General features: G+C 41.4%; 3 protein-coding genes across 3 annotated transcripts; 1 reads left to right on the top strand and 2 right to left on the bottom strand.

Annotated features, from left to right (window-relative positions):
* Window positions 1-1,984: 1,984 nt before the first annotated feature.
* SLC22A3 (solute carrier family 22 member 3) lies at window positions 1,985-41,411 on the top strand. Its single transcript, XM_074896635.1, has 11 exons — window positions 1,985-2,665; window positions 15,284-15,387; window positions 17,360-17,514; window positions 20,407-20,572; window positions 21,612-21,729; window positions 31,040-31,137; window positions 31,276-31,490; window positions 34,543-34,651; window positions 34,895-35,007; window positions 36,398-36,497; window positions 37,246-41,411. The coding sequence occupies exons 1-11, from the start codon at window positions 2,252-2,254 to the stop codon at window positions 37,301-37,303; spliced, it is 1,650 nt and encodes a 549-aa protein (XP_074752736.1). The 5' UTR covers window positions 1,985-2,251; the 3' UTR covers window positions 37,304-41,411.
* A 1-nt stretch (window position 41,412) lies between these two features.
* On the bottom strand, window positions 41,413-68,142 carry LOC141956262 (plasminogen-like). Its single transcript, XM_074896633.1, has 19 exons — window positions 68,094-68,142; window positions 64,709-64,844; window positions 62,256-62,362; window positions 57,696-57,810; window positions 56,717-56,856; window positions 56,004-56,124; window positions 55,760-55,878; window positions 54,731-54,893; window positions 54,013-54,143; window positions 53,084-53,249; window positions 51,494-51,660; window positions 49,964-50,112; window positions 48,387-48,480; window positions 46,761-46,881; window positions 45,946-46,020; window positions 45,439-45,579; window positions 44,219-44,325; window positions 43,219-43,364; window positions 41,413-42,047 (listed from the first exon to the last, which is right to left on the bottom strand). Exons 1-19 carry the CDS (start codon window positions 68,140-68,142, stop codon window positions 41,886-41,888), a joined length of 2,409 nt encoding a protein of 802 aa, XP_074752734.1. The 3' UTR covers window positions 41,413-41,885.
* Window positions 68,143-74,179: 6,037 nt separating this feature from the next.
* On the bottom strand, window positions 74,180-103,137 carry LOC141956263 (plasminogen-like). Its single transcript, XM_074896634.1, has 19 exons — window positions 103,089-103,137; window positions 100,743-100,878; window positions 99,995-100,101; window positions 94,147-94,261; window positions 92,925-93,088; window positions 92,277-92,406; window positions 92,044-92,162; window positions 90,429-90,591; window positions 89,388-89,518; window positions 88,425-88,584; window positions 86,737-86,918; window positions 85,463-85,611; window positions 84,682-84,775; window positions 82,699-82,816; window positions 81,583-81,657; window positions 80,890-81,030; window positions 77,375-77,481; window positions 75,375-75,520; window positions 74,180-74,338 (listed from the first exon to the last, which is right to left on the bottom strand). The coding sequence occupies exons 1-19, from the start codon at window positions 103,135-103,137 to the stop codon at window positions 74,180-74,182; spliced, it is 2,445 nt and encodes an 814-aa protein (XP_074752735.1).
* Between the last annotated feature and the right edge of the window lie 15,944 nt (window positions 103,138-119,081).

Here is a 119,081-nt window from a genome sequence, read left to right on the forward strand (position 1 = left end):
AGCTGGGAATTGCTTTCTGTAGAATATGTGCACTAATGTATACTCTCATGCATCTGTCATTGGGATATTTTAGATTTCTTTGACCAACTGGCATCTTGCAGCACACTGATATGGTGGCAAATATTGATAAGCCATTTTTGGAAAGAGAAAAGAAAACGGGGTGAACACTGAGGAATCAAGGTCACTTTGACATCACCTATGCCAGACAGTTGAAATGTTTTTACTGAAGGAATCTTCTCCTGTATGACCTGCAGTGTAACTGCGCTGATGTCTCTCAGCTGCTAGGTTTTCTGGCTTTGGGTCTGGCAGCCTGTGATGCACATGTTGTGCATGACAGGAGCATAATGGATAAGATTTATGAAACTTTGACAACCAGCTACTTGACTATGTCTTCTTTTGAGAAACTAAGTAGCTTCAGAAGCAATGTTGCAATACTGGACAGAACCCAAAGGAATCTGGTCTAGCTCCACTGTTCAGCTAAGAGGTGGCTGTGGTGTTTGCACCAATGGGTTTCTGTAATAGGTAAAATGCTGAGTGCAGCTACACTGGTACACAGCTTACAGGGGACTAACTCTTACAATTCAGAATTGAGGTAATAGCCAGCAAGGATAAAAACAACATTTTTTATTGGGGTAAAGCTTGAAGACCAGTGGAGGCTTTACACTCACCCTCAAGCAGAGCTGTGAGAGCAGCACACAGGCTGATTATCAGGCACTGTCCCCATTTATTTGTCTTTTTGGTGGTCCCTACAGAGACAATCTCCTCCCCAGTTTGTGGAAGCTGTCAGGATAAACCATCTCACCTTTGACATTTCAGCATGATTGACCTGTTGGGATAAAAGAGCTTCTCTTGTTTGAAGCCAGCCGTCTTCTCAGACATAGACCTGGACCCTGGGCTTGATTACTGCCAAACAGTATAACCAGGAGTCAAACAAAATTCCTCAAAAGCATCTTCTGATGCAAGTGCAGCAGCACATCTACCTAGCAATGCACATTTTTGCCAAGCTCACACCACAGCATCAATCTTCATGTCTGTTACAAAGTCTGTATAGTAGTCAAAACCTTCCTTGATCTTAGAAATAATACTTTGCTTCAAAACCATAGACACCCATGGCAAAAGATGTAGGTAAGCAGAGACAAGGGATTGCAGGAGACATCTTTAAAAAGTGCTGTCCCTGTGCTCCTTCTCACAGGAGAATAGAGTGACTATGGAGCTCATAATCCTGAACAAAGTGCAGAACACCTGCCATTGCACTTCTGGTTTGATTCAGGGAGTTCTGCACAAAGATGGATTCATGTTCACAAAAAATGCACCCAGTCCTGGCTTGCCCTTCCCTTTTCCCCCCACTCAAACAGCTGAATGGAAAAATGAAATAACATATTTTCTATTCATTTTTGAGAAAGAAAACCTGGTCATTTCTCTTTTAAATGTTTGGAAGACTTTGAAATTAAAATTAACAAAGTCATATAAAAGCCTTCTTGAACAGGTAGATCCAACTTTTTAAAAAAATCCTGGATTTTGGACTGTCACAGTTTGTGAGCCTCACTTTATTTACACCACAGAAAGACTCTTGCAAATTAAATCTGTACAGATGGTGAAGTAGCGCTTTGGAGAAGTAATTAAATATTGCCTCAGTGTTCATTTCTATTTGCTGAAGGAAAGACTTTATAGCTCTTTTTGAAAACAACTTTCTTCCTGCCCCTGCCATCCTGCAGAGAGGCTACATCACTCACTGCTGCTTTTTGCAACAGTTTCTGCACTCTTTCCCATTTAACTCTGTTTTATCCTCGCACCTATTAATTTACTGCAGCCGTGGTGGGAGCTGGCATTTGTGGCTCACCGGTCGCAAAGGAGTTAACTGGGTTTATTACATAATCTGTTTAACATTCGAAATGAATAGGAAATGCACGCCCCTCCTCTCCTACAATATGTTTGTGCACTTTAAATCGCACTCCTCCCCGGCTGTGTGTAAGCCCCACACCACTCGACATGCCCTGAGTCTCTGCGTGTGTGCTTGGGCGCGCACTTGGATGCCTGCCTGCAGCTTTGCCCCGTTCCCGCTCTGTTCATGCGACCGGCGGCATTGCACACCCGAAGGTATCTGTGTGTGTGTGTGCATGCACATGAGAAAAGAGGAGTGAGGGGAGGCGAGACGGTCACGTTTATAGGAAGTGCCAGAAGTCAATGCAAAGTGTGAAAGCAAACTCTGACATCTCTTGGACGGCTGCCAGTGGACAGACCACCTCGCATAATGCCATCTTTTGATGAGGTCTTGAAGGAAGCTGGGGAATTTGGAAGATTTCAGAAGAGAGTCTTTTTCCTCCTTTGCCAGACAGGCGTAACTTTTTCTTTCCTGTTTGCTAGCGTGGTTTTCCTTGGGCAGGCACCGGGCAACTACTGGTGCAGGATCCCTGGGGCAGCTGAATTAAGTGAACGATGTGCATGGACACTGGAAGAGGAACAAAACTTCACGGTACTGCCCCTACTCTTGGGGAATGGGTCCTCCAGCGGGGAGTGCGAGAGGCTGGACATCGCATGGGACACCGCTGTCAGCTGTGCCAGTCCACTCGCCCACTATGGCAATCACAGTGCAGGCAACCTGCCGCTCACCACATGCCACGATAACTGGGTGTATGAAAAGCCCCATTCATCCATAATCAGTGAGGTAAGGAAAATCCCCATCCTCTAATCTGTGGCTTCTGTCCTGGTGTAGGATTGCAGCAGTAAAATGGGAGTGCTGCTGCAAGTGTCTTTGCTTTGGTGGCTGGTTTTCCTTTCCGGATTTTTGTTCCGAGTCACAAGAAAATCAGGACAATGAGTATGATCAAGTGTCAGCATCAAGCTTTTAGGGAAAAGTGAGCTGATCTGAAGGGTGGATCTCCAAAACCAAGCATCCCATGCAAAGCCAGACACCCCACACAGAGATTGCTCTGTCGCTAGAGGGATATCAGATTAAAATAGTTAAGTCCTTGCAGCTGAGGCTTCTGGTGCTCAGTTTTGGGCCAGCAAATTTGGTGGTGTAAACTCCAAGCATAGCTGACTGATACCACTTGCTGATCTAGATCACTGTATATTATACATTCTCTGTATTTCCAGTACTGTACATTTAAGTCTGCAGGTAATAAAAAAACCTTGTGGCAGACTGCCGTTTTGAGATCTGACAGGAATCAGCAGAAATTAATGTGTTTATTAAAGAAAAAAAAAATCACACATTTTTGCCCAAAACAATCATTCAGCTTTTCCTGAAAGGTCAGCATCAGAGGACTGCAGACTATTACTGCTAGTGGTAAGTGCTGGCAAATGTAGTGGCTTTTTAATGAGGCTGTGAAAGGCCATTTAAGATGCTTTCCTAGGAGATCCTCTGTGTAATTTGTAATCATGCCGTGGATGTGCTATAGTCTGGCTCCAGCACACAGTCTGCACACCAGAAGTGTATCTTTTAAGGTGATCCTGACAGTAACTGTCACCAATGCAGTGATGAAAAATATGAAGTGTGCTTAGAGGGGTTGGCTAGGACATCATCAAGGTGTACCTCAAAATGTGTCAGCACAACTGTGGGCTTTGGCTGCTGCCTGTCTCATGAGCCTCCTGCTGTGGCTTTTAGCTGGGTGCTTGCACTGGACGTGTGCCCTCTGAAACAGGGCACAGCGGGCAAAGTCTCAAGCAAACACTGAACTGAAAAGTGGTACCTATCCTGACCTTTCAATTCACCATCGTTCCACCATCCAGCTTGGACCGCTGGATCTGCTCTCAGGCTTCAGACTCTTCAGAGCAGCAGCTTTGGTGCCCTGAGCACCGTATCTGACCTGTGCAGATTTAGCCAGGATCTATGCTCAGGAGGAGATAAATCAGAGCACCTGGCTGGCCCTAGAGCAGAGGTTCAGTACTGGCTTTTGTGTGTGATTGTCAAAATCAATGCTGTTTGGAGGGCTGCAAGTGCTGTGCAGGGAGCTGGTGTCAAACTCTGGTCCCTGGGAATGGTGTGTCTCTGCCCCAGCTGGCAGTGACATCCAGGGCTGGGTGGGCAGGAGGATGAATGCTGGGTGGGTGGGCAGGAGAATGAGCCACAGTCTCACTTTGGAGCAAACTACAGGAGGTGACTGTGGTGGGAAGGTTATGCTTCTGCCGCTGAGGAACCTCTGCTTAGGGACTGCAAGGGGTTAGGTCATGGTGTTTTATCCTTGGGCAGTCTGTGCTAGCCATTCCCCTCAAAGATTAAGAATAAAAATACAGAGATTAATTTTCTTTTGTTATTCCTTTTTTTTTTTTTTTTTTTCCCTTCAGCCTTGCTGTAGGTGAAAGAATGTAAGTTGTGTCCATAAGACTGTTCTCAGAGTCGGTTTAGGGCAGCAGTTTGTGTATCTAGCAAAGCCACTGTGATTTTCCAGCAGCACTGAGCCAATGGGTACAGCTACGAGAAAATGAAACCAGTGGTTTTGTTGCAGCAATAAATGGGAGTGAAAGGTTCAATGTTCTCTGGCAAACACCTCACCCATCTGCACCTTCTCCCTCTTTTCTCCTGTCAAGACCCTCCCGGCAAGGAAGGGAGAAGGGATGAAGGGATGCTTGGGGAAGTGATCCCCACTTGTGTTCCCAAAGGCACACACTAGGAAAACCAGGGAGTAACAGTCTGCAGATAGCGACAGGTTGGGATAGTCTGGCTGCTGTACCGGGGTGGCAGGTCTCATCATCAGAGTCACTGCAGCTCCTAGACTGACTGTTGTTGACTGGGTGCACCTTGGCTGGAGGGTGCTGAGCTATGATCTGTGGCACTTGCGTCTTGTTCCCAGTTTTGCAAAATTTGCTGGATAAATCACATCCCATGAGGCTTGGTTTCTTCATCTATAAAGGAAGCTTGTGTCATGCATGTCATGGCTCAATTACTTTGAGATCAGCTATTAAAAGGAGCCTGATGTCTTAATGCGTTATACGTCCAGAAAAAAAAATTTAAATTCCAGATTTAATTTAGACTTCTTTCACTCAGCTGAGGCTCTAACAAATCATGACTCAATTTGAGCAGATTTATGCTCTGTTTGATCAGCTCACCAAAGACATCTTTTCTCATGTGTCTACTTGTAAGTGTTTCATGTTGTCCACGTGTACAGCAATGTTTCTGTTTCTTTCAATTACCTTAAGATTTCTGGCACTTTATGTCTGACTGAATCAACATTGGAAGTGACCAGGAAGGCAAAGTTTAAAGGATGAATTACATGACAGTCTGAAGGATGCAGATTCAGGGAGAAAGAGAGTAGGGGAAACAAAAGTCAGGTTACTGAAGGAGTTCTGCCAGACCTATGGCAAGTGCAGATCTGGTGTGGATTTGCAGAGTGGCAGGGGAGTCAGGGGGCAAGTGCAGGCATGTAAAGCCTTTTCTGGGAAAAGATGTCATATCATAGAGCAGGTCCAGCAACCAAATCACAGGCTACTGCAATCAGTTCTAAGCACCCTAAAAGAACTAAATCATATATCTGGAAAGAGGATAACTTATGGGGAGTTGTGAAATGAAAGGTATCACAGTACCTGATTTCATTACTCTCATTGTGCATGGCTGGAGCATGTTGCTCGCTGGCTGCTCTCTCATCTTAGATAGCTATCTTCCTCAAAGATGTTCACAGTAGCATCAGCAGAAGGAAGCAGAGGAAAAAGAGGGAATGTGGACTGATAAAAAGCACCCATTGCTTTGTAAGCAGTATCTGGGGTGCATGCTGCATCACCTGCTGCTGCAGGACTCCTGAGTCTCAGTGCTGGGGTATAGTGGGTGCTGAGAGAATGTACCAGGGCTTTCCTCCTTCAGCATTTGAGGAGAAGAGCAAAATCTTTTAAGAAATCATCACAGGAGCAACACATGGCAAAGCCATTTAACTTGGTCTAGTGACAGGCAACAGAGCACTGCTAAAGATTCCCTTTCAAAATCTTCTTTTGATGTATAAAGGACTCTGAGAGAAGGTCTCTGCTTCTGCAGTGACATGCCTAAAGGTCCCTGTGCTCCATTGCTTTAGGTCAGGCTTTTCTGTGAGGGCAGTCCAGACCAGAGGAGGAGCTGTTCACTGGTGTTGCACACACGGTCAAGCGCTGTGGTGCCTGCGTTAGTGTTGAGCAAGCCAGAGCTGGGATGATGTAAAGGTTTCAAGATATCAGCAAAGTCCTCTGCTATGCGTAAAACTTGGCAGGGACCCCTCCGACGCAATGGTGTCGCAGGTGGTGGATCTGCACAGAGGACCTTGGCCCCGTGCATCTGCTCCTGTTTAGTTGAGTCGGACTTGCACAGCTCCCTATGAAACTGGAAGACACAGCTGCGTGCGTCAGCAGCGTGATGGGAACCCAGTGGCTTCTCAGATTTTGCTTGGAGAGGGAGACTGAGGGGGTAATTATCAAGCTAAATCCATTCCTGGCTCGTGCCAGCTGATACCATCTGAAATTATGCTGGTTGTAGCAGGTGGCTGGTGCTGCTTGGGAGGGGAGGCTGGTGACAGCAGCACCTCTCAGAGGGGGAGGAGGGCAGGAAAGGACAGCTGCTCTGCGCAGCAGCGGGAGAAGGGGGCAGAGCAGGGGTGGTGGGGGCTGCAGAGGACTGGGGGGCCACAGCCTGATGCTCTGACCCGGGGGTCTGGAAGGGAGCCCATGTCACCCCCTGCACTCTGTGATGAAGTACGAAGTGTGTTGACTGCCATCTCCTGCTGGGTGAGCCTTGTGAGGGGGACACACGAAAGTTAATAAACTTAATTTCCCCAAGAAACTGTGCTGAAGACTGAGTCACTGACCTTAGATGCTGCTGGGGTTTGGCACTGTGTACTTAAGTCCCAGTGGAGAAAGTGTAGCACTCTGAGAAGGGCGGCTGGTGATAGCAAAGCGATAGCCATTTTATTCGGACATTTTTGGCGGTGATGACGCCTACAGGCATGTGCATGAATTACAATCGCATCTGTATGTTGAATGGCCTGTGGTGGTGGATGAAAGGGAAGTCACAGAGTCATAGAATCATCTAGGTTGGAAAGGACCTTGAAGATCATCCAGTCCAACCATTAACCTAACACTGACAGTTCCCAACTACACCAGATCTCTCAGCGCTGAGTCAACCCGACTCTTAAACCCCTCCAGGGATGGGGACTCCACCACCTCCCTGGGCAGCCCATTCCAACGCCTAAAAACCCCTTCTGAAAAGAAACGCTTCCCAATATCTAGTCCAAACCTTTCCTGGCACAACTTGAGGCTTACTACTTGTTTAAAGAGGCTCATCCCCATCTCTCTCGACATGGTTATCAGCAGCTACAGCACAGCTGGCATATTTTAGGCTTATCAGCAGCCTTTGTTGGCAGGAGTTCAGCAGAAAGGACCAATTCCAATATGTCCTGTCTGCAGCAAGTCTTCACGCTATAGATGATGTCATTTCAAGACCTGGCAACAATTTTATTGCCAAAGTGCAAGGTCTGGGGTGGACAAGTGATCATCTGAACATATCTTATTGCACCTGCTGGGAATAAATCTTCTTACTCCTCTGCTTGCCAGCTGTCTCAGAAAATAACAGTCAGCCAACATTTGCACAGAAATCTGTAAGCAAAGCAATAATGTTTGTCTCAAAGTTTTTACAGTCCCTCAGAGCAGGAGACAACATGGCAGTCAAGCTCAGAGTAGAGAAAGCACAGCTGGTCCTTTTGCTGTCCTCCTCCAAGGCAATAAACCGCAATTCACCCTCAAAGTGTTGATCTAGCGTAACTATTGTCATCAGCATGGCAGTACCCTGTCTTATTTCCATGGTCATGGTGGGATTAATATTAAGTGGTGGAGTGAAAGGGGAAAAAGGGCAGATGAAGCAGCAATTGCTGAATTTCTTATGAAGGTCTAACTAAGCTTTCCCCATCTGAGAGGGGCTGGAGCAGTTCCTTGGATGGGTTACACCTGTGGAGCTATGTTTTTGTCACTGCCATTGAGCCAGCTGGTACTGGCTGAGGGTTCAGGCCTTGGTTTTTCTTATTCTTTTTAGGACAGTTGCTGGTTTTCCCCCTTTAGGAGACAGCAAGTTTCTTCATTCCCTCTTGCTTTGGCCATGGATAGACATAAGAAAAAAGGACAGAACAGGTCTTCTGTCCTAGGAAGCTCAATGAGTCTAGGTGATCTGAGTGGCAGGGACATGAAGGTAACAGCTGGGCCTTGGGCCATGCACAGGAGAGAAACTTCCAAAGCTTTCAAAGCTGCTCCTCAGGCGTTGAACCTCATTGCTCTGGGAGCAGGATAAAGGCTGACTCCATTTGTCCTGTTAGGTGCTCAGCTTGAAATAAGATACGAAGAACAGTGTCCTTTCTTGGTCCCTTAGCACTCTGATGGACGCTTTGACAGAAGAAGAAAAGGTAATTTCTCCCCCTCCACTGCATGCACTTGCAGGGTGTCTTGTTGCAGTAAGAATGTGTGAAAGATGGCAGTTTGACAGCCCAGAGGACAAGAGAAATGGAGAAGAGCTGCCCAGCAACAAATAAGGAACATGCAGCCACAGTGTTTGTCTCCCCAGGTTTCCTTAAACAATGATTATTGCATTGAACCGTTTGTCACTGGGAGTGGAAGGATAAACCAGTCTTCGTTTGGCCACTTATGTGAGTAACACTTAATATGGGCTCTCAATAAGCTGTTGTAATTGGGCTGAGGAATCACTGTATTGACCAAAGAATTTAATCCATAATTTTGAAATTGAATTGTAAGAGGCAGTAAAGTGCTTTCAAACTCCTACTCAAAGTTGCTATATTTTGAGGAGCTTTAATGACATGCTGTCATTTAAAACAGTGCATTTCTGCAGGGATAGGTGTGCTGAAGTGTTTTGGGACTTGCTCAATGCGTAAGGGCCTCTCAAGTACCAGGAATTACAAGTCTGTGGTTAGTCTGCATGTGAAACTAAAATGGAAAATGTTTGCCTTCTGTCAAAGCTATGAAGAAATGAGAAGTTGCCACAGTCCTCACGTCTCCCAGTCATTAGTTGTGTACGAGCATTTCTTCTATTCCCATCTCAGCCAGTTCCCATTCCTTTCTACAGAGATTATTCCACTAATGAACCACAGGAAACCAGTGCAAAACCTCTTCCGTCTCCAAGAGAGGTCTCACTGAGGTGGTTTGCTGCTGCTTTAGAGAACAGCAAAGTGCACCAACACAGTTCCTTCCAGCCACATCACTGCTACTGTAAATCTGCGCTGGGATTTCACATTGATGTTCAAACCTCTAAGGGCGTAGGAAAATGTTCATCACAGGGATGTATTTCCAAGCAGGAGTGTATGGCTGCCTGTACAGCAAGGCTGTCAGGGTGAAAGGGACTGATTTTCCCTACTCTGTTAAGGACACTAAAGAAGGGGATGTCCTGATGGAGCTGGTTCCTGCTGTTTGTCTCTCTGTTGGCAACACCTCCTTCTGCTCAGGATGGCAGCCCATTGCCAAGGCTAAGAGGAATGGGCAATGCAACTTTTTCTAGTCAGCTCCCTAAATGGAAGGAGACTGTGTTCCAGCACACAGTGCTTTTTGTCATAGAGTCGATAGAAATCATGCAGGCGAGCATGGTGCTGAATGCAGAGACGAGTTGCAGGGTTGTGCTGGGTACATGAACTTGTACAGTGAGGGGCTTAGCTGGGAGCATGCCAGTGCTGAGGAAGAGGATGTGTCCTTAGCTGGAGCTGGCCAGATGAGCTAGTTCACCAGCTTGATGATTGCAGCAAGGAGCCAGCTAGTTAGGTTTTGACAGCGGCTGGGTGTAGCCAGCACATACAGGTCAACAAATAGGCCAACAACAAATAAGATCAGGGGCTAAAAAACCTAAGGTTTTCCTTTCCTTTTTCATATCCTTCTCCCTACAATGCAGTAAATGTTTTAGCAGTTAAATTTCAAGTCTATGGAGGAAAGGGGACTGAACACAGGATGGGGTGACATTACCTTTCTGCTGTTGTCCTGGGTAAGCTTATTCAAGTGAAAGCAGAAAAGTTTACTTCATGGCATGACATGTACTGTGAGGACACCGTTTGTGGACAGAGACACCTGCAAATGCACAGGGAGGGCAGGGTGGTAAGCTCTCCTCACTCTGACATCTCCCATAGGTTTCTCTGGAATATGTCCCAAATCTTGCAGCAGCAGGGGTGTGCTGTTGCAGCTATAGAGGTGACACTTCTGAAGGGAAACTGCAGATGGGTCCCAGCTTGCTGAGGGTTGTATGATGCTCAGCAACGAGCCACTGGTCTCACATCTCTTCTGCTGCTTATCTTCAACTGGTGTGAGCTATAGCTCTTCTTCCCTGCAGCTGTCAAAGTGAAATGTTCAGGAAGAAAACAAAGAAAACCAAAGTCAGGCAGCTGTGGTCTAGATAGATAGCCCTAGATTCTCAATGTTACCAATTTTGGAAACCAAGTGGGATCACAGGAGGGTAGTCTGTGACATTTAAAGACCATATGCTGAGATTTTTTTTTGTATGTTATGAGAAGAACATGTACTTTCAGGGAATGGTATCTCCTATTACTGGCAGTGGGAGATGGAATAGCTCTTCTGCTACTCGATGCCATTGGATATTAGCATGGAAGTGCTCCTGTTCAGCGAGCTCCTCACAACATGGACCGCATCTGCCTGGGCACAGGAGCAGCCTGTGTGGTAGGAGTGTTAACACCAGCCCGTGCATAGATGAGCATACGACCGTTGAGAAACAGAGAGGAGGCACCACTCCAGTTCCTTTTGTGGAGGCTGCTAACAAGGGCTGTGGGAGATGCTTTGTGGGAGTGTCATATAGGACTACTGGCAAACTGGAGACAGACTGAAATCCTGGGTAAATAGATGCAGATGCTTTTCCTTGAAGTGATGCAGATGGGGATAACTATCAGGCACAACAAAACCAGGTCACAGCTGAAGTGGTGAAGTGGATCTGACAGGCGGCTTGGATCAAAAAAAGATCTCTGCAGGGTGTGCGATTCTCTTTTAAAGGTTACATTCCCCTCTAAAGGTTATGTTTGCAAACCAAAAGCAAGACATTAGCTGGGTGAAGACTTAAATGCTAGGTGATATGTCAAGCAAACAGAAAAGGTCTGAGAATGCTTATCTGTACTAGAAGTTATTTAAATACACAGAAAATAACAAAGCACAGGATTAATTTACAGTTAGCATATTAGTCACTAATATGTTCACTATTATTGTCACTAATTAGTCACTAATATTGTCACTAATCTCTTCAGAAAGAGCTCATAGTTTCTCAGAAGTTTTATGCATTTTCCTATTTCCCAGAATATTTAAAATATTTTACTATGTTGTTAGCCAAGACCTAGTTTCAGCTGCCGCCTAAATCATGTGAAATTGCTGTTCAGATGAAAGAGTCCTCTCCAGTAAAGATATTTTTCCCTTCGTCTTTCTGGCATGTGTTTGTTCTCCTGCCTTCTTTCATGACAGCTTATTCACTGCCTGTTTATAGTAAAGAGGGATAAAATTATTTTAAAAATAAATACACCCTTTGAAAAAGGACCAAAAGTATAAACCCATAAGGCCAGTGCCTTCAGCAGGCACTGGGGCTGGTCCCTCTTGGCAGCTCTGTTCCAGCTGTCTGTTTGCCTGGGCATGGCTCCAGTGCTGACCGGCACAGTCACCTACCACCACCCTGGGAGCTACCTTTGTAGCTCTGCAGTTTTCCCTCTGCTCCCCGAAGGGCAGGTGTCCTTCCTGGGAGCACTGAGGGTCCTGAGCTGGCACTGTCCCATGGCAGGGCAGGAAGCTTGTCTCTCCTCCCCGGGCTCTGCTGATGACGGCGCTCCTTTTGCTGTTGCCTGAACTGCTGGGATTACCTCCTGGGTCTTGGGAAACCTGATGCATTGGTTTGGGGAGCGCTGTAATCCCAATGCAGTTTGTAGATATTAGAAATCTGAGGTTTAATCTCTGAAATCAACAACTGAAATTAGGGGCAAGTGTATTTTAAGTGATTTACAATGTTTTTATTTACAGATTTTATGTCCGTGTAAACATCATCTCATTTTGACATTGCTTTAACAGTCTTGTTGTTACATGTTCTTTTAAATTTTGTTCTCACACTACTTTATTGCTTCTGATGAAGTAATAATACTCTTACTCCCTTCCTCATTCTCTCCTAGGCTGTTTTGTCTTATGAGGGGAAGTCTTCTCTCATAACCATCTTCTTCAGGAGCAATTGCAAGTGTCAGAGGATGTTTTGCTCTCTGACGCAAGGAATTCTGTGAAGGGCTCTGAAACTTGGTCCTGTATGAAGCCCTCACTGCTGATCTATCAGTTGGTCTGATATTTCCCTCCAAGATTTGGTCTTTCAAGAAGCCAAGCTGCTTGTGAGGTGCCGAGCTATCTTAACTTTCTCTGGGAGACAACTCGCTCTGCAGACCATGGGCTCAGATCTCTCAGTTATTCCTGGGGTCTGCTAGGAGAGAGGTATGAGGGATCCCCTGTGCCTCACTGGGGAATGGCACTCCCAGTGTCTCTCTACAAGTGTCTGCTGGAAGCAGAAAATAATGGTGCGAAAGTTCATGTTAAACAGTGTTCAAAGCTGGAGCACAGATGCAGGTTGAAGCTGACCTCGTCACACTCCATCACTGTAAATGGCTGGGAAAAGCCAGTGCAGCACAGCCAGCTCTGAAGCCACCAGCAGGAAATGGCATGAAATAACAGAGCATTTTGTAAAGCAGCCAGTGACATCGGGCTCTGAGCTCTCACTAGAGCTGTCATCTGCAAAGCAGAGCATGGGGTCTCTCCTCCTGGCACTGGTCTGACCAAAAACCCACAGGGAAGAGTGCGGCTATGTGATGAGACAGGCAAGGAGAGTGAAAGACCTGTGCTGTGCTTTGAGGTCCTGGGAGACCTGTTGCTGTGTGATGCGAAAGCTCAACTGAGCAGTGACATTCAGCTCCTGAATGTCTCACCTGCACCTGAAATTCAGACCAAGCTGGCCAGAGGAGACATGCCAGTGACCTGCTGACCAAGGCAATGTATATACCTCTCTGTTCATATAACGGTCCAGCAGCTGTCCCCATGGTGCATACATGGCAGTGACAACATGTCCAGCATGGGCCCTGACTGGGGCACCTGCACCAGATGTGTTCTGTGAGGTATCTAGCTGAGTACAGCTCTAAGTCAGAGACGTCTTCTTGGGTTCATGTGACAGCACTCTTCCTGCTTGCCCTCTCTGCCTGTCTCTTTGCGTGATTATTTCCTTTTCTGTTACACTTCAGCAGCACGCTTTCAAAGCTGATACTTTCTTGTAGCTGGGTTTCAGCCTTCCATAAGCTCTGTTGCCCTGTATAGCTGGCTGCAGGTGCTCCTCTGAGAGCCCCAATCTCTGACATCAGCACAGTCAATTGCATTGCCTTATAAAGTCTTTCAATGATCATTCTCATTAAAAACTCTGTTTTCTGAACTTGCATCTTTTGATACTATTTGCCAAGGTTTTCATAGTCTCAAGAAGCAAGAGGTTAAGCAGCTTTTGAAGTCTGAAAGTCCTGCTCCATGTTCAGGCTATTTTAGGAAAGTATTGCAATAGCCCTTAAGTATGACAGCTGAGAGCAGGTTTTAGTCCTCTCAGAGGAAGCTGAGGTTTCTGCAGCTCTTGCGAGATTTACAGAAGTAGAAGCCGGATGCTGATGGCCTGGCTTGACTGAAAGGTGGCCAGTCAGGCTCCACAGAGTGATGGGGTTGACATCAAAAACATGGCTTTGTATAACGTCATTGGGGGTTGGATATCTATCAGGTTGGGGACGTATGAGGCTACTAGCCAAGTTTTTCTTCACAGTTGTGAGAGCTGGGAGCTGCAGATCTCAGTCACAAAATTCTCAGACCTACGGCTTCCAGAAACAAAAAGCCACAAACAAACTGAAATCCTGGACTTTCAGTAAAATCATTATAACTAACAATAATGATTCTTCTGTAGTTACCGTCAGTGGCAGGGCTAATAGTATATTTGGAACCAAAACTGAGGATTTTTTTAAAAAGTGAAGAATAGCCCATAGAAATGAGTGTGAATGGCACCTGTCTGGAGTTCAGAATATTAAAAGAAATGGTTTCTTATTTAGGTACATAATTAACCATTTAAGAGTATTACTTTAGATTTTTGGGTCCAGATTCAGGCTCAGTGAATTCCAAGTCTGGGGCCTCTCTGTATCTCCTGTGTAGGCACCTCTGAAATCCCAGGCCTGGGCAAGACTCATGGGGCATTACAGCATGCAAATGGGCCAAGATGGAGGTCAGGCTCGTGGTACTAAATTTCAGAGTCTGGAGAATTGTGAGTGTCAGAAGAGGCTGTTAATCTTCTTTCCAACCCACCCTGTGGCCACACCGTCCAATCACAGTGTTTGAACACTGGTATTATGGTACATGTGCTGGTGAGCACAAATGTGACACACTGTGTGCTTCAGCAACCAGTACCTTGTTAACAATGAAAAGATTCCTTGCAGCTCATGCCCGAAAGCAAAACAGTCTCTCTAGGGTAAACAGTGGCAGCTGTGTTTGTCTGTGGCTTCCCTTGCTCCTGAAGCCGAATTGTTCCTAAGGTTACCACAGGTTTGGATCGAAACCTCCCAACTCCAATAGGGTATGCAGAACTTGATTGGTATTTCTTTATTCTCAAAGAACCTCTAAAGTAATTTCCAGTGACATGCTGTCACATAGTTTCATTTTAGTTTTCATTCCTAGTCTCTTTGTCTTCCTTCCTCTCACCCGCTCCCTGTCCCCATCCCTGTTAATGATTTCTTCAGATATGCACCAATGTAACGTCATGTTGGGGACTTGCGGCTACTGCAGTATAAGGAATGGAAAAGTCTGGGAAAGCTACACCAAGAAAATACATATTGAATGTGTTTGAAATTGATCTGAGATCTGTTTTCCGTTTCCTCAGAGACATGTTTTCACTTTTATCTAGAAGGCACTAAGAAAAATAATCAAACCATTTCTATGAGCTGATGTTTTCATTGGCTATAGCTGTGCACCCTTATTCTGCACTAAACAAAGTCATGGCTTTGCCTTGGCAACACATTTAACAGCATTTGTTTGGTTTGCAAAAGAGCAATTTGCTTTCCATATCTGGACAACTAATGTATGAAAGACAGCATCCTTTTGGCAAAGAGTATCTCTCCTTCAATGTTCACAATAGCTTGAAGAGTGCTTGCTATGGCTGTGCTTCCCTGGCCCCAGTGGTGCTTCCTGTTGAACAAGCATATTTGAACTTCCTCTTCCTCTTCCCACCTGACCCGAAGCAGTCTCTATAATGTTTTGCCCTGAGGATGATGAATGACCCACCTGGAGCATTTATGCCTCTCCCTTGTTCCTGCAGTATAACCTTGTGTGTGGCAACGCCTGGATGTTGGATCTCTCACAGGCTATCCTCAATCTGGGGTTTCTGGCTGGTGCGTTCACCCTCGGCTATGCTGCAGACAGGTACTGTATAAGCACTGCTGTACTTTGATTTGTTCGGAGGTGAAAACACCTCTAGTGTCACCTGCAGTAAGCATGCGTCAGCACTCTGGGGGTTTAATTCACTTTGGATAAGCATCCCCAGCCTGGGTTAACAAAACCCAGCCAATGTAATCTTCACTTTCTTTTGGGCTGGAAACTTCACATGATCATACTTAATGATCCTGTTTGGACTTTAAAATGTCATGAAAAGAGCTTTTCTTGCTGTTTCCGATGTTTTCTGTGCACATCTGGACTCAGGAAGGGCAGAAGGACACAGAAATGAAAAGGAAGCATTCAGAGAAGTTTTCTGGACTGGTGTTTACTGGAGGATGTTTAATAGACACCAGTGATGAAGAAAACAGCTACTTGAGGAAAGAAGGAAGGGGACTCAGTATGGTAACTCTCTCCATTCACAGGCTGGACTCATATGTTTACTACTGAGGTCATAGGTCCCTCCAGCCAGTCCTCAACTCTGTTAGAGCTGAATGAATACCAAGGAAAATATGTGGGTGATATTCAGGCTTAGGCAGCTGACGTGCCCCGTAGCAGGGAGTTCCCATTAGCTCTACCTTGCTCTTAGAGCAAAGGAGGGAGCTGGTTTGTGATTTGTGTTGATAATAAACAGTAGTCAACCTATGCATTGGCTGAGAGAACCACTGATGTTTTCGATGGCAGAACATATTTCTTCAGTTCATAAAATTCTTTCTGCCTGTTTTGTTTTGGTTTGGTATCTGTAATAATAGTAGTAGCAACTTAAAGTACAATTTCTTTGTAGGCAAGGATACTTACAGAATTATCTGTAATGTCATCTCAGGTAACAAATGTGGAACTAGAAAACAAAAGTACTTTCAAGGATAACCTCATCTTTCCAAGGAATATAGTAATAAGGGAAGAAGTAAAGTGAAAAGGATGCCATGGCACGGACTAGCTTAAGATATCGCTGCTCAGTGTCTGCCTGGGCAGTTGTGATACTAGCACCTTAAGACTGTGTAAGAGTAAAGATATTACAGCTAATTATTAAAATAAAATAATATGTCTAGGGGTACTAGTGTGTTAAGCATAATGCAACTACCATACAACTATGAATGCTGTACATTGATAGCACTGGGAGAATGTGCTGCAGCCAGATCATTTGATTCTTGTCTCCTTGACAGCACTCAAAACAATGGACCTGGCTGAAAATACTCTGATTGTTGTCCCATATAAATTCTTCTCATGAAAACTTTTGAACAAAATAGAACAAACAAATATTCTCTCAAATACTTTTTGATAAGATAAACAGCTACATCAGTTTTCACAGTTTCTTCTTAAAATAACAATAACAATGGAGAAGAAATCAAAATGGAAATTCTAGCTGTGTTCCAAGGACACAGCTGCCATAAAACTACAGGGAGGTTTTGTTGGGTTTTTTTTGTTATGGCTTATCTTGGGCATACCTATTAATAATGATGGGTTTTGCTGGAAAATGAGACTCATGAATACATTAGGCAAACTTCTAAAACAAGTGGTCTAAACCTAAACAAAACACTGGAAAATCACATAAAGTAATTAAAGAAGAAATCACTTGCTTTCACAGAGCTGCTTGTAATTACTATTAGGAGACTAATTTGTGAAAACAGAAATCCCCAACAAAAGTTGCCTTTATTTCAGCTGAATCAAAAATGTGAACTGTAACGTATGTGCTATAATTTAGATACAAACTGTTTTCTAAAATAAAAGGGGACCTGGTGAGGACATCACCAGTTTTAAAATTAGTGCCACAAAGGCAGTGATAACTACCACAGGGAAAAGGGTCCCATATCCTAAGGGTCAACAGTACAGAGTTTCAGGCAGACTCCATTTGGAGCAACGCCGGTCCCAAAAAGGCACTTTCAGATCTAGCATTAAAATGACTGCAAAAAAAATTTTCTTTGTGTCTTTCCATGATTTTCAATTTCTTTTCCCTTTTCAACAGATATGGCAGAATCCTCATCTACCTGCTCTCCTGTCTCGGGGTTGGGATATGTGGTATCATAGTGGCATTCGCACCAAACTTTACTGTATTTTTGATCTTCCGTTTTCTCCAAGGCATGTTTGGCAAGGGAACCTGGATGACATGCTATGTGATTGGTGAGAGCTGTTATCTTATTTCTTTCCTGGTTAGGAAAAGTGAGGGATTTTTGGAGGACAAGAACTCTGGCTACACCTGCTTTTGATAATACTTTTTCTTGGGAACAAAGCACTGGCCCTGGAGTCAGCAGACAGTTAATAACACAAGTCCATCCCTAGTTATTGCATTGTCCTCCAAGACAAGGTACCTGCATGCAGATTATAACTTGGCATCATCCATGGTCTGGGCTCATGTCTGAATTGAATGGTTGAAGAAGCAATCACTAGCCTTTGTCCAGACAATACGAGGGACCTTTCTAGCAGCCAAACAGTATAGTGTTTCCTTACCTGGTGATGTCTGCTAATTTACTGGTACAGAGGTGGCCTCTGAGAATGGCAGCAAGTGCAAACTCTTTCTGATATTCAGTACTGATATAGGATGGAAATGCACAGCAATGTACAGGCCTAACCTGATAGGATTCCAGGGAGAAGAGTGAAGAAGAAATAATGCACGAGAGTAGACTAACAAGAGTGACATGTCCTTCAGAACTGTCCAAGCGCTCCTTTTCTACTCACCTCTGTGGTATTTGAATATGCTTGTGAGCAGCTGGCCATAGGCAATTCAGCAGCAATGCAACACTTTCTGTTGATGTTATTTGAGGACTTTTATGGCTGTGATTCACATAAATAATTAAGAGGTGGAAGAGTAGAATGTGCATTTATAAAGGTTTTCTTATTACATAAAAGATCACCAAGACGATCAAAATCTACAGAGCAATCCCCAAATAAACCAGATACACAAACAGGGACATGGTTAATTTTGGCAGAGTCTGAATGTCTTCCGCACATGCCCAGAGGAATTAACTGCTTTTCCTCATTGGGAGGACAGACACTTGGATGGTTGCTCTTCATTCTTTAGCTGGGAGTCTTTGCTTAGTGCCAGGGTGCATATTAGGATTATTATTTCCTGAAAAGGGAAAATGAAGGGAAGCTTTTTTATAAATAGCATCAAAACAGCAGGGATTTGATAGATTCTTTGATAGATTATAGTCATGGCCCAGCAATGAAGCTCCTCACATAGCAAGCTTACTTTTAATGAGAAAAGGGTATTGTGGCATCTTGAATGACTGCCATGTTCAGAAAGGGAAACTCCTCTCTAGAGCATGAAATAGCAAGACATTGAGGAAAGCATCCTACTAGATTTTATACTTTAAAAGAATATCAGCCATTCAGCAATCTACTGTGATAATCCAAAACACAGTGGTAACATCATTATATAGTGCAAAAATTTGTACCATCACTATAGTCTATGAGGCCTGTGACATTTTTTAAAAAAATTCTTAGTGGAATTTATACAATTTGTACAAGTGCGAGCAGAATTGCAACCAGATGTGAACAGTTACGGTGAGACCTGGGAACACTGTGGTGATGTATGCGCAAACATAGCTTTCTAACCCTCTCAGCAGCTGAAACCTAGAAGCACCTCAGTTTTCTGGGCAAAGTTACAATGCTGAGCAACTCGGGTACAAGATCCAGTGAAAGGGCCAGAAGTTGCTTTTCCCCTCACTTGCAAGCACATGGCCTAATTTTAAACAGACCTTTTCCTAAAACTTTGGCAGGTGCTCTAACCAGCAAAATGGTTTTTGACAGGCCGTGGCTTCCTTAAAATGGCCAAGTTTTAACAGAAAGGAATGTTTTGCATTGGGCAGATCAGACTGCCTGGCTTTAGAGAAAGGTTTAGAGATATAGCATCCTGAAAGACTGCATATCACTGCAGCCCTAAGCAAGGTGCTTAATTATTGGAGAGAGTGCTTCCTTTACTAGTCTTCTACTCTTATGTCCCACGATCACCCAGAATATTTACCAACCTAACATCTTTTAAGAGGCATGTACAGATCATTGGTTTGGTTGCACTAAGAGGATGGTTGCCATTAATACATTTTCCAAGCTACAGATCCATGCTTCAGATCCACAACAGGCTGCCCCAGGAACATCTCTTTTACATATAACCCAGCTCTACCCGGAGCAGTGCTAAGCAGCTACCTTTAGGCAACAGAGTTGCCCCTGAGCCATGCAGAGATGATAAACAGTCAATAAATCCAGTAATGGTGTCATACCTCACTGCATTGCCAGATGAAATGAATCACTGTTACTTGTAAAATTGTGTCTCCTTTAGTAAAAGAAAAGAAAAAAAAGTGTTTTCTGTGTATTATAAACCAAGGTGAAGTCCTCTGCTTTTACTCTGAAGGCTAGGTAGTAGTGACAGTTTTGAAACAAACAAGAGACATTTCTTCATGCATTGCTCATCTCAACTGTGGATCTCATGGCATAGGATATTGCCTGAAATATGGGCTTACATGTGTTTCAGAAGCAGTTAGACACATTCGCAAAATAAGAATTCCTCCAAAGGATTAAAAAACCCACCAAAGGCTATGTTTGTTCTAGTAAATAAAACAAACTGTGGACCATACCTGAGCCCTCAGAGCAACCAGCATGGCATGGCTAAACTCTCTTCCCCACATATGCCTTGTCCATATTGCCACCTGGGAGCAGTCCCCGCCTGGAGGATCTACTAGTCTGTAGCATGGACCAAAACTGTTCCAGGGAGAGTGCTAGCAATTCACCACAAAACATGTTCATGTTGCAGTCTCAAACTGCTGGTTTGGCCTTATTTATTTCATTAGTAAACATGCAGTCAGATACCCCTCTAGTTGAAGAATGGTGGGTGAATTGATGAGGGAGTGTCACCCATGCTTGCCGAGACTGTCCAGCAGTGACATGCTTACACTGCCGAAGGCAAGAGAGGTTTGTAACCTAACACAGTACTATCCTTCTTTATGTTCTACCACTAATATTTTTCTTCCCAGTTAGGTTTGTTTCTGTGTTGTTTATTTTGGCTTTCTCTCTGATCAGTGACAGAGATGGTTGGTTCTGACCAGCGGATTGTTGGGATTGTGATTCAGATATTCTTCACCCTGGGAATTATGATCCTCCCTGGAATTGCGTATTTGGTTCCCACTTGGCAGGGGCTCCAGCTGGCCATTTCACTGCCCAACTTCCTCTTCCTGCTCTACTACTGGTAACATTGCAGTCATTGCTCTTGTCATTATTGCTATTGATATTCGGAGCACTTTAAGAGTCCTGATGTAGTCCTAAGTCTTCAGTGTGCAAGATGTTGTAGGTTAGGAAGAAGATATTTGCATATTGTTGATTTTGGTATTTTTAATTAGTGAATCGCAGACATACATTTCTTCCTTTTTCTGCCCAGGTTTTGCCTCTTGCATCAGCCACAGCTGGCCCTTCACAAAACCCCGCTTTTCTCCTGCTTAGCCTAGGGCTGCTTATCTGGTTAACTTGACCAAAATCTGCTATTGCCATCAGACATGGGACCCCACCTTTACCTCTAATTATGTACTCAGCTTAAGCTGAGCTTGCCTTACAGGTCGCATGAGTTGGGCACTACAGGTGATGAGAAAGCAGAGCACCATGCCATGGTGAACATCTGTCCTAGTGGAGTGCAGCCAGCCTGTCGGCTGGATCCAAAGAAACTAATCCACATACCCTCTTCCTGTACATTGCTTTCTTAAGCACTGCCTGCTGTGAACTTTTAAACTGTGAATCATCTTAACCCTAGGCTAGCAGAAGCTGAAACAGCAATCAGTAGTATAGCTTTGTGTTCAGTTTATAAAATTTGTGTACATTTGTGCGCGTGTGTCTGTCATATAATGATACAGCTAGAAGTTTCTTGATCTGCCTGTACTTGGTACTACATGTATTTACTGTTGACTTTCATTGTTCTTTGCTGTTCTACAGGCACCTTGTTTGCTTGGTGGTTATCATACTTTTGACAACCATTGTGCAAATACAACTTATTTAGATTATTTATTACTTTTTAGCTTGCAGAGCACTGATATAGTCTACTTTCTTCTTTCTTGCCCACAAGGATCAGATATTTTACAGGAGACTGACTGGAAAAGCAGTCCACAAAAGAGTTTCTATATCCCTAAGACTGAAGAATCAGTGCGGTGTTTGTTAGCACAGGCAAAGGGCAAATGAGTTTGGGTTATTTATGATGTTAAAGGGCAAACCCCCTATTTATGACTTCTATATTCTTACAGGGTGGTTCCTGAATCTCCTCGTTGGCTCCTGACACGTAAGAAGGGAGAGAAGGCGTTAAAAATCATGCACAACATTGCAAAACACAATGGAAAATATCTCTCACCACATTACTCAGAGGTACTGTCATCTGTTTGAGATAGAGGTTTTTTTCTATATTTTCTTAATCTTTTGAAGGTTGAGTTGTGTTAAAATGCATTGTCTTTATGTGATGGGCAACACTCTTGAAGTGTCACACCAGAACTAGATTGTCAGTCCTGTACCTACTTTGCTCATCGCAAGAGGGTAAAAGGGAACTGGCTGGAAAGACATGGGCTGTAAAAAGAAGTCTGCAAAACAATGAATCATGTCTTTCATTTGCAACACTCCTACTTTAAAAACTTGTGAGAAATACCAGAAACTAGCCTGAGGACCAATAGTATTCCACAGCAGCTGCCATTTTAGCTGACAGAGTGAGTGGACAGCAGGATCCACTTTCCTGGCTCCTTTGCTAGAACTTCCTTTTACAGCTCAAAAAGAAGATGATGTAGAAAAATTGGAATTTAAGTATAAATTAGCTTCCATTACAACAGGGGGAAAATACACTCCAAAATTCAAAATAGAGGAAGCACTGTCTGAGATCAGTATTTACAAAACAGGACAATATATGTTAGAATTACAGTTCTTTGAAAAGTGGCCTTGATGGAACTGAAAGGACTGGTGCATTTCAAAAAACACTGTTGTGTTGTTGCAGCATTTGCCTTGTTCTGCTTTGTGTAGCAATGCCTGGATCAGACCATGTTTACCATGGCATTGGCCTTATGGTTCCTTATGGTGATGACAACAGAGGTGTACAGGGTTCCTGCTCTGTAACAAACCACATCTGGAGCCTAAATGCTAGCAACTGTAATATTAGAAATCATTATCTGAACTAAGGAAAACAGCCACAAATTGTTAGCACACAGCAGCCTAGAGGCAGCCTACTGACCACACTACATGTATTTCAGAAAGGAATTGTGATTTCCTTACTGAAATGACCTACATAAAATGTCCATCTATCAGTACACAGTAGTATACTTTACTCCTACATACATGCATATGCATATGCATTCATTTTTATACATACACAAAATTATCATGTGTGACTTTTAATTAAATTTGCATGGAGACCAAAGGCAAAGGCTTTGGGATGGCAGTGTTTGGAGGAGACTGATGTGTCCCATCTTGTGTGTTTTGTAACAGACAGCTGGCAACCCTGGTTCCCACAGCTTGGTATCTTACCTAGGTCTTTCTCATTGCTCTTCTTAAGCAAGGGAGAACCTGATGATTTAGCTCAGCTTATCCAAAAAAGTGGGGTTGCTTCATCAAAATCCTAGAGTATAATTCTGGATGAAGCCCAAGAAGTTGTCACTCTTCTGAAACACCAGATAGGCTTTCCCAAACCCATAGGATTTTATTTACCTGATGAGAAACAGGCTCCATAAATCATCCAGCCAGCCTAAGCAACAATGCTTATTCAGGACCATTACTGCTATAAATATAGACCTTGCATGAAGTGGCAACAGAAGGAGTATAGAAGTATAGGAGTTTTGATTTATACCAATATTCCATGATCTTTCTATTTCATTAAGTATACGTTAATGACAGTTCTGGCAAAGTAAATTTCACACAGGTTCCACAGAGAAGCTGGGCCCTAACCTATACTATGCCTCTTAGGATATATGACTCTGGATTAATGATTTTGTAAAGTCAAAACTAGACCTATCAGCAGAGATGAGTATGCTGAAGCATGCTTTTCCACAGCCAGCTGCTTTATTCATAAGCAACTTGTTCAAGTTCCATAACATCACTATAATGGCATTTCTCTGAATGTTGTGTTGATCAGGGAAGCACACAAAGGTTAATTATGCGGAGGGAGGTTTGTCAGGGAAAAAGTTATATATAAATTCCTTGTCCAAGAAATGGGATGTACCGGATGAGACTGTTGTACATTAGTGAAGCAACATCACAGGAGTTTTCATGAGCAGTAACAAGCTAGGCCAGCAATTAGTGAACCATTTTTCTGATGTAAGCCAAGGCATCTCTGTGATACCAGCCAAGGTCAGGAGATCACCCTCAGCTGTCCCACGATGCAGAATGAGCTTTGCTAGTCATCTTCTAGTAGCATATTATGCAACTGGAGCACTGCAGACTGAAACTGGTGGGAGAAAAACAAACTGGAAAGACTAATTTAGGAGAGAGAAAAGGGTAAATCCATTTATGACAGTGACCAGCTGGAGTGCATGGACCTCTGCCTAGGCATGCACGGGGAGCTGACCAAGAGATTATGGGTCAGGATTTAAGAGAGGGCAGACACAAGTGACATTATTGTGGGGTCTGTTGCTGCCACCCAACCAGCAAGACCAGGCAGATGATGTCCTCCATAGACAAATAAGAGCAGCCTCATGTTCAGAAGCCCCAGTCCTCATGAGGACACTTTAACTACCCCAATATCTGTTGGAGGGACAACACAGCAGGGCATAAGCAATTCAGGAGGTTCCTGGAACATGTTGATGATAACTTCCTTTCCAAGTGATAGAGGAGCCAACAGCGAGAGGTGCTCTGCTGAACCTTGTTCTCACCAGCAAGGAGGGGCTGGTGGTGAATGTGAAGCTCAATGGCAGCCTTGGCTGCAGTGACCATGAAATGGTGGAGTTCAAGATCCTTAAGGCAGTGAGGAGGGTGCACAGCAAGCTTGCTACCCTGGACTTCAGGAGAGCAGACTTTGGCCTCCTGAAGGATCTGCTTAGCAGAGTAACGTGGGATAAAGCTCTGGAGGAAAAAAGGACCCAAGAAAGCTGGTTATTATTCAAGAATCACCTCCTCCATGCTCAGGAACAATGCATCCCAACAAAGAGGAAGACATGCAAAAACACCAGGATGAACAAGGAGATCTTGGACAAACACAAACACAAAAAGGAAGCCTACAGAGGGTAGAAGCAAGGACAGGTAGCCTGGTAGGAATACAAAGAAACTGTCTGAGCAGTCAGGGATCAGGTTAGGAAGGCCAAATCTCTAACAGAATGAAATCTGGCCAGGGAGTTCAAGGGCAACAAGAAAAGCTTCTATAGGTATGTTGGTGATAAAAGGAAGACTAGGAAAAATGTGAGCCCTCTCCAGAAAGAGATAGGAGACCTGGTTACCCAGAATATGGAGAAGGCTGAGGTACTCAACAACTTTTTTGCCTCAGTCTTCACTGTCAAGGGTTCCAGAAGTCACAGAAGGCAAAGGCAGTGACTGGGAGAGTGAAGAACCACCCACTGTAGAAGATGAGGTTTAAGACCATCTAATTAACCTGAAGGTGCAGAAGTCCATGGGACCTGATGAGATGCATCCATGGGTCCTGGGAGAATGAGCAGATGAAGTTGCTAAGCACTATCCATCATAATTGAGAAGTTGTGGGAGTCCAGTGAAGTTCCCACTGACTGGAAAAGGGGAAACGTAATCCCCATTTTTGAAAAGGAAGACCTGGGGAACTACAGCCCAGTCAGATTCACCTCCGTGCCTGGCAAAATCATGGAAAAGATCCTCCTGGAAACTGTGCTAAAGCACATAGAGAATTAGGAGGTGATTGGTAACAGCCAGCATGGCTTCACCAAGGGCAAATCATGCCTGAATGAATCTGGTGGCCTTTTATGACAGGGTTACAGTGCTGGTGGACAAGGGAAGAGCAACTGACATCATTGACCTGGACTTCTGCAAAGCTTTTGACCCTGTCCCACACAACGTGCTTGTCTCTAAATTGCAGAGACATGGATTTGATGGATGGACTACTGGGTGGATAAGCAATTGGCTAGATGGTTGCACTCAAAGAGCTGCAGCCAAAAGCTCAATGTCCAAGTGGAGATCAGTGACGAGTGGTGTTCCTCGGGGGTTGGTGTTGGGGCTGGTGCTGTTTAACATCTTTGTTGGTGACATGAACAGTGGGACTGAGTGCACCCTCAGCAAGTTTGCCAATGACACCAAGCCGTGTGGCGTGGTCAATACGCCAGAGGGAAGGGATGTGCCATCCAGAGGGACCTGGACAGGCTTGAGAGCTGGGTCCCTGCAAACCTCATGAAGTTCAGCAAGGCCAAATGCAAGTTCCTGCACATGTGTCAAGGCAATCCCAAGCACAAATACAGGCTGGGTGGAAATTTATTGAGAGCAGCCCTGCAGAGAAGGAGTTGGGGGTGTTGGTTGATGAGAAGCTCACCATGACCTGACGATGTGCGTTCACAGCCCATAAAACCAATCGTATCCTGGGCTGCTTCAGAAGTTTGACCAGTAGGTTGAGGGAGGTGATTCTCCCCCTCTGTTTGAATCCTGTGAGACCACACCTAGAGCACTGTGTTCGGCTCTGGTGCCCCCAACATAAGGAGCATGTGGACCTGTTGGATCAAGTCCAGAGGAGGCCTTGAATATGATTAGAGGTCTGGAGCACCTCTCCTATGAAGACAGGTTAGAGAGTTGGGGTTGTTCAGCCTGGAGAAGAGAAGGCTTTGGAGAGACCTTATAGCGGCCTTCCAGTACTTAAAGGGGGCTACAGGAAAGCTGGAGAGGGATTTTTTACAACGGTATGTAGTGATAGGACAAGGGGTAACAGTTTTAAACTGAAAGAGGGTGGATTTAGATTAGATGTAAGGAAGAAATTCTTCACTCTCAGGGTGGTGAGGCACTGGAACAGGTTCCCCAGAGAAGCTGTGGCTGCCCCCTCCCTGGAAGTGTTCAGGCCAGGCTGGACAGGGCTTTGAGCAACCTGGTCTAGTGGAAGGTGTCCCTGCCCATGGCAGGGGGACTGGAATGTGGTAATCTTTAAGGTCCCATTATGGGGAGGTCCCACTGGACTGGATAGTGGCAAATGTGACACCCATCTACAAGAAAGGCAGAAAGGATGATCCAGGAAACTATAGACCTGTCAGTCTGACCTCGGTGCCAGGGAAGGTCATGGAGCAGGTCATCTCAACTGCCATTAAAAGTCATATAATGGACAACCAGGTGATCAGGTCCAGTCAGCACGGGTTTATGAAAGGCAGGTCCTGCCTGCTGAACCTGATCTCCTTCTGTGACAGGGAGACCTGCTTATTGGATGAGAGCAAGGCTGTGGATGTTGTCTACTTTGACTTTAGTAAGGCCTTTGACACCATTTCCCACAGCATTCTCCTGGCAAAACTGGCTGCTCGAGGCTTGGATGGGCACACGCTTTGCTGGGTAAAAAGCTGGCTGAATGGCCGGGCCCAAAGAGTTGTGGTGAATGGAGTTAAATCCAGTTAGTGGCCGGTCACAAGTGGTGTCCCCTAGGGCTGGGTTTTGGGGCCACTCCTGTTTAACATCTTTATTGATGATCTAGATGAGGGGATCGAGCACACCCTCAGTGAGTTTGCAGATGACACCAAGTTGGGTGGGAGTGTTGATCTGCTCGAGGGCAGGGAGGCTCTGCAGAGAGACCTGGACAGGCTGGAGCCATGGGCTGAGGCCAACTGGAGGAGTTTCAATAAGGCCAAATGCTGGGGGCTGCCCTTGGGCCACAACAACCCCCAGCAGCGCTACAGGCTTGGGGAGGAGTGGCTGGAGAGCTGCCAGTCAGAGAAGGACCTGGGGGGGGTGATTGACAGCCGTCTGAACAGGAGCCAGCAGTGTGCCCAGGTGGCCAAGAAGGCCAACGGCATCCTGGCTTGTGTCAGCAATAGCGTAGCCAGCAGGGACAGGGAAGGGATCTTACCCATGGACTCAGCACTGAGGAGGCCGCCCCTCGATTCCTGTGTTCAGTTTTGGGCCCCTCACTACAAAAAGGACATTGAATGACTCGAGCGTGTCCAGAGAAGGGCAACGAAGCTGGTGCAGGGTCTGGAGCACAGGTCGTACGGGGAGCGGCTGAGGGAACTGGGGGTGTTTAGTCTGGAGAAGAGGAGGCTGAGGGGAGACCTCATCGCCCTCTACAGCTGCCTGAAAGGAGGTTGCAGAGAGCTGGGGATGAGTCTCTTTAACCAAGTAACAAGTGACACGACAAGAGGGAATGGCGTCAAGTTGTGCCCGGGAAGGTTTAGACAGGATATTAGGAAGCATTTCTTTCCAGAAGGGGTTGTTAGGCGTTGGAATGGGCTGCCCAGGGAGGTGGTGGAGTCCCCGTCCCTGGAGGGGTTTAAAAGTCGGGTTGACATAGTGCTGAGGGATGTGGTGTAGTTGGGAACTCTCGGTGCTAGGTTAATGGTTAGACTGGGTGATCTTCAAGGTCTTTTCCAACCTAGACAATTCTGTGATTCTGTGATTCTTTCTCTTCCAACCCAAACCACCCTATGATTCTGTGATTCTATGATTTATTGTCCTTGGCTCAGGCATATACACCAGTGAGATTCCCCCATCCTGGTCAGCATTAGACAGTGCCAAGTTTGGCCCGAGACATGTAGTGGGAAGGTTGTGCTGCTGCAGCTCCCCCTCCACATTCAGCCCTGTGTTCCTACACTCAGTTGCCCTCTCTAAACATCGGCATTTTCAAAGCATCATGTCAGAATGGAGATGTGGGTCTTTCTCTGCTTTTCGTTTTAAGTGATATTTAATTTTTTTCAGAAGTGTCCCTACTCATGACCCTAAGCCACTCATGGCTACAGCAGATTAACCTCCACATGTCCATATTTGTGCTGGATCTTTTCCTGGGACCTTTTTAATATACAATGTCTGTCATCCTTGGTGCTGTGCCCAGAGGAAATACAGCATCTCCAGGAATCACGTTAGTCACAGATCAAGTGTATTTTTCCCATTTACTCACATCAGACTTCTCTTTCACAAAGCAACTTCAGAATTTCAGGCAAAGTGCTGCAGGTATGGAGGCACAGGGAGAAGTGAGAGGCATCCATCAATGCATTTGGGCTAATATTTTTTGGTACGTCTGTAATGATTTAATTGGCCAAGTCCCTTGTGTGACTCTGGATGTAGCAGCCTTGCATTTTTATTGACATGCAGAAACCACAGATAACCTTTATATGAAGACAGATAAACATTTGCTTCTTTTGCTCTTTGAGTTATGACACTAGTACAGTTCAGCTCCATTCAGAACTCATTAAATTAATTGTAAATTATAAACTCTTTTTCCCCAGTTGCTCATAATTATCCTAGCATATTTTCTTTTCAACTTCTTGGTCTCTGTCCAGAAGCAGAATGGACTGCAACCAACTAAGTAAGAGCTCCTTCTTAAGAGACTTGTACATATGTGTTCATTTTTCTCTTCTATAGACATATCTGGACATAGATATTTCTAGTATATACTAAATTACATACATATGTATTTTAAACACTCATGGAAGTACTGTCCTCTTCAGAATTAAGTATGTGCAGAACAATATGTCTGTGCTATGAGGATTCTTTAAAAATTACTGCAGAAAAACTGATAGGTAATTTTACTGGGACATAAAAGTGTCAGGGAAGTTGGTTATAAAACTTCCTTCAGAGTTATCAGATAGCTTATCTTTGGAGACAAGGGCTCTGTCATTGAATTCCTGCCTGCACTGATGTAAATAGCAAAGTTGTCCTTGACTTCAAAGAAGAAAAAGAGGATTTTTTTCCCTACAAAGATCTGACTTTCCACAGAGATTTTTTTCTTCATCCATTAAAAAATGTTCAGTCGTGGTTGGGGTTATTATGACTTTATTAAGACATAAAAATATATGGTAGCAACTATGCTGAATTTATCTCTAGTCCTTTGGGAAACTAAAACCATATTTGCATAGTCACAACTAATGTCTGGCAGCTTGCTCTTATAAGCACAATCATGACAGCTTTATAACCATAATATGGTTATATATGGACTCTCTAGTCCAAGAGCAGTGCAGAAACCCAGCAACATCCACCTACCCCACAAAGAGCTCTGGCATGCACCAGAAGTGTCAGTGATTTGAAGAAAACTTCTGGCTCTGCTTATAGAAGAAAAGCAAGAGAGAGTAGAAAGGAAGTTCAAACAAATGTAGGGTTTCTCTGTCCACTTACAGAGTTTTGTGTCACTCAGTTATGGAAAAGCCATGTGTAAATGCATCCAGCCAAATCTCACCAGAGGACAAATACAAATACAATACAAATACAACTTTGGGCATAGACCTGGCTGAGCCGATGATGCCTTTGGGTAATGCCTTTGGCTTTACCTGTCATCACAGATCTGAATGGTCCCATCTGAATGTGCTTCTCCATCCTTTCACGCATGTGTCCCCACTGGCCCGGACTGTTTCCTTGGGCTTCTGTGCCTGTGTGGGCAGCGGGTGCTGCGGTAGTAGAGAGGGCTTTACTCCTTTTTGCTCTCTTAGGTCTCCTCTCAGGAAGGGGCTAATAACTGAGAGTCAGAGCAGTCAGCATGCCTGAAATCCTTCTTAAAAGGGCACAGCAGGTTTAACCCCATGTTTCCCACAGCTGCTTTGAGAGCTGATGGCAATCCCAGACACGGCTGCCAGTTCTCGGGAGGTCTCACAGTTCGTCCCTGCCTAAAACCACCTCTGCCTTCTCTTGTGTTTCACACCTGGCAAATAAACATACAAACAAAAGGTCTGCCACCTGTCTTGGACATCATGGTTAAAAACTGCTGGCCACAGTTAAAAACAGCCTCCATCAATGTCCCTAATACTTTTTTGACCCTGCTAATTGTTACACAATAACCTATGGCAATGAACTCCAACAAGTAAACACAGACTGTGTGAAATCCTGCCCTTTTCTGTTATTGTAATGATTTCATCAAGTGCCTCATTGTGACTGTATTGGAAGAAGCTGTGAACAGATTTACTGTACTTTGTAGGCACTATGAGGACCAACAATTTATATTTTGCAGGATTTTTTGCTTCCAGGGTAAAAGCCATGTTCAGCACATTGCTTGCGTATTTTAAGACCCTCTGAATTTCACCAATTGTATGTCTTGTAGCACTCAAGCTTTTTCACATGTCTGCTTTTTCTCTCAATCCTCTTTTCTTCCTGCTGCCCAGCTGAGCCACCAGCCATGTTCCCAAGCTTGCTGCTCACTCCCTCTCTCCCTGCTTCCCTTAACCCATTGCTTTGCCCTTCCTGCCATGGTCTCCTCCTCTGTCACCTCTTGCAGAAGACAGCTCTGCTCCTAGTGACCCGGACGTGACAATGACCGCTTATTGCCTTCCAAGAAATTCCAGGTCAACCTCTCTCAGTTTACAATGAGGAAATAATTTTTCCACTCTGAAGTCAAGACTGGGGATTTTTTTTCTGATTTTTGCATGATCATCGTTAAGGAAAGCCCACAGATGTGTCCATTTATAAGCTATTTCCCGTATCTGTGCAGCGCTCTGGAGTGCTAAAAGCAGCAAGTTGTCTCATCAGAACCTTTGCTCACTGACTGGAATATTGCTGAGCACCCTGATTACATAGAAACTCTGCCCCAGTGCCCGCCTGACCCCCGACAGCTGACTCTACTGCTTGCTTTTCTCCTCAGATCACTGTTAGCAATGAGGAGGTCAGCAACCCCTCCTTTCTCGACCTGGTGAGGACTCCCCAGATGAGGAGGAACACGCTTATCCTGATGTATGCCTGGTGAGTGTCCATGTCAGTCCAGCTTGTTACCAGGGCAGTGGGTTTTGAATAAAAATTCCCATTGTGACTTTTAGGGTCTATCCAGCTGCTTGCAGTCACTTGTTTGCCTCTCAACATTTTTTTCCCTTTGTTGTTTAGGTTCGCAAGTGCCCTGATCTACCAAGGGCTTGTCATGCGCCTAGGAATTGTTGGAGGAAACCTCTACCTAGATTTCTTCATCTCAGGAGCTGTGGAGCTGCCTGCTGCTCTTCTAATTTTAGTGACAATTGATCGTATTGGCCGGCGCCTTCCCTTTGCAATAGGCAGCATTGTGGCGGGAATTGCATGCCTCATTACTGCCTTCTTGCCTGAAGGTAATTCCCTTCCCAAAGTCAGACTCTTTAGGTCAATGACTTCTCTCTGACATCCCTTAAGCAAGGACAGCAGGACACACAAAACTGTAGATAAAATTTAAAAGTGTCTGGTGATGCAAGCAGTACTGCAGCCATGGAACAACATACTTTATTTGCTTATAGATTGCCCTGGGATATGTAATGGCCATATCTTTGATGGATGTGAGCAATGGCTGGGTGTAGGCTTAGGGAAAATGTCTATAAAGGCCCTGTACTGCTTTTGAAGGCAAATGCAAAGGGAAAATATACAAACATAAAGGAAAAATACATTCTCTGACTTGGAAGACACTTAATGATTTAAGAAACCAGTGATTTAGCTGAGGAAGCTTGGTAGTCTTATTTGCAAATAAAGCAATGCAAACTGCAACACAATGTAGGGTCTGTGGCAGACAACACCGAGGTTGCTGCCCTGACCTCACCCTCCCAGGGATTTGTACCATGTTAAGGGGTTGGAGGAAAGATACGGCTTTTGAGTAAGTCATTCTTATCTGGTTTCAAGGACAACTAAAAGGTTTGATATTGCACACAGGCTTCCCAGCACTTATGTTTTTTTTCTTTAAATTGTTTTCCTTCCTGTGTATTTTTTTTAATCCCTGGGGAAGAATTTGGAGGTGCTCTGAGGTGAATGTTACCATATCAGCGTGCTTTGCCTTAACATAGCTGGGGAACTGGCAACTGAACAGACATTTCAGAGAATTATTCCTCCCTAGGGATGTTCCCATCAAAGTAAGGCACACTACTGGCCAGCCTTAGAGGTTTTAGTTCCTGAAGTGATATCACAGGGCAATCGTTTTCCTAGAGAATAGCCATGAGAAACCACTTCAGGAGTATGATGTGCCCATGAAAACAGACAGGTTTGTGGTGAATGCAAAATGAAGTCCTTCAAAGAGGTGTGTTGGTTCACCTCTGTCTCAGTTAAGCTCCCTTTAAAGGGATTCCTCCAAAAGTACTTAAAATTAATGCTGTGTGCTTGAGGACCTTCATTGCTTCAATTGAAGCAGAAATGATGGGGAAGAGAGAGGGACAATCAGCAGTCTGTTCCTGGTGCCAGCACTGGTGGCTGTGTGATCGTGCCCTGGGATATCACATTGTTGTCACTTGTTTGCATTCATCTGTTTGACCACTGAAGCCCATGAAGACTGACTCTGCTGTCCTGGTGGGTTTTCCCGAGATCCCCCACTCCTGTGTGCCTCTGAGAAGAGCAAGTAGATGCCAGCTGCCCCGTGCTGCTGTGGCAGCTACCCTGAAACAGGGCAGGGCAGTTCAGGCACAGATTACTCCTGCAGGTCACCTGCCTCCAGCACTTTAACGTATTTTGGGCCACTCCATACGTGGAGCATGGTGCAGCAGGTCTGGGGTTAGAGCAGAAGCATTGTGTGGGGCTGGCATAGCCTGAGCAAGTGGAGAAAGTGGTGGCCTGGGGTCAGTAGGATGCTGCCACCAGCCTGCTCTCAGTAGTGCTGAGGGGACCCTGCCCAGATGAGCAGAGGACAACCTGGAGGTTAAGATACTCGCAGATGGAATACCTGAGGTCCAAGTCCTGCTTTCAAGAAAAGTCTGTTTATACACACGAGAAAAGCTGCAGTGGCAGCTTGTGAGAGCTCTGTCATGCTGGGGTGCTCACACAGTTCGAGTTCCCTCGCAGAAGGAGGAGGCATACAGACATCCCCCTCACCTTGGGGGTCTGATGGACTGAAGGGGTTCCAGGAAGAAAAATGTGGATTTGTTTTGTTCTTTCCAGCCTTTGTTTTGCTTGCAAATGTTTGAAAACAGAACTTTTCAGGGGAAAGGCAGTATTTTGCAACATGGGATTAAATTTGATGGGGTTTTGTTTGGTTGTTTTGGAAGGGAAATAATCTCAAGCATCTCAGTTTTTGATTCAGAGCAAACTGAAATGTTTTCTTGTTCTTCTTGTTGAAGTTTTGGGAAAACACAATCACTGCCAAAGCCATCTCCAGTGGCAGAGCTTCCCTCCATGCCAGGTTCAGGCTTGTTGTTTCTCTTGCCTCCCCATCTGCTCAGTCATGGTTAAACCATACAGGAGACTGTCTTCTCACAAGGGCGTTGCAGAAGTGCTTACTGCATTCCTTATGATGATCCTCCAGAGGCCACCGGCTCTTCAGAGAGGGCACTCGGACTGCTGAGGGGTTGCACATGGTGAGACTGAATGGCTCTGCCCCGCGGTGCAGACGTGACCATTGCAGCACCTACTGATGTATAAAGGCTTTCTGATGATGTACACAGGGCAGTGGCTGTGCACCAGAGCTCGAGTGGAGCTGCCAGAGCTGGGCAGAGCCACCCAGGCAGCGTAAGGCCCTGGGCTGGTCAGTTAGGTACAAAAGCAAAGACCAGTGAAGGGAAGGGGGAGGATGGCCAGGAGCAGCATTATTAGGAGTATGTTGAACGTGCAATGGCTAGGCAAATTACAAAGTGTAGTTGGCCTGCTCTAGGGAGATTTATTTTACTGTAGCATCCCTGAAGGTGTTTAAAAGACATGTAGATGTGACGGTTAGGGACATGATTTAGTGTGTTGGCAGTGTCAGGTTTGAGGTTGGAGTCAATGATCTTAAAGGTCTTTTCCAACCTAAATGATTCTGTGATTCTATGCACCTTTAGAGGTATCTTCTTTGTGATCAGAAGATTCTGGGAGATGACTCAATGGTGTTTTTTACAGCATAACATCCCTGTATAAATAAATGCTCCTTTCCAGAGCACAATGTGCACATGGTCATGGAAGCTTATAACATTCATTCTCTTACCCATGCTGTTATACCCCACCAGCATCTTGAATCAACTAGAAGTGATTTCTGATTCTCCAAAGCAGCCTCGCATGATGCTGTAAAGCAATAAATGCCCGTATAGATTGATATCTACAGCAGTGGCCTTTCAGTCTGATTTGCACTGATCCAGTGTTTCTGTGATGTAGCTTCTGCTGACAGGGCCTAGGGCTCTCAGCAAGTCTCTGCTTCTGCAGCAAAGCACACTTCACCTGCGTTTCTTTTTGAATTAACAGATATCCCATGGCTTAAAACAACAGTCGCCACGCTGGGAAGACTGGGCATCACGATGGCTTTCGAAATAGTTTATCTTGTGAACACTGAATTGTACCCAACGACACTGAGGTATGTCAAAAGATCCCAGGACTCTTTCAACTTTTCCTTCTGCTTTTTCTCAGTTCTCTGTTTCACTGCTCTTTAGTAAAACTTGGTTTTCTCCAGTTTCCTAACTGAATAGCCATTGTTCAGTGTGAATGGCATATACTGAAAAGATAATTTTTGAGTTAAGTCTACATTCTGCTCCTTAAACTGCTGGTTCTTCTGTTTGGTGACACCTCTCAAATATCTGGCACTATTTTTCTTTTGCAGAAACTTTGGTGTTTCCCTGTGCTCGAGTTTGTGTGACCTAGGTGGGATCATAGCCCCATTCCTGCTTTTCCGATTAGCAGCCATTTGGTTGGAGCTACCTCTAATTATTTTCAGTAAGATTTGATTTAAAATGTACTTTTGGTTTAAATATCCTCCTCCTAACAGAGCTTGTCTTTTGGGGCAAAAGTGCAGTGTGTGGCCTCATCTGCCCCTCAGACCAGCCTCTCTCAACCTTCATGCGTAGAGCAAGAAACTGAACAGCAAATGGGTGAAATGTGGGTGATTGCATGGCATGCAATGGAAGAGTTCAGGTCTGCTTGGGTAACTTGGCTGAAAGAGTATAAAAGAAACTATGTGAGGTGCTTCAAGACTGAAAAACCTTCCAGTTAAGTTCTGTAATTGTAGAGAAGTAAGCTTAGTCTCCCAAGAGTAGAAGTCAATGTCCTTTAAAAAATACTTGGTTTGGGTTTTTTTGGTAGATACAGTTATGATTATGGATGTTGTATTAACTGTAACTTCATATTCCTGTCAAATTTTTTTCCTCAGTTTCATTTTGGAAAAAAAATACCCCTGTGGAGTTATTTCCAACAAGGAAATAGACATCTGTGGCTAAACCAGACTTTCAGAAGATACATGTGACTGGGAAAAAAGCAAAAGGGATAGGATAGAATAAGAAGGGCAGTTGGTGCTAATGACAATTTTAGCTGAAAACAAAAATGGAAAAACAGAAGTAACTTTAAAAGATTACCATTATTCCAAGAATAGACACATGTAGAAGTATGGTGTTCACATTATCTGATTCTGAAATTCTGTGGTGCTGAAGGACATATGGATTCCCTCTGTCTTGAGTAAACAGCTACAAAATCAGAGAGGATCAGAGGACTGTGCAACAGTCAGGGAACATTTCACTTTTTGCTCCAGCCCTTCTATTTTTGTCTTATTACATTATTTAAATTATGTCTATTCAGGAAATTTTTCCAAAATAACCATTGCTGATGAACTATTTCAGATTGGCTCTGTATCTGAATGCGCTTTCTCAAGGATGAATTTTTATTCTGAATCACATAATCTACTTTGTTCATGGATACACAAAGAGAGTATTTCAGGAAAATCTCAGTGGTCTCAAGAAACACAGGATAGGGCTCCTTGAAAAAAGTAGATTTGTCTTATGTGAGAAATACCATCCTGGTTCCAGCACAGTTTGTATGCACTTGCCAATGTGCACTTATCTCAGGTTTTTATCTTCTAATATCTCCCTTTTGGGGCAATCCAGGCTGCAAATTAATCCTAGCCCTCATTTATTTTTTTATTTTTCCTAATAGGTTAAATTAATGTAGCATAAAGGTGTTTTGATAAGAGTAGGGTAATCAGAAATAGCTGTTGCACTTTAGAAATCTCACTTCAACCTTAATCCGAATAAAATTTCTTCAGTGGCTAAATCCTGAAAATAAGAAAGGTAACAATTTTCTTATTGCTTTTGTATTTCTCCAATGTCCATTGTAGGTATTCTCGCAGTTGTCTGCGGGCTCCTAGTGTTGCTTTTACCAGAGACAAAGGGAATCTCCTTACCGGAGACAGTGGAGGATGTGGAACAACTTTCAAGGTACGATATGTATTTTCTTACTTTTACTTAGGTGAGGTTTCCTGGGGTTATTCTCCTCCGACCTTATCAGTTGCCATAAATGTTTTCAAGTATCAAAGTAAATTCCCTAGTGAGGTTGATGTTGTGAGCAAGTGGTATTTTTCTTGATAGAAATGTGAACTTTTCAGTACCTCTAAGACAGGTTGTTAAAAAAAAGCATTGGGATAGAATCTGTGTTTTTCTCATAGAGACACAAAGTTGTCCTATGCACCTCTAGAAGCAGAAAAGAATCGTGTGCAAGAGAGATACTGCGAAGTATAGCCTGCAACTCTCTGCTCAAGAAAACCAGCCATTACCTCAGTCAAAGCATCCGGTGAAGAAAAGCCCTTGATCATGGGAGCATTCCACAATTTGTGAAGTCATTGGAAAGTCACATACAAGATGAATTTATAGCTGAAGAGTTGTAGGCAGAGCTTTCCACCTCCTGGCACACAGCAAGCCAGACTCTTCACTGCATTGCAGGTGTGCAGGAAACATTTGCACATTGGCTAAATTTCTTGAGGAGCTAGTGCTATATGTTAATGTTTCAAGCAGTGGGTTTGGACATTACATCAACAACTTTTGCTTGCTTTAATGTACAAACTAAAGAAATAGGAAAATTTCTATGTAGAAAATAAATGTTTCAGTACTGCAGCTTGGCCTACAACTTGGACTACATTTTTTCCTGTTTCTTTCACACTTATATGCCTCTCCTCTTCTGTTTCTTCAGTCATTTTGGTAAATGTGGCAAGAAATGGAAACACCGGGACACCAACTCTTATATTTGACCTTTGAAGGACAGCACTGAACAAAGAAACGTATTCCCATACTGGGAATACATTCTCCAGCTGCCACCACTTCAAAATTTGCTGCAGAGTATGGATTAAACTCCATGTTCTTCTTCGAAGCATAAGGACGTTTAAAACAGAGTGCATTTTTTTTATAAATATCGAATAAAATAATTTTTTTTCTGAGTATGATGTTTGCAGGAAGGGAGCACTCTGTGGTTCTTGGTAGAGAACAGAACAGATTTAAAAAGATGGACTATCCAGCTCAGTGAGCTCTTTATATATTTCTTTATATATTTATAGATTTCTTTATATATTTGAGCCCTATGTTTATTTCTATTGTTAGCATGTACCTTTGGGTTTGAAATGGTACTGCTTGTTCAAGATTTGGATGAATCTGAGGAAGAGAGGATGAGTATTTTAACCTGTTCTCCTTTGCCTCTGGAGAATCTCGACAAATAGAAGACCTGGTGGTGCAGGAAGGAGGGTGCTGATTGAGGCAGCTCTTCCTCTGGTTGGGAGGGGTGGAAATCAGAGGCATGCATCAGGATACCTTTGCCCTGGTCTGATCCTCTTCCCTAGCAAGTGTCTGCCACAAAGGCCCTGCTTCCCTCCCTCTTCAAAGGTTTTCTGAAGTGTGGCAGCAGTCCTCCTCCTCACCTTCCCAGACGTTTTTGTAGGTGTCACATCCTATGCAGGGCATTAGCTCTGCAGGTCAGATCGTCCTGCTGCCCATTAGTACCTCCCACAGACCCATCTGGGGTTCATGTGACACCCCCTTGTCCTGTCGCCTGGCCAGGATTCCCCGTATCTCTAAGGGAAGGGCTTCTTGCAAGCAGATAGCAGGGACTGCCTGCCTTCCCTTTGAACTGTATGACTTTCTTCAAGCACTGGGTCCTGGCCACTGTCCGGTAAACAACAGACTTCTTACAGTGAAAGTCTTGAAAAGATGTGGTGTTCAAAAGGTATCCTGTTACCAACAGAGAATTAAATAAAAATAAAAAAAAAGAAAGCCAGTGAGCTTTTGTAAAGTGCCTTATAAGCTCAGAAAATATATTTGGCATAAGCAAATATAGGACCCTTTTGAAGGTTCATAGCACAAATGAGTGGTGCTAACACTACAGTCAGCGCTGCTGAATGACTACTGCTTCAGTCTCACCATTTTAAGAGCACATACAGGCAGGTGCCTGCACAGGGGGATTTCCTACCGTGTGGAGTATACTGTGCATTTCAGCAGTTCCCAACTCTCCCTGCCTTTTCCCAGCAACTGCCCATACCACCAACCCTGCTGGAGGAAAACAAGACCTTTACTAATAATCTCCATCTAATATTTGCATACTTTGAGCAGTTAGCGATAAAGGGCTGTCTTTCAAGGCTCTTTCTAACTTCCTCTGAGGCATAGTTAAAGGTCAATGGGATGCTTAGCAAAAGTCAGTAGTGATTGAAAGATATGAAACTAAACAAGCATCTCATATCTGTCTAACTGGCAATAGCTAGAGGACAACACAAAACTGGAGCTACGGCTGCGGGGAGAAAACTCCTCCTGCACCAGTGTGGTCTGAAAATATCTGTAAGCTCCCTGGGGCTGGCTGGCTGAGACCAGCCCTGAACTGGAAGGTGTGGGCTTGCACTGTTCAGGTGCCCTGTCTCAGCACAGGGTGGGAGCATGGGCGCTTGGCCCCAGAGCTCAGCCCTGACTTCCTTGCACCACAGTCACGGCCCTTGGAGAGGCAGGATGAGGCAATCAGATGCAGTGATGTATGAGTTAAGCCTCTCTCTTCTTTTAAATATTCCTTCTTTTTGAAATTTAATTTTTTTAAATTGGTTTCTTTAGTTGGTCTGAGAAGGACTACGGAGGTCATTTAAAACTACAGCTTGCCAAAGAAATGTCAATATTATTTGCCAGCGGCTTCTGTTTGTGGACAACTACAATGTGTTGAGAAGTGAGAGACACAAAACTTGTTTCTGACCTTTCAGACTGTTCTTTGTTTTGCATAGCATCATATGTTCCTCAGAAGAGAATATAAGTGAAATATTTCAGTATGCAAAATAGCTAGGAGCAGTGTCAGAAGTTTAGATGCATTTATTTTCTGAAAATTCATATGTAAAGAGCAGCAGGAAAAAACCTGTGTATGTGTTCTGACTTCTAATATAATAGTACTTAACAACTTCAGGTAGAGTTTATATTTCATAATGGCTCCTGTGCTATCTCTTGCCCCAAACAGCTGTAAAATGGAAAATCCTCCCATCTTCTGTGAGACTTTGGGTTGCCTCGTGAAGGTTGCGAAGTGGGTTTGGTGACAGGGATTACACTGTTGTGGTGAGAGAGGACAGACGAGGTGCTGGAAGCAGAGGGAGAACTTCAGCAAGGGAGAAGCCTGGGGGAAAATGTGCAGGGTTGTGCAGACCACTGGACGGGCTGCTTGTTTAAAAGAATTATTATAAATTCATATGTACCTCAATCCTCTTAATACATTGAGCCTTACAGGAAAGTCCTACAAACTTCTCAGGTGACGAAGCAGTTCTAAACTGCATGGGTTAATACTAAAAAGGCTGTTGTGACCCACCTCAGTGAGAGGCATCTCTTCAGGAGGGGCCAGACACCGACAGCTCTAGTTGTCTTGCATGAGTTATAATTCAGAGGCTTAGTGAGAGATGTGATGTGCATAGCGGACAAAGGATCACCTTACTACCCCCAAAGACACACGTTCAACATGACCCCAGAAACCCAGAAGCTGTGTTCTTCCTGCCTACAAAGAGATTTCCCAGACCAACAAATGAGCAAATGTGCTGCTGCCTCCAAATTTGCCTTGTTACTTCATCTAGTCTGTGAAAGTGGTTAGTGTTAAGTGGCAGTTTTTACTGCCACTGCCACTCTTGCAGAAGGAAAAGATCACATTTTACACACTTTAAGAGGTTATGAGGTGGGACTTCTGTAGCTGCTCAGGTGTGTCCAGGTGTCTCTGGCGGGTTTGGCTAGGTCAGCAGGAGGGGATTTGTCTGCCTACAAGCCAGGTATTAACCATGCCTGCAAGAGTTCACATCTGAAGAGCTTTATAAATCAAAGACCAAGCTGCAACACAGAATTTCTGTTGTCAGGGAAGTACTGTGAGTATTTCTTGGCTGACTTTATGATCCAAATAAATAGATACAGAAAATATGCAGGAGAGTATTTGTGCCCAGTGAATCCCCCACAACCAGAGAGGTGGGTGGGGAGTGCTTTAGCAGTGCTATTTCTGCTCAGAAAGGCAATGCCCTGAGGTCATTGCTTCTCCTAGAATTAGATTCCAGGTGTAGAAGCTGACAAAAAATCACCCTGACACCTAACTGTTTTATAGCTTGTATCTCCCTTTGTAGCCTATGGGAGAAAAAAAAGAACTCCCAGGATGCAACCCATTCCTTTTGTATATATATGCATATTAAAAAAAAAAAAAGGCATTTTAAATTAAATGACATGCAGCTTGGCATGTGTGGGAGTGGACCACTGCACTGCAGAAAGTGGGCAAGGCAAATCCCAGCCCAGGAAGTAGCTGTGTTACTTGGGGTACACTATCACACCCTGAGGATGAACGAAGGAGACCATAAACAGTTGGGGATCCCCAAGTGTCTGTGGGGTGCTCCCTAGCTGATATGCAAGTGGTGCAGGATAGGAGCAGGTGTTCATAGTTAGCAAGTTGTTTCACTGCAGTGAGCATGAGCCAAGTTTTCCCAGGAGAGCATCTCTAAATGTCTAAGATTTCATTCCTATACTCACAGGCATGTGTACACCATTTTCTTTTAGAGAAGAAAAATGTACATGTAACAGTTATATTGTGGGATAAAATTATATAGTGAAACAGGATGTGAAATATGGACAACAAAATTTTATAATATGTTAGACACATTGTCATTACTTGCTGTAATGATTGACAGTTATTTCTCTGTCTTCACTATGGACTAATTTTAGGGTGAGGCTATTTTTTATTCACTGTTTTATATCTCTGATGTAGTATTTGTACTTTTGCTGACACACAGATTTCCATGTCAATAAAAAAATGAAAATATAAACCAAATGCGTTTGCTTCTTTTTGCTTTACTCCTGTCTATTTAATGCTATTGGACATGTCTAATAAAACTTCACATGCATATAAGACACATAAAGTAAGATTCTTCTTCGGTTTGTATCATTAAATTGGTAAGAGGCTCAGAAAACTCAATGAAAATGACAAGTATTCTCCTTTCTTCATTTGCTGGAAGCACAACAACTTGGAAAAGTCAGACTTAGGAGAAAAAGTCATTGTGGAGCCTAATATAAGATTGAAATGTAGATGTTCAGTTACAGTTGAGGTTGGGATTTGTGACATGAATTTCAGAGGCGGGCAAGTCTATTGTCAAACATAGAAAACCACAGAACATAAAGAAAGAGGGTAACACGCCATCAGTTGGGTTTCTTGGCAATAATGGTTAATTTATAGCAATTTAAGATGGATGATCATATTTATTTTACTTTCTTATGAATGATTGTAGCTTTAATATTGCACTTGGAATCTTGTATTTCTAGCACATACACTGCTTTCCAGGAGAGGGCAGTCCATGCTCAGGATCAGTTGTTTTCCATTATACTCTTAATCCAAGGAATATAATTGGAAACTCGAACATAAACACCAGGTTTCATGGGCTGGGCACAGCCAAGCCCCCAAGAGGTGACTCCATGCTGCACAAATTTATCTTGGTCCAGACAGACTAGAGGTCCCCCACTGTCCCCCTAAAGAGAGAAAGAACAGAATGATTCCTTCACAGATAGCCCCATGTGCAAGAGTCGCCTTCTCACAAGGAGGTACAGAAACAGAAGTACCTCTCACATGTGAGGAGCACACAGGTTACAAGAAAACACTGGAGCTCTAGCCAGAGAAGAGTTCTCTATGCGTGTTGTTGAACACTGTAGTAAAGTTACTTCATCCCATCATCCAAGTATTACATTTGTTTTTGAAGTGAGGGGATTTGGTAAGAAGGAATCTGGTTGCCTTTAGTCACATAAACTGTATTTTCTCCCTCAGTCTCTTCTCTGAGGCCTTTACAGCTTCCTGTTGTTACTAGGTGATCCAGGACGAAGTGAATGAATGCATTCAAACCATGTGTCTTAAGACACGAGTGCATGCCCCTCAAGGGCCTGCTTGCCCATCACAGTGCATGCACAGAGTATCTGTGCTGTTGTTAGCAATGGCTGGGGCAGGCAGTCTGCTGTCTCCACAATTCTTCACAGAATCATCTCCAGCTTTTCAGGGAGGAAAGTTCCCATCTTGATTCAGTATGTTAAGCATTTCTGAGCCCTTTCATGTATTTAAAGAAAATGAAGAATTCAATTTCAAAATCTAGACTTCTGGAAAAAACCTTCATACCACACTTGTGAGATGAGCTATTGCCAACCATATTCTTCCTTTTCATTAAAAGAGAAGTCCAGCATGCCTCAAGTCCATTTTGCCTCACCTAGTGTGATTTTCGCAGGCACAGGCACTAACACTTGGAAATTAGTTGTTCCTTTGGCCCATGGTATGCCTACGTGGCAGACTCCACTGCACTGTTCTTCGCTATCTGAAATGTCTCAGGTTGTTAACTGAGCTAGCCTGGACACTGGAGCTAGTCTAGCTGAGGAAAGCAAAGTGGTCTTGGGGAAAAAAATCAGACTAAAATGGCTTCCATACCCCTGGCTCAGGCAGACGTGTATTGCCATGCGCTTTATAGTTCAGGCTTGTCTGAAAAATTACCTTCCCCACTTCCTAGCAGCAGACAAGGGAGCAAGGGAAGAGCAGAAACTGTGTGCCATGTGGTGTGGCAACATCCCAAGACTTATTTTGAGCTTCTAAAGCCCAGAAAGCAAAGCACTATTTGATTTGAATGTGCTTATAATCAACTCCTATGCTCACAGACTTCCTTACCTGGCAGCTATCTGTGCCACCATGAATATTTCCAGCACAGAGCTCATGGTTTTTGACTCTACCATTCAAAAATTCAGGGCGGTTGCATATTTTATTCTCGATTACAGGGAAACCAGTTTCCTTTAAGTAGCCATCACCACCAGTTCCTTTGCAAATAAAAATAAAACCAAAACACAATAAATGACAAAGATAAATGAACATCTTCCCAAAACGAAAATCAAGATGTGGATAAGCAGTAAAATAAGCAGAGTGTTTATGCACTATGCATATATTTTCCATGCAGTAAGTATTATCAGTAGCATGGTAGTTATCACCCTCCACCACCCACGAAAACCCATACTGCACTGATTGACCTTCCTGCTCCCACAATATGGATCCAGTACCCACTGATATTTGTGGGAGTCATTCCCAAGCCATTTTATTTCTCTGTGAGTTTTCTTTTCTGTGGAAAAAAAGGAGGTAGGAAGTAAACAGTTGAAAATGACATGATGGGCAGAAACAATGAAGCAGAGAAGGTGCTGATGCCCTTCTTAACCAAGACAGAGTGAGAGGTTTTGAAAATTAGAGTTATGTTTATATTTGTATGAGATCTTCTGAACCAGGCTGGTTGGGAGAAAAAAAAAAATCATTCAAGAGGATGAGGAAACTCACACTCATGTGATTAAGAATTAGTCTGGATCTAGAAAAAATTTCATTCTGACTGCATAAAAGCCCACTATGAGGAAAAGCAGAGTGGACTGAAAGAACAGCTCCTTGGGTCTGATTCTCTTCTTTTAGTATTGGTTTAGGAGGTTTCAGTTTACATGGCTCTGAGTGATTTAGGAGAATCTAAATCAGAGGGAGACAGCAGACAGAATGGTAGTACCTGATAAATTTTGATGAAATATGTATGCATGGAAGCTTGTGTGGGGTGTTTTTGGCACAAAGAGAATACGCTTTGGATACTAGTATATACCAACCTCCAAACACAGAGCTTTCAGATGTGTTAACGCTGTCTCACCTCTTGTATCACCCCAGCCCGTCACATAGCACTCCTCTCTTCCTCCTAACACAGCATTTTCTTTTGGCAAACAAACTGGTATTACATGATTATTGATGATTGCTGGGCTGAAAGAAACAAACAAGAGACTCATACAGGAACAATCATTAGCACTGTTATCTCTGATACCACCTTCAGGTTTCTAAAAGGATTTTATATACAGTCAACCTTTTTCTTTGAAATCCTGAACTTCAGGTAAAGGGTTTTTCTGATGTGCAGAACTGCTCTTGTTTTAGTCTCTAATCTCTCAGAATGTGATACACAAAAAGGAAAAGATCTGAAATGGAGAACAGTTAGAATGGTTTGATACTAAAATTACTAGCATAAATCCAAGAGAATGCCTTGACTTTGGCTAATGCATAGCCAACAAAACCTAACTGCAAAGCTACTTAGGCATATGAATTAGTGGCATTTAATACACAGATGTTAGCTTGCTCTGTCTGCATCCAGTCTGACTATTTATAGATCACTTTCAAACCGGACACTTAGCACACAGCAGAACCCAAGTCAGTCTGACTTGCCTTTGGATGCACCTAAGACCAGGCTCAATTAAGAAGCCACATTAATTGTGCTGACCCTAAGCACCATATCTTCTTATCTGCTTGCAGCTGTATGGATGTATTCTTTTTGATTGCACAGTGCCTCGGTGAGAGCTTCAGATGAATGGAAACAGATGCAAGAAGGGTCATACTGAGTATTGCATCAAATGTGCATAGTTTGCCTGTGCACTGGACAGACCTGCTGGAGGAAGAAATCTCCCCATCACAGCATGGAAACCATGTGGGGTAACATCATGCTAATATTGCAGCTTTCAATCCTCATTACCTTATCAAGGTAGAAGCATGTAGAAACACAGACTGAAAGCTCCTCCAGGCATTACCTCCTCCTACTCTACTGCCTCTGCCTCACCTCCTAGCAGCTGACACCCAGTGTTTTGCCAGTCTGTGTCACTGTCCCTAGCCCTCCTCCCCTCCCAAGGCAGCCCTTTCACTTTCTGAAGCCCTGCAGCTGAATCACCTTGGTTTCCACTAGAGCTTCTGCAGAAAGGGAAGAAAGAAAGAGTTTTAAATTGCTGATTGAACACAGTGTGTACAGAAACATGCATTTCCATAACAACAGCAATCACTAATTAGCCAACTTGTCCCATCAGAATGAAGGAACACTTCAGGTGAAAAGGGTACCTGCTCAGTTTTAGCAGAGCAATGTCTGTCCTGTGCGGCTCCTTGAACAATTTCTCAACATCTCGTTTTTGCACTGATGCCTCTGATGCTCGCTCTTTGTGTAATCCAAGGTATACTTTATACGCAGATGGCCGTGAGGACCTATTAGACATGATTGCAGATGGTGAGCTGACAGACACACACCCAGGACATAGACCACTTACGATGTTATTTGGCACCTTGTTCTGTCAAAGACAGAAAAATAAAGCCGATTTTGGCATATGCATAATTTCTAAATCCCTTACTATGGCACATGAAATCACATCAGCAAAAGTTATCACTGTCACTCTTTGTTTCTTTAGTCAAAACTCTGCTTTAATGGATAATGGATAGACTTGGCTCAATTCTCAACTGTTTGTAAGCTGAGTCGAAAGACAGCTGAGGTTGCTTACTGGGTCCATTTTGTTTCTCATCTGATTTTCCATCTAGTGTAAGAAAATGCTGGTGCAGGCTATAACAGATACTTACTTTTCTAAACAGTGAGCAGCAGTAAGAACCCACTGAGGGTCTATCAGAGTTCCCCCACAGAAATGCAGGCCAAAACTGTAATCGAGCAGAAAAGCATGAAAAGGGTTAAGGTGGGGAAGTTAATTTTACTGCAGTTTATCAGGTAATCTTTCTAACATGTATGCCTTTACAAACAAAAGGGATTATTCCATATTTTCATTAAGAATCAACATTTTACTATCCTTGAACAATATTTCTTACAATGACAGTAGTGTTGTGTGGACATTTTAATAAGGCCTTGTATGAAAACACCTAGATCTTTGTTCTTAACCAGTATTTCTATTACTGGAGAACCTTATATGCAGTGATGCATAGCATTTTAGAGATTTTGGCTTTTATCTAGCTCTGATCACAGTCAGAAAGGTCTGAAACTGGCCTTGAGTCTTAGTTTTGCTAATGACTTTGCCGGTAGCATCAAACACTTACATGAAAGGACCAATCAAAATCCGTACAAGCCATACTTCAAACTGTTGCTTCTACTCATAGGATACTGATTCTACTGTAGGATATAGTGACAGATTTAAAGTCATTTCCCCTTTTAGTGAAAATGTTTTTTAAGCTAGTGGTCGTATTAATTCTATAGCTGTTTATCACAAAACTGAGCATTCATGGTTGTCTAAATGACCTTCTTTAAGATTAGCACACATAATGTCTAGCTTTGAGCTATTTAAAATTAAAATCAAGTTTAAAACACTGTAACCACATACTATAACATCCTGTGAGAGGCAAAGTTTCCTTGCATTAGAGTCTAATGTAATGGGGAATCATGTCCATACTTTGTCCGGAGACTGATTTGCCAGGGCCAGGAATGTGGATGTGAAATACACCCAGCAACAATCCTTTGAGCACACAGCTTTGGTCTGAACTTGGATTTTCCACACTCATACTGAGCAGGAGCTACAGAATAAGAAAAAAAAAAAAATCACTATAAGGAACTTCAGCATATTTCCTATACATTCACTATGCACTCAGAAAACGATAAGAATAACCTGCTGCATTTGTCACTTCAGCTTTTGATTCTCTGCAGACAATTATATACCATGCACCACCTATATTTTGTTAGGTTACCTTCATCTGGAACACCTAAAAATGCCTGGCAAACTTTTTTCACATACACTTCTCAGTGCTTAGCAAATTACACATCAATAGATCTATAGTCAGACCGAAAAAAAACAGAAGGAGAAGGAGACAGAGAGAAAGAAGAAATAAATTCTCCCAACACCTTTAAGTGTACTCTTACTGATGTCAACAATACAAAAGCTGCACTGGCAGCTTTTTTCAAACTAATCTTGTGGTACAGCATATGAAATTAAATCACTGTCTCTGTGGAACAAAATTTTGTCCACTCTTATCACAGGATCTTTTGGTGCTTCATATGTCTCAGAGTTATTAAAAAAGGGTATTTCTTATTTAGCCATGGGAAACTGACTCTTTATCAACACAGAATTTAGAATTTGTTGTCAGCAAAAGGAACTAAGGAAATTAAAGGCAAAAGCCATGATTTTTCTGTTGCTTAGCTGAATAACTGAACAAAATATTACTAATTTTAAAAAGAAGAAATTGGATCTTCAAAATTAATACAATAACCATGTGAAAGTGCCATTTTTTCCTCTAAGAGCCCCAGCCCAACACTTTCAATGCAGTAGTATTTTTACAGTTACAGTAGATGCATCTGTCTCTTTCTTGTTTGCTCCATTTTTCGGTTTTGATCAGAGCACATTTTCTGCTGCTCACAGCTGAGAGGATAGAGCAGCAAGAAAATTACCCTTCTTTTGAGCAGGTAGTTCCTGACACAGCTTTTGTTGTTGATGGACATGAAAGGACTTGAAACCAAAATGTTGTAAAACTTTATCATTGTACACTTGGTTGCACTTCCTCATTCAGATTACTGAATGGCTTGAATGCTAGTAACAAAGACAAGGGCATTTGGTTAAATATTTAGGGCCAGATGCACTTTCCAGCCATCTCATACGGTACAATGTCAGAGAAGGAAAATCTGTCTTTCATCCAGGAGAGATCCAGAGCCACATGATCAGGGGCTGCAAAAATTTTGCTGCGATAAGAGCATCTTTTTGTTCACCCTGGCCACACACACATCTATCCAGGTGACCAGGCAGGGAAATTTCTGCAGCAACAGCCCTATTTTGAAACACATGGCAAAACCTCCATGAGCTTCAGTGGGCTCCAGGTACATCCTGTGCTGAGTTTGGGACTTCCAAGGAATAAGCACCATTCTTAAATCTTCAGACACAGATTTTGAGCATCATTCCCTACAGCTTTAATTTCCAGTCTAAAGTTATTGCACTTAGATCAATCAGTCTTGCAGATTAATCATGGAATGTCCTCCAGTTGTCGTAAAGGTTACAGTAAAGGGAGACACTAGTCTTTAAAGGAATAATTACGGCACTTGGGAATGTCACAGTACTCCCAGGCTTTTCTTGGGTCTGTTGTGTAGCACCAAGGTCCATTCACATCTCCATCAGGATTCCTGCAATACTGTAACAAAGAATAAAGACACCAGCTATTAACCAGGGGACAAAAAAGCCTACCAATGCACGTTTCAAAATAAAATCAAATTAAATTTGGGAAATATATATTTTACTTCCTTACTGATAAGTGATTTCCAATTCCTTTTGTCAAAACTTGTTTCATTTTTCTATTTGATCTGTAAGTTTAGAAAAAAATAACAACATTTAAACCTCTTCAACTGTCATAAGCCAGCAAGCTTCACTAGTGCAAGCTTGGACCACTGAGCTCTCAAAAAGTAAATCTTGACCTAGGGTGGGGTTTTCTAAAGCACTAAACTGTCTGCTCTGCTTCCACTGCAGTTAGTAGGAACAGCAGGGTCAGCCCTGAGATCTTTTCACACCCACTCTGGTTGCATGATTCCAGAGCAAGTGGGTATTGTGTAAGCTGCTCTTGCACAACTTCATGATGCCTGAGTCCCAGGGGCAGGGGTGCAGTGTTCACCCTGACGTGGCGTGCCTGGTTAGCTGAATCACTCTCTAGGTCTTACTGGCCATACTGACTGATCTCTGCCAAGCAGAGATACCTCACACAATGGTACGCTACCAGCTATATTTCGAATCCCCTTCCTTACTCTGAAATATATCCCATGTCTTAGGAAAAAAGAGGAAATATTTGTTTCCCTTCCCCAAGAGTCCCTGACAAATGCAAGAACTGAAAAATTATGGCAGGCACTTTTTTGGAGGGAGTTTCCCCAATCTGAGCTGGAATTCAATACAGGGTATTTGATGACATCAGAGGATTGACTAAAGCAAGCTCTAAAATCATGTGCCTGGAGAAAAAATAGTTCAAGCTGGTAACATCAAACAAGCTCTTTATATTGCATACAGAGCTTGTCACAAACCACTCAAATATTCTATAGAGGATGTTACAAGTCTAGAGAACTAGTGATGAGTACATGTGTTAGGACTAGGGAGGTGAAGGTTAGAGATAGAGAACAACTTACAGCAGGGGTCAGATGAACGTATATCTTTGTATGATGGACTGCAGCAGAAGTTGGAGGGCTGGAGGGGGAATTAGTTGAGGATGGGGACAGCAATGCATCAGCTATATATCTCAAGGAACTTGCACTGAACATTAGATCCCCCGCCATCTCACCTATCACTGTTACTAATGAAACCTATGACCCCAGGTGCTCTTTCTGGCTGAGGACGCAGAGATGCTGCCCACAGAACAACTGCACTTAGTCCTCAGTAGTGAGGAGAAGCAAGTGTCCATCTGAAGCCCCTTGGCTTTGCTGCAGAAGCATTCAACAGAGCTTCTGGGCATCTGTGAGTCCCACAGAAGTACAGACTGCTCATGTCAACAAGAATTAGCATGGTCAGGTTCTTGGATTGAACTGAGGAAAATAAATTAATTTACAAAGACCTGGCATGAAATGCTCGCTGAGGGACCATCTGCCAAAAGACAGATAAGTTCAGTGACAGCAAGTATTAAATGAACAGCTGCTTACATTTTTATCCAGGCCTGCTCCTGGATGTGTTATGGGAGTGAAATAGTCATGGCTATGAGGTCTCTGAGAGCTCCATTCTTGACAAGTTCTGCCCCTTCCAGTTTTTGCTACTGTGCCACGATAATCTTTACCATTACCATTAATGCAATCTGTGAAGAAAGAGGAAAAGAAAATGACTGTTAGCTATTGGGCCACATACATACTTGATTGTGGTGAAGCAGAAATAAATTTGAGGAAATAATACTAGTACTTACATGTACTACCTAATATGTATACAAGGAAAGAAGACAATGTAGTGTCAATATAGTGTCAATAAAGGGCAACAAAGCTGTTGAAGGCTCTGGAATACATGTCTTATGAGGAGCCGCTGAGGGAACTGGGAGTGTTTAGTCTGGAGAAGAGGAGGCTGAGGGGAGACCTCATCGCCCTCTACAGCTCCCTGAAAGGAGGTTGCAGACAGCTGGGGATGAGCCTCTTTAACCAAGTAATAAGCGATAGGACAGGAGGGAATGGCCTCAAGTTTCACCAGGGAAGGTTTAGACTGGATATTAGGAAGCATTTCTTTCCAGAAGGGGTTGTTAGGCATTGGAATGGGCTGCCCAGGGAGGTGGTGGAGTCCCCATCCCTGGAGGTGTTTAAGAGTTGTGTTGACATAGTGCTGAGGGATCTGGTGTAGTTGGGAACTGTCAGTGTTAGGTTAATGGTTGGACTGGATGATCTTCAAGGTCTTTTCCAACGTAGATGAATCTGTGATTGTGACAGCTAACAATCACTTTTTAACTTCCTTGCATTTTAAGCATTTTCTTCATGATTATGAAAGTTATATATCAAAGAAGCTTAGATTCAGTTGACCACTTGTGAGTTCAGAAGCCAGGACCACAAAGATCATGCACTTATGAAGTCTTTTCCTTACAGACCCTGATATCTGTCCAGTGTCACATTTTACAGTTGATAAAAAGCAGTAAAACATATTCAGCCAAAACCATTAGCCTTCTAACAAGAAGAACATGTCGTAGCAAAAAAAAAAAACCAAACAAAAAACCAAGAAAACTGCAGCACTCTAATAATCTACTGCATAACAAAGTTAAGAAAGTTGCATCTGAACTGAATTTAAAAAACAGATATCCTCTGGTGGGAAATGGAGCCCTGGAGATATGAATGCATGGCACAGGAAAAGACTTTTTTGGAACAGTTGCAATCACAATGCCATCACCTCTATATTTGCTGTCATTGCTAGTAGCCCTCCCACAGTAGTGTGAAACTACTAGCCATCTGTTTCCTTGTGTTTCCAATATTGCCAGATGTAGTAGGTAAAATATGCAATATTAATCTAAAAACAAATACAGAAACCCTGCTATAAAATTCCACAAGAATGTTCAGAAAATTAAAAGAGTGGATACAGTATTATATTAAATTCTGTAATTATCTAGAGATTCCTGTATTTCACCCTCATTAAATTCTTGATGACATTTCCATAAAAACAGCTTGCTGGCTATGAGCAATTCTGGGGGAAGCAGAAAGTATTCTCACCAGGGTTTGGTTCCAGTGTTGTCTGGGGAGGTTTCGGTAAAGTGACTTGTACATGGTCATCACACCTCTTCAGGTTGCAATACTCCCATCTCACACTGGGGTCAGTGGTGTAGCACCATGGGCGGCTATCGGCATCTGGGTTTCTGCAATAATTCTGCTTCAGGTCCCTACAAATGTAAACGTATTATTGTTCTGCTGATCGAGGATGCCAATTAAACGCAAACACCAGAGTGAAGAGAGTAGGCTGACTTTACTGTTAATAATTACAGGTTATAACTCAGTACTGCAGAAAATAAGCAGCAAGAAAAATGCAGAATAATACACTTAATTATTACTACATACAGTTAAGCAAGATAATGCACCTAATCATTACTACACGATGGGGAGAATAGTGATTAAGATGCATCACCACTTGCATACTTTACCATCATCCAGATCCGCAGTCGCTGGGGACCCCCAGTTGCAGCAAGGATTTGGAGAGCCTGTCCCTGCAAGTGGGAAATCCTACACGGTGTGTCCACCCGTAGGTGAGACATCCAAAGTCATGGCAAGCAGATCGAGCTTTATATACCAAAAATCAGCGAGCCAGAATAACTTGCACCTTTGTTTCGAGCAGAAACATCTGGTTTCATCCTCCTGTTGGATTCCACCCGAAGCCTGGCCAGGGCTTGGGGGGGAGAATCAAGGAAGTTTCTAACAAGGCCAAACACTTGGGTTCAAGCCTTGAACAAGGCGAAACAAGGAAAGTTGGATACACATTCTTACAGCATTTCATTCTCACTACTAATTACATTTTGCCTAAACTACATTTTTCACTAGTGAGCATACATATTTTGTTAATGATCAGATACTAGTAATTAACATTAATGGTAATACAGATTTTACTACTTAACAGATACTAATAATGGATAATGTTTAGTTGTGAGGTTCATTTAGAGGTCAGCTTTGTTTCAGGGCCTGTTATTCAGGCCCTAGCACTACAATTATATTCCCATCCATACCACTGATCTGAGGAGAACTTGAAAGAACATTTTAGAAAGCAGGTCTTTCACAGAGTTAGCATATATCATTTATCATGATAAGCAAATGCATATATATATATATATATATATGAAGATATAATTATTTTTACTTTTCCAAATACATTATTAGGTTTTAAGAAGAAAGAAGTTTTTTTTCATTTTGGAATAAATAAGTAGTAAATATTAGGGATAAGAAAATAATCCATCCCTTCCTCAAAGGTCTAATGAACTGCAGACTAGGAAGCAAAGACTTAAACTCATGAATAATCTCATGTATAGAAACAGTACATTTCAGTATAAGGGAAAATTTGTAACTCTTAATTCCTCTAGAAGCAATGTAGAAACACACAGTTAGTCTAAAACATAATAGCGACAACTGTGGTTTGTTCCAAGATGAGGTTAATAGAAAATGTTTTCACATTAGAAAAAGAAGAAAAGGAAGGGATTATTTTTACCAAGTACGCCCTCTTTCCAGCTTTAAAATCATTGCTGTGTAAAGATGACGCAAATCAAAATTAATTAATGAATGGCCATTGTCCAGTGAAACATGGAAATGGGAAACACATACGCATTTGGGAACTGGTCTGCCGTTTTATTGTGTCGGTGCGGTGACATTGAGCTCCAGGCTTGACATTTCTTTCCCGTGAGAGTGAAAGAAGCTGTGCCACGGTAAGTCACACCATTGCCTTGATAGCACTCCTCAGTAATTTGAGCCTGCTCAGGCACATCAACAGCTGTAGTGAATAACAAAAACCAGTCCCTTGCATCTTAATACTTTGATATTTACACATGAGCATAGAAAGCCAACAGAAGAAAAGCCAGAGTATTTCACAGACCACCAAAGCACACTCTCTGTAACAGAATCCTTCTCAGATTGTAGATCAAAAGGAAGATTTCCAAAAATGTTTGCAAAAATTTTATGATACATTAGATTAAAAGCACTTGTATGTCAATTTTACTGCCATGCATGGGGATTTATTTCAGTTAATGATCCAAATAGTTCAGATATGGATTAAAACTTCTCCAGGGTCAGGGAATGTCTGTGGCTTTGCCACAGATGCATGTGTGGAAGAGGCCTGCCTTGTGTAGGGAGAATTTTCTTTTGATTGCTTTTTATGGAGTCTTATTTCAGTGCTCTTAAATTGTATTAGGTTTTGCTTTGGATTCAGTTTTTCAGAAGCTGGCATATAAAGCTAACGATCTTTTCCATGGAACATTTAAAAATTTAGAGGTGGAGGGAACCACCACTTGGCAAAAAGAAAAGGCCTCTGTTACAGGAATTTTTCTTGAGCTGTGTCAGTAGGTGACTTAAAACCTTCTGCCCTTTTCCACCAGACTGAACATACCAGCATGGGCTCCACCACAGGCTCAGGAGTTCAACTGATACATAGCAATACTGAGAGTGACAGCAATAGCACAACTGAGCAGAGTTACCCAAGATTTTTCAAAATAAACCATGACGACCTTTCACTTCCAGATGCCTCCCTTTGTTCTTACCAGGGGCCTCTGGCTCTGTCCCGTCACAGGATGGGATGGTGCAATATTCCCACCGGGCAGTTCTGTTGGTGGTGTAACACCATGGCATCTTCTCACCATCAGGATTTCTACAGTAGTTTTCCTCCAGGCTCCTGAAACAGAAAACTTAGCTAAGAAAAGCCTCTCATGGAAACCTAGTAAAGGTTATTATCAACAGGAGAATGTACCTTCCTGCCTAGTTTACTGTTGTATTTACTGTGGGTAACTGCTGCTGTCATTTACAGATTCCATTTACTAGATGAATGGTTGCAATGCTCTGGTGTTTTGGATGTGATAAACCAGACACCTCTTTGATTGATAGATGAACTAAGAGATTGTATTTCATGTAGTACTTTGAAGCCAAGAGCAGCACAGCAGAAACATAGGGTGAAAGAATCTAGCCCCAAGCAAATAACATAATTGTAACTTGTACTCGACATTGCTTCACCTGAGCAATAATACAGAAAAAGGATGAACTGAAGTCAATCAAGCAGAGCTTGAAAATCAGAGAGGACACGCTAGTATCCAAGAACAACAAAGTGAATAAAAGAAATGTGCAAAAACATTGAAAAGGTGGAATCCAGCAAGTGATGAATGCTGGTGTAACCAAAGAATTTAGCAATATAGCTGAAGAAAAATGAAGAAATTCTGTGCCTTGGTACTTCTCATGGACACTGAATAACGGAGAGGTTTCACTTACTTGCAGGGATAATTTTCAGGAGTGCGAGCGTGTCTGTGAGGAAATTGAGAACTCCAGCGCTGACAAGTATTTCCTGATTCAGTAACAGATATTGTGCCTCGATAGTCTTCTCCTTTTCCTGATAGACACTGACGTCCTGGTGCAGGAACTGGTGGGGGTGTTGCTATTAGAGTAAAAAAACCTGAAATTAAGCCGTGCCTTCTAGACATAGTAAAAAACAAAACCAAAACCACTTTGAGCTTTATGGGCTCTTTAGCTTTCTTTGCAGGTAAGGTTTAAAGACCAAAATATTTGGAAAGTCCAAAAGATAGAGAAAAGATATAAAAAATATCTTTTCTTTCTTCCATTTTAACATTTTCACAAGCAGTCAGACTGCCAGAAAGGCGTTTGCATCTGTCCCTTTACAGCAGCCAGGATACAACACAGCCAAGCGCTAGCAGCCCTATCAGAACAAAGCTGGAAAGTGAGCAATTGGTAACACTGTGAAGAAAACTAGTGTGAAAGTGGCAGGTCCATCAGTGATAGGAACAGGTGTAGGTGCAGATACAAAAGAGATGTCCTCTAACTGATCAGAGTTACAGACAGCAAAGATGAGGTCGGGTGAAAAGCCCCAAGGAAAAGTATTGTGTCAAGGACAGGCCTTTGAGGAAAAGGAAATTGAAAAGGTGGAGAATTTAATTGGAAAAGTAAAACAAAAGCCAAAAGATTTCAGAAACAGTGAAACTGAATCAAAAGAGGAACATCAGAAGAAACATCAGAACCACTGAAATGCCTGGTCATGGACACATCAAGAAGGGAGATGTGCTCTAGGCAAAACCATTTAAAATTACCGTGATAGAAATGTCTAGCCTCAAAAGAGCCATCAGAGGTTCATTTCAAGGTTGTTCTTTTATTTCTTTGAGATAAAAGCAGTTATTTATTCTTTCCTTTATCTTTGGAGCCTCTTCTATTTGTTCTAGCTCCTTGCACCACCCTGAATGGAAGCTGTCTAGATGTCTTTGTGTCTAGAATTATAGTAGTCAGACTCACTGCAACGAGGAATGTCACAATATTCCCAGCGTTTAGTAGGGCTGGTAGTGAAACACCAGGGCCGAGGTTCACCATCAGGATTACGGCAATAATTCATCTTCAGATCCTTCTCTGGAAAACTGAATGGTAAAAATAATTTAAAAAATAAAAAGTCACTAATGTCTGTAACAAATATTCTTTCTGGGGCGGAGTGGTCTTCAGGCCACCACTGACAATAAACAACCCATCACAGAGTCTGACTCACTTTTCTGGGAGGTATCCATGAGAGTGAGGTTGCTGGGAGTCCCAGCGCTGGCACTCAATCCCAGACACTGTTGTTGCAACTACTCCATGGTAGTTTTCTCCACTGCAATGCATGCACTCCACTATAGGAGCAAGGCAGAATGAAGACGTGAGAGACACAAAGTCCCTGCGGAACTGGTCCACAAACACTCATACTCATCTCACATAAAGCTCAACAGCTTGATCAGAACACAAGGCTGAATGATAGTCCCTTATTGGCAATGTAAAGGCTTATTTATCTTGGTAAGATGACTTCAACTAGTTGATTACATTTATAGTATTCAATTAAAACAAGACCCATCCTCATACACCATAGTTTTTAAAAGAGCTAAATTAAAACTACTAAGCTATAATTGAATATCTGTGCCTTGCTGTTGTCATGTTTTATTTACTTTTGCACAAGCAACTGTCATTTGGTTCAATGCTAGGATTATGATATTTGAATATATTCATTTACCTATTTACCTTTTTTTTTTTTTTTTTTTTTAGGATAAAGACTTTGTATAGCTTTTTGTATCTTCCTTATTGGTGTTGAAAATGTTTTGGGAAAGTTTCAGGTTGAACTAAACTCAAGTTTGGAACAAATACTTGATTAAAAATAGAAGTATCTGAATAGCTTCACGTTCTTGAACACACCTTCTAAAAAGGGAAAGAAATTGGTATATATATCCTGACCTTCACACTCTGGGATGTTACAGTAATCAAATCTGGTAGCAGGATCTGTTGTGTAACACCAGGGTCCCTTTTCATCGTTATCGGGATTTCTGCAGTAGTTTTCCTCCAGTCCTGCACTGGGATATTTTTCAGGTGTATAACTGGAACAAAAATGAAATTGAATTAGAGAATAAAGAAAGTATCCCAGTTGTTCAGCTGAGGACTCTAAAAATGAAATCTTTATCTGAGGACCATTTTGTAGATGTTCATTAGAAGTCTCCTGATTGCTACTGTGTGCCATTGCTGAAGAGTTAGAAGTGCCATAGCTACAGACTTCAGGAAATATGGTGCCTCTAAGGTCAGTCACGTCTTTAATACTTCCATTTACACTAGCTATTCAGTTTCCAGTAATTTTTGCTCATCTGTGGTACCATGTAGAGAAAAGTTTCCTCTGGGACGTGTTCCCTGGGAGACGCAATGAGAAGATACTTGCTGAAATGTAAGAGTTCTCTGTAACCTGAACGCTATGCCTTCTCAATAGGAGGTTAAATAAACTCAACTGGATGTTTTTCATTAAATACAAGAAATACTGCCCCGTTAATTGTCTGTGGATTCACTTAAAATGATGTACCTCCATCTCATCTGCCAAATGTTATACCTTTAGCAGAGAGAAGTTGTTCTTGCCCTGGTGAGATTAATGGAAAATTCTTATTTCATCAGAACCAGATACTTCCCTGTCTAGTGTTTTGCTCATGTATGGGCCACAAAATTAAATGCAAATGCCAAGACTGACAATGTCCCTATTGATCATGTAGCCCCAATCGCAGGTCTTTGAGTTACAACTCAGATTAGAGAATGATCTTATTCTAGACAAGTTTAGAAAACTGTCTTAGAAAAAGACTTTGAACACCAAACAAATTGATTATAAGACTACTCAGCACATAAAAATGGCTTAGCAAAATTTCAGAAAAGGATACAAACATAAATAAAAAGGTCTTACTTTGGTTTATGGGGGGCATTATCAACCCAGTTCTGGCATGGCACACCTTTCTGAGTTTTGGCTTCTGTTCCTCTGTAATTCACCCCTTTTCCCTCCTTGCATTCTAGAAGATAAACTGAAATGATATGTGCTTAATTAATCAGTATCATGACATGTCCATTGGATTTTAGCATATACAAAATTCATTTTCATGTTAAAACATTTAAATATATTTAGTCGTATTTTGACTTTCTTATGCTGTCAAAAACACAGTTCACATTATAAAATCGTCCTAGTTATCTGATGTCTAAGTTGAATTAACTAGCATTGCAAAATTTATGTGAAAGCCAAAAATTTCCAAACCAGAATTCCAGAAAAATAAGTGTAACACAACCCAGTTCTTTTGAGAACATGCTATAGTAGATTTAAATAATTAAGTATGCTTTTAACACTTAAATATGCACTGTAACAGAATAGAAACATATTCTCTTTTAATTGCCTCCTATGAAGTTTTTATAGTTATGCACAGTAATTAAAATCAAACCTTAAAAGAGAGCCACCTGAATTCAGCTGAAGAAGATAACAAGACAGAAGCACAGATGTATACACATGGCATTTTACCAGTTTAAATAAGCAATTTTTTTTTTTAAGCTCATACAAATGTGGGTGACATTGTTTCATTAAAGTTCACCACATGACAAATGACATCTAATTAATTCATGATATGCTAAAACAATGACTGCTGTAGAAGAGAAAATGGAAAGTTGGTTGAAGGTGCATATTATATATGCTTTTGTACTCTTAAATTTTGGAACTTAATGAAACTTCATTAAAAAAAGACAAAGAAGGACTAAAAGAATTAGCAATGATATCCTGTCTTTGTGTAGTTCAAGGGGAATTTTAACGTTGAATAAGCCTTGGGCTTGTATTAGTGGCCTTAAAAATGTGAAATTGTTTTAAATTATTAATCACTAAATTAAATGAGACCTGAAAGCTCAGTGTTGTAATTTTTTTCCCAGGAAGAGGGAGTAACCACAACTCCATTTCATCCTTTAAGATTTTCCTGGGAGGACTGAACAATCTCATGTCCCAGCAAAGAGCTGGTGGCTGAATGGGGAGAGCAGGCTTGCAAGGGGCAGCTCTGTCAAGGCACAGCTGAAGGAACTCAGATTTTGGCACACTACTTCAGAGCTCCTATATCTGCAGTTTAGGGACAGTCACTGTGAGGCACAAAATGTCTTATGTCTTCGAAAATTCAGCAGGAAATTAATTTAACATTTCCCTATACACAGGGCATATTTCATCAGCCAGTTCCTCCTTTCTAGATACAATAAAGCAATTTGTCTTTTAGGTTGTGACCTTGGCTTGTCTCAGTGTCTTTAAGTAGTGTCTAAATCAGATATTTGTGGAGACCTAGTATTGCATCAGCTTTTCTCAGCATCAAAGTTATAACTAAGCTGACATACAAGCATAAGATTAACATAAATCTGAGAAAACAATGCTGTTTTACACATATCTGTCTTGTCAAAAGTAAAAAGAACTAATACTTGAATATGAAATAAGGTCCAGCTCTTCTGTGGTCTGACAGGTATTTTAGATCTGGATTTGTAGATGTACCTTTAGGAACATCCTTATTTCAATGTATATATATGGGCAAGTTTACTCTAGAAATTTTAGCTGGAAGTAATTTGTATCTCTCAAACAATTTTGCAATAAATTGACATTAAAACCCTCAATAACTGAACATCGAATCAGGCAAGTGCTGACTCTTCTTGTTTGCATAAACTTTCTGACCGTTTATATAACCTTTAGGGTTTTTTTCTGTCTGATGACAAATAACTAACTTTGATCCCCAAACTCAACCCATGTCCCTTGGGTTAATTATTTGCAAACAGGTATGTGGATAACAACTCCAAAATGCTAGCTTCAATTCTCATTACTTTTTCTATTAGCCAGAGAAGGTTAACTTTCTCTTTTATAGCACATACCATAGAAAAACTGATTTTTTAAACTGTGAATTTTATATCGTCATCCCTTCCTTTGAACACAATGATAAAGAGCAATTAGTTCTCATCAAGTAATTGCTTCAACTGAAAAAAATATGTTGGTTTCAGCAATAGTATTACAAAAGCATCTGGGCATGTGAAAGTAATTTTCTTGAAGCATCAGGACAGCAGCATCTGCTGGAGACAGTGATGTAATCTGCATAGGTAAAAGCTACGTTTTCCATTCTATTCTATAACAATAGATTAAATTGATGTTATCATTAGAACAGGTACATAATTATTTGACACTCTCTGCAAATGAAGGGTTGAGCAACAGAGTAACCATCTGACACATACAAAATAGGCTGTGCTTTTGATGTTCATGATACCTAGGTCTATCTTTTGTTTTCTGTAGGTAGATGTATAATTTTTTCACATTTTGGCTATGTAAAACTACAGTTTTTCACACCTTTACTGATGGGGTTCAGAAGAAACTAAAATCCATGCCTATGACCTCAAAAGCCTTAAAAGGATGCAGTAACAGATCTCCACTGAACATTATAGGACTCATCCAGGTTCTAAACTAAGCAAATCCGAGGGATGTCTCAAAAATAAATCAGAATCACAGTCTGGCTCCTGATCACAGTACTGAAGCAAAATCAGTAAGGATTATTTACATGTAAGTTATTTGTTCAGTCTTTAAACTTTATTACTTGCCAACTGATCTATTCAGCTTTCCTTTGATAATAGAAACTGCATAAGATTTCTTAGCATTACTTAATTATGATTCAGGGAAATTCCCACCAGCTTCTGGATATAATAAAAATATCTTTAAAACAGTAAGTTACCTATCAGTTATGTATACAGAAGAAGGCAGTTGTCTGTAGGCTTCAGAAAATATCAGGCTGAAAAGGACCCTCAGTGGTTTTTGGTCTAAACCCCATAAAAAGCACAGTCAGCTTTTGAGCTAGATGAGGCTGCTCAGAGCTTAGTCCAGTCAGTATCTGTAAGGGTGAAGGTTCCACAGCCTCTCTGGGCAATGTAGTCCAGTGCTTACCCACTCTTCCTGTGAAAAATTAATTTTCCTTATATACTCAATGTCTGAACAAATTTTCATTTGGTTGCAAGCCTGCAATCCAGCCAAAGCTGTTGAACTACTACATAAAATCTTCTTGCAGATGCTATACACATAGCGTTATCTTATCCTACAAGTCTTTGCAGGGCAACAGAGGAGTAAGGATGCAATTTGCTGGGATTCGTTGGTATTTACTATCTAGTTATTGTGATTCTTGACTTTGGGTTAGAAACTGGCCTATTGAAACCACTGCATGGTTTGCAGCAGCTGAGAACCTGGTTCATTTTTCCTCTTCATGCACCTTTCTTTGTTGAAGGAGACTGAATTTTTGGTAGATACTATAGTTTCCAATTTCTGAATAGTCTCAAATGCATTAATATTTTTTTAAAAGTTATAAAACAGCAAATGGTGAAAGATAATGTTCACAAAGGCATTTAACAGAGAACAACAGTAATTCTATTCAAAGTTTACCACATTATCTTAAATCTGTATGATCAGTAAGGAGATATTTTCTCCCTTGTGTATTAATAAAGTCAGAGAACAACACAGTGAAACTTATGTTACATTAAAAACAAAACTCATTCCTTCTTTCCTGTGTGTAGCAAGAGCTGTGTGTTTGATGAGGCAATTAAAAAATAGTCTTAAAATCCAATCATTTATTTGCATCTGGCATAAGGTGATAGATTTTTAAAAGAGATGGTAATGGATAGTTGCCATTTCTTAAAGACAGATTTCCATTTTCAGAAAGAATAGGATATCAAATACACATCAGTCAAATAATCCTCATCTGTGATGAAAATGATCAGAAATAAAACATGTACAAAAGGAGAATACAAAAATTCACCATGTCAATTAATTATACCATGAAAATATAGATTAGGATAAAAGTTTCAACAAATTAGTTAACTGAAGAATACAAACATCACATAACGATACACAAATACTATAAAAATAGATTGCTTTTCTCTGAAGCATAAGTAATACTTTTGACAAGGTGTGCAACTAAAAGGAAGTTGATTTGAGTCCTACCTAAGTAAACGGTGAATTTTATTTAGTGATACAAATGAAATTATTTAGTAGTTTCCATCAGTTTTCCTGCGAGCAAAGGTCTGTCTCAGAAACCATTGCCAGCACAAGTAGCTCCTCCTAGTACCCTCAGCAGATGCAGAGAAGATGCAGCTGTAGATTATTGGCTGGTTTAAATGAAGAGGAGAGAAGGAACCCTTAAGCACCTCCATTACTGCCATCATCCTCTTCTTTCCCCAAGCAACAGTGTTCTTTTCTGCCTGTGGATGCTAGGATTAATGAAGCAAGAAAGATGCTGGAGCACTAATCTGGGGGAAAAAAATAAATGGTATCGCTCCTATACCAGCAATACGGTAAAACCAGTTGTTAGGTAAAGACTGACCTACCCACTTCATCTGACCCAGTGAAGGTTTAGCCCCCATTTACAATAGGGTTATATGAACCCCACTGGAAAGCATCTCTCAGTGAAATAATATGAAAAAGCCATAGACATACTTCTTTTTTCATAAAGAACTGCATTTGTTCTTCTGAATATCACTGCTGTTTTGGTGTTCTCAGCCAATGTTAAACACTGTTGGTCTTTACTGCTGAATAAGAAGGCCCTGTTGAAATTAAGAGGAGAGAGCAATGTAAGAGGCAGCAGCTGAATATGTGCATTATTTTCCTGAACACCTTTTCTAGTATTGAGTTATAATTTTAGCAAGCACTGCATGTCAGTGTTATTTGAGTGATGTACAGATCACTGAGTATTGCAGCTCCCATTTTCAGTGGTGACTTTGACTCCTAAGTCTTCATCCCAAACTTAGGTTGAAAAGGAGCTACATGAACAAATTATGACAAGGGATAAAAAAGGTTTCCAGAGAACGTGCTGAAGCAGATATATGCACAAGGGACCTTGACCTTATTTAACAAAAATCAGTGGTCATTCAAGAAATGAGACATTCTACAGTATTCAGCAGTTACCATGGAACTGTTAAATCACAACAAGCCAGGACCTTAAATTACCTTGTAATAACAGTTCTGGGTCATCGTATGTGACGCAATGTAAGCATTTTATAAAACACTGCCATTTGTCTTTTCAGCAAGTGCCTAGACTGTAAGTCTGCGAAACTGGAGTGGATGGTGTAACCTTTACAATAGCATCCAAGGAAAATTCCTGACAGGCTAAGTCATTTCTACAGCTGTTTTTTCTGAACCAAAAAAAGAGTAATAGCAACATGGCATTCTGTGGGTAGGTTGGTACCAGGAAAGCATATACTGACAAAGACCGTTCTGTAGCCCTGAGACCAACTGGCATGGTCCCAGTGTGCCTGTACTAGTAAATTTGCACAGCCTCATCCCAAAGGAAAGGGATCACATCTGGACTCTGCTGGTAATCATGTCCGTGAGTTATGTGTGGAGCACTGGTTGTCCTGGGTCAAAACTACACTGGAGACTGCTCCCCCCGATCCCAGCCCAGCTAGCAGAAATGTTAAATTTATAAGTAGGGTTGTAGCTAATGAGTGTGGTCCAACAGAGTGCTAAGGTGGGATAACAAGTCTGAAGTATTGATCTGACCTCACTGCTCTGAAGCACTAAATGTGAGGGTGCTGCAGTGCTGGCCTGGTCTTAAATCTCTGCCTAACATTTACCTTTCTTCTTCCAGATCCTTCCCTGACAGGTAGCACCTGTTCTTTATTGATTGTAGTAGATATCACATAATTAATTAGGGAGGCAAGGACAAAACACACTGATGTTATTCTAGTGTCAGGTGATGATAGGCTAAGACTTAAGGCAGAGGCTAAGGAATATTACAATAATCCTCTGCAAACTGTAAATATATAATCTGAATGTACAGACCTGCCCTCTCTTCCTTCCTCCCTGTCCTTCTGAGCCAAGTACTACTGATGCTCTGCCCTCTGTGGTTTTCAGAGAGGTGGGTTGGGTCAAAGGGAATGGGTGGTACTTCACACTCTTAGTCAGCAAACCCCTGTCATCCTTCAGGGTTACACCTCTTTAAAGTCTCATTTTCTCTTTTAATTTAAAACACAAAGTTATAAAACACATTTGAAAAATACAGCACCAGGGTATCCCTGCCTTGAATAAAAGCCTGATGGAGATGAAGTACTGGAAACAGCCCTGCAGACAGTTGGCTGTGTTCAAAAAGATATGCTGCAGAAGTGGTAGATCAAGAACCCATGAAGATTAGAAGAGAAAACCTCCCTTCCTCATATGTAAGGACTGCCTCCTACTGCAGTAAGAGATATCTCTCCTCATTACTCCAGTTGCCTGCTGTACTGCTGAAGTAGAATGGGCTCTGAGGCTTCAGCACAGGAGGCTCAGAAGCCTTAGGCTCAAAGCAATAGGCTCTCCTGAGGCAGGAGCCTGAGCAAAAGCCAGTGGTACAGGCTGGTCAACTTCTTTCATGCTTTCAAGCCCCTTGGGCCTGGTTAAATGCAAGTGCAGAGAGAGAGGGCTTGGCTGTAGGGTTTAGGATCATTAAAGTTTAGATGGCCATATCTTTCTAAAAGTGAATAGAAGTTATGTAAGTCCAAATTCCAGTAAAATTCAGAATAATGGATGCACCTGCAAGATAATAGGTAATTCAATGAACATAAGCAATGCCATTATTACTGTCTTAATTCTCCAAGCGATTAATTATGACTCTATTGCAAAAGGAGTGCAAGAGTCTTGATAAAACCATGTCAAGTTGGTTTTCTGTGTGCCAAGCTGTGCATCAAAATATCATAATATTTTCCAATAAAAATTCAACATAATTTTCTTAATTTCTCTGTTTCTGCTGTCTTCATCCATATGTCCCAGGCTTTCTGTTTCTATACATCTTTTGGAGCAAACCTCAGACACACATACTCCTAAGAAATCCCTCAAAAGTTCAGATTACTGATAAATAAGGTAGACTGCTCCATCATCTGCAATGAAAGATATATATGGGAACCAGTGGAAATTACCTGCAAGTAAATTTATTTTCAGTTTCACATTGTTCTGCACATTCTTCTTCACTATTTGTCCTATAAATTTGCTTCTTTGGGTTGAGCAGCCAAGCTCCCTCTGTTCTCACATAGCTGTCTAGTATGTCTCCTTGCACTAAAAGGAAAAAGAGAGAAAAAGGTAAAAATGTGAATGCTGATCTGATTTATTTCAAATTCTCATGTTAAATTCCTTGTCACCTAGTTGAGTAACATCATAATTTAATTGCTGGAATAACTGGGTTAATGGTGACAAAATACGGATAAATCTTGCCTTCCTAGTATGGCAAAGAACAGTGTAACTGAAAACCCAGTGTAAATCAGAACAGAGAAGTGGCCTAAACAGTGCTTTGTATCATTCTGAAAGTCATAAGAAGTAACACAAACATAGGGGATAAAGTGATGGGAACAGGGATGATGACTAAAGGAGTGAAAAAAAGTGAGATGTTTCAAAAGGAAAATATCGGTCGCCCATACTTTGGAGAAAGTGGAGAAATGGGACTCAAGAAGGGTGTGAAGCGGTGATTGTCCATTGCTGATACCTACCCACATGGAATGACTTAAGTTTTGTCAGCCACTCCATAGCTGCCTCTTTTCAAATGCTCTTGCTCTTGCAAGAAATAAGCCATCCTCAGTCACTGACGTTATCACTGTGCTCATGTTCAGTTTATCATTTTTGTAATAACTCTGTACTGAACTTACTTAATAACCAGGGTAGCAGATGGTGCCCTCTGTTGCAGTGAATTAACACAAGCCATTCAACTGATAAATAAATTCACCTAACAAACTCTGGGCTACAGCTGCATGTGAAATATATAGGACACTAAAAAGTACAGCTATTTTTAGCAGTAAACTCCAAAAATGTTCAAGTACAATCCTTAGTGTAAAGGTCTTTACTATTTAGTATTTTCTTTTTCTGTAAAGCTATGCAATCTCTGAATGCTTAGCTGTAGTTCACAGCACTGTGACTTTCCTGAATTCCAGCTGCAGGTTCATGGAGTTGCATGAGTCTTGTGATTTTTACAGTTTCCTTATCAGATGAGCATATGACTCTACTGACAAATACTTGGGTCTTAGAGTTACCCAGTTTGCATGGTTTCAACCCCAAACAGATAGCTCTCCCATGGTCTTTGCAACACATCTCAGTCTTGCTCTGGTTTTGTGCCTGGCTTTATGAAGTTGCTGAATAAAAGTCATGCAGGGTATGAACCAGACCCCGGCTTCCCCCTTATATGTGACAGCCATGCTTCACATTTTTTTTGACCTTTCTGTTTCTTCTCTGTAGCCCAACGACAGCAGGAGGTGCAGAAAGCAGCCCACTCAGGTCTGAGGTCCCACTCAGACCCACAGCCTGTGACTGGTGGGCTCCACGGGGATATTCGATGAAATGTCTTTCAGGCTGAGGAAGGCAACTATGTCTCCCTTTCCCAAGTTAAACCCTTTTGTAGCATGAAGCAGGATCATATGCCTCATGGTACAGTTAAATTCCTTCACCTGAGTGCTAGCTCAGTCTGCAGTAGAGTATTTTCTTGAAGATAATTCTGCACCTACAAGAGGGAACTTATAAAAGAGACCCGAAAGCCAAATTATGCTTCCTCTCATACCATTGTAAACCCAGAGAAGTTTTTTATCACCATGTAGACTAGGGAAGAGTTGGGTCCAAGGGTTGACAATTTAACAGTATGCATGAAAGAAAAGGACAGCTGCTAAAAAAAAAAAAAAAAAAAAAAATTAAATGAAAAAGGATACAATAAAATTTCATGTGACAGGCACAGGAATCACTAATTCCACTAGTTATTTCAAAACAAAGATGACATTAAGAAGAAATGAGTTTTGAGAGAAAACATTAAACTAGGCTAAAACAGTCTCATAGAGATGCTGCAATTCTCTCCACAAGGACAAGAAATACAAGCAAAGATTTCCTATTATGGTACAGCTTCCACACAACTTTAATTCTCTGCAATAATATTGTGATTATGATTATAGCATTTGATTTTTAACATATTGACAGGGTGGTAATTGATTTGGGTTGTAAAAATATTTTTCCACTCTTCTGTTATGATTATATGGCAAGGCATAACACTTTAAGAAAAAAAATAATATATGCAAGCTGATTAAAAATGCAGTAAATTTTCTTCCTATCATTTTTCCTATGTCTATGGAATTTTTCAGTGTTAGAAAGATGTATTGCTACCTTATTCAGAAATGCAAATATTTACCGCTATTTGATAAACGATTTGGAAACAAAAGCAGGGTATTGCAGACAAAAGCCCAAATCCTGTATTTTCCTTCCCCACATAATGTTCTTACTTATTTGAGAAGTGTATTTGGTTTGAATGAGTCTATTCTACAAAAACAAATCTTAGAAACTAGAATTTTAAATTAAGGTGATCTTTCTTAACATTAAATAATATCTAGAACTTTTATGCTGGAGCACGTCTTATACTTCTAGCTAAAATCTACCCACACATTTTTCTAACTGTTACCTTTTTTATATTTTAAAACTACATATGTAAAATGATTATGTGTTTGTTTTTCTTTTTCTCATATGTGTTTGTACACTTATAACTATATTTTAAACTGTAATCACAACAGGCTGTGTAGTTATACAGAAGACCTGGAAGACAATGTGCCATCTGAAACCCATAGTTCATGGAAGTTATCAGGACAGACAATATTTATTCAACATTTGTAAGAGTTAAAATCTACTAAACCCCAAAAGACATATGAAAAGAGCATTACTCAGTTTTTGTGTATTACAGATTATTTTGTACTATCTTCCACAAAAACAGTCTTGCAGCACCAAAAATACTGCAGAAACTAATGCTGCCCCAGATTTTGGCCTCCTTATCACATGGAATGAAAAATTTCCTATTAAGATTGTGGCTATGAAAAAGACTGAAATTCTAGCATGTAGAACAATTTTTCCTTTTCCACAATGCATTTACAAATTTTAAAACAATCAAAACAAGGATCAGAGTACTTGGCAATAATGGAGAAAAGAAACAACCCTAGATAAAAGGCTGATGAAACCAGAGACAGCTGTGTCTTTTTAGCAGGCCTTTGATAGCCTTCTTTCCAAGGGTCCCCCCATTTCTGGCCATGAGGCATATTTGCAGGGAGCCTTTTGTTCCCCACATAGACAACAAGGCTATTGGTCTTCTGGTGTCTGTAACGCACACAACACTGGAGCAACCACAACTCTTGCTTTGTTCAACAGCAACTCTCTCTGGCCAGCAAGCCCCAAATCCATCGTCATCCAGGTAAGTGGTGACACAGAGATTTGGGGACCTATCTTCACCAAATGGAGCTTGCAAGCATTTGGCCCTCATCTCACCTAGGAAAGCAGAAAACAAAGGGGCCTTACCTGAGCTGAGCAAGAAAAGAAAGAAAAAGGCGTCTTTGCTAATCCCCATTTCGGCCAAGCCGGTGGGTGCTGGAAGTTGTGTGTGTTGGCGCACAAAGTTTTATTGACTTGCACTGGAGTCAGTCCGCATCAAACAAACAAGGCAGGTAGATTAAGTTAATCATTCTCCCATGCTGTGACCCCCTTTGCTGTGGTGTGTCCATTCAAACAACCTTGAATTGGATGGATTACCAAATCAGGCTCAGTCATTTGTACTAGATGCTGGGAAATGTGAAGGCACTCTCTTGTTTTGTAGGGCATTTTTTGGCTCTCAAATGGTTAGGTCTCTCTTTGTTAGAGAATAGACAGCAATAACGTTTCTGGAAAGCATGGGAAATCATGTGTCCAAGTAGAATGTTAGTTTCTCCTGATACTAGAGTCCAATGGTAATTCCAGCCAGGCATACCTGTATTGACCTAGATGGATGAACTTTCATTCAATCTCAGGGTAAGCATGATTATCAGATCCAGATAATATTAACTCTATAAAAGAGTTTAATTTTAATTTTTTATTAAATAATTCCTTCTCTCCTATGTTTTTTTGACCTAGGCTTTTCTTTGTTTCTTCTATTTGAGAGTAAAACTTTGAGTTCATTTTAGTTCAATAGCATTATGTTTAAGACCGATAGATAGCTATTTCATGTTCTTCCTTACCAGATGTTTAACCTCACTCTGCATGAATAAACTTATCCAGTGAGGGTGTCAGACTTTGCTCATCCATGTGTTACCCTGATTTCAACATCAGCTCACTCTGCATTTCCCAAGTGGCCTTTGCCTTGGAAAAGTTGCGCTGCAGCACCATTTCATGTCTTCTCTTGCATGTTAGGTCACTGATGTTGCTTCAAAACAACTTGTTGAATACAACTTGTTGAATCAGATGTGCTAGTGACTCACCAGAGGCGGAGGGGGCTGAATATTGGATGAGGAAAACAGGCTTAGATGGGTGCTGCTGTGTCATGCAGTTCAGTCTTCCGCAATTGAAGCAAAAGAGTTTATTTTTTAGAAGAAACTCATGATTCTATAAACTCTTTGTGTCTATCCACTTCCTTGATGTCCTCCTTACTTTAAGTAGAAATTACATTCTACTGAGGGCTTGGGTTAAAGCTAGGGGTGCAAAAGTAAATACATGAGAGGCATTCTAGTATGGGAAACATTAGCTTTTATTTTACTGATTATTTGAAAAATCTAGAGTTGATTCTGCTTGCAGTCCTGTGCTTTTTTCCCTTGTAGGGTGCTGTAATACCATGTTATCTGGTTGTCTTCGGTGCTTGAAGCTGTTTTAATGCAACTTGTGAATAACAGTAGAGTGCAGGATATCTGTAGAGGCTTGGGAGACCGCTCACACTAGGCCAGGGAAACAAAACAGATGGACCCAAGAGAGTAGCTGATGGGACCTGGACTCAGCTCAAGGAAACACTTGAAGGGTGACAGATAGGAGGGGTTGGACACTGTGCAATTACATGTGGAATCAGGCTTATTGGGTTTTAGGAACAATTACTCATTAAGAAAGAAGGATAAAATGAAGGAGCAGAATACAAGGTAGGCTTCACTAGCAAGCAGGCTTTTGAGACCTAATCAAGTCTGATTTAGCCCAACATGGTTTTAATAGTCTTAAACACATTTTCAATTCTTACTCCAGATCCTGGTTTCCCTGTCTCCTGCTCCACACCTCCTGATTCCCTGGCCACTGCCTTGTCCCCAGTCACAGCCACTGTTCTGCTCACCAATCCCCGTGCTTCCTTCCCGTCAGATATTATCAGGCAGTGGTTTTTTCCTTACTTAAATATAAAATTTGTTTTCTGCACAGCCCTTCCCTCCCCAGCACCTCTGGCACATTCCCCATCCTTCTGTATCCCCCATTTCCACTGAGGTATTTGCACGGTTACTGTGTTATGGTACTTATCTGGTGGTTAAAGTGTAAGAGAAAACCTGCATATGTGGATTACATGTGTCAGTTTCTCCTGCACAGGAGAGGTTTGAAAAGCTGAGTTTTAACTGAGTTTGTAAAACTCTTTGATAAACATGATGTTTTAAAGATTTTGATCAGATCTGCTTTTCCTACAGGTTTTCAAAACCAAAGGGGCTAATTGTAGCAGCCAAAGGTGTGTTAACATGTGTCTGAGATAGTTTGGAAACATCTGCATGCATCCTGTAAGCAAGCACTCTTTTGCAAGATTTTTTCATGTTAAAGGTCCGTGTATACTCCTTCAGGCCTATAGCAGTTGCCACTTTTAGACTTCTCTCAATCTCATTGCCTTGAACCTGGTTAAAATGCACCTACTTCTGTGTGATTTATTTATGAGGAAAGGAAAGAAAACCTGTATTGCCATTTTTTTTCAAAGATGACAATGCAGATTTGGGGAAATACTATTCACCTCTGTCTGAACTGGAAAACTGGTCTTGGGATACTGTCAGCAATTGATCCAGGTACAAAAATGCTCATTCTGTAAGTTTTTCACAAGACAATGTCAAAACAGGAGAAGTCTCTTTCATCTACCAGATTGGCGCTCCTCACTGCTATCTTGTGGCAAGGATACGATGACTCAAGGCCTCATGTTTGAAAGGATCTCTTGTAAACTCTTGATTTAACTGTCTCCTCTTGTGCCTTTCCTCCTTTCCTCTTTTCCCTCATAGATCCACAGCATCTAAATCTTTCCCCAGTTCTGGTCTTGTGGTGTTTGTTCTCATTTATTTGACCACTGTGAGGCCTACCATAGGTGGAAGTTTATCAGATCTTATTTCAGAGTCAGGGTACATTAGTTAGCACAGTGGTTAAAATATAAACAACAGTAGGAGGCTTTTTAAATAGAAGTTGACCCTTGAAATTGGGTTTACTGTAAGCTCAGAAAGATCCCCTACAAAAGAAATTGCAAACAATGTCAGAATACAGGTCACACCTTATTTTATAAATTCACATAAACATAATTTCCCTAAATTTCAGAATCAGAGAAAGTCAGAAAACGGTCTCTTAGATAACAGTTATTTGCTAAGAGAAAGGACCAACAGCAAAATTCAGTTGCTTGGAGGGGAAAATCTCAAAAGGCAGCTCTAAGAAAGGGCACAGCTGCAAGACTGTGGTGAGCGTGAACTAAAGGAGCTCATGTAAGAGTTCCAAGGGATAATGCTATGGCATAGATCCACATATAGCTGGGAAATAAGGAAGTTATTTTTACTTTCTTTTCAATAACAACCAGAACAAGTGATAAAAATGAGACTTATAAAGCCCTGATTCACAGTTGGAGGGAACTTTGGCCAGCGACCCCAGAGGGATATAACATAAATGGCTTCTAATGGCAGGAGCTGCTGCAGGTAAGATGGAATGGGGCTCAGGAACGAAAAAGATAAACCAAGTTAAAAATAAATTCTGTCCTTGTTTTACGTATGAAGGTACACAGAGGGTAGAAGACCTGGTGGATAAGATCATCTCTGCAATTTCTGGCTATAGACACTAATGTATCCAAGGACAGGAAAGTGATGGTGGCAGTAAGGAGACACAGAGCATGTTTTTCCAGTAGTGAAAGTATTAGTTTTTGAGATGTTAATTTGTTCTGGCTGCTGTCAAATATAAGAAACGAGCAGGACGGTCAAACAGACTTTAGAGAACCAGAGAGGTTCTCTGGAAGTAAACAGAGTGTCATCTTTATATCAGAAAGATCTAAAGAATTAACTACTGGGGTTTCTGTGTTACTGAAAAAATATCTTGAAGAACAGGGATGCTGCAATTGCCTTTAACGGACGTGAAAAGCATTAATGCATAGAGAATCTGACAGCAGTCTTTACTGGAGGTGATTAAGAGAAAACACAGTCTTTTCCCCACCTTAAAATTAAGCAGCTGAAGAGTGAATTCAGTTGTAAATACTTGAAAATAGAGCCCAGTTCAGCAGTCGTGGCATTTAGCACGCAGCCTGCTGTCACCCTTTACATGTGGGGCTGCAAAACAGAAGTGGAGAAGCAGTGTATAATAGAGCCTGAAATTCAACCTGTATGTCTATTTTTCTTTTAAATCCTGTTTTCTTCTTGGCAGAGTCTATAAGAAAACGAGTATCTGCTTGTATTCAGGCTCCTCAAAGACTGGTGGCCGTTAGGTCATGGCTACACTTTTTTGCATTTAGCAGGCAAGTAGTTCCTGTCTCTGCTGCCACATATCACAGGACTCAGCTGTGACTGCAGTTCTGGAGCCCATGCAGAAGGAGGGTTGTTGAACTCCGACCAGTCCTTCCTCTCGCACATAATGGTGCAGTTTAACCCTTTGACCGTTCTGTTCAAAGTGTTTTGAGTTATTGGGGAGTCCTTGGATGAGGGTCAGGGCTATTTGGTATCAGAATGTGGAAGAGAAAATGAAGAAAAGAAGCATAACCACTATTCCACTTCTGGTTAGAAAAGCAGAGGAGAGAATGTGTGGGGAGAGATTTTGCATTTTATCCGACAATTGCCCAAGTGCCTGCAAAGACCCCAGCAAATGTCTGCTAATTGTAAGGTGCTATTCTGGTATTTTTCCACACACTTATACAGTAATATATACAACATATATAATGATCCCTGTAGCAGCGTGTTGTTTACTGGTGGTTCCAGCTAGTGATGAAACTGGCTGTCTAGAAATGTCACTAAAATAGGATGAATATTTATAGCTCTTTGTTTCTATGACAGTCTCAGAAAAGAAGGACAAGCCACCTCCATTTTCCACACAATGTGTGTATTGAAATTGCCAGTGCAGTTTCTACTCGTCACTTATGTGTAAGTTTATTTCCATGCTTGTTCTTGACTCATTAACTTGAGTGAAGGAAGGATGTTCTAACCAGTTTAATCTTACTGAAATGAAATGTTAAAAGGGCAAAGGCAGCAAATGATTTTGTGATATTCCATTCTAGGCTGTGTGGAATGGAATCAGTTCAAGCCATGTGAGTCAATGAGTTTTTCAACAATATGTCAGTGAGGTGAGAATATCACCTTCAGATTTAGTTTAATATTTTGTCAGACTGTATGTATGTGCATGTGTCAGTGTGTGTGTTTATGTGTGTGAGTTTAACATACAATAACATCATCTTTGTTTATGAGCAGTTTATAAAAGTACTGATGATGGTTCCAGTTTAATAGATGTTCTATAAAAATCCTTCATTCTTTAATCATTTTTATGTCCCTAGCAATAATCAGCGGCCGAGCCTAATAAAGCAAGCACCAGTGCCATGACATCCAGCTTCACTTGTCCAGTCCTCTGAGATGTCCTTGCCTCTTCTGGAAATAAACTGAAAGAACAGTTTATTTTAATTCCCGAACTCTATGTCAGGACTGAACTATTGATGTCACAAGTGAGAGCAGGATTTCTGTGCATGTGCCTCACAAATGTCTTAACCGTACCATATGCCATCCAACTCAATGCTTTGCCTGCTGGAGTGAATAGTTGGTTTTTTACATGCAAGTATCTAACCTAGGAAGGTTAGATGATTGCACAGCACAGCACAAATCTCTGCCTGGGTGGTGAAAGGGGGGGGCATTAACCTCAAGAGGAAGCAACCCCAACAGGCATTCATCCAGCTCCTCGCAGCACAGGCACAGCCTAGTCTTTTCTTACCCAAGGCAGCAGCTGGGTTTGGCTTCTACTTTCTTATTCCTGGAGCAGCAACAGAAAGGGGAGGAGACGCCAGTGATAGGTACAGAAGCAGGCCTGAATTGGGATAAAGTTTCTTGCAGTGGGAAGACCTTGTACACAGAGATAGGCTAGCTGCTTACATGTACAGAGGAGAAAAGCAGGTGTCTGAACAAAGAGGCAGCCACTTTCATGAGTTGGAGCACATCTCAAAAGAGAGGGATGAAGTAGGAAGCTTACAGCTGCTGCCACATGTAACATGGTTGACTTACCCAGGCACAAAACAGACACACTGACAGACAATAATAATTGGTTGACTTGGCTATTGCATTGCAATAACTACTTATGCTTAGCCAGTAATGATATTTATTTAAGATTCTTATGAATTATTACACTTTAAAATTTTTTGGAATGCTGTTTCTGCACAGGGACTGCTTTCCCAAAAAGCCAGCCTGCATTCAGATTCAGTGGACAACTATTGCATTCTTGATCCAAGAAACAAAACTAGGAATTCGGACAAAAACAGGCTTTGATGGCTGGGTACAGTCCAGTCCCCAAGAGGTGACTCCATATTGGATAAATCTGTCCTTATCTTGGCAGACCAGAGGTCCTCCAACTTCAGCCTAGGGAGGAGAAGAGAGAGTAAGGTGACCTCTCTAGTAATAGAGACACTAGACATGCAAACAGCAAAATACTACCAGGCATAATATCATGGTAACTGTGAAGGACTCAAAATATGACTGAGGCAAGGGCTGGAGAGAGAGAGACAGTGTGTTTTATTAGATGTACTGGAGTAAAAAAATTGGGAGGGAAAAAAAAAATTGTTTCCAAGTGTCCAGGCCATTCCCCTGGTCTGCAGATCTACCAATCACAGATGTGGGAACATGCCCAGATCACTGAGAGGCCAGTTACACAAGAAAGCGGAAGTTTCTTAATTTTCCATATCCTACTTGACCTACTTGATCCTGGACAAAACAAATGTAATTGTTTTAATGCTCTTCCTTGAAATCCAGATATGTCAGGATATGAATACCTATGTCCAATGTTTTGTGAGCCTGTCAATGAAGGCACTGTCCACACTCTCAAGGATATCATTTGCACTGGCAGTCTTGAACACCTGCTCAGATAGACCAGCATTTCCTTTCTGACTCTGTCACCGAGTAGCTACCAGCTTTTTATTGAAAAGTTCCCAACATGATAGCCTCCATTAAGAAAACAACATTTTAAAAGTCTTTTCATATCCTTGTGAAAATTAGAAAACTGGAAGTACTTGAAGCTTTATTTAATCAAGGGATTAAATAAAGATGTGGTACAACTCCAGGCTGCACCAGAAAGAGTCATTAGTTTCCACTCTGTCTCTAGGAACGAAGGGAAGTCCAGGTAGTATATTACAGGATTTATTGCAGGTGAGGTGGGCTATTCACAAAAGTAGGCTACTATGAGTAGTATATGTCAGCATGCAGTTCTGAAAAAAAGGTGGAATTACCCTACAGAATTCCCCTGCTATTTTGGTTGACTATGTGAGTGAAGAAAAAATGTTATGTATACCTCAGTTCTTATGCTTCACGCAGAAGCCTTGAGTTGCTGAAGCTATTTCTGAGCCTTGAAAGTACAAATAGTTGTTTGACCTGCTTACACTCAAAACTAGATTATTCTTACCTCACAGTTATCTATGCTTCCGAAAGTAAATCCACCACAAAATTCATGATTTTTGACGCTTCCATTCAGAAATTCAGGGCGATTACATATTCTATTTTCAAGCACAGGGAATTCAACGTCTTTTAATCTGTTGTCTGTATTGGTACCTTCATGAACAACCAAGAAAATATAACCGTTATAAATGGTAGCCTGGACATTGTGATCCAGTGAAGCCTCAGTAATGAAAGGACTGGAATCCACCCCTAGCTCTGCTATAGTCTCTGAGGTCCCTGAACGATCTTATTAAGTCTTTCAAATTCTTTGGATCATGCCTACCCTCAACAAGCAGAGATTATTCTTATTTTAACTGTGTTGCTAAATAAATAAAAACTTAGTATTATGAGCCATTGTGTTGGTTTGTAGGCTTTCATCATGGTGCAGTAACAATGGCTTGTTTCAGGGGGAAAAATATTAGCCTGGATTTACTTTACATTAATTTGAACTCTTTCAAGCCTAAAGTGTTTTCTAGACAAGGAGGATTTTCCTGAAGACAAGGATGAATTTTCCCAAAACACAATTTATATGGATGTGGGACTCTGATTTCATGAACTTGTTTCATAACATGGCAGGACCATCTTCTCCACTGCCTAAATGCAGTTGATTTTTCCATCCTAATGCACTTCCCGAGGAAATCTAGACTGTACCTTTTTTTTTTTTTTTCTGTCTGTGATCACTATAAAATAGGAAGCAGCTGCCACCGTGTGGCAAGCTGAGCAAAAAAGAAAAAAATGCAAGGTAAGAAGGGAAAAGGTGAGAGGAAAGCCAGTAAATACTGTCTATGCTGGAGAAAAGTGTTTCTTGCTAAAGCTGATGAGTTACACTAATAGTAGGGTGATTATCCTTCAGCATTATTTTCATAGCTTCAATTTTGTAGCTAAATGACACAAGAAAGGAGAAAAGGTACTGCATTCTATGTGGAAGGTTTTTATGGTGAAACCTAGAGACAGGGACATGTTCTCTTAATTGGTTGGTTTGTTGGTTTTTTTTTGTTTTGTTGTTTTTTTGTTTTAATTCTGTGGATGCACGCACAAAGAAGAATCCATTGGCTTTGTTTTACACATGGAGTATTAATAAGGTACTGTCTGGCAAATGGGGTTGGAAGAGCATCCCTTGTGTGTAGCTCAGCAAGGAGATAAGTGTGTACGTTGGAGCTGGGACTGACCAAGGACAGATGCCAGAATCACTGCTGGAAGCCACAGGGACAAGGAATCATCTCCTGCTGCAGCAAAAGTGGGTCAAAGAGAGATGGGTATTCTCAGCCCTCAGCATAGGTGGAGTGGGAGCTGGGAAGCAGGACACCACATGGTCAGTTTTTAATGCCAGACTGTGAACAAAATTCAGGTAAGGGGTTTACTGACATTAAAAGCTTTCAGCTTCAACTCATTTTGCCCATGCCCATAAGGTGGCTCGATCTGAGCAAGCTCTGACTCAAAGGCTTCACGGTTCCTGGGATGCCATCTTATCTCAGATACAAGGTCTTGAGGCTGGTACTTGCCCATGTATCCTATTAGTCTGGAGTGAATGTAGGTGTCTGCAGATATCTATGCAGACAGTAAAACTACAGGAAAGCAAGTACAAGCTTCATTCAGATGTTAAAAAAAAATGTATATCTGAAGATCAAACTTAAAGGCAAGGGCATTATTTGAGTATTGTCCTTATTTGTGCAAATACAATGTATACCTAAGCTGAAGAAAGACTAAAATAGACAGAGATAAAAGGTGGTAAAGCCTTAAGTCTAATTCTCCTCTCTTTTATCTTGTTTAATGAGTTAGTATATGTGAGCAATGAGGGTGAAAAATCAGGCTCTGAGAGAAAGAAATAAAAAGAATCAAGTATCCTGGTGACCTCTAAGTTAGTTAAATCTTAAGTCAAATGTGTTTTTCAGGTCCCATAAGTATATATATTTTGGAATAGGATTTGAAAACATTCCTAAATTTTCAACTGCACAGAATATGCTTTACCTCTTGTTTTTCCCCAGGCAGTTAGAAAACATACTGCATTTCTTTCTACCATCAGACTGGTTTCAGGCAAACAAACTGGTTTTACGCGGTCAGTAATTGTTACAGGACTGGAAAAAAAAAATAATTAAAAGATCCTTAGAAAAATTACCATTAGCTTGTTCAGTCTTCATACTCAGAAGACTCTGCATAGAAACGTTGTGGAGAAGAGTGGAGAAGGTGATGGTGCCTTAAAACTGTATAGATGGTTGTAAAATGGTGCCTAGTCACTTAGTGAAAAAAGAGATTCTTTACAGCAACTGAAAGTCTCTGCGATGTGTCTGCAGGCACAGTCACAATTCGAGTGTGTTTGCAGCATAGTGCTAGAGCACTGATCTCTGGCTACCCCTGCTACTGTAGGAACATGCACAAGCACAAGCCCAGCCCCCAGTAACCCTTGCAGGTGGTGTGAACCTGACTTATCTCAGATCGTCTGTGCCTCAGAGGTCGTGGACATTTTCAGTGACTTCACAGCAGGAGGGAAGGATGGATGAATGAGTAAATAAGCAGACACAGCTGAAGCTGCAGAAAATTCCTTTCTCTGGTTACATGGCTGATATAGCTGTGGGTAACATAATTCAGTATCTCACACATTACTAAGTCTAGTACCTCAATAAAGCAAATACCAAAATAAAAGTCTTTCTTATCACAACATCATGCCTGGATGCTTCAGCACTGGAACAAAGCTTGATATGGAGTGGACAGGGCCCTGGGAAGCAGTTCTGCAGAAGATGAAAATGCTGCATAGTGGTTTTTTTGCTGTGGACCATCTGATCCCTTATTGACTTACAGATGTAGATGTAAAAACATGAGGTGACTTCTGGAAGGTGTATCACCCTAGGAGTCAGACAAGTGCAAACAGTTTTGGCACAGTGAAAGTATGTCTGAAGAAGTCATGAAATGAGATTTACTACTGTCAGAAACCTACCCTGTGAAGGTTAGTTCTGATTGTGAAAGAGAGTTAAAGGACCTGAATGAACTCCAGATGTTCAGTCAGGGTAAAATGAACCTTTATAATCTCTTTTCAGGCCCAGAATTACTTTCAAAGTACGTGATGATGTGATGTGATGTGATGTGATAGCTAGTGAGATCTTCAATGTCCAATTAAAGGGAACTAACAAATCCCCCTGTTCTTAATCAGACCATGTCAAGGCCATGAGCCCCAAGAAAATTCAAGAGAATGAGAAGCCAAAGGGAACTGACTCTGACACATCTTAAAATAAAAATCTCTCCAACACAAAAATCTGGATGAAACGTGAATGCAGCAGTTCAGGAGGGTAGGAGATGGTAATCAGCTCCTGTGCTGAAGCTAGAGATGTGCCAATGCTACCAGCATAATTTTGAACTCTATCCTCCAGTCCTCTGAAGTCCGGGATTGTTATCTCAAAACTCCACTCTCACATGGTCCCATGAAGTTAATCCTTCTTTTCCCTACAAGAATGGAAATCAGTTCTGAAGCTTCCAAAACTAGTGCATTTACCTCTCGATGAAGTCCACTTTTATCAAAAGAATTCATGAAATTTATTAGACAAGAGGAGGTTGAAGTGAGAAAGCTCGTATTGATGAGGGGTTTCTCTAGGTTTCTAGTGCTGTTCTTCTAGGACCCTTATCTTCAAGGTTGTATTTAGCATCTCAGGTCTAATTCCACAGGTAGTATGGCTCTCACAGCAACTCTGGCTTCTGTTTAGCCTGTTGGTGTGACAGTAGCCAGGCAAATATTTTTGAACTACAGCAATCACGCATTGCAGTTTCTGCTTCCCCAACATCAAAATATAAATTTCATTTCTACCTATGCTCCTATTCTACACCAAGGAAATTCTACATCCACCCTAGGGTGAGACAGCACACAAAAAAACCTGTTGGCACACAAGGAACTGGCCTTTGAACAAGATTGCAACGAACACTGAGTGGATACTGGCACCTTCTCAGAGGTCTCTGATGTCTGGGTAGGTAAATGAATAGGAGAGCAGGGAACAAGTCCTCAGAAGATACACCAGAATACAGTCAATAACATTGAAATGGAAGTTTAAAGTCCTGGACAGCATACATCTTCTAAGGAGAATGGCACATAATTCACCTGGGACTAGACTTCTATTGAAAACAGTAGTCCTCCTCAATAGATCAGCCCTCCTTTGGGATGATTTTTGCCAAGATCTTCACAGACCTGCACCAGTTCTCTGACAAGTCTTGTCTATTGCCACAAAATGCAGGTATAGGAGTAGCAACCAGTCTTCTCGCATCATATTTTCTTGGGTGATCTGTTTCATGAACAGACAGTGAGGATTTGGAAAAAAATAAGGTCCACAAAGAAAGCTGAAGGCAAATGTAAAGAAGGAATTTAATGAAGCTGAGAACAAGCAAAGCTGATCTAAGTCAGAAACTGAGGGGGATGATGTCTATATCTGCTATTTATGGCATCTCACATGCAGAATGTGTTCAGATGGTGAGTGCTGTTGATACAAAACTGACTATGGTGCTATAGCAGGCATGTATCTACAGTGCAAATGTGCATAGAGCACCTAATGAAAGAGGAATTGCGTGACACAGTTGCAAGCAGTAGCAAGATTAAAACTGGTGAAGCATGAGTTCCTTCTGCTCACCTGAAGTCAGTGGGATTTTGATTAATCAAGCACCAGAGTTGAAATTTAAATGAAATTGTTCTAAGTTCATTAAAGCTGTATGGTGAATTTCAAAAAAAGAAATGTCCTCTCAGGTCAAACATGAGCTTTTCATGATCTTTTATCCACATGTGGTGAGCATAATAAGAAGAGGGAAAACAATAAGTAGAAAAGTTTCAGGAGCATCCCAAAAGGGAACAAATAACATTGAAATAACTGTACACATTTCAGAGCAGACTTTCAGACATCTAAGCAAGACCCAAAAGAGGGCTTCAGGCAACTACAGTTATGCACGGGATTTTTTACTGTATTACAAGTAGGATCTGATTTTACTGAGCTGTTGGCCAAGGCTGAAGCTCATGAAACACGCATGTGGCCTGGCCTGGAGCACTGCCAGGAAAACTGGACCATTCTACTTGCATCATGCAGAAGCTGTGGTGCCTTCTGGCCAAATCTTCTGTTGTGGCTCACAGCCCTCAGAACTGAGCAGGAAAAGCCTCCAGGCAGAAGATCCTCCAGACACAACTCCGTTTTAGTTTGCCTCCACCCTCCCTGTTTCAGTGGAGCTGCTTCTTAGCAGGTGGCGAGTGGGAATTCCCCATGACAATCCCTCCCATCCTCATTGGTCCTTGCCTTTCCTAAACTGCGTAAGAAGTTCACACGGATTCTGCCAATAGGGTCATTCAACAGGAGATATGCCCAGAGTTCACCCTTGAACAGATGCCTATGCTAGCACTTGAAGGGACTCTCGCGCTCTCTCATATTACCCACAATCACCCCTGAGAGCTAACTCCAGTCTAAACTAAACTGTGACTTCAGAATAAAGGTGTTAGGAGTGGAAAGCTTGGACTGAAATGGTACCTGCTCAACTTCAGCAAAGCAATGTCTGCTCCAGTTGGTTCCTTTAATACTTTCTGAACACTTTGGATCTGCAGGGATGGTTCTGCTGCATTGAGATTCTGTATCCCAAGAAACACCCTGTAGGAGGAAGGCTCTGTTGACCTGGAAGAAATGGCAATGGCGAGATTACACATCCATGTATGTGATCAGTAATATCATTCTTACAAAATTCAGTTATTTCCCTGGAGAACTGCAATTAATAAGATGGTCAGGCTCCAGTTTCTGACCATAGATGCCCTCATTTATTCTTGGGGAGAAGGAAAATGTGGGTTTTTTAATGGCTTGGTTTTTATGACAATGAAAAATCCCATTGGCTGTAAACAATGTGGCACCTTCTTGCAGTGTTCACAGCTACTAAAGCCCTAAGGGTCAGCGGCTAGCCACAGTTTTTCCAAGTATAGTTAGCACCAGCACATCATTAGCACCCTGTTCAGCATGCTTTGGGGTGGGGGAGAGGGCAGGCAACAGGTAACCTCTGTTGTGCTCTGCTGCTCTTTGACTGAGAGAGGAGCAGAAGATAAAAATCAGCTTACTGGCAACAAAGACAGGAAATAAGGAGTAAAGAAAGTGCCTTTGGGGGTACATCTTGCTCCTCTGTTGATTTTCTCATACAGATTTAGGAAATGTCTATTATTTGTTCTAGTGGATACTCACTCTTGCAAGCACTGAGCTGCAGTAAGGACCCACTGTGGATGTATCAGAGTGCCAGCACAGTGGTGCACATTGATACTAGAATAGAGAAGACAATCACATTAATTTAAGACTGCATAGTCAATTCTCCACCATGTATGCTGTACCCCGTGGGAAACACTATCGAATTGGCAATATGCCCCTTATTCAAACCTTTTACCAGTCATAGATTGTCTTTTGCCAAAGGCAAGAGAAACAAAATGCAGATTTCAAAGGACAAGCTTTGCTCCAGAACATGAGACGTGAAAAGAAACGACACCCAGGTGAAATTTTTGCCACAGGTCATTCTTGCTTTCAGGAATTCAATAAAAATAATTATACTTCCTAACAATTTAATTTGTAGTGTAATGTGTTTGTCTTGATGAACTATTAATAAAAGGATACATCCTTCTGATTTGTGGGGTTGCTTTGGACCAGCTCTTTAAATAAACCTTACTAGACTTTTAACTTTTCTTGAGATAATATTTATTATGATGACTGTCAACAACTCTGTAGAAATTTTAATTAGCCTTTCTGTAAGCACTTCTTCATCTCCTGTTCAGTCACTCTCATTGTGACTGTGCAAATGTTATGCATAATAATTTTTTTATACTGAGACATGATGGTCTTCCTATGGCTTCTAACATGACTAGGGTGGTCACAGCATCAATTTGTATTTGAACCAGATTGGATGCTGGGTGATAAGGGATAATCAAAATCCATTCATACCCGTTGTGATTTGATGGCTATATTACTGAGTTTAAATCCCCCACTGCAGAATGTAATTAACTGTTACTATCCTCAGTGGCAATTATTCCTTTCCCATTTCAGTAAACAAAGGTGTACTTAATGTCTTGCCCTCTAGAGATTCAGGAGAAAGTGGGGAGTTTGGGATTAATGACCCAGTAAACAGCTATCTGTGGACATTATGATTCAAAAAAAAAAAAAAAAGGTTTATTTTACATGCTATGGCATTTTATATAGAAACCAAGGTCAGTGTCCAGAAGCATATGCAATGTTTCCTGTTGGTCTCTTTTTAACACCTGTTCCCTGTGAAACCCTGTTGCTCATGGATGGTGATACAGTCTGGAATACCAGTACCTTGTCCTGAGACTGATGTGCCAAGGCCAGGACCCCAGAGTTGCCTCACACATGCTATATTGCCCACAGGCTCGCTCACTCCTCATTGGGACTTTTCCACAGTCATGCGCAGAAGCAGCTACAGAATTAAAAATGCTACAATGGAGAATTTTAAAACAGTTCTGTAATGCCATCCACAGTGCAATCAGATTAAAAGAAAGGCATGACCTTTTTTTTTATCTTCCTTAAGCTTTCACTCTTTACATTGGTTAATAGAAACTAAGGGTAAAGAAACAACCAGAACCTTTAGACTCCATTATATTTTCGTTACCTTGAGCATTTAAAACTGGGGCTAATATATAACATTTGATGTGAAAACATATTAATTTACCTGGAAAAAATTGTTAACTATGTTAAGTATTTGTATGTATTCAGATAATATAAATAAAACTACAGTGAGCCCCATCCCCAAAAGAAAATCTGTAAGGAAGTTGAAGGGAAAAGAGAGCTAAAGAAAGCGGAAGAGTTTATTGACCGGACAATAATAACAACTTCTCAATTCTTTAAAACATTACAGTCTATAAATGATTATAAATAAAAGTGAGTTGCTGTCTCTTGTCATAAAATATTCCAATCTTGCCCTCACATGGTTCACTCTCTTTCTAATCCAAATCTCTCTGAACTTTTTCAAATGGTTTGAACTTGGGTGCTTGCTAAGGACCCAGGTAACTCTTTCCAGAGCTGCATATGGTGATATGGATGTTAAATTTGTCAGTTCCAGTATGAGACAATTAATAAAGTCATAAAACACTAGAGACTGTAAGGTTCCCCTACACCTTAATTTAAAAATCTGACATTCAAAGGATGCTTTGAAAAGAAATCAGATCTCAAAGCGAAGCTCCACCACAGCAGTTCCAGGGAAGAGGTTTTTACAGCTGTGATATGTGTTGTTTGTATATCATTCCTTATTCTTTTTGCCTGTGCAGCTCTTAGATCTGGTTGACAAAATTAATGTGTACAATCATAATGCTTAGAGGAATGTGATGGCCAGCATGAAGAATATCACATACTGCTGAAGGAGTGACCACTCTTCACTATTTTGTATTGCTACATTGTCCAACAGAGCAGGGACCTGGCCTCTAGACGTTACTGTAGCAAAAATAATACATAAGATGAAGAAGAAACAGACTTTCCATATCCCTGCCAGATATATTAAAAAAAAAATAAAAATCTGTCTAAATGCAGGCAGGGAAGGGAAGAGTAAAGTAAATGAGGTAACTGCCAGGTGTGCCAAGCAGCCCTCACAGTACATTGCACCTGCTGTTGATGCCCACTGCCAGAGCACCACAGAAGGTAAAATCCCTTTCTTTGAATTTTTTATCAAACACTACACCTGCTCTGTGTACTGATTACTATTTCAAAATAGAAAAAAAGCATTAAGGAAACCTTGTAAAATATCTAGGACGAGATTCAATCGCTACCCCAAAAGAAAGGGAAAATATCTAGGGACAGATTATTTTAACATCTGGATCAGAATAAAAATTAAGACAGCAGAGAATGAAAAGGGTTTCAAAGGATGTCATCTATGGCACTCCCAACTAAGAGCAGGTTCTGGAGGCATTAGCCCTGTCACAAAGTGAATGGAAGGACTAGCATCAACATCAAGGAAAACCTCTCCTGTGTTTGAGGAGTCCAGGAAAGGAGTACTTCACGGCTTCACTGGATATTTCAATTCATCTAGCAAGTCTTAATGCTTAGCTTCACTGAAGATAAAGAGCACACAGATTGTTGTCTATGAAATCTTACTGATGATTCTTAATACCAGGTTTTCTAAACTTCGGCTGACTGTTACAGGTGCCTGATTGTGTCAAACTTCCATACAGACCTAAATTCAAATCTAGAGTTAGTGCCTACTGCAGTTTTTATGGTTGGATTGAAAACATTTTGTAACTATCAAGACAAGTTTCAGAAACAGAGGACAGAAAAGTCTTTAAGGATAATTACAGCAGCGTGGGATTTCACAGTATTCCCATTTTTTTTCTGGGTCTGTTGTGAAGCACCAAACACCATTTACATCTCCATCAGGATTCCTGCAATACTGTAATAATTACAAAAACAGAGAATGAAGACTCCAAATGTTAGCCACAGAATGAAGTCTATAAGCGCATGTTTTTAAAAAATTGTTAAACTAAAACTTTGAATGATTTTCCCCCAACTACTTTTTCCACTGGATGTTAAATGCTTTTTCTTTCCTCTGATGACAAAATTCTTTCTTTCCTTTTTCTCAAAACCACTAGGTGAAGTTAGTAAAATATAAAAAATTCCTATAATTTTCTTCATCCACCAGGAGTCACCCTAGCACTAGTGTTTATTAAGGCCTCATGAGAATAAATTTTGTCATTGGATGACTTGCACTAAAACAGTGACAGCAGGTTAGGTCAGCTCCAGGAATTTGCCAGAAGCCTGCTTAGTTTGTGTCAAACAATAAAAGGTATTTCTTTGGGGTTTACAGAAACCTAGGAAGCACTGTATGATTTCTTTTGTGCTGCCTTGCCTATCAAGTGTCAACCCTATGTTGTACCTCTGTGCTTGAAGTATCAACATCCTAGGTAATATAAAATGCATCCTTCCCTCTTCAACACTATTATAGGTCTGGCCTATCAACATGATGACTTCCAGATATGCTTAACCTGGTCTATAAAGACTGAACATGAAGTGTTTACTGAGGGGTCATGGAGAAAGGAGAAAATGTTCAATGACACCAATGGCTTTAGCAGCTGTTTACATTTTTATCCAGGCCTGCTCTTGGATGAGTCACAGGAGTGAAATATTTGTGGCTATGAGGTTTCTGAGAACTCCACTCTTGACAAGTCCTGCCCCTTCCAGTTTTTGCTACTGTGCCACGATAATCTTTACCATTACCATTAATGCAGTCTGTGAAAAAAGAGGAAAAGGAGAGTGTTGTTAGCTGCTGAATCTGTGTGTGGTGGTGGTAAGCAGAAACAAGACAGATTAGGTACATTTAGGACTTGCACACTCTCTAGTGTCTGCAACAGAAAGACAAAAGCATACCATGTGATGTGATCTTTTAGTATGTCAAGATGAATGTCTTCCTGGATGTACAGAGTAACTGAATTGGAAAAAAATTTCAAGGAACTTCAAGCTACACATTTTCTGTAACATATTGCAAATACCTGAAAAGACTCCAAGATTCTTGCTAAATTGGTATCAGTAAGCACCTTCCATGAGAAGCATATTTCAGAGTTAGCAGCCCATCACACTGACAGAGCAATTTTTGCTTCCAAGGACATTGCTCCAGTACTTTCTTCTGCTGCACGTAAGAGTACACAGCTTCATTTAGTATCTTTTATCCAACCCTGTCACCTTTTTTGCGAATTACATATTCCGTGGAAAGTTTGACTACCCATTCAGTAAAGTCTTGCCTGTCAGTGTCAACCCCATAATGTACCTCTGTGCTTGAATTTTGACCAACTGTGCTTGAAGCACAGTTGACCTCTGTGCTTGAAGCACTTTGAACAATATGGACTATTAATTAAGAAAACAACGAAGCAGGATAGAGCAAAAACTTGTTTATCTTGGTGCATACATTTTGCCAAACAAGGTTGCCCATGAACAATACAAGCAGCTAAGGTCAGTCTCCTGAAAACACAAAGCACAGCACAAGCAAAATCCCTACAATAACTACAATTCACTGTGATCATATTTCAATATCACACAGCTACAGAAACACCAGAAATTGTGTCTGTTTTCCTCTTGTTTCCCTAAATGAAAAAGATCTCCTACAGAATGCACTGTAAAATGATACAGGCGACAGGATATGAACTGACTAGAGAGTACTTGCTGCAAAATTCAACAGTACAGACCGAAAGCTGGAGGAAGGATGCAACTATCAATGTTGCAGTCCTGCTCAAGATTAGTTTTTTTTTTTTTTTTTTATTTATTTTTATATATATATATATAATATATATATATTTTATAAATTACTATTTCCTTTACCCACAGACGCTACAGGAGGTGGCACTTATAGCCAGCTGTTACCAGATGTGGTGGGTGTAGTCAGGCCAGCCATCGTTGCAGGGGGGTCATTTGGTGCATGCTCTTGTATATGATCATCACACCTCTTGAGACTGCAGTACTCCCATGTTGTGGTGGGGTCTGTGGTGAAACACCATGGGCTGCTATCACCATCTGGGTTTCTACAATAGTTGGACCTCAAATCCCTGCAAAAATAAGTACAATAGTCATGCTGCATAAGACTGAAAGTAATCATAGGAATATATTACCAAAAGATGTGGATCTGTACTATGCAGAGATAAATGCATGTATTAATTTTTTTATTTATTGCCAGATATCCTATTACCAGCAAACGCATTTATGGCTGTGATATGAGTGGAGAGGTACATTTCACATGTACATCAGAGTAATGAATATATTTATGCATAAGGAAACATAATTCAACTACTGGCTTAAATTCTGACTGTAATATGTGAAATTTGTGAATGTGTGAATTAATAATAATATGCAGGAAGATCCAAACTGTCAGTGGACAATTATGCTTTTCCAAAATTTTTATTCTTAAATGTCAGAAGGTTCTTTCTCATATTCAGAAGAATGGCAAATAAATAATTATGCTAATGATTTCACCCCCCAAAAAAGCCCAACCCACTTCTACTGAATTCAGTGGGAGCACTCCCATACCCATGGTTACTGGGGCTGGGGGAAGTAGAATTTGTCTCTTCAATAATTGGCAGAGTTGCAGTATTTTCCTATCCTGAATCCCAGCACAGTCACAGAATGAAAAAAACTGAAATGCTTTTTTTCTGAACATGCCAGAACACATTAATTCCATGTTTTCACAGCTTAATTTCAATTTTTAAAAATGTTTTTGAAAAACAGCATCCCCTCCGAGGATGTTCCAGTTTCAATACATCAGTATTTCTGATGCTAAAATAGCACTGAAAATTCCACCCCCCCCAATTTATTTGATGGGTGACATCATAAAAAAAGGGAAAAATTAGAAAAGTATCAGCTTTCCTGCTTCTACTTAAATTCATCAAGCAGTGATGAATTTACTAGCAATTGTCATCTTGTTGCTTTCCTACACTTATGAAAAACTGATACATTAGCAATTATGATTATCTCTCTAAGTCCTCCCTGGTCCAGTTTTATTAGTCTTAAGATAAGGAGAAAAATTCAGTGTATGCAAGTCTGGGTGCACAATTCCAGCTACAAAGAACACTTAAATGGTAGTTCTAATCATAATATATCTGACTGTGTGCATTGCAGCATAAATGCTGTGTTCTCCTCAGGTGAAATAAGCAGAAAGGGCACTGCAAAGGTCTCAAATTCATAAACAAAATGCATATTTCAGCAGATGCCCAGACTCTGGATACAAACCTCCCAGTGTCAGTTACAGAAGCTCAGATTTCAGAGTAAAGGGACACAGCTGTCTTTTACTGAGAATTTAAATAACAGGAAAACACAGTTTTTAAAAATGAGACAAACAGAAAATTTTTCCATGTCTTGGAAAAATTATATTTTATAGATAAATTCCTTGGCAATGTTTTAAAGCATAGATGTGCAAAGATAATAGAATCATAGAATCTTAGAGAGGTTAGGATTGGAAGGGACCTTAAAGATCATCTAGTTCCAACCCCCCTGCAGGGGCAGGGACAATCAGCAGTAGTCATTATCAGATAAAGCAAGAAAAGGTGAGATAAACATACGCATTTGGGAATCTGTCTGGTGTTTTTTCATGCCTGTGTGGGAACATGGAGTTCCAGGCCTGGCATTTTTTTCCTGATGCAGTGATGGAAGTTGTGCCACGATAGCTCTGGCCTTTGCCTCTGTAACACTCCTCTGGCAAGGGAACCTGCGTAGGCACATCTGCAGCATAGAACAGAAACTGGTGACTTGCATCACAATTTTATGTTCTCACTGAGTAGGCACAATAAAGCATCTAACACACAGGATAACAAAAATGAACATTTATACAGACAGTGTCCAGTGAGAGCATCATAGCCCACATGAAAAGTGGAAGGGCATTTCCAAAGATATTTAGAAAACTTTTGCAGTTTACATTCATATGTCAGATGTAGTTCTGTATATGTGAACATGTTTGAATTAAAGATCAGAAAGTTCACATGAAAAATCTTCAAATATTAGATGCTAGTGATTTTGCCCCTGATATATCTCTAAATTGGACATTATGTTAAACTTTAATCTGTCTATTATCCTTTTGATTGCGCTATAACTTTCTTATTATTTTTTGTGCTTAAATTAATGGATGTTTCAGACGAGATTTTTATTACTTTGGAAGCTCCTGTCCTCTCTTTCGTGGCTACTCTCCAAGAATTTCCTTTTATTTATCACTTTTTCATCTCTTCGTTTATTTTTCAATTAACTTGCTAAAACCCCCCTACCTTTGGGGGGGAAAAAATAAAAAATAAAAAATCTCTTTCATCCTGTAATTCTTCTGTTGGGTCAGCTGGTGATTTACATCCTTCACTGCACTTCCTTAATCATCAAGAGTCCAATATTTGTCAGGTTTTGTAACATGCCAAGAAGAAAAACTGAATTAACAACAGTGACAAAGTGATTGAAAAAAGATTTCACATATTTATAATGAGAAACAATAAGGCTTTCACTGTTTTAAAGTCCTTATCTCAAGTACACTCTTCAACTCATACCAGCAATCCCTTGTTCTGTCCCATCACAGTGGGGAATTGCACAATATTCCCATCGAACGCTGTTGTTGGTAGTGTAGCACCAAGGCTTCTTCTCTCCATCAGGGTTTCTACAGTAGTTTTCATCTAAGCCCCTGAAACAGAAACACTGGCTTTAAACTACTCATAGAAATCCAGACAAGTTGTGTGTAAGACTACTAACAATTGCTGTATGCAGAACTCAACTCAGTGGTTACATTTATTCTTTTTGGAGATTATCTCATGCACTGCTATTTTGGGACTAATCAAGAGCCTTTGAATTTACAGTCTAAATGCTGATGATATGTGAAGACCTTTTCCAATGCTTACACTTTCTGCTCTTGTTTTTGAGGCCAAGTTAAGTCAGTTAAAGCTGACTTCAACACACATGTCATTGGTGTACCTAACTGCTATGGTAGGATCCAGGCAAGGCTGGATGTCACACACTGATCCTGGGAGCATGTGCATATGAGCACTGGTGCACGCTGCCCTCTGGCCTGTGATAATGGACAGGATTTCACATGCCCAGGAAAACTTGCAGGCTCCATTTCACAACCCACACGATCAAAATACAGAGCTAAAAGCCTGATCAGTCCCAGCTACCCTTGCCCATGTATAATGATCCACAAACCCAGCTCCTGTGACCTTGGAGCACAAGGATGTATTGGAGCATCTTGGACCTTGGAGTATAGCTCTTCAGAAGAATAATGCATTGAAAATGTGCCAAAACATGGCCAGGGGCTTTTTAACATAAAGGTAGTAAATACTTATAACTCTGCATTGGGATGTGGAGGGGACAGATGAGACAAGTACGTGAGAATAAAGCTGGTAAAAAAACCCCAAAAGAATGCACAAAAAAATTAAGAGCAAGACCTGAAAAGAAGTAATGAAATCTGACAAAAGGGGAGAAAACAGCTTATCAACATAGCTGTGGAAAAACTCATGCTCCTCTTGCCTCCGCATGTGGATCAATAAGGAGTTAACTATGTTCTTTGGTATTTGTTAAAATTAGAAGGCTCAGCATACTTGCAGGGATATCTGTCAGGAATCCAGCCATGTCTGTGAGGAAACTGTGTGTTCCAGTGTTGGCAAGCATTTCCCGATTCAGTGATGGCTATCCTGCCTTGATAGTCTTCTCCTTTCCCTGAAAGACACTGGGAGCCCAGGCCAGACACTGGTACACGCATAGCTGTAACAGGATTTAAAAAAAAAAAAAAAAAAAAGAAAGAAAAATGTTGCTAACTAGTGCTTTCAAATATATTTAAAACCCCTTTGTTTTCTGTAATGTTGAACATGCAATCTTTTTCTTTCAACAGAGGTGACATTGGTTGAAAGCCATAGCAAAACAAAAGTGCAAATTTTCACAAGCAGTCAGGCTGCCAGACAAATGTCCTGTGTCTGCCCTTTTACAGCCGTCAGTAAATAACTTTGCTAGGTCAAGCCAGACTTTGTTCCTGCAGTCCTCTGAGAGCAGAACTGGAAAGGCAGTAAGTAGTCCTATACAGTCTTGTAAAAACAAGTGGGATGAAGGGAGAACATTAATATAATACACATGGGTAGGGTGGAAGGGCAGAAAGGATAAGGGCCACAAAAAAAATTCTAAGAGAAAGCAAAAATCTGTCAGAGTTGAGCCTCTGAAGTCCGTGAATTGGGAAAGTGGGGCAGAAGGAGAAGTGAAAGAAAGTGAATGTGGTGAACAGCAAAGAAAGTAAAAGTAATGGTCAGAGGCACAGAACCTGCAGAGGGCAGAGAGAAAATGAATTTTCAGTGCATATCTATTATACATACTCTGCATATAGAATTTCCCGAGGAGACAACTATGACTTTAAAACGTTGGTCTGTTTCTTAAACTTTCTTTAAGTTTTAAGCACAAAATGGAGATGCTGTGGTAACTTTCACAATTTACTTTATCATACAAAAGTCTATAAATAGTCATTCTTCCATCTGTAATTGAGCCTGCTGAGGTGAACTACATCTAGCAAACACATGCTGCTGCTTAGAGCACTGCCAAGTGCAGATGCATAAGAAAGCAAGCTCTAGAGATAAAAACACTAAAATTTTTCTCAAAGTGCAGTCGAGTTCCACAAACAGCAATGCTAATCTCATTACTCAGTGCTTTGGAAATGTCCAGATTTAGTGTGCTCAGCTTAATGGATAAAGCTGGCTCAATGATAAGACAGGTTTTTCTTCTGGGGCCTGAACTTGTTTCTCAGGATTCATTCCTTTGTAAGAAAGAGGCAGTGCTGTCTGGGCTGGCCAGACCCAGGTAAAATATCACAGTATGGCCACATGGTGATTTACGTGTTTTCCATGAGTTAGCAGGTCGGCTGAAAACTACCACCTGATCTAAACTGAATGCCCTGCCTCTCTGGTGAACTGAAAAGTAAGGTGGCTAAGACAAATTAGGGTTTTCATAACATCTTTGGCTTTATTGTACTTGGTGACACCTGCATCCTCACTGACCTTAGATGATTTTATGTACCAAATACAGTGATTGATTCTGCTTATTAATGTGCACTTTTCCTGGTACATAAGTATTTCCTTAGGTTACTCAGAACCGTGTTTTCTTGTCTTTCCCCTCCATGTATCATTTTAATGAGAAGAGCTACCGTCTGGAGCAATTTCAGGAAATCACACTCACTGCAACGAGGAATGTTGCAATATTCCCAACGTTTAGTAGGGCTGGTAGTGAAACACCAGGGCCGAAGTTCACCATCAGGGTTACGGCAATAATTCGTCTTCAGATCCTTCTCAGGAAAGCTGCACATTGAAAATGAAAGAGAAACTTGTGAATCAACTATGGCTGGCTATAACAATTAGGGTCTCTGTAAGCAGGATCTCCCAGGCATGAATTCAGCACTGAGTGTGACTCACTGTTTCAGGGTAAATCCATGCATATGAGGCTCTTGGGCATCCCAGCGCTGGCACTCAAGCCCAGATTCTGTTGTGGAAACTTCTCCATGGTAGTCTTCACCATTACATTGCATGCACTCCCCTGTAGGGCCTAGGCAGAATGAAAACAAAGCAAGGTTTGCACCAGCCCATGAATTCTGATCCTGATCTATTCATGGAAGGCTACACTGAAAGGAAAAGAGGGTTTTGCTCCAGCTGATGATGAAAGGAATCCAGAAGACCATGCATTACAGCCTAGCCAAATGAATAAAGCTTTAGGGATACATGTTGTTTGGAAGGAGACTTTGTTACATATATGTATGTACTGATAGCAATGGGATTTCTGTATATAGCACAGCACTTGGGTCAGTCTTTCCCCTTGTTAAATAAATTGCTAGGGGTAAGAGCAGGACAAAATCAGCAAATTATTTTTAAAATTTCGGTCCTTCCATATTTACCAAATTACTTTGATAACTGGAGCCAATTAGGAAAACAACCTTTGTGTTGAGAACTTAAGTTCCAGGTTGATCTAAATTCACATTTGAAACCAATCTGCAATATTAAAGCAAGAAGAAACAACATGTATAATATTACCTACTTGAACACTCCTTCTCTGAAAAATAAATATACCTTCTCCAGTGTGTGTGACCTGGCTCTCACACTCTGGGATGTTACAGTAATCAAATCTGGTAGCAGGATCTGTTGTGTAGCACCAGGGTCCACTTTCATCCCCGTCAGGATTTCTGCAGTAGTTTTCATCCAACCCTGCACTGGGGTGTTTTTCAGGTGTATAACTGTAATAGTATTAAAATTCTATTTTAATTCCAGTAATTTGAGCAGAAGGGAAATCTCCAACTTGCTTGGCTAGCTGTGGGGTCTATTCATTCACAGTAAAGATGAGAGACACAGATTCCCCATTGTAACCCATAAATGAAATCTGAAGAAACATTTTGTAACTACCATTATTAACAGCTTTCTCCTCAGGTCCCAGTTTCCAGTGATGAGTGAGCTTACAGCCTGAAGGAATGACAGTCTCAAAAGACAATTATCGTCTTTAATACTTTCATCCAGCTGATCTGGTCAGCACACTATGACCTGTGGCTCTCTCATGTATTTTTCTTAACAGACCTATTTTAAAGAAGTGGAGTATTTCTAGAGGCTGTTCATCAAATACAACTGGATACTAAGCTGCAGAGATTTTGAAGCAAGTGACCCAGGCCACTTTCTACAGCAATTTTCTCAGAGAAGACTGTATAACTTTTAAACAAAAAAATCTAAACAAGTGCATCCAAGTTTCATTAGAACAACAAAAAATAATTTCTTAAACAGATGAATCTCCAGCATAGATCAGAGAAAATAGGACCTCTTCTTCCACACTTGCTTTAGTGAGCCCAGTGGCAGTCAGCCCTGAGAAAACTGCTTGGGCAGGTCCCTTAGGCACTTTGCTGGATGTTTCTTCTTGACTGTCTGGATGGCAGGCAGGGGGTCAGAGAGCTGGACATATATCCTTGCTTTTTTTTTTGACACCTCATAAAAAAGAGAGAAATTATGGCTCCACTGTTACGAATAGCAAAATTTGCATTGTGTGTTGATAGAAGGAGCATTTAATCTTCTTAAGAGGCCAAGCATTTGGACACAGCCTCTCTAGCTGACAGTGTACCCTTTCCTTATCCAGATCATTGCAGTTCTCTGTCAGTAGAGTCAAAAGTAACAAGACACATGAAGATAAAGTTGTTTTAAAAAGTCACCTGAGAACTGGCTTTGATAACATGTACTATATTATGCACATGAAACTGAGGAAGCTTAGAAGAGATTCAGAACAACATGAAGACAAATATAAATAAAGCCATACTTTGGGTTGTGGGGTGTTTTTTCTGACCACTTCTGGCATGGAATCCCCCTCCGAGTTTTGGCTTCCATTCCTCTGTAGTCTTTCCCAATCCCTCTTTTACACTGTAGAAGGTAAACTGAAATGGAATTGCCTTTGTTAATTCGGTGGCATTACAACATTGTATCTCTTGAAACTGAGAATCTGAAAATAGAACTCAAGTTCATCAGCTCATGATGAACCATGTTTTACTCATGTTTTGAACCTGTGCATGCAGACACAGATGTGATTCTCTAAGGTATTTTAAAACAAATTAGTTAATAACTACGAGGCAACTATAGAGGAAAATTCCTGAAGCGTTTTTATAAAGCTAATGAAGTCTAGTTAAGAAAACAGCTATAACAAGTTACAGTTGTATATGACATATAAAATGCATGCTTATACTATCATACTACTTGGATTAAAAGGAAGGTCATTCACCAGCAGCTGGAGATTCTTTGAAATGCATTGTTCATAAGTACATTTGCAGTGCAGATGTCATGCAGCTATACCTTCAAGCCAGGAAAATTTTAGTTATCAAAATATGTTTGCCACCTAAGTGGCCCCCAAACCTTTGATTGCTCTTAGCCTCAGACTCCCAGGTACTTTCTATGGGGATTCCAAGGCAGATAGAATGCAAAACATGTTGATGATGCTTTTATTGGCAACAGACACTGAAAAATCTCCAGCTACTGGGAAAGTGACCCTGATTTTCCCTTCCACCAATTTGCTTGCACAAGAATGATCCCTCTAAACTCCAAAATATAAAATGGAAATGTTAGAACAAGAACAGGATTAAAGTCTGATAGGAAAAGCTGAGCCTTGTTTGGACATCTTGTAATAGATACTGCCATCACAGAGTATGGCTGGAACTACAAATATCTGTGCTGTGTGTCTTACCAAAAGGGAGCTGCTACCTTGTTGTCAGAGTACTATTGGAGTGTCCAAAAATCTTGTCACTGCTGCTTCAACATCGATAATCCCGTAGAAAGTCCCAGCATAACCACCTCTGGTGAATATCCTTGCCCATGGACATTCTGATGTTGCCAGGTTCCTCCTAAATAATTTTAGCCTGTCTAAATAAAAAAGCTGGACATATCTGACAGCTGGGGAGAGGGAGTGGAGGCTCTATATAGCTGGGTGAGGAATGAAGACAAGCAAGTAACTTCTCAGTTCAAATGGCACATGAAGACCACCATGAATTTAGGCCTTGATATTTGATCCCTCTTTAATATGGCTGTTTGAACCCCGAAGTCTCTCTTACTTTTTTGTCCTGTACAACAGTTTGTCATGGTGACCTATAACCCCTGATAGTCCGTGTTCCTCAAAAGAGGGGTGATATCAAAAGACAAACTGTATGTCAAGACAAAATTAAGATTTGACTGGGGAAACTGCTCTGTAAAGAAGGAGAAGTCTCTAATCTCTAACCAAATTCTTAAGAAATGTTTCAGTGACTAAGTGCCAACACTTCAATTATTACCCCTACAAGAGGGTAAGCATCCCAGGTGACCACTGAGCTGGTAAAAACGCCATGGTTCTTAAACTCTGAGAGCCCAATTAGAACCAAAGAAAAAGGCATTCTTGGAGGTCTGGGTGCGAAGAAATCTGACTCAACATAATGTATTGACCATATCCCACAAAAGCTATGTAACTGGGCCTTGTGGATTATTCCTACTATTAACAAGTAGGTTGTAATCAAAAAAGAATAGTCTCTTGATAACCTCATACAGGATTTTTCCATTAACATAAGGAAAGTAAAACTGTAACTGCCAGATATATCCTCATGGAGTCGCCTTCACAACTATGGACAATTCAGAGTACGGTCTGCATATGGTTCCCAAAGTGTCTGTGGTGGGGTAAAATGTGAGTGCATAACACTGGATGGCCCAGCACAGCCAGACAAACTCATACTCACAGAGGGATTAACCTTTTGGTTTTAAAGCAGAAGTTTTGTACAGATATTCTGAATCCAGTCCCAAGGAGTATAAATTCCAGTAAAGAGTGTTGCCAGAGTAGCTGTAACAAACTAAAAGGTCTGAGTCAGGCATATGTGAGATTGTACAGTCACCATGAACCTAAGGGAGTGGCAGAGTAACAAAATGTTCTAGAGATTGCTCCCTCCAAGCGGAACAGATTCCATCATATTTTAGCAGAAATGAGTTTTAGGGCAGCTATTTCCTGGTGCTGGTGAGCCATGGTGGGGAGAGAAAACTTTTCTGAGACTTAAGGAAACTAAATATCTTTATTTGCAAATTCAAGTTCAGGCAGGGTGTTGCTGGCTGTGATAATTAGGTTGCTTCTAGGAAGGTGAGTCTCACTTTCACAATGCACTTTAACAGCCTTTTGAGAAATATTTCTGTTTTGAGGTGGATTGGGGCCATTACAGATACAAAATTATGCCATTTGGATTATCAAGAGACTTCACAAAGATGTTGGCAGTGGTAGCCGTGAGTTTCAGAGGGCATGGCATAGTCTTACATTCCTGGTGAAAAACAGAAGGAAGATGACTCTACATCTTCTGTTTGAAAAAATCAGGCTCTGTAAAACTGTCCCCTGGGAAAAAAAGAAACCAATTCTCTGGCTGCTAGAGCTAAAAGCAATTCCTGCTGAAGCAGACTCTTCATGAAGAGATATCCCTGAGAAGGCAGAGGTAGCATGTTATATAGCGGCAGCATAGGAGCTGAATGGTATAGTCAAAGGAGGCAGCAGGTGGCCCAGGTGTCAAAAGTGGGTCTCCTAGTGTGCAGAAGGCAGCAGGAGATGAAGATGACACAGGCAGTCACCAAATTGCTGCAGACTGTAAGAATGTTAGATGATGAGCATATGATGCCTGATAACTCATTAGATGAAAATGAAAAGTCTGTGAGGTGGATGGTTTTTTCCCTTGCTAGCATCTAGCTGCTTTATAAGGCTCAGGTATACAGGTTCGGTCATTTCAAAGAACCACCACCATTAGCACAAGGATAACATAGGGAAAGAGAAAATCAATTCCACGTGAAGGGATTTGGTATCCATGACCTACTATCGAAGCTGTGGCAGTGCCTAGTTGCAGCTTTCAGTGATATTGATAGATGATAAATATGAAGGAGGCTTGATTTCTGCTCAATCTGAAGTCAGAACTGAGAAGAGCCAGACTACTTTAAAATAATCAGAAAAGGTCTCCCAGTCACATCAAAGGACCGGCAACTCTGCAGAAGGGCTGCAGATAAATCTGTTTTCTCTGACAGCCCACACAGTGATGGCAGTGAAGGCAAGAGAGATAGCTGCCCACCCTGCCTAGGTGGGACACTTAGTTTCACCCTGTGGAAGGACAGCAGGTAACCATGTCTCTGTCCTGCGCCTGGCACCTGGACAAGTGCCTCCATTCATGGGGGACCCCCTACCATGACAAGCACCTACAGACTAATGAGCTCGACCCTCAGTGTGAGGAACCAGACAGTGTCTCCACCTGCACTGGACTCATGTGGTGACATTTCCTTCAGTCCCAGTCATGACCAGAAAGGAAAAGCTCTTCTTCCAAGAGGGTGAGGAGGGTGGGGAGCAGACCCATATCTCACCCTACAGTTTCAGTTAAGACTAAACGGATAAATCCATCCTGAAGCATGAGAGGGTGCCAAGCTTGGCCTTTTTTCTGCAGGAAAAGGTGATTCCAATGGAGGCATGAGCAGCAGAGCTGAAGACTAAATTTCTAGATTACATGTGTTCAGGAAGGTCACTGGGATGAATATTGAGGCTGGAGGCACCAGACCTGTCTTCCAGCAAAGAGCTTTGGAGGAAGCAGACAAGAAAGAAGAGAAACCAATAAGTTCTCTCCTTTTCCTGAGAGGCCAAGGCTCCTGGGCTTAAAATCAAGACTTTTGCTGCTGACATGGGGATCAAATGTGTCTCTTCAGATGTTTCAGAAGCTTGGAAGAACTTGGACAATGGCAAGTGATGTAAAGGGACCCTGATGAAGCTGGGGATATTGTCCTGACTTGTACCGATCTAAGCCCGAGTTATTGTCTGGCCTTCTGTGACAGCATATAATTATGGTCAGTAACAATTATTTATTCACTTAGAAGGACTAATTTCAGTATAATAATTAATGCCTTGTGCATGTGTATATTAGCTTTCAACATATGCAGAGGAATTTACAGAGCACATACTCCTTTATCCTGTTCTAATCTCAAAGGAAAACTCCAATCAATTTTGACTTCAGGAAAAAATAATCACAGTTAAACTGTTGAGTCATTGGCTACATCCATTATTTCTACAGATATTTCACTTGTGCCAGAAATAATTTGGCTGAACCTGCATCTGTACTGGTGTCTCACACACCAGTGATCTATGAGGAACATGTGAATAATAGAAGTGGAGAAGAGCTCTCCATAGGCTTTAGTCTTGTGAGGTCTGTTACTGGAGCAGAGGGTGGACATGAGTGTGGAGCTGAAGTCTTGTGATCAAACAGCTGTAACAGTGACTTTGCCTTTTAAAACAGGGAGGAATCAGACTGTAATAACACTCAAGAATCAAGTGGTATGCTTCACATTCTAGCTTTTAAGGCTTTAGTAATTCATCCGATCTAAACATAAACTGCAAGTGCAGGAAAACTGGTGAGAAAATCCACTTGTCATCAGCACAGAAATAAGACACCAAGGAACACATATTGCACCATAGGAACACAATGTCACTGGCTGATAATCAACTAGAGGTTAAGCTAGTACTTACTGAAGATACCTGTTACAAACCAAGTTGCATTAGTGCCGTGAACTTAGTAACCCATTATCCAGTCTAGTAGCAGAAGAATTAGTCTACAACTGCTTAAATGTTAACATTCTATCTTTTTGTTATGTTTGGGCCAGATGTTCAGCAGATGTTAATGAATTTATCAGAATTGTATCAGTTAATCTAGCTGAGAATTGAGACGTGAACTGCTTTCTCTTTAAGACTTTGATACGGCAAATGGGACCTGCACCATGATTGTTCATGCAGTTTCAGTTTTCTGTATATCTTTCAAATGTTTCAGCATTGTAAAGACACTGAAAATAATTGTCTTTTCAAGCAAACTGAAATGTTCTTACAAGAAACGTTCACTATTCATCTCACATATCAGTTAGTAATAGGAGCTTTCTTTTTCCCAGAAGACTCATTGAAGTTAGTGTTTGTGACTGTATTATCTATGTTCCCACAAAACTTATGAAGACAGGCTGGTTAATTTTTTTTTCAAAATATATGGCTTCTATTCAAAACCTAGAAAAGCATTAATTAATTAATTCAAAAAATAATCTTAAAACCAAGCCACTTACCTGAGCCTGGCATACAATAAGAATTGAGCACAAACAAAACAGCTTACAAAATGTGAACATTTGAGTACAATTTAAAAAAAAAAAAAAAAAAAAAAGCCTTAAGTCAATATTATTTCAGTCAAATAATTCTTGACAGAATTATTATACAGAAAATTAGAGAAACAGGTACATAGAAACAGATAAAGTAGACAATCCTGTAGTCATGAAAAGTGTATATGACCAAGGACTCCACTAGTGCCATGAAGCAGAGGACTGCAAATACTTAAAGGGCAGAGAAATGCCGGATTTTTGCTTTGGAGTATGTATATTCTGCCTGGTTCCAGTAAAACATGACTAAGGGGATGAAATACAAGTTCAAATATAAAGAGCCTTCATGCTATATGTGGAATTGAATGGCAGTTTCAGCCCAGTTCATAATGGGTGCAGACCCACCTCACTGAAACTGTCACCATGTGTGACGGTTTGCTCCAGCACTGCAGCAGAGAATGCAAGGATGCTGTTAAAATAGACTTAATGTGTAAATATGTAGCATCTTACTATATACATACTTTTCTTCTCATAAAGAATTGCATCCATGCTGTCAAATGTCACTGTCATTTTGGTATTTTCAGCCAGTGTTAAACACTGTAGCTTTTTCCTGGTGAATAGGAAGGCCCTGTTGAAATTGAAAAGGAAGGAATATTGACATAGGAAGAAATATTTTTAATTCAATTCAATTTAGTCAACTCATAATTATTTTTCTGTAAATTATTGATTTACTAGCACTGTCTTGTATCCATTTATATCTTTCAGATACTGCATTCAGTATTTGAGACACTGAGAGACTGACATTTTCTACTGCTCTGAAGTGGCTGACTTTTTGACGATGTATGACTACGTGAATTAGTTATTGTGTAGGAAGCTTGTTACTGCATTGGCAAAACGTTATCGACAGCATCCTAGCTGCTCAGGTTAGCACCTTTCCCTACAATGAATTAGAAACATCTCACCCTTCTTTTGTGAAACAAGGCAGCATCCAGTTAAAGAGGCATAAGCAGCTTTCCAGGTAATGTTTGCAAAGAGCAGGAACTTGAACATTTACTGCAGAACAACTAATACATAGTAAATCCACCCTTTGCTTGACCTCATGGTAATTTAGGGGTGGAGATAAGCCACAGGCTAAAGGCACAGGCATGGGCAACTGCTGTAGGTGGAGTTTCAGCAGGATGGGCATGTTGGCTCTGAGCAACAGTAGGAAAATACTCTTGATACGCAGACACCCACAAGGACATAGTTTCATGATTCAACAGAAATTACCTGCAATTAAAATTTCTTTCTGCTTCACATTTCTCTGCACATTCTTTTTCATTATTTGTCGTGTAAAACTGTTTATTTCGAGTAAGTATCCAAACACCATCTGTTCTTAAATAGTCATCCAGTATATCTCCTTTCACTGCAAGGGAAGAAAAGGAATCAGACATTAAAATGAGAATGCTGCAGTTAAGAAGATCTGTGATTTTGAGTCCCATTTTTCATGCAGCATTGTCAGGAACCATTTATTTTGTATAATTCTGAGTAAAACATGATAAACTCAGAAAATTTCTGTCTCCTAACACAATCACAGCTGTATGACTGGGACATGTCATAGGAAAACACAGCAGAAGAGAGATGTAAAGAAGCAGCTCTGAATGGAGTTATGTATGGGTTTGAAGGTGAGAACAAAAAATGTGAAGCAAAAGTGAGAGGGACCGGAGAGAGGGACTAAATGGTGTCAAACAAACACCACTCAGAGAAAGATTAATGGATGCCATATCCAGCATCAGGTTACAAAGTTACAAAAGTGATATAGTTTAATTATTTCACTTTTCAAGATAGATTATTATTGACAGACACAGGAAATTAATAATATTGTACTGCATTCTCACAGGTAATATGAATCTTTCTTTTTGCAAACCCCCATATTCACTACAACCTCACTCCAGTGTAATCAACGCCCATGACATATAAGTCACCCATCACCTACCTTCACATGACACATATTCATATAAAATAAAAGGTATTTGGGCCACTAATGAAAGTAAGATGATTAATTGCCTGAGGGAAATCTTCTGTGACTGCAGATCTGACTCAATGCTATAAAATCCGCAAACAAGTGCCTCCTCTCCTAACCTTTTTCCTAAGCTAACCGAGGCCACTGTTCCAGAATTGCAGGGGACCAGAATAGGAAAATATTACTTTCCAAAATTTATTGGCTCATCTTAAAACTATAGGTTTGTCCAAAGAGTTCTACTTTGGATACCATTCCTTTTCAGCGATCATAAAAAAAGATTTCAGTTGGTTTAAGAATGAACACACAAGATTTTGGATGACATACATAAGCTAAAAGGCATCAGATTGACAGAAGCTTAGATAACAGAGAAGAAAATGTGATGTTAGTTGCCTGAAAAACACTGTGAAGTGTAAACTTAAAAAGTAGATTTAAAAATGAAGCAGGGAATGTATTATTCTGGCCAAAATCCAAGACTTTATAAACCCAGACATAATACATGATAATTGAACAGAATAATCAAAGATATGAGAGCAAACCAATTTCTTCTTTTATATATGTATCTTTCCAGAGTTGAATGGTACTATTCCAGAAGACAAAAAATAGTTTTAAGGCAGTTTTGTGGACCAAAACTTTGGAGAAAGTAAGTTAGAGCTGAAAACAAGGAGCAAATAAAAATAACTTTATCATCTGTCTTTTATAACCCACACAATCATACAATGATATGTCCCTGTTATTGTGTCATATTAAATGTCCTAGCTAGTAGAAAATCATACAAACTGTACTGATATGTCTTTAACAGTATTTTTAAAGTTATTTAAGGGCCATACAATGATATGCAATGTCAAAATATTAGAGAATATTATATCTGATTGAAATCTAATTAAAATATATATTACATGTGGTTTGTTTTCAGAATTTCTAGATGAGCTTGAAATTCATAGAAGCTTTAGTGGAACACCTATCTTCTTTTGGACTTGTAAAAAAGAATTCTATATGCATTTCTAGAAAAATTGATCTAGGTTACTGAAGGTTAAATTTCTACCTACTGCCTCCAGAAAAAAAAGGGCAGAATATTTTCTTGTGTTTGCCAACAGAAAATGTGAAATTGCTGGAATATAAAGGAGCTTTTTAATTTTAAATTTTGTTCTAAATATTTCATTTAAAAACTTTGAAAATCCTATCATAAAGGATGAAAATCAGGATCACTGTGCTCAGCAACGCTTGGCAGTAAAAACAGCTTTAGGATTTGATCCAAAACCTGCTGAAACCAGATATCTGTCTCACTGATTGCTATGGGTTTTGCAGCAGGCTTTGGGGCTGCTTTCCAAGGGTCCCCCCATTTCTGGCCATGAGGCATATTTGCAGGGAGCCTTTTGTTCCCCACACAGGCAACAAGGCTATTGGTCTTCTGGTGTCTGTAACGCACACAACACTGGAGCAACCACAACTCTTGCTTTGTTCAACAGCAACTCTCTCTGGCCAGCAAGCCCCAAATCCATCGTCATCCAGGTAAGTGGTGACACAGAGATTTGGGGACCTATCTTCACCGAATGGAGCTTGCAAGCATTTGGCCCTCATCTCACCTAGGAAAGCAGAAAGCAAAGGGGTCTTACCTGAGCTGAGCAAGAAAAGAAAGAGAAAGGCATCTTTGCTAATCCCCATTTCGGCCAAGCCGGTGGGTGCTGGAAGTTGTGTGTGTTGGCGCACAAAGTTTTATTGACTTGCACTGGAGTCAGTCCGCATCAAACAAACAAGGCAGGTAGATTAAGTTAATCATTCTCCCATGCTGTGACCCCCTTTGCTGTGGTGTGTCCATTCAAACAACCTTGAATTGGATGGATTACCAAATCAGGCTCAGTCATTTGTACTAGATGCTGGGAAATGTGAAGGCACTCTCTTGTTTCGCAGAGCATGTTTTTTTTCTCAGATTGTTTGGCCTCACTTTGCTTAGGTAAAGATGGGGATCAAGACAGTGAAAAGTACGGAAACTCAGACACAATCTAGTTCAGTCCTGTATACTCAGCTTTAGGTCACAATGGTATTTTCACTCACAGGCTTGCACTGCTTAGGTGCTTCTAATCAGAAGCAGAATTGCTTCTGATTTATGTCTTTTGTAAGCCAGTCCCTAGACCAGACCCTGATAATGCCAACTCTGTATCAGAATTTCTTTCAACAGAAAGAAATTCCTGGGGGAAAGAAGCTTCCTTCCCTAATCTGTTTCCCATTTCTGGGTTGTTTTTTGTTATTCATGACTTGGGAGGCAGTGTTCCCTTTGGTTCAGTGTATAATGTGTCATTGCTCTCCAGGCAAAGCTCCTGATATCTCAGATCTCCCCAGACCTCAGGGTGCATGCAGGGTGCCCCATGCCTTTCAGCCACACCACCTCCATCACCCCCATGGGTCTCAGCAAAGGCAAGTTAACCATTCCCAGACAGAGTACCCTCAGGAGTTTCAACTGGTTTGCCTGGCTAGTTGGTACAGTCTTCAGTTGGAGTTGCTTGGGCAGAGGAGAATCACAGCATCACAGAATCATCTAGGTTAGAAAAGACCTTAAAGATCATCCAGTCCAACCATTAACCTAACACTGACAGTTCCCAACTACACCATATGCCTAAGTGCTATGTCGACTCTACTCTTAAATATCTCCAGGGATGGGGAATCCATCACCTCCCTGGGCAGCCCATTCCAACGCCTAACAACCCCTTCTGGAAAGAAATGCTTCCTAATATCCTGTCTAAACCTTCCCGGGCACAACTTGACGCCATTCCCTCTTGTCGTGTCACTTGTTACTTGGTTAAAGAGACTCATCCCCAGCTCTCTGCAACCTCCTTTCAGGCAGCTGTAGAGGGCGATGAGGTCTCCCCTCAGCCTCCTCTTCTCCAGACTAAACACCCCCAGTTCCCTCAGCCGCTCCCCGTACGACCTGTGCTCCAGACCCTGCACCAGCTTCGTTGCCCTTCTCTGGACACGCTCGAGTCATTCAATGTCCTTTTTGTAGTGAGGGGCCCAAAACTGAACACAGGAATCGAGGGGCGGCCTCCTCAGTGCCGAGTCCATGGGTAAGATCCCTTCCCTGTCCCTGCTGGCCACGCTATTGCTGACACAAGCCAGGATGCCGTTGGCCTTCTTGGCCACCTGGGCACACTGCTGGCTCCTGTTCAGAGGCTGTCAATCACCCCCCCCAGGTCCTTCTCTGACTGGCAGCTCTCCAGCCACTCCTCCCCAAGCCTGTAGCGCTGCTGGGGGTTGTTGTGGCCCAAGGGCAGCCCCCAGCATTTGCCCTTATTGAAACTCCTGCAGTTGGCCTCAGCCCATGGCTCCAGCCTGTCCAGGTCTCTCTGCAGAGCCTCCCTACCCTCGAGCAGATCAACACTCCCACCCAACTTGGTGTCATCTGCAAACTCACTGAGGGTGTGCTCGATCCCCTCATCTAGATCATCAGTAAAGATGTTAAACAGGAGCGGCCCCAAAACCCAGCCCTGGGGGACACCACTCGTGACCGGCCGCCAACCATATTTAACTCCATTCACCACAATTCTTTGGGCCCGGTCATCCAGCCAGTTTTTTACCCAGCAAAGCGTGTGCCCATCCAAACCTCGAGCAGCAAGTTTTGCCAGGAGAATGCTGTGGGAAACGGTGTCAAAGGCCTTACTAAAGTCAAAGTAGACAACATCCACAGCCTTTCCCTCATCCAATAAGCAGGTCGCCCTGTTATAGAAGGTTTGTCAGGCAGGACCTGCCTTTCATAAACCCATGCTGACTAGGCCTGATCCCCTGGTTGCCCCTTATATGACTTTTAATGGCACTCAAGATGACCTGCTCCATGACCTTCCCTGGCACCGAGGTCAGACTGACAGGTCTATAGTTTCCTGGATCATCCTTTCTGCCTTTCTTGTAGCTGGGTGTCACATTTGCCACCCTCCAGTCCAATGGGACCTCCCCAGTCAGCCATGATTTCAGGTAAATCATGGACAGCGTCTTGGCCAGCACATCTGCCAACTCTCTCAGCACCCTTGGTTGTAATCCATCCAGTCCCACAGACCATCCAAGTGGTGCAGCAGGTCTCTGACCACCTCTTCTTCAACTGTGCTGGCCTCAATCTGCTTCCCCTCCCCATCTCCCAGCTCATGAGGCTGGTGTCCAGGGAACAGCCAGTTCCACTGCTAAAGACTGAGGCAAAGTAGTAATAGAGTATCTCAGCCTTTTCCTCATCCTTAGTTACCATGTTTCCCTCTGCATCCAGTAAGGGAAGGAGATTTTCCCTAATCCTCCTTTTGCTGTTAACAAATTTATAGAAATATTTTCTGTTATCCTTAGCAGCTGTGGCTAAGTTGAGCTCTAACTGTGCCTTGGCTCTCCTAATGTTCCCCCTGCATAACTTCACTACAACTTTATAGTCTTCCTGAGAGACCTGCCCCCTCTTCCAAAGGCAGTAGATTCTTCTTTTGTTCTTGAGATCCAGCCAAAGGTCCCTGTTTAGCCAGGCTGGTCTCCTTCCCCTCCTGCTTGTTTTTCGGCACACGGGAACAGCCTGCTCCTGTGCCTTTAAGATTTCTCTCTTGAAGTATGTCCAGCCTTCCTGGACTCCCATTTCCTTCAAGGCAGCCTCCCAAGGGATTTTGTTAGTCAGCCTTTTGAACAGGTCAAAGTCAGCTCTGCAGAAGTCTAAGGTGGCAGTTGTACTAACCCCTCTCTTTGTTTCTCCAAGGATCATCTCATCTCATCTCAATCATCTCATGACCACTGCACCCTAGACGGCCTCCAACCTTTACCTCCCCCAAAAGCTCTTCCCTGTTCACAAGAAGCAGGTCCAGGAAGGCACCTTCCCTGGTCGGCTCACTCACCAGCTGTGTGAGGAAGATATCTTCCACACATTCCAGGAACCTCTTGGATTTTTCCTTCTCTGCTGTGTTGTTTGCCCAGCAGATATCTGGGAGGTTAAAGTCCTTCACAAGAACAATGGCAAGTGACCACGAGATTTCTTCCAACTGTTTATAGAAAGCTTCATCCACCTCACTGCTTTGGTTGGGGGGTCTACAGCAGACTCCCACAGCAAGATCTGCTTTATTGGCCCTTAACCTAATCCACACACGCTCAACCCCATTATCACTATACTTGATTTCTGAGCTGTCATAGCATTCTCTTACATATAGGGCCACTTCATCACCTCTCCTTCCCTGTCTATCCCTCCTGAAGAGCTTGTAGGCATCAATTGCAGCACTCCAGTCATGTGAGGCATCCCACCACGTTTCTGTTATAACTACTATGTCATAGTTCTCCTGCTGCATCATGGCTTCAAGCTGCCCCTGTTTGTTGCTCATACTGCGTGCATTGGTATAGATGCACTTGAGATGAGCTAATGAATCCAACACCTTTTTGTGAGCATGGGCCCCAGAATGACAGAAGCAAGGTAGGAATCTCACATATTCCCCTCTGTGCTGGGAGAACGATGGTTCTGGAAAGGCTACATGCAGCAGCCACATCCCTGTGAGCACTGATGATTAGACAAGTCACCTGTGGAAAAGGCAGTGGTCAAAAGGTACAATGACTCCAGGACACAGGTGGGAAATGCACCCTGGGCTGTGGGGAGGCAGTGGGGAAGTGGTCCTTCTGCCTCATCTCTGAGGACTGCAGAGGGTTCTCAACAGGGAGCCAGTGTGTAGCTGCAGTCAGGATGGGCAGAAGAAGTGATGGCAGTAGGAAAACAGATGCTTGGTCTTGGTAATTGTTTTGTGGTCAGTTATGTCCATGTGAGATCACAAGCACAGCTCAACTGCAGTCACTACCTCAACAGTCACTTTTTGAGTATATCATTCAACCTCTACCACACCTGGCAGAGGGATGGAATTCATGTTTCTACAAGGCTTCAGAAAATCAGTGGTTGAAAGACAAAGGAAAACAAAATCTGATCTCCATAAGGACACTCATGGTGGAAGCAAACACCATTCATTTCTGCTAGGTCAGTCAGCCGGTCTGTACCCTCCAACCAGCATGTCAGCCACATGCATAGGTGAATCCTAGGAACATCCACCTTCTACATGTGGATGTGGAAGACAGGATGTCCTAATGGAACCCAGGAGTACCTCACAGAGAAATTATGGGGATATGAATGGGAAGAAGCAGGTGAGGAGGGCATGGAGGACCTGAAGATTTCCTAGTTTGATATCACAAAGAGGTGAAGAGGACATGATGAGGATATGAACTATGTGGAGCCAAACTTCTCTTTTTCTGCCACTGACAGCATTACTTGTTCTGCTCTCAGACAGCAAATGCCATAGATGTGGAAGTCTGAAGACATTTTATGTCTGCTACTAAATAGCATGGAAAAGTCACTGGGATCATTCAGATCATTTGGAAAACACTTGGATCTCATTTGAATTTTACAACAATCAAAAGTAGAGATATTTTAATGCACATTTTCTTTTAGAAACAATGGAAACCACATCTTTGCTCATGAAAACTATGCTGTAATCTTACCTGATATTGTTTGGGATTTTCTGGAGAATGTGCTGTCCTGGTAATGTCCAAAAGGGTGCAGCAGATGCCACTTTTTTGATTGGTTTGAATTTATGTAATATTAATAGGCTCAGAAGCTTTATTTTCTCAAAGCGATATTCCATGTAAGAAAGGCAGCATTCGTGTGAAATAGAAAAAATAGAATGAGAAAAAGCAAGGGGAAAAAGCCAAGTGCAACATTATCACTCCAAGATACAGAAAAACACAATCTAGTTTATGATGCAGTAAAAAATAGACGAACCTATCTGGAACAAAAAAAAACCCAAATTTTGTGAGAGCATAGTTCAGATTTCTCCTAAATTAGAAAAATGAGAAGGAGAAGAAACGGCTCCCTTAAAAAAGCAAAATAAATATAGATAAAATGAATAAATGAGTTGTGAGTTTAAACTAATGTTCTTAAATTAATTTGGAAAAACAGGTATAGAGCTGCACAGTAATGAAAACAAAAGAGACTTTGAATGTCGAGTGTCAGATTATAAAAAACTTTCATTAGGCTTTCAGCTTGGAGAAAGAGAGAATTGTACATGCTTGCTCATTCTACACCTTCACTAGGGAACATCACGCAGCTCTGCTGCACTGATTTTAAGGGTGTTTTTTCTTTAAGTGATGAACAGAGGACTTGTCAGTTAATCAAGGAGATACTTCCAGCCACTGATTCAGTAAATTCTGTTAGTGGAATATAAATATTTCTGATGAGTTCAGAGGGCTTTCAGACAAGCCTTGTATAATTCCTAATTCTTAAAATCAAGCTAAAGACTCTTGGGAGGAAAACAAATCTAGGAATAGAAAAGAAAATGAATGCATCTCCAAACAAGTGAGTGAGAAATCAAAGATCCCTCATCAAGGACAGTTCTTCTGCAAGTAAATAATAACAGAAAAATTCTTCTGAAAACTCTCTCTGTCTACTTTCCTGAAGCAAACAATGTGAGTCACAAGCTTCATGAAATACATACTAGTTATCGTTTCCACATCAGATGCAAATATGTTCCAAAGAACCAGTCTCTGAAGCACTTCATACTTTCTCTAATCCATAATTTTCCTTTCCTGGTAAAGATGCATTGATAAGAGTATCAAGTGAGAGACCAGCCATCAGAAGTAATAGAGCAAATTAGAGAATGGTGGGCACAACTTTTGTATTGAGTGGCCATTTTATTTATTTTTCAGTTTCATACTTTTCCGTGTTTAGCCACAGAATTCCAGACCCCAAACTGGTTTCCAAGGGGAAGGAGTGCAGTGTCCTCTAACTCTTTAATGGCTTCCTGCTTTATGAAAACCCTGAATCAGGTAGACTATTAGGGCTCTATTCAGATACACTGAGCACAGAGCAGGACCTAGCTCCATTCATCAGCAACATGGGAAAGCCATTTTTATAAAATTTTGTACCTCATTTTGGGGGGGGGATCCATTATCAATCATTTGCTTGTTCTCATGGATACTGACATTTTTTCCAGAGGATGTCACTGATGATGTGACTATTAATATCAGAGCCTCTGATTACTTACTATTAATATCAGAGCCTCCACCTGAAATCGGAACCCAAGCTAGGTGCTCGAGACAGATATGAGACTTTTTCAGCCCTGATGAGATTACTCTGGTAGCAGGTGAGGTATGAAGAAATGAAATGGTATGGCCAAGGTAACAGCATGGTCAGAAATCCACTTTGGCTGTGCCTGCTTCAGAAACTGGTGCACACAACCTCTTGGTTTCACATGCAACAGCCTATCGCCTGCATTTCTAACGAGCAGAGGGAGTGTCTGTGAGACAGATGAGAAGGTGGCAAGAAGCTACTGCCTTCCCCACCTGGAGCAGTGGGTCTGCTTAACGTGCATCAGGAGCTCAGGACTGTTTCTGAGGCACCTGCATGTTAGTGCCTGTCCCATCGACTGTGTCACCAGGACAAAACACTGTAGCAAGTTTCCTCTTTATAAAACAGGGGTATCAAATACTTCACTGCCTGTCTGCTGTGAAGTTAGTAAATTCAGGCTTATTTTGGAGTCAAAAGGAAAAGATGGTATAAGTGCTAAACATAATCATTTTACCAGGTTGTGAAGCAGGTATGGTTCAAAACCTGTAGGGAAGTATTGAAATCTTACAAATAATACTAACTTGATGCTTCATCCATACAGCTGAAAAATCACATTCGGCTGTCTGACAGAAACATCTTACTCCTCACAAGTTAAAAGAACTGCAAATCAGACAGAGCTTGCTGGGAAGCTGTGTGGGGTGGGTCAGAGGAAAGGAGACAATAAAAAAGAGTGGGTTGTTTTGACTAGAAATTATATTACTAGAGGAATACACAAGAAGAATCTTCAAATATAGACATATAAATATATGTCTATTATAACATATGTATGTAAGTATGTATGTGTGTGCATATATAAATGATTACTACAAAGAAGAGTAGATAGTCTCTTCACCGTCAGTGTGGAGGATAAGGCAAGCAGTGTGGATTTAAATATACAAAAATGATGTAAAATCAAGATTAGGAAAAAAATCTCTTTCACAGGAAGGAGAGTGAGGCACTGGAATTTTGCCTGGAGAGATCGTGGGATCTTCACGACTGGAAGTTTCAGGAACAGGTTTGATAAATATCTTTCGGACATATTGGGTCTGTATGTGTTCCTACACCACAATGATTGAAGCAGATAAATCCTTTTTGTCATCTTTTTCTTCTAATTCTGTGAATTAGATTTGTGACATCTATACAATTCCTCAAAACACCTGTACTGCAACTCTCCACAAGCCATTGGCAGTAATACTCCTCTTTTCTCTGCAGGATGGCTTTCGCACCTTCTGGCTTCCTTCTCCACTGATCTCTCACAGCTTGTAGAAATGAAAAGAGGAAATGTTGCATTTCCAGGACTCCACAGATTTATGTACTCAACTTCCCACAGCCACTGTCCCCATTAACCACCTTGGTTATATCTACATGTTCTGCTCAGTTAGCAAGCTGCAGTTCAGTACTGTAGGTCATCTCTTAGAGCATTTTGGTTTCCTCTGGAAAGAGTACAGCACACTGAATTCTTGCCCCAGGAAGACTGATTGAGCAGAATCTCTCTCTTCAGAGAAAAAAGAAAAATCTGTTTTTCTCCACCCTGGGAACACTCAGAAATCTCCTTTCACAAAATGTCTCCAGTGTAAGCCTACAAGCAACATCATTTAATTCAAGTGACAGCTCCCCCTGCCCTGGGGCACACAGCACTGTTGGCTTGCCCCTGCTTTTCACAACATAATTGCAACTTCTGGAGTTGCCTCACCTTGACAGTTCAGTTGCTTCTAGCTGGAGTGCCTCCCAGCTATGATGAGAAATACATGCAAGTCAGACTTGTTTAGGCCTGATCTCCTGGCCTCTGCCAGTTCTCCCACAGCTGGTGAGGGAGAGTTTATGTCCTCCTGGCACCCACGGAACTGAGGCTCTGGCTCCCACCCAGTGGCTGCTTTCCTGCCTCAGGCTCTCATCCACTCAGCTTCTCTCAGTGTCAGCATCACGGGCGCTACCGGCACGCTCCCAGCATTGCTGAAAGCTCTTTATTTGGAATAGCCAGATAATGAATTATCAGACAATAAAATGCTTCAGAAAAACATCTTGACCTACATGACCGTCATAAATAAGAGAATGATACTCATTTTAGTCTGTATGACCTGCACATATTGGTATATGATAGAAACCCGCCTGAAGGACAGAGTACTCTGATGGAATGATGACCTTGACAGAAACAGCTGGCTGTCTAGGCCTAACTCCTTCCAAAATTGAAGGTCACAAAGCTTGCTGCCTTTAAGGAAGGTTTGAAGCACAGGCCTAGAGCTCATTTCTTCCTGCAATTGTTTGGTCCCATATTTTCTTCTCTTGCATGTGGATACAAACCAAATCTTTAATTCGAAATGTACTGCATACACCCAAAGTGTGAATTTGTGACCTTTACTATAGCAACTGAAGGGGTAGAAATGGGTCCCCGGAAGCCACCTAGTCCATATCCCTTCCCTCAAACAGAAGCAACTCTACCATGTCCTTCATGACTGCTGCTTGAACTACCACAGATTAAAAACCTCCCAGGATGACAACCCCACACCACTCTTAGGAAAACAGATAACAATTATCCTTACGGTTAAGGTTTTCCTGATGTCTAACTTTTTGCTGTAGTATAGTTCTTTCACATCTTGCAGTATGTGAGAAATTAGCAAGGCATCAAGTAGAACAGCAGAGTTGTAAAAAATAACCCTAGTAGAAGCCCAATAGTTCTTAGTAGTTCCTCTGCATGGATGGAATATGTTTACATAACAAATATAATGGCAGACATTATATACATTCAGACAACTGGATGCAATATTAAGTTTGAACTACATGCAAAACACCTCATGTAAAACACATATAACTAATACATATTAATTCATATAGCTAATACATATTCATTATATATTAATGATAAATTTCAGCATTGCTAAAGCAAGCAGCTGTATGACAGTAGTGGCTCAAAAAGCTGTTTGAGAGCAAATATGTGAGCAGACACTGAGAGGACTGCTGTGTCTCATAGCTCTCTACTGAGCCACCCCTGTGCCATGTGGTCCCAGACTCTAGCCCTCTAGTTGTGTTCCAGTTGTACCATCCAGGCTGCTCCTTATCCCAGCAAAGCTTGCACACAGGCAGCGCAAGAAGGGTTACATCCCTGCTGTTTACCACATTGCTCATGTTTTTCCTCCTCCTACAAGTGGTCCTAGATCACGTTCATTGTGGCTGCAGACAAAGCTAGACCTGCTAGTACTCTGACATGTTAGGTGATAAAAACCCTTTTGGCATATGGTAAACCTTGGGCTAAAAGCTCTCATCCAGAAATTTAGTTCAGGAAAAAGCCTGCCTCCAGATGACTCCACATGCAGGGGTCTATCCTACTCCTGCTGTGAAACATGCTCAGACAGGGCTGGAGACAGCATAAGTACTACTGGGTTGAATGTAGAGTGTGACAGCTCCTGAAGTTTGTGACATGTCTCTGCTCAGCCAGCTGGAAGGATGCTTGCCGCAGAGCTGAGCTGGTCACCCCACCTGCCCCACCTGAATGAGGTGGGACACTTCTTGTGCATCAGCTCCTGTATGGGCTCTGACTCACTACCCTCCCCACTGGGGGAATTACTACCTGGAGACAACCGAGGTGTGAGCCGGGAATCAAACAGGGAGATGCAAACCCTTTCCTGATGGCAGGGACCGTGGAGAAAATCTTTCAGCTCCCTAAGGAACTCCCCATGGGTCCATCAGGGCAGGGCCTGGCAGCCAGGGCCCACCCCCTGGCGGTCACCAGGGCATCAGGCACCTCCCTGGGGATGGGGATGGGCCAAGGCCAGGCTCGCAGGGCCCATGGCTGGGCTGGACTGTGGGGAACTGGAGACTGGCCCTGCTGCAGCTGTGGTGTCCCTGGGGCAGGGGCTGACGTGGGGTCATGGGCCAGGGGGGAGCCCTGGGGGGCCAGGCAGGATTAGTCAGGGCTGGTGGTGCCATCAGGACCCTGACAGCTACAGATGGGAACTGAGGTAACAGGATCTTATTTCTCTGTCTTGCACTCATGCAGTAGCTAAGAAGTCCCTCTCCTCTGCACGTGCAGTTTCTTTTGATGTAACCACAATCTCTCCAGAAGAAGCCCATGTAGTTTCATGTCTTTTAAATCCCTTCCTGCTCTCTCCAGCTGGCATCCAGCTCTTTGGGGAAGAGTCCAAGGTCAGAGGCATTTCTGTAGAGAAAAATCAGCAAAGCAGTTTATTTCAGTGGAAAAACTGAAAGTTCAGGACACTTGACTGCCTCTTTGCACCCACAGATGAACAAATGTAGCACCAATAATGACCTTTTTTCCAGATTTTTTTCCACACTTACATCCGCTGTGACTTTTCCTGTATGATGCGGGGCTGGGAGCTGGACTGGCACAGGGAGCACTGGCGCGATCACCTCTTACAGCCCTCAGGAAGAGCTTACTCATTTCGTGGAGGCATTTCACTGAGCAAAGAGATAATAATCTGCTATGACATCTATTAGTACATGTTTTATTGGGTTCAAAGTAAATGTCAAAACTCTACATAGGAACACAGCAAGCTAAAATGCTGGACAGTATCTTACATGCACAATATATGGACTTTTTAGCCCTACATTTGCCTTGTTTCCTCTGTATTTCTCAGATAGTATGTTGGAATTTATTTTTCTACCCTAAACTGGGCCTCCCTTTGAGGGGAACCTTGCTCCTTCCCCCTGATAGATGTGACAGTGATTAGCTGCATATCTTGTGACAGGTCACTAACTGGTAACCAAAATTCACTGCCATAAAATAAATGCCAAACAGCTATGATGACTGCATACATTAAATTTAAATGAACTGCCAGCAGTCAGCTCAAAACACAGGGGGCAGCTGACTTTGTCCAGTAAAATGAAAAGAATAAATTGTTTGTCCAATTGTAACACTAAGCTTAAAATGATCTCAGACATCGTCAGCTCTTGCTCTCCAGCAAATGTGAAACTTAGCTTGTGTTGTTGGCAACTGGGCTTTCTAGAAAAAAAAAAAAAAAGCAAAAAAAAAAAAAAAAAAGCTTATTTCTTTCCTGTAAAGGATGTGTTTTCAGGAAATCATAAGAGCTGAAACTCTTCCACCTCTAAAACTACTTTAGAATACATGCTTTTGGATAAAGTCCTTTTTAATAACAGTTTTATCTTACTTGGAAACAACTTGACATTCAATTCCAACAGGCAGAAGCTACTGGCCTTTATTATTAGGACATGCTGGCCAAGCCATGCTGTAATGAACTATTTTTACTCTCCTCCTTTTTCTGATGTGAGATCATGACATGTTCTTCCCTGGTGAGTTAGCAAATAGATTCCCAGCACCATGATCCTCTGTCCTCCATGCAGCTGTCACCCTGGTTCTCCTCTGGCCTTTCCCCTGCTTCTGGAGTTTCACAATGTCAGGTTATGCAGATTTCTTTCTTAAGACATTATGCTTTTTTCCTGGAGAACACTGAAACAAGACAATCTTTACCTCTGCTGCTTCTTGGCTAGAGATAGTAGGAGGAGGTATTTGTATGAAAAAGGAACTAAATTGGTTGCCTGGGGTGAGAAGGAGGAGACACCTATATACCTAAAGGTAGAACAGTTGCAGAAAATATCCCTTTCCTCTTCCCCACAATCATGCCTCCACATGTGGGAACAAATGCAGTGACAGAGCACTCAGGCAATGATAAAGAAAGCAGGAGATCTACAGTGTGAGCCCTTAATCATCTGCAAAACTTGCAGATTTGGGGGCTTGCAAATGTTTTTTTAGGGTTTAGCCCTACATTGACATATTAAATGCATATTTAGGTACCCTGGGAAAGAGGCCTTGATGTTCAGAGACATTGTATAAATACAATTCTTATTTTGCACCTGAAGTTCACATTAACAAAGCAAAACAAGTCCACTTGATCTAGTGAGCTAGAAATGGATTTAGTTGTCCAACTTGGGAATCCTTCCAGAAAGCATATTAGCTTTAATCACCCTTTACAAAGGGAGATAGACTATTATTTATGTATGAAAAATGTCTTTTCTTCCAATGACCTTACCTACTGCTAAAAAGACAGGAAAAGAGGGTTATACTAAAGAAGGGTCCAGGCTTTTATTCAGAGTCATGGATATTTCGTATGGCTATGATAATATGTTTGTCAAATAGAGCATGCAGCTGGATGGGAAAACTTAAAATTCAACAACTCAGCTGTATGCTTGTACAACAAATCATTCCTCACACTGAGCAAAAACCAGGCTTTTTTCATCCACTTTTAGGGGACCCAGTTTTAGTGGTCAGAGTAGCAATTCATCTATGTGCATCTTAAGCATAAAGTCACAGGTAAGCTATGGCTAGATCTCCTTTAGAAAGCTTAGCTAGTAAAGCCACATCAGTAAAAACCCTCATAAAGATAAGGATATAGGAATAAAAAAAGTACCTAGAAGTACAGCTTATGCTGGGCAGGGCACAGCCAGAATTTGCATTAGTATGAACTCTTTCATAACAACATCTATTTTGGGGTATTTTTGTCTGTTTAACTACATCAGAACAATTAAGGTGGAAAAGTCTATCAGTTCAGTTATTTTCTAAAGAGGTGGAAATAATTCTGCGGACTGAAAATCCTTTGGAACAGAGTTCCACTCCGTGCAAATAAAGCTGAACAAGGCTTTTTGTTTGCTTGTTTTTGCTATGATGGTGGTCTAGGGACATGGGCAAGGTGAGATTTATAGGTGGAGTTAGTATTTTCTGTTAGATCAACTAATCCTTTAATCCTTTTGGAAAAATTAGACAAGTTTTTGTCACAAAGCCCTTCTTTGTGCCTAAAAGTTAATCTATTTTTTCCAGCCTATGCCATGGGCTGATAAAGGTGGTAGGCTGGGTGAATAAAGTTGGTAGCAGGAGAATCAAGAGATACACAGAGGAGAGTGAAAGCAGTTTGGTTCACACACACTGTAAGGGCATATTATTAACTTTGAAATAAGTTTTATTGTATAAGCTTACTCAGAAAACTAAAATTTGAACTAGCTAACCAATTCCATTTTATAATAAATATACACAGACCAACACTGTTGCTATGATCCTGCAATTACACATCATCTAGAAGTATTTCAATGTTGGTTTACATTCTTTTTTTCATTCATTTTCTAAGAAAAATGGAATTTGTAACAGTTTATTACTTTCTCCTTAATGGAAGTGATCTCATCCACAGAACACAAAACTGCTGACTGGATTTAATCCAAACTTCTAAACAAGAACATCTGGTTGAAAGAGGCTAATGCTTGACCATTTCTGTTTAAGAGCAGAACAGTATTTTGAACAATTTTGTGACTTACATACAATAACTGCTATAAAGAAATCAGTACAGTACTGGGGGGAGGGATGTGTGTGTTGTTTACCTATATTAAAAGCCACCAGCAATGTTTTAAAATCTTTATCAAAACATTTGTGTATTTCACACTTAGAACCATGATAAACCAGAAAACTTAATTAACAGGCAATTGACAATACAGCAACTCAGTGAAATAATTAATAAAACTGGTTACTGATGTTACAGTATTCTTACCCTTACCATGGAGAAGGAGGCTATGAGGCAGGCATAAAATCCTTAATATAACACCTGATGTGTCAAATATTTCTGCCTCCTACAGAAGATGAAAATCTATAGAGATATGCAGCCTTTGCCTTCTAAACCAGTATATAATAGAGAAATGGATAGGCTATTATAATATAGTGTAATGTCCCTAAAGGCAAAATAGAATGAAAAAAATAACATAAAACCAAATCGGATTAGTAATTTTAAACCAATCTAGTTCTCTACTGAATTATGTAAACTGATGCTAAAAACTGCCTGGATAAGTAAGCCACCCTTTGTCAAATTATTCTGGTTTTCAAAGTAATTTTTGTTTCTTTGAGTTGCGTTTTTTCCTCTCTCTCTGTCTCTCCATTTTACAGAATTTTCATATAAGAAAAAAGGAACAATATCTACACACTGCTAGTCTTTGTTACTCAAATTAAGTCCTAGCAAAAATGGCAGATAGAATCAACACAGAAAGGGTTGATTGTGTTTTTGAAATATCTAGTTAGAAGTTTTATCACTTTCTATTACATATATGTAAGATTCTTAAGCACAGCACAAGTGAAACCATAGACGGTAAGTGCATGGTGATTAAGAAGAAAGAGGGTGATACTTTTAGGGGAGTGATACGGACAATTAATTTTGTAATGTCTTGATGCACTGGGTTTGTAAGCTTTGTAAAACAATTAATAGTCAGATGTTTTAGCCTTGTGTCTTTATGAGCCAATGAAGTCAAGATACTTGCAAAATTCATGTTGGACTATTGTTACTCTTCTAATAATGTGAGTGATGAAAGTACAGTATTATCCAATGAAATAAGACAACCAGAGTCTACTGGGTATATCTACTAATGCATGTTGTATATAAATATATGTATACAGTGGATACTAACAATAGAAACTGCAGGTTTGGTTGTTTAGTTAGAAAATTAACTGTTGTGGTAATATTCTCTCCAATATATATCATCTGCTTAGCCTTTGCCAAGATAATGGGCATGGTAACAACTGTCAGAGGTTTATTTTGTTAGAAAACTTACTCAATATTAATATGTCCTATGCCATTAATCTCTTTTTACTGTACAAGTGTACATTTATTATAATAAAACTAATAACTTCCACATATATTTTTAGGGAATAGCTAAATATTCAATTAATCTTTTTCATCTGTGCAGAATATTCAATGTGGGAAGCAACTATTGCTCAAAAGCTTTCTCAGCTCTACTGAACCAGCAAAAGTAGCAAGTGAGGATGTGGGATAAAAGACAGCAACATTTTAACTGACAATATCATACAACCAAACTGGCTTTAGGACTGAGATGATAACAGTGCTCTTCCTGACATGCACGTCGTTGTAAGCAATAAAGATTTAGTCACTGGAATGTACAAAACAGATGCTGAAGAGAAAAAATAAGAGTCAGGCTCGCCTTTGACATCTGTGTTGACTCTGCAAGGAAATGAAAAAAGCGTGCATTTTTTAAAAAAGTAAATTAATGTGACCAAACCACAGGCAGCAAAATTCACAGCTCAAACAGTTTGAAGTTCTTAAAAATTATTTCTATCTATTCTGTGCTTTCCAAGGAGAAGAGCCGGATGATGAAAGTCCTGTGCAATGGATAGTTGAAGCTAGTCCACGGTGGTTGTAATTTAAACACAGGGTGAAAATTATTCCTGGGGCTATAAATACAGATGATTTTTTGGGTGTATTGATATTTCTAGACAGTCGTCAGTCTTTTTCCTGAAGATGGCACTTAATTGTATTGTCAGAAAGGAAAGCAATGCTATTTATGACACATTCTGGGAGAAATAGTATTGTTTGGATGCAGGGATGTCCATGATGGAATGGGCTACTGAAGAATGAATGTGCCAGTGCAAAACGAAACATTAAAATAGCTATACTGAGATCTGAAGGTTCTTTAGTTTCATATTATAAGGCATGGCAAAGATTTGAATGCATTAGAGATTTTTAGTTTTCTTTTCCTCTGTTGCATGTCTTAAATTATCATGGAAAAG

Source organism: Athene noctua, chromosome 1 (genome assembly GCF_965140245.1).
Source record: "Athene noctua chromosome 1, bAthNoc1.hap1.1, whole genome shotgun sequence".
NCBI lineage: Eukaryota > Metazoa > Chordata > Aves > Strigiformes > Strigidae > Athene > Athene noctua.

Excerpts from the sequence above, each read along its gene's own strand:
- SLC22A3 (XM_074896635.1), top strand. The coding sequence starts at position 2,252 with ATGCCATCTTTTGATGAGGTCTTGAAGGAAGCTGGGGAATTTGGAAGA. Across the intron at positions 2,666-15,283 it reads ATTCATCCATAATCAGTGAG|TATAACCTTGTGTGTGGCAA; the intron begins GTAAGGAAAATC and ends TTGTTCCTGCAG. Across the intron at positions 17,515-20,406 it reads GATGACATGCTATGTGATTG|TGACAGAGATGGTTGGTTCT; the intron begins GTGAGAGCTGTT and ends CTCTCTGATCAG.
- LOC141956262 (XM_074896633.1), bottom strand. The coding sequence starts at position 68,142 with ATGGGGATTAGCAAAGACGCCTTTTTCTTTCTTTTCTTGCTCAGCTCA. Across the intron at positions 57,811-62,255 it reads AGTTCTTTATGAAAAAAGAA|TTTATCTTCTAGAATGCAAG; the intron begins GTATGTCTATGG and ends ATATCATTTCAG. Across the intron at positions 56,857-57,695 it reads AATGCCCCCCATAAACCAAA|TTATACACCTGAAAAATATC; the intron begins GTAAGACCTTTT and ends TTTTTGTTCCAG.
- LOC141956263 (XM_074896634.1), bottom strand. The coding sequence starts at position 103,137 with ATGGGGATTAGCAAAGATGCCTTTCTCTTTCTTTTCTTGCTCAGCTCA. Across the intron at positions 93,089-94,146 it reads AAAACACCCCACAACCCAAA|TTATACACCTGAAAAACACC; the intron begins GTATGGCTTTAT and ends ATACTATTACAG. Across the intron at positions 86,919-88,424 it reads CCAGACAGATTCCCAAATGC|GGATTTGAGGTCCAACTATT; the intron begins GTATGTTTATCT and ends TTATTTTTGCAG.